Here is a 144,179-nt window from a genome sequence, read left to right as displayed (position 1 = left end):
TGCACATCATTACTAGCATCAAAATTGTCAATATCAATGTCGATATCATAAAGAAAGAAAGACCTTTAAGCTAGCAATATTCCTCAAGAGTCATAACCAAGCATTGTTATATACTTCAACCACATTAATGTCGATATCATAAAGAAAGAAAAACCTTTAAGCTTGGCAATATTCCTCAAGTCATAACCAAGCATTGTTATATACTTCAACCACATTAGTTCCAAATGGAGACCTCTCATGTCTCCAAAGGTAACATAAAGAACTAACTTTTTGGTGTACAACTACTATAGTGGTTGACCACATCCACTATCAACCTACCTATCTGTTTCGAATCATGCTTGAGAATAAATGAGAACGCTATTAATAGTGTCATGCAAGAAGATAAATGTGAACCACTATTAATACTCCTTCAAGGGTGGGGGAAAAGAAAAGAAACTACTATAGCATTGATGATACATATGGAAAGATGACTTGGTATCGATTTGGAACATGAGATAACTAAGGAAAAAATATTTTGAATTAAGATGTTGGGAATCGAAAACAAGAAGGTTCAAATGAGCCATTTATAAATTTAACCAAAAAATGTAGTACTATCACCTTGATAATCTCCAGTAACTACACTGTGTATAACTTACATAGGCAAGTCATAAGAGTAAACTATGAACCAAGAAATTTGCTAAAATTTATAACTCCTCCCTAAAGGGCTGTGAAAATGGAAATTTGCTGAGAACTAAAAACTATGTTTCTTTCAACTGGTACTTTTGGATACCTTTGAATTCTATGAAGTTTTTTTCTATACAAAGGATGCATGATTCTTAACTATGGGGAGATCTTCGACAGAGGCAGCTTGATGGACAGGCGACTTCGATGCTAGCTGCATTGCTGTAGAAGCTGCTGAAAGGCCTTGAAGCATCTTTACAACTTCAGCTGGATCATCAAGATAGTACTTAGCCATACTCGGTTTCTGCCCAACGGTGCAGGCAAAGACTTCTGCATTATCAGGCAGAGAATTGTTGTCTAAAGAACTTGCAATGCTTTCAAACATGTCCTCATCTGATCTGTCATCACCTATGCACAACACGAAATCGGGTGACTTCCCTTTGCTTTGCATCGACGCCAAGAGGCTTTGAAACACCAGACCTTTGCTTACATCCTGCAATAGATTAATTAATATTAGACATACATGATGATTTTGCATCCCATTAGACATACATGATGATTTTGCATCCCATTTGAAGGATCATTGCATTAAGGGTCGGTTTTCCATACCTGTGGTTTCACCTCAACAATGTGCTGGCCTCGTTTAACGACCACAGGCTCGTTAGCAAGCACACTCTCAAGGTGATCAAGAAGCTCTTTAGCCTGCCAAATGCCAAAGTCAGGGTCAGCTTCAAGATGATGCCACACTAGTGCACTTTCCTTCTGCTCTATCGACGAACCATCTGTTGCCTCGGTGTATTTCTTCATAATAGGCAACACCACTTTTTCCCACTCAGTGTCTGCAGGTACTGGACGAGATTCCCAATCGGAATCCTTACTCAACCTTAACGAAATACAATGCACTTGAGAAAATGAGTAACAGCACAAAGATAAAAATATAATCTTGAATTATAAAGATTAAGGTGTTACCTAGTGAAATAACCATGCTCTGCTGATAAGCCAAGTTTCGGACACGGAGAGAACCACTTGCTGAGCGTATCCCTTCCTCTGCCACTCACGATAAACACGATATTCTTTGGATCACTGCATAACCCATTCAGAATTGAGATGACTTCTTCACTTGGGGCTTTGTCCACTTTATCCTCTGGCAACATAGTACCATCATAATCGAGTAGGATGAGCCTGCTGTTTGTCAATTTATAAGAAGAGACGATATGGGCTACCGAAAGCTTCTTGAAATTCGGCCCAAGGGCAACAACCCTGAAGCCAAGACCAAGGCCAATACCCCAACATCTCTTGTGATAATGCTCTTCACAAGCTCTCTTGAGATCTTGATCGAAACTCCTCGCCCAATATGCAACGTCATGAGAAGAAACATATTTATAGTGCTTCTCATGACGCAATTCTTTCTCCCTATCATTCATCATGGCTCCTGAAGTCATACCAGTGGCTACATTCTCAATGTCCCATGGATTGACCCTGATGGCACCACTAAGAGACGGGGAGCAGCCGATGAACTCAGAAACAACAATCATACTCTTTCGTCGTTCTCCATTAAGACCTAGGCCCAAGGCCTTACCCAAATTATTGTTGCTCTGCCTAGAAACTGTATACTCATAAGGCACCAAATTCATTCCATCTCTAACAGCATTAACAACAACACACTCAGAAATTGCATAGTGTGCAATCTTGTCCTGCGTAGAAACTGGACCGTTAATACAAACAATCGGTTCATACCCCGGTTTCCCATATTTCCTATTGATCTCACTAGCAATCTTCTTGACCTCTTCTTCAACCTCTTTGATATCATTCCCTCTACTTCTCGGGGGGTTTGTAATCTGAACCAACACTACCTTTCCCCGCAACGACGGGGATTGATCAAGAAGATGTCCCATAGCTAAAAACTTCATACCAATCCCCTTAAACATATCCATATCATCGATACCTAACAACACAATCTTCCCCTCATACTTCTCTTTCAATTCCTTTGCTTTCTTCGCTGTGTCAGGCAACGACATAACATTTTGGATCTGCCCCATGTGAATACCAACAGGAAGGATCTTAATAGTCACAGTTCTACCAAAATAGTCAATACCAATGTAACCCCTTTTCGACTGATAATCCAAACCTAACATCCTACTACAACATGACAAGAAATGTCTAGCATAATCAAATGTCTGGAAACCAACAAGATCACAATTCAACAAAGCCCTCAAAATCTCATCCCTAACAGGCAATGTTCGATAAATTTCAGACGATGGGAAAGGACTATGAAGGAAAAAACCAACTTTTATCCTACTATATTTTTTCCTCAACATAGTAGGCAAAACCATAAGGTGATAATCTTGAATCCAAACATAATCATCATCAGGATTAATCACCTCATAAACTTTATCAGCAAAAATCTTGTTTGCTGATACATAAGCCAACCAGTTAGACCTATCAAATCTTACACCATGACTAGATGTCAAAGGCAACATGTAATGAAACAAAGGCCATAAATAATGCTTACAAAAGCCATGATAATACTTGTTTATCAAATCTAATGACAAGAAAGTTGGTACACACCTAAATTTCTCCCATAAGAAATTTGCAACTTCTTCTTGATCATTCAATTCAACATCAGCTTTCAAACAACCTACATAAATAATCTCCAAATCTGGTGACAAACCATCTTTCAGCTGCAAAATTAATGTATCTAAAGCATATCTGTCCCATTCAAAACACCATTTTTTCCCCTCTTTTTCATCCTCCTTATAATAAGCTTTCACTGGTAACTGATTTGCTACAATGATCCTTCTACTCCCATTTTTCACACCAGGTGAAACTTCCCCCTTTTCTTCTTCTCCTCCTCCTCCTCCTCCACCAAAATCTGTTATAATCCCTGGAACATTCATCAACTTTGGGATTCGAGCCCGATCAGTAACAGAACAGTCATCAAGATTAAGCAGATTGAAACAAGATCTTGACAACATAATAACAAACAAAAAAACAACACTTGGGTATCAAAAATTAACACTTTTTAATGATAAAGTTTACAACTTTACACCATAAACAGAGCAAACACCAAATATTCTAGAAATTTCAAATGGTGAAATCAAAAGGGTGTTTGAGAAACAAAAAAAAAACACAAAAAAAACACACAGAAAAAAAAACACAAAATCAAGAACTTGGGTATAAAAATCAAAACTTTTTAAAGATAAAGTTGAGAGCTTTATACCATTTTAGACCCCAATAAACACAGCAAACTCCAATGGATTCTTGAAATTCAAATGATGAAATCAAAAGGGTGTTTTTTTCAGAATTTTTTGTTTTTGCTTCTTTTTTATCTATCTATGGGTGTTACAAATGAAAAGTTTATACTAGATGAAAAACCAAGAACAATTATATAAAAGTTTCATGGAGAAACCAAATATGGAAAGTTAATAAAAACTTAATTAACCCTTTTATATATACACATACATTATATATATATTTTCTACATAAGGAAGGTGGTGGTGATTTTAGGATAAGAACGAAGGGGAACAAGACCGACTTTACACCAATATGGGTTACTACGTAAATGGGTTTTTGAAAGGTTTGAGATTTTGTGGGTTGTGGGGGTAGGGTGGAGTACTAATGGATGGCCAAGATTTGATTTTTATTACTTTTTGATGGTCAAGATTTGACAAGATCATATATATCTTCTTCTTAATTTTAAAAAAAAAAATGAGATTTTTTTTTAAAAGAAAATAAAATTTTATTTCCTTCTAATCTATTTGGTGTAGTTGTAACGCTTTTCTCTCACTAAAAAATCTTTATTTTCTCTCACTATATCTAATTTGTATAATTATATGTTTAAGGGTCAATATGTATGTAAAAATTTAATGTGGGGGTAGAGAGGTTGGGGGTGGTTTTATTATAGGATTATATTAGGTCACATGTTAGATAACGTGGTCTTATTTTACACGAAGTTTACTAGTGGTGCTTATTGGTCTAATTTAAATACTAGGATTCTTTTTTCTATCTTGGGAATAATATATAGTTTTTAATTTATTTTTAGTGTATAATATATGGATAAATAAATAAAACCAACATTATTTGAGGAAAAAAAGGAAAGGAAAGGTAAAAATATCGTGATCTTACTACTTATAGTTCTCGTTTTATTGAGTCATATAACGACAAAAATAATAATAAAATTGTATAGGTAAGAAATTCAATTGGCTTTGTGGAATTCGATCTGTTTATTTTGATTGTACTTTTCAATAGTTTAGAAAACTAATTTTAAAATTTAAATTTTGAGTAAAAATAGTGATAGCACGAAATTATAATGTTTGAATAAGTTGTAGAGATTGTTTAGGGAGAATATTTTTAATGGTCATTCTATTCATATATCACGTTTTATAGAGTTATATAATTGACCAATTAAAAAATGGCTAGTAAATTACGTAGGTACCAATAATAATTGGTTACGTTGTTCTGTGCTCAGAGATAGATCCATGCTTTGAAGTTTATAGATTTTTAAAATGAACTCAAGTTAATTCTACAAAAATAATTTGATTCACAATCATATATTTATATATATTTAGCGAATTTATTTGTATAAATATAAAATAACAATAAAATTTATTGAATTCACGTGAATTCGTAAGTGGATCTCTAGATCCGCTCTGGTTTTGTCCAACCCCACCCGATCTTACTCGATTTTCTTGATGTTTTATAATGTTAAAAAAAAGTGAGAAAATTGATTTACTTTGTTAGATCAATTTAGTAACAAAAATAATCAAATTATGAATAATAGTTTCAAAATTCTCCCAACTTATTATTGAAATATATATTATTATTATTTTTGCTTGATATCATGCATAAAAATATAATTGCAAAGGAGTTACGTATTGGCTGTGACATTTATCGTCTTATTATCTTTTTTATATTAGAAAGAAAAGAAATACAAAAAAAAAACTTTGGTTAAATTAGAGACAAATATGATCATTAATTTGACGTTAAATTGTCCATAGCTAATAAATTTTTTTGATAACCCAACATTAATTCATCTCTATCCATATTTATTGTATATATTATGGTCCTGAGGCAATTGAAAAAAAGATATAGATATGAATATTAGTCTATAACAAAGATGAAAGTCAGACAAATAGTCGTGGGATCAATTCTTATTATCTTTTTTTTAAAAAAAAAGGTAGATATAATTAAGCTGAAATTGTAATTATATTTTTTGGGATAATTCCAGTTATTATACATTAGTAAGCAAAACAATTTCATATTTTATAGGCTTATAGCAATTTTCTTTTTGCCAATTAAATGAGGCTTATAACAATTTTCTTTAGTAAATAGGTAAAATGTATCCGTTGAATTATATGAAATATCTTAATTTTACATTTCATTATATTTTGTGATCATTGATTTTCATAGGCTCAAGTATAAAAATACAAGACAATATGGTAATAATTAATAAAAGTGTGAATTGATCCAAATTAAGTAGAACGTAATCTTAAAAAAAAAATAGTAGTGTAAAGATACATAATTCACACTTCTTTTCAATCAATAGGGATATTTAAATACGTTTCACTTATTGATTTGACATGAAAATAAATTATTTACACCTCGTTATTTACACAAACTGAATAAATGCATATTGTGTGACTTCACAAACACTATTAAAACTCACGTATAAATTCAAACTTTTTCACTTTTTCTTTTAAATCAATAAGGATATTTAGAATACGTTTCACTTCTAACAAAATTCACTATATTTAATATGAATAAAATTATTCACACCTCGATATTTACATCAATTGAATAAAGACTTCACAAGCAATGTTATCACTAGAATACGTTAGTTAGTTAATTTCCATTCTAACCTCAATATATCACTCAATAATCCTAATAATAAGTTTATTTTCGTAGAAATACTGATTGGAAATAAAAGTTTATTCATATTAATTTATACACAATAAATAGGTAGAATACTATTTTAAAAGCTTTGTTGAATTTTTCTTGTATAATTAATTGTTCTCAACAACTTCACTTTGTTCTTATAAAGCATTAAACCTGCAACAAGCTGGAGAATTAAATAGAGAAGTCACTAAAAGGGAGACAATTTGAAAATGAATAGGAAAAAAAGTATTTTTTTTCTTTTTTCCTACTCCACCCTGCCTCTTAAGAAGATCAATAGTGTTTCGATTTATCCTTTGTGATAATCTAAATAGTGTGATTGTAGTAAGCACTTTGTTCATCTTTAACTAAAAGTATCGTGTTCAAGTTCTGAGCGATGATAGAATTTAAAAACGTTTTACCTCCTGATAATTGAATTCTCAGTACAAATTTGAATTTAAAGCTAAGTCCTACCCAATGCATATTGTAAAATGAACCTTCAGTCTAATCCAATCTTAAAATTTTTTTAGCTCAAAAGATGAAAATAGCTGCATAAACGATACAAAGAGTCCAAAAAATCCATCCATCTCTGATGTGAGATTCCATTAATCATTCCCCACACGACCATACACTATCCGATACTAGATGCTTGAACAATCTATCTAAGGATCTCCCCTACGCCTAGACACTATTTGGTATAATAATTTATCCGAAGGTCCAACATCAAAAATCTGACTCAAATATCATATTAAAGAAGTGAATTTTATAATAACGTAACTCAATCTCAAAAATTAACTAATCAAGATGAAAGGATCGCCTCAAGTCATATTAAGAATCTAAAAGGAAATTATCTATCTCCAATATGGGATTTCATTCATCGCGATATGGGACTTTAGAATAAAAAAAAACTATTGTTAAAGTAGTTGGTAAAAAAAAAAAAGGGAATATCTTTAAGAAGGAAAAAAACATTAAAAATTAGCAACACGTTTTGCAGAGGACCTTTTGGGTTTTAACAGCTGTGACGAATCGACACTGTGAATTGGATAAATAAATAGAACAGCTGGTGCCTTATGCGTGTTTGCCTCTAAATGTCGACAAAATTATTACTCTTGATTCAAATTTCGAGATTTAATTAAAAAAATTTATATTTTTAAAATTATTATAATTAATAATAATTTATACATAATTTTTAAATATATAAATTTTATATTAGAAAATTTTATGTCCGAGTTTAGGATCAAAAATTAAACTGTCGAAATAGGAAAGCGAATATGAGTGAGGAAAAAATGTAAAGAGAATAAAGTATAAAAGTTTTAATTACTTTTTTTTTATATTATCCATCTTAAATTAATAGTTATATATATAAAGAAAAAGATAGGGATAATATCTGCCTACATTATAATCTTTTAAAATAGTGGTTTTATCTCCGTGAAGTAGGGATAACATCTACGTATATTCTATCATTTTGACAATAATTTTCTACTTCTACGAAATAGAAATAAAATTTGCCTACGTTTTAATTTAAGGTAATAATTATCTATGTTTATTTTTATTTATTTATTTTGAATTTTTTTAAAGTGAAATGATGATTAGTATGCATATTTTATCATAATATTTATATTAATTTATATAATAGTCCTTCATCGTAAATAATAATTTGGGAAAAGAGTAATTACTGATAAAAAAAATGTTGAGGATAAAATAAGAAGAAGTTTTTTTGGTTAGATATGATAAAAATGACAAGTAAAAATAAAAATATACTTTTAGTATATTGAACGAATAAAAGTGAACGGAGAAAATAGCGATTATCGGAAAGTTTTGACTATTAATTAGTGAAATCTTGACTAATTTTGGTTTCGCTTATTAGTTTTTTGCTTTTGTTTTGGTAAGATGTGTATATACCTTAGTTTTATAAAATTAAAAAAAAAAAAAAAAGAGGTGGGGGTGGGGAAGCGCGGGGGTGGGTGGTAGGAAAAAGTTAATATGGATAAAAGTAACTGAAGTTTATCCATTGGATATGTTCTATGTTTTCATTTAGGAGTAGATAAAGTTTAATACTCCTTCCGTTTTAAAAAAATGACCTGATTTAATTTAGTACGAAATTTAAGAAAATAAAAAATATTTTTTTATCTTATTGTTTTAAATTAAATATATCACGTGGAAAGTTGAAATTAAAATTTTATCAAAAAATAAAAGGGGTCATTCTTTTTAAAATAAATTAAAAAGAAAAACAGATCATTCTTTTTGAAACGGAGAAAATAACAGATAAAATTGTGATAAATTATTAATTTTATGACTTTATTGTATAGTGGACAAAGTTTAACAATTTTGCAGTTATAGTAAATATAATTCAGTAATTATATGAGAAATTAACCTGTTAAAACTTTATCTAAAAAAGAAATATAATGCATTTATCATTTTTTGATACTAACATTATGTCCATATAAGTTTATATTCCTCCATATAAGTGAGTTGGCAAAAAGGCATTATTAGACTTTCTCATCAATTTAAGTAATTAGTCACCTAATATAGTTGATGCTAAGTTGGATAAGGTCTATTTGATAACTTTTTGACAATATAATTTGTTCCAACTTTGGCAGTAAATTTTGACTTCATTGTGTGCTGTTATTGTATAACATTAGCTTTGAGATCTCATATATACATATATGTTTTCATGTTAATTTATGCCTTTTGTGATAAACTTCATTAGGATGATCAAGAACCACTCCACTTTAAGATTTTTAAAAAGATAAATATATATCCAAAAGGATATACATGGACAATAATGTCTTTATACATTTCATAATATTACTCATACATCCTATATTATTTGTCATATAATAATGTCTCGAAATCAAATTGACTAATTTTTGGGATAAATTGAATTAAATTAATTTAATAGTTTAATTCAAATATTAAAAAATGGTTGTAAGTTATCATTCATGTCATATTAATATGATAAATATATATATATCTTAAAATATTGATCAAAATTAATTTAGTTTAACTCTCGTAGAATAGAATATGACAAATATTATGAAATAGAGGAGGTATCTAAAAAATTTAATCGGATCTATAAAAGTAAGAATCATTGAAAATATTTTACAAGTCTTACCTTATGAGTAAGTTATGTTATTAAGTCTAAATTAACCATAGCCTATATATTTTCTTAAAATGGTATTAGTGTCAGGCCAAATCATTTTTATTTTCGATTTATACAATATCACACACATATTATATATATATATATATTGATCACTTTCAATATACACAACTTTGGACGTCCTAAATATTAGATTGTCTTACATTGATTAAAAAATAAGTTGTTGTGTCCCTATATAATCTTAAATAATTTTTATTTATTGAGTTAACTTTTATCATATTTATTTTCTTATATAGTGTTCGGCCAATAAGGCCTTCAACTTAAAAAAAGTGTCTAATACACTAAAGTTCCCAAAATTCGTTAATAATTAGAAAAAAATCATAGATTATATCAACTTAATTTGTTTTAAATTTAAAATATTAAGCTCTCCGGATGAAAAACACATTAGACATTTTATATTTTGATGAAAATCGCATTTACTCTCTCCATTTTTAATCAACAAAAATATTCATCTTATATTATTTCTAAATTATTTCGGTAAATAGTAATATCATGGATTAAATGATCAAAATAACACGACCACAAATTAGGTGTTTATATTGTTTAGATAACTTGAGTTTTGATAATCATAAAAGGAATTTTTTAGTTCACTTATAAAATAATGATCGTTATTAATTTAGAAAGGTATGGTAAAGATTTTCTAATACATCTAGAAATATTAAAACCAAGACTAAGACTCCAATATTGACTAGGTCATTTCATTTATTCACAATTTACAATATAATTCAAGAGGAAAACAAAATAGAATTAAAGAAGTTTATCATCCCTACCAAAAATTGTTTTTTCAATTACTCTGCCTTCTCATTTATTTGGGCAAAAAAAGTTAAGTAAACAGCTTTCTAATTGAAAATTTTGTGCATCTCCTGACCAAGAAATTATATTCCCTTGTCCTATAATATATAAGACAATTTTACCTTCTCTAAAGTCAGTTTTATTACTATTTAAATTTACATTAGATTAAATTAATTCAATAGGGTAAAATCTGAATTTGGCAGATGAATGAATTGAAAGTCGACATGTGGCAAAATTGGCATATTAAACATTACCAGTCGATATTATTACAAGAGCCCGTTTAGCTTCAAAGGCGCAATATCAAACATGAGACATAAACAACAAAAACAACAATATATTCAGTGAAATTTCATAAGTGGAGTCTGGAGAGGGTAGGATGTACGCAGACCTTACCACTACCTCATGAAGATAGAGAGATTGTTTTCGAAAGACCCTCGGCTCAAAAGTCACAATTCGAAGTAACAGAGAAAAAAACAAAATATATAGCATAAAGGCACAAAAACGAATAACAAGAATAATAACGATAGCAAAGTAATGTGATAATCAAAGGCAATAACAAGAACAATAACGATAACGATGTAAATTTTACAGAACAAGAACAATAACGATAGCAAAGTAATGTGATAAAGTGATAATCAAAGGCAGTAACAACATGACTATAAAGGCACACCTAGACCTACGACCACCCTAAATCGGCACATAGCCAGACACCATTCTACCCCTACTAGCCTTCTACCCTAATATGCGACCCCCACTCCTTTCTATCTAAGGTCATGTCCTCGGTGGTATGGAGTAGCACCATATCTTATCTAATCATCTCTCTCCAATACTTTTTTGGTCTACCCCTCCGACCCCAAATCCAATCGCTTGTACCTCCTAACTGGGGCGTCGATACCCCTCCTCTGCATATGCCCAAACCATCTCATTCTTGCTTCTCTCATCTTGTCTGCCATAGATGCCACTCGCACCTTCTCCCGAATAACTTCATTCCTGATCTTATCACTCCCAGTGTGTCCACACATTCATCTCAGCATCCTCATCTCCACCGCATGCATCTTCTGAAGATGAGAGTTCTTTACTGGCCAACACTCCACTCTATATAACAAAATTGATCTAACCACCGTTTTGTAGAACTTACCTTTAAGTTTAGATGATACTTTCTTATCACACAAGACTCTAGAGGGAAGCCTCTATTTCATTCACGCTGCCTCAATGCGGTGCGTGACATCATCATCGATGTCCCCACAACTCTGGATGATGGATCCAAGATATTTAAAACTTTCTGTCTTGGGGATAGGTTGAGTGGCAAGCCTTACTTTCATGCCCTCTTCCTCCATCGCAACATTAATTTGCATTCTAGGTATTCTGTTTTGGTCCTGCTCAATCTGAACCCTTTGGACTCCAGTGTCTGTCTCCAAACATCCAGCCTATCATTAATTCTATCTCGAGTCTCATCAATCAAAACTATGTCATCTGCAAATAGCATACACCATGGAACCTCCTCCTGAATAGACCTTGTCAGCTCATCCATCACCAAGGCAAAAAGAAAAGGACTCAACACAGATCGCCGATGTAGTCTCATCTTAACAGGAAAATACTCAGAGTCACCTCCCACCGTCCTAATCTGAATCTTGGCTCCAACATGCATATCCTTTATCTTCCTAATATAGACCATTGAGACACCTTTAGCCTCCAGACACCTCCAGTGAACATCTCTTGGAACTTTTTCATAAGCCTTTTCAAGGTCAATGAACACCATATGGAGATTCCTTTTTCTTTCTCTAAATTTTTCCACTAGTCTCTGCATAAGATGAATTGCTTCAGTACTCGACCTCTCCGGCATGAATTCGAACTGATTCTCTGAGTCCTCACCCTCATCTCCACCACTCTCTCCCAAACCTTCATAGTGTGGCCTAGCAATTTGATACCCCTGTAATTATTACAGTTTTGAATATCACCCTTGTTCTTGTACAATGGAACCATAGTACTCCACCTTCATTCCTGAAACATGAGACATAGATTGAATCAAAGTTATTCGAATTTTCAGTTGTCACATAATATCCTAAGATCATAGTTAATCTACCATGACTTTCTCACTTTTGTTATTCCTTGTTTTCATCTTGTTTTCGATATGCTTGTCCCTATCTGGCCCTTTTATCTTGTTTTCCTCTTTTGAGCCGAGGATCTTTTGAAAACAGTCGCCCTACCTTTCAAGGTGGAGGTTAGGTCTGCGTACACTCTACCATCCCCAGACCCCATATGGTGAGATTATACTCGGTTTGTTGTTGTTGTTGTATAGTCAATGATTACTCAACAATGAAAAGACATATTTTATAATCTTATCCCTCGATATATAAAATTACTTTTTTGTTGAAGGACAAATGAATTTCTTTTATTCACAAGCATTATACTAAAAAGTCTTGAAATTTCTTGATTGAGTCTTTTCAATTCCAATGTTCTAAGTTCCCCTTTTTGGTGAAGTTGCCAACCAATCACAGTATCTTAGCTTAGAGAAATTCAATCTTACATCTTAATATTTATATGACACTGTTAAAATTTTAATGGTCAATCAAAACTTTTTTAATTAGAATTTCTTATATGTCTAAATTATTAATTATTATTAGTTTTTTGTACGTAGTTTTTAAATATATAAATGTTATTTTAAAAAATAATTAAAGCTTTTATCCACAAATTCATGATTAATTTGAGTTTCAAAACTTCAACGGTGCTACATAAATTGAGATGAGCCAAAAAAAATACCTATTTCTTTTTATATGTTAATTCATTATAATTTCATTATTTGACCAATTTATCACATGTATCATTAAATTACATGCACATATTCAATTGCACCCTTTCAAGAGTAAACAAGATTATTATATAAAAATATGATTATTTTCATATTTTGGGACTTATTATTCTTTAAAAACTATTTGTGCTATTTCCATGGAGGTAGGTGAAGCCCACATTTACAAGTGGCCACGTGTCGTTCATAGAAGGGAAACATGGCGGTGTCCAATTTTAGTTGATCCATAATTTTCCCTTCAAGCTTTGATGACACCAAACTAGTGTCATAGGTCGTTATTTATAAGTTGCGGAAAATAATTTTTTAAATTTATTTTAAGTATTTAATTGATTAATTTAAAATTATTTTTTATTTAAAATAAGTTTAAAAAATAATTAAATTTGTTTTACTTAGCTTATTTAAAACAACTTATAGCTGCTTTAAATAAGCTAAGCAAACATGCACTTATTCTTTAATACGTGGACTAAATTATTTTGAAATTGTTTTTTCTAAAATTAATTTATTTAAGAAAATTAATTTTATAAGTCATTTATACATAAGAGATTTGAATAAGTTATTTTATTTTATTCAATTTTGTAAATGATCAATAAACTTTCATCGCCTCAAGTTGTTTTATTTAAAAGGTGAGATAAAAATAATCTCTAATTTGAATATGGAATCATGTAAAATATTCAGAATTAAGTTTGAAACTAAATTTATATTTTTCGATTTCAGTTTATTGGTTTGATTTGGACTTGATTTCAAAGTTTAAGAGTTGACACATGTAAAATATATGATAATGTTATATGAAAAATTAGAATTGAAGAGTCATCAAAAAAATAAAAATAAAAAAATATATTTTTTATAACAAACAAAAGAAATAAAAGATAAATACATCAAACAGATGAAATATTGTGTTTGGTTAACAGTTATATTGTTAACCATAGATAATATAAATCTAATTTCAAATTTAATTATGAATATCTTTACCTTATCCAGGGTAGCAAATATCCCTGGAAGTGGCCGCATTAAATCACGACACATGGCTTTTCTTTATTGGATCTTAGCATGTGTATTGTCAGTAGAAAAAATAATATTAGCCGTACTTTTACATCTAAGTACTAACTTAAAAAAATATTAAAAAAATACATCTAAGTACTAAATTTTATAATTATCAAAATGCTATGATATGTACAAAACACTTTAACATAAAATGAAAAGAAGGGAATTTAGTCATATCGGTTACTAATGAAATTAATTTTAGCAGTTAAAAATTAAGATAAAAAATGCACACTCCCTTTGTTTCCTTTTATGGTTTCTTAATTTAATGAAATACAAAGTTAAAAAAGATAATACGTTCTTTTTAAAAAATATTCACGAACTTAAATCAAAAAATGTATGTCATATATCAAATGTGATTAACTTATAACCTGAAACATGTCAGAATATTATAGTTAAAAAATTACTAACTAGATATATAAAAATGACATTTTTTCCCCAAACAAATTAACAAGAAAATAAGATATAAATAAAAACAAAGATAGTATAAGTAGTAATAAATATGTATAAAAAGAATGCGTGTATTTTTTAAATCCAATTAATTTCGAGGTGTGTTTTATTAAATAACTATTGATAACTCAGATAAAAAATATAAACAATGATAGTTCAATAGAAAAGGTGTAAAAATGTGATAATCAAACTTAACTTGTTTTTATTATTTATTTTTTCTTATTCAACTATTAAATTTATTATTTTCTTTTTCTTTTTACTTGTGTTAATTGGATTAGGTAGTTATCCACTTTACTAATTGGCCAACTTGTAGGACCTGCAAAACTTAGCCAGGTAGCTATTTGGCCAACTAGGTCCCACTTTATCCATTCTGAATTGAGACATTGATGATAACATTTTCCCTATTTTTAATTAAAAATATATATTTTAGTTTATCATTTTTTTTATTATTTGAAATTTGTAATGATTATTACAAAATAATTAGGTACTAGAAAGTAGAAGGTCTAGGAGCAGCATGAATATAAAAAAAAGGTCGGCTAGGTTGGCTCATTCAATAAATTATGTGCTAGTAATTATCATATAAGATTTTGCTTCATTTCATTTTCAAAAGTTGAAGATCCTCCACTTGTATTCACATTATGATTGTTTATATATCCAATTTGAAGCACTTAATATAGATATAAGTGACGGCGATGTTTTTAAAGTAGCGGATATATAGGTGTGATTGAACTCTTGAGAAAAGAAAATAACAAAACAAAAAAACAAATCAATATTTCGATGTTTATATTAAATTATATTAATTTACTATCGTATTATTAGGAGAGACAGAAATAGATTGAAGAAATTTTGATCAGAGGTAGTTAAACAAAATGACTAATCTGCACCTTATCGAGGACTATTTGTTAATTGTTATTGTTACTGTTCGAGGATTAGAATTGAAGGTTAGTTGGTTGTCGATCGTTCATCTAGTTTTCTTTCTAGTATTGTTATTATCACTTTATTACTATCTTCGTTCTTCGATTTTAGTTTTACGTGTTGTTTCCTTTATTTCAATTATCATACTATTTGTTATTTTTACGTACCGTTCTTTTCTTCATTGTATTCAACATGCCTTATTTACTGTTATATTATTTTACACAATTATTTTTCGAGCTTCTTTACTTGAGCCGAAAGTCTATTGGAAACAACCTCTCCGGCCTCTACTTTTACAAGATAAGGGTAATTATTAAGGATGCTCCATACATTGCTTGTAAAACTACACTAAATCTATATTTATGTGAAAGGCATATATATTACACATTTATTGATTTTACGTAAACATCAAAATTAAAAGGACCTCAATTTTTTGAAAAAATAAAAATAGAGGATTTTTTTTCTTCCGAATAATCGATTATTTTAAGTCATTGAGTATTTGAATAAATAAAATAAATTGGGTATATTTGTTTGTGTTGTTGGCCCTCCACGTGTCCCTTTCCTTAGGCGTTAGGGTATATTTGATTGAATATATAACAACAAAGTTATGTTAGTTATAGTCAAAAACTCAAACAAATTAAGGGTATACTTAACCTATTTGCCAAAATAAAAAGATAAATATAACTTTTTGCCGTAATAAAAATTGAGAATACAAAAAACAGAAGGAGGAAATATAAATCTTTATCTATTTTATCTCGCGTTAAATTTATATTTCACATCAACAGTTATGTTTTTCTTTTATAAAAGAATTACTTTAATTTTCATTAATAGGAAAAACATATATAGGCTAGTAGAGTTGGGATGTGTAGATCAAAAAAAGTGGCTAAAGACTATCGCATTAAATTAAATGTCATTGTTGATTCTTTAAATTAAATGTCTAAGATTGCAAAAGATTTGTAGACATAGCATTAAAATGAGACGCCAAATTATCATATAGTTGAAACAATTTATGGGATATAATGAATATCATTACCATGATCATAAAAAATGATTATTGTGTACTTGATCATTGCTATATGTGTAATGACCCGTTAGGTCATTTTGAGAACGAGTCTTCTTTCCTTCATAAAACACTCATTCCGTACATTTAAATTGTAAATTTTAGACTATTCGATAACTTCATTTAATTAATTGATGGGTGATTTTAAATAATTAATTTAATTGATGGGTTAAAGTGTTAATTTATTTAATACTTATACCACTTTCTTATATTTAATAAATTAGGTTAGTAGAATTTGTCATTTTAGTACATAATTAATTTAGAAAAGAAAAAGAAGGAAATAAATAATAATAATAATAATAATAATAAAAAAATTATATATATATATACACACAATCTGATGGCATTAAGCCATCAGATGTGCGGCTGCAAACAAGAAAAAATAAACCCGCAGAAACAAGAAAAAAAAATACGGAGGAAGAAAGAAAAGAAAGGGGAAAAAAAAAATAAAGGAGAAGAGAAAAATAGGAATTTTTATTCCAAAGCGTCAAGGTAATTATTCTCATCCTTTCCATTAAATTTTCATGTGATTATGAATATATTTTTAGGGTATATTGGTGGAGAAACAATGTTGAAATAAGAAAATATGACCCTAGGGTTCTTCATATAAAATCTTGATTTGGGGGTCGAATAACGATCCGTTTTAGCTGAAATTTGACATGTGAGTTTATTTTATCATGAGTGAACATAATCGGAAAGAAAATTTCAGATTTGACTTCAATGACATAGAATGAATTAGTTCCTGAATTTTGATATATTAAAATAGATAATTAAATATTAGGTATATTATATATTATGAATTACATTAAATTTATAATATTGGGGAAATTAGAACCTAACCCTAGGCTTAAAATTTGGAAATATGAGAGTTGACATGTTATTTGACGTCAACATTAAGAACTTGATTATAGATTTGGGTAGGTTTTGGGTCTAGGCTAGACATATAATAATATGGGTGTTGTTAGTTTCAAAATCTTATTGTGGTTATTTATTTGACTAGATTACATTGATTTGGAGACCCAACGAAAAGGGAAGGCTCAACTACCGGTGTAATTGCTTGATTAATTAAGGCAAGTGAATTTCTAAACCTCAGTTTAAGCTTATAGATGCTTGTATTTCTGTGTTATGTGTATTAGGAAGTAATGAGAATTAGACTGGATTATTGATTATATGATTGACCTTAAAAAAATGGAGATGAGGGGTAGAAAATGGTGATCTAATGACATGTATTGGTGGAATTGATATGTTATGATTGCGGATTTATTTTGGACATGTGAAATGACTATGTTGATGTGAGATAGAAAAAATTATGGTTGTTGTCATATTATTATCGTGAATTATATGAACATGAATTGATTGCATTGGTTCTGACATATTGTGTTGAGATTGAAAATGATATGAAATAAAAGGGGTCGGGTCACACACTCCGTGGCAGGTATTATGAAACAAAGGGGTCGGGCCACACGCTCCGTGGCAGATATTATGAAATAAAGGGGTCGGGCCACACGCTCCGTGGCAAGATATATATATTGAGGGGACGGGCCACACGCTCCGTGGCAGGTTACATGGACAGAAATGTCCCCCATGGGTTCCGGACTGTGATTCAGCGGATGTGTACCGATAGGACAGACATGCATCATTTCATTGCATTGCATTGCACCTTTCTGACATTTGTGAATTTGTGTTTACCCCTATATTGTTCTGTGTATGTTGAACTTGACTTGGTATGATTCATTGATGAGAATTTGTGGACTGTATTACTGTTGTTATTGTACAAGTGTAGAGTTGGGCTGATTTTATGCAGGTTGTAGTTAAGGAGGTTCGATTGGGAGGACAGGAGTACTTGTATCTATTAAGCTTTGCTTAGTTTTAGCTATCCACTTGCTGAGTACCGTGTTGTTTGGTACTCACCCCTTGCTTCCACACTTGTGTAGGTTGTGAGCCCGGACCTGCTTGATCTTCTACTGTTTTCCACTACAGTCGAGGTTATCAATTCCGAGTGTTGAGGTAGCTGTTACATCCATCTAACGGACACCTCTTACTCTTTTATTATGTTTTAGTCCTATTCTAGAGACAAAGACATTGTGACTGTATTTCTTTTCGTACTTCGATAATACATTAGTGGCTTGTATATGTGACAACCAGTCTTGGGGGATTTTGAGATTATTTATTTATTTTTGACTAAGTTAAACCTTGCTTTATCTCAATTACTTCCGCATTTACTTTCCATTGAGTTTTAGGCTGACTTATCTCGGTGGGTTGAGATGAGTGCCATCACACCCGAATTCGGGTCTTGACAATATGATAAAACTTATAATACACATACAACTTTTATATATATATATATATATATATATTCTAATTTGCATATTCGTCAAAATTAATTTTTATGTAGAAATAAATCAATCTTTAATTTCAAAATTTAATACTTTTTGAGTGTAAAAAGGATTTTAGAATCGAATGTAGCTAGTTGGTTTCTCATATATTACCTTTTTCCCACTTGCTAATTATATGAAAAGTCATAAATTGGTAACAACTAATATATATAAGGACGATGTGAATTTAAAGAGGTAACATATCTTAAGTGGTTAATTATCTACTTAATGGACGCTTAGAACACATGCATAAGTTTTTTCTGAAATTTGAGTTAGAAGTATCTAATAGAAACACTTTATCATGTATTCAGATGCTCAATTATAATATATTATAGTTCAAATGTTGTCAAACAAAGAGAGTTCGACTCTCTTTTTTCGCTCATTCAAATGAAGAAATTTCGTGAAGACGACGAGCCGTTGTTACTCCGCATCTTCACGGAGAATTCATGACACCGGGGAATTACGCTTTTTCTTCCGCCTCAGTTTCGCGGATGGAAGGAGGGCGACAACGTAGCACTCACGCTCTATGCTTTTTGCCAGCTTTTCCTCTAGTAAAATATTAGTTCGCACCCTCTCTGTGTCTAGGGATCAATATCCTTACTGCCTTTCACGCTTTTCAAGACCTCGATCCAAGCCCAAGACTGCCCATTGATTTATTTAGCCACACCCAAAATTTACCGACAAATATATGAGATTATCGATATTCCACCTAATTAGTTAAGTACATTGAATTAGTATAAATAAATGAGGCAAATAAATCTTTTGGGATATAAAGAAGTCAACTAATTATTCATAATAAATTAAAATCTTTATTTATACTTGCATGGAGAAAATGCATGCATTTGTATTTAATCTAATGGATTAGACAAAGGACCACGTATATAGATACTTTTTAATACTAATGCTTTTAATTATTTACGTACTTGAAGGGGTCTCAAATTTTTTTCCACTTGACTTGGGTTTACTACAGAGTTGGGACAAATATTATTGACTAGATATAAGATAAGAGGTCTTAGATATTTTATCATAAGATGTTATCGGATCGATGGATGTTCGTCAACATTTAGCTCATTGGTAAGGAAATTTTAATGAGAAAATTCTTGAAGCGTTACCAATGAACCTAATTTCGATAAAATTTCCACTAGAAATCAACATTGTCAAAAATTAGCAATTTTTTAATAATGAACTTGATTAATCCTATGTTAGTGCTAGATAAGCTCCTAGGGAGGTACTTAAAACACTCACCATCGATAAGTTCTAGATATCTATTTTCAGGGCGAATCCGAAACCCTTAGATAAGAGAAAAGTGGTTTCATAACCACTCACCACATGCCTTCGGTGGTCTATACATGTTAGTTACTCTTATGATTTTTGTGGTGTTCAATCGATTCTAAATTATAATTTGACTTGACAAATATTAGGAATTTTAAAATGGAATGTAACGTACTCCAAATTTAGCTCGTTGGTGAGGAAATTTTAACGAAAAATTCGTTGCGTTACCAATGAACCAAAATTCCGACAAAATATCCATAGAAATCAACGTTGTCAGAAATTAGCAATTTTTTAACAATGAACTTAATTAATCCTGTGTTAGTGCTAGATAAGCTTCTAGGGAAGTAATTAAAATGCTCACCGTCTATATATTCTAGATATCTACTCGGGGTAAATTCGAAACCTTTAGATAAGGGAGAAGTGGTTTCATAACCACCCACCACATCCCTCGATGGTCCATACATGTTAGTTACTCTTATGATTTTTGTGGTGTTCAACCGATTCTATACTATAATTTGACTTGACAAATATTAAAAATTTTAAAGTGGAATGTAACGTACTCCAAGTTTAATATCCGAAATTTACTAATTTGATTAATTATATTCGTGCCGCGTATACAACAACAACAATTCAGTAGAATCCACGACGTGGAGTCAAATATTCGTGCCGCGTATGTGTATATTTTTTATGCATAAAATCTTGAACTTTCTTGCATCAGTTTTCTATAGTAAAGTAAATATCCATGTGCAAATAATTGTTGGCAAATAAAATGTTGTCAAAAACAGTATAATTAAAGTATTATAAGAATCCCTAGCGTAACGTAATGTCTATTAAAAGCTTATCCTTTATACTTTTTCATACTATAGAATAATTGCACTTTTTAAATTTTTGTTGGGCCATTTATTATGCCATTTTAATTTCCGTGGTGCTCATGCTAGCCGAAATTCCTTTTTAAGACCTAATTGAAAACATTGTGATTATGTTTTTTTGAGTTTTTATTCGGTGTTCGATATTTGGCAAATGCAGTTTACTCTTAGTTAGAAATTTTGGATTAATTTGAGCCATGAAAATAAAAACAAATCCTTATGGGGAGATGCATTTTTCCTTACCGAGTCTTACCTCGCAAATTCAAATTAGACGAAATCACAAAGAGGATATCTGACACGAGATGGAACACCAAACACAATAGTTGGATTTAGTTTCTTCCAACATATATAATATAAATATAGATCACTCCCTCAAAACAACATCTCGAAGGGAAGCCTTTTTGCTGCCATGTGATCACAAGGTTATGCCGTCGAACTGTAAAAATAATCTAGTAGAAATGTAAGATAAAATTATTTATAATAAACTCACGTAATCGAACCCTTTTCCGATCTTAAATTTGGTGTACCATGCTTTTTTTATTTTATTTTAAAAAAAGGAACATCTTGAGCTGGGATTTACTTTGAGTATATAGTTTTTTGAAATATCAACGGCTGAATTTATGTAATCAATGTCACAAATTTCAAAACCTATAAAATGATTCTCAAATGAAAAAGCAAACAAACAAGTTGCTAGATGGTATAAGTATACCTTTGCTAATAGTCAACAAAATCACCCAAAAATTAAAAGTTTCATCTAGTACTTGTTGAGGATTATTGGAACATTTTTCTTTTTCTAATAACCCTAATTTGTTTGTTGGACCAAATTTATAATATACTTTTTAAATAATATGGTTCCCAACATCAACTTTAACCTATTCCTAGATTAATAATAGTCAAACTCCCTTTTGATTTTCAATCCGACTAATCGAGATTCATGTCACATAAAATACATCAAAGGAGGAAAGTATTATGTACTATAGGATATTTTTAATATCAAGAGCTCGAATTCAAAATTTCTGATTATCAAGATTCATATCCATCACACCATAATTTTTTTTAGGGATCTTTACACAATTAGCTGATCAGATTTACTGTTTATTTTTTCTAGTTGATAACTTGATATACATTAATTATACACTGATTATATACGATCATACACATACCTACATAAATTATATATCCGTCGAATATTTTTAGTTTAATAGGTGGGTGAACAACTTTTTAAGTTAATTCTTCATTTTTTATAGTAATAGTCAATTTGACATGAAATATTAAGCAAGTCCAATGAGTAATCTTTCTATAACCAAAACTAGATGTGGATGCTTGAACATTTGATATTTTTGAGTCTAGAAAAAGGAAGTAATAATTTTCTTTGATAATTTTTAATCTGCCGTTTAAGGTTTTGGTATAGTCCTTAAAATTTCATTAATCATAAAGCATATTGTACTTGACCAAATGCCTTCTTGGAATAGTAAGGTTGAAACAGGAAATTTTTTTTAACGGTTTCTTGATTTTTTAAAATGACAAATACTTATGAATCAATTTTTTTAATTAAAGTGACAGATAAAGAAGAATGGAAAAAATATATATTTAGAAGATAGTGTCCAAAGATATCCAACAATTATTGGAATTTCCAAAAAGAGTGAAATCACCATTGACCCAAAAAGAAAAAAGATTAACTGATACCATTCATTCTCTTTATCTAAAAGCCTTTTTTAGTAATGGTTTCATACCAAAGAATATTATCCAATATTTGTCTCTTTCTTGCTTTGAAGATTTGTTTTCTTTGAAACTTTAATTTTATTGGTCCACATCTAATACTAAGGGAGCCTTACAATAATAATAGTTTTTTTTTAACTTATAGGTTGTAGGTTCGAATCGTAAAAGTTCATCAATAATATTTGTATTAGAATAATTTATTTATATCACATCTGTTAAGGAGCATTTTTCCTCGAATCTTAGCTAAATATTTAGTGCACTGATCTAGCTTGAAAGAGGTCTACATCTAATGCTCACAAGACAATTTTTCTGCTTGGATAAATAAAATACAATTAGGACTAAATAGGACTAACTTACACGATATTCCTAGTGCCTAATAATGGACAAGATTAAAAGGTACGTTAGTTTCTTTATTTATTCTCTTTTTTTTTGTATTTTTTTGTTGTTGATGGAATAGTAAAAGTTCTTTTCTTTTTAATTAGTGATGAAATCAAAAATTTCATTAAGAATGTTAAAGATTAAAGTATATATTGTATGTATAAAAATTAATTTTTTACTGGTATAGCAAGAAGGTTAAAAGGGACCAATCCCACTAACGTTTAACAAGGGTAAAGACTGATTATTTATTTCAAAAAGCCCCTAAAGAAAAGTAGGTCTTTAATTATTACTATTTGACCTTATAAATTAGGTCCAGTTTTTTATATTTGATATTTTTGTCGTTAACATCTCATTGAGTTAGCTAAGTTAAGGGTAAAAGAGATTTAAAAATGAATAGCATGTAACAATATAATTTTCTAACAAAGGATATTTAACTAGCCATTATTAACTGGCCATAGCTTTGTTCTACAGATGCTAGAAAGTCTCGATTTTGAATCATAGAATAGATTATTCTTTATTCAATTAGAACAACTATTGTTGGTGTTGGTTCAATTGAGCCCATAATTTTCTACGCAAAACATAAATTTATATAAAAAAAAAATAATCAAAATTATAATAAATAATAGACATAAACTCATGATTTTAATCTTAAAAATCTCAAGAGGTTGAATTCACATAATTTAAATCTTTAATTCGTCTCAGGACAATGTTACAATTTCCTTATTTTACTGCAATGATAAGACATATCAACACTTTCTTATCCTAAACTCGAACAAAGTCAAATTTGTCTAAATACTATGTATATCTAAGAACTCAAAAGTCTACATATATAGCTCAATTTGGCCATTAATTTAGGGGGTAGCCATAGGGGGGGATCTAGTGAATAACTATAGGTTTATCTAAAGTTAATAATTTTTTATGTGGACCTTGTAACATATATTAAAATTTTTGTTAAATAAATATAAATATTTTTTTTTAAAAATATATTACATATATTATGATAGAATTAAATCAGACGTCCTACTACCTTGGTAGGAGTAAGGTCTGCGTACAATTTATCCTCCTCAGACTCTGTGGGATTACACTGGGTTGTTATTGTTATATGATAGAATTAAATCGTGGATATGTATATAGGGATAAACCTGGCCTGATAAATTTCTTGATCCACGTCTAATCATCTAGTGAATAACTATGAATATATTTGAACTTAATAGTTTTTTGCTCTCATCCACTATATATTCTAAGAAATATTACTAAATAAGTACAATTTTTTTTTTGAATTGAATATGTCAAATTATTTGTGATAAAATTCCTAACTAGAACCCTACTATTTAAATTTTGGATTCATATTTGGGATAGGTATGACCTAAAATCGCAGCTCACCATATATATGTGAATCTATTGAATAAACCAAAGTAGTTTTTTGCGTGCACCCTCTCTCTATATAAGAAATCTACTCATAGATATAAATAAAAGATTTTGAATTTAGTACATTTAATTAACTTTTAGCGGTGGTAAAATCTACTTATATGCTATGTTTTTCAAACTTTATTTATAGAATTATACTGAATATGTTATCGTACATCAAAAAATTATGACTGAATTTTAGACTCAAAAATTTATTATATTCAAATCTTAGATCAGCCTCCAAACGATTCAAAATTTAACATGACAATTAAAATGGGATCCGGAGAGTACTATATAACACGTGAACATTTATTGAGCACCCCAATTAAAGTTTTGAAACACCTCATGATCACTCTTTCCCTATAACTTATACAAATAGTTGGATTTCAAAGGCAAATGTCTCTCTTAAAATTTTCAATTCCAACTTTGTCAATAAAACATGCATGTGTCCCAAATTTATTCTTCTTATTAATTATTGTTGGATCAATTTGTAACAATTTGAGAAACATACTACCCAATTTTGTCTCTTGGTTCAAAAACAATCCCTCGTGATATCTTTTAATAAATCACATGAAACTTTAAAAATGGAACCACACAACGAAATAAATAAATAAATAATATTTTTTCGATTTCAATTTGTTTGTATTATTTTTTTAAAATTCATTTAAAAAAGTGTTTTGTTTTTTCATAACTCTTTAATTTTAATTTTTCATGATAAAATAATATTTTGGTACATTCCACGTATATTTTAGTATAAAGCCACAAGATCTAAAAGTCATTTTTACCTTTTTAAACTTCATGTCAAATCCAAACCAGACAAAATGACTTATTTAATAAATAATTGAAAAAAAAACCACCACAAATAAATTAATACTATAATTATAATAAGTCATCATAAGTTTATTTTAAATTATTTATTAAATAAGTCATTTTTTAAATATATACATTTATATGAAGAAATTACTATTAAAAAGAACAAATTTGTCAAATCGTAATTAACTTATATTTATTCTAATTAAATTTAAAAAATAGTTACTAAAATATCAAATTAAGAGAGGTAAGCGTCATATCTAAACCCCCCAAAAAGTGAATGATATAAAAAAACGAAACTCGAAGAAAAGTCTCAGAAATTATCCCTAAAATATATAGAAGAGAATTAGTTGATAGTTTTGGGGTCAACTCCATGCGCCAACTTCTTTTGGTATATATCTTCAAAATATACTATTTATTTGATATATTATATTTTAGTATAATTTGAACCACCAAATCATATTTCAAGTCTTGTAGCTAATGAGACCTTAGTAAAGTGGTGAAATTGATTTGGTGCTAAGATTTTTGAACTTTTTAATGGCTATAAGAGCAACTCTTAATTAATTCTTTTTCTCATTTTTTCATTCATTTTATGATACTCTTTTCTTGGGATTCACGTTAAGTAAGGTCTATTAAAAAAAAAAAACGCTCTCTATCAGATTTTTCTTACATCTATTCTCAAATTTCGAATCCTTTTTCTTTCGATCATCAGGTCAATATTGTTGTCTCTTCTCCCTTTTTAATTAAAGATTGAAGGAAATTGGAGTAGCAATTTACTAGTGACTTTAGTTAATTATTAACATAGTTCTTATGAGTTAGACTAATAAGTTTCTAAAGAAGAACTGTATATGATATTTTGAGCAAATTCTACGTATATTAGAAAAGGTGAGAAGAAAGATATGTACGTTATATAAGACAGAATACAAGTTCATATGATACATATTGTCCATTTTGATCCAACAAACATTAGATTTGTCTTTTTGCTACTTCCTTCGTTTCAAAATAATTGAATTATTAAAGTATTTTTTAGTGTTCAAAATAATTGAATTGTTTATTATTTAAGATAGATGTTGGAATTTTTTTTTAATTTTATCCTTTATTAATTAAATTTCCAAGGTTGAGTTCCAAGAATGAATTAAATGAGTATTGAGAGTTAGCATGGAGTTTTGAAAAGGGAAAAAATGGAAAAACAAAACTAATTTATGTCTTTATGTTTTTTTTTTTAAAAAAATGTGTCATATTTCAATAATTCAATTATTTTGAAATAAAGAGAGTAATAAAATACAGGAAATTTCCAAAAGAATTTTTTTTTTAAAAGAAAATAAAAGAAATGAAGTGGTGTAAGAAAGCATAAAAAATCAATATCTAGTTTTGAAGGGGTGTAAGAAAGCATAAAAAATGCTCCATCCCATCAAAGCAAACTTTACATGGACATTGACATGTTGTCATGTAATTGGTGACTTGAGAAGCCAAAATTTGCTTGTAAATGGTCCCTCAAACTTGATTTAGATATTGGATGCCTTTACAATTGTGACTTATGAAGAACTTCTATTATCTTCCAAAGATAAGGATACATATATAGAGGGGATAGGAAACTAATAAAAAGACAATCCGATGCATAAAGCATTATGGTTACCAGGGTTCAGAGAAAGGCGCACCAAGGATATGATGTAGTCATTCTATCCTAAGACAAGTATAAGTGACTGATTTCAGTACTGTTCGAACTCGTAATCTATAGGCTATACAAAAATAACTTTACTGTTATTCCAACACTCCCCTTCAAAAATAAAAAATTATTGTTGATAATAATATATGTATATTAATTTTCCACGTTTGAGAGAAGTATCTTGAGAGAATAGTGTTGTTTGACAAATGAAGAAGAGGTTGTGGATAATTTTGAGGTCAATTTCATGCCATCAATTAGACTAAGATTTGAATATTTGATATTTTTGTTGTGTGGATTGTGGTTGAGGAATTAATACTCACTCATAGGAAACTTGCTTCCATTTATGCATCACCTCTTGTTAGTTATCCCTTATGAAAATGTCATTTCATAACAACTTCACATATGTAAAATTATCTTGAATATTATTTTATAAGTGATATTTAATTGAACATAAAATTTAATAATTAAAGTAAGATTTAAATATGTATTAGAAGATCATGCTATTAAGAAAGAAATAGAAAGTTTAAATATAAAAAATTCCCCCAAATAAAAAATTATCATTCTATCTAATATAAATAAAAATGAATAAAAGTACAATTTGTAATAAATTTTTTTGGTGTGTTAGGAAAGTTGGAAGAAGTAAAACATTAATTATCTTTGTTTTATTAAGTTGTGCACTCATATAAGTTGTTCTTATCAAATCTAGTACATCATTTAATAAATGAAATTGAGAGTTCTTTAGTATAATCTTTACATCTTAGAAAGGTAAGCTTCATAAAATGACAACTAAGATTATCATGTTGAGTAGGAGGTTGGTGTGTACACGTGTCAACTAATTAACTAATTAGATATTACGAATAATAAGAAGGACGTAAATTTTTTTAAATAAATATTTTTCGTCATCAAATAAATACATGACATATGTTCATACGTAACAACTATCTAAACAAGTTGTAACCACCCCACCACCAACTCAATACAATTGCCCTTTTTACCCTCCAAAGTTGAAATTAAAATTCTAATTAATTGAAAAGACTTTTGACTTGAATGAATTGTTTCCATCACAAACCTAGACACGTCTGCTTCATATTACCTTTTTTTTGGGGTTCATATTACTTATAAATTTTAATATATGAATTTTCTACATATACTATTTATGAGTTAAATACTCTTTATCTATCCTTTCCTTTTTAGAATGAGTTTCACTCGCTTCAAAACTCGAAGTTGTCTAACCAATCGAATCGTTCTCTTATAAAACGAATAAGTCATAATTAAAAGAACATTTCTTACTTTTAGTTATTTTTATTGTAATCAGTCTCAATATGAATTAAGAAAAATAATCCCACAGAGATAATGTTATTTTTATATTTTAAATATTATTTTTATTGATAATCCTATAAGATATCTCTTCACAAAGTATATAATGTTGCACTTCTTCCATTCAATTATGAAAATACATTGGATATATTGTCGTTGTTTTTATTGTTATAAGGAAAAAAATTATATAATTAAAATAATATTTTTAATTTACTACAAAACCATTCTTTGTCCCATAAAAAAAGTACACTTCAAAAGGATGTTGACTGTTGTCTTGTAATTGATCCACATGGCAGTCTTTGGAGTGGCCCTTTCAAATTTAGTTAACTCCATGTGAGGAACCCCATGATTTCTTCAATTATTAGGTAAGAGAAGAAAAAAAATAAATTAAAATATACCTAGTACATAAAATATTTAAAATATACTTTTAAGGACGTTTAATAGGGTTGCATTAGTATAGATCTTTTCGAGATAAAAAGAAAAATCATAGTAAAGAGTGATTTTCTCTTTAATGGACTTTATGTAAAGTAAATCTTCAGATTAGTCAGAACACCAAAATGAATATAAAACGGTAGAAGAGAACTAATAAGAATACTTAATTTTTTTAAAAATACAATTACCTTAAACATATTATAACAAGTCACTTATCATTTATTTACATTACCAATCAATACTATTAAATCGAGTTTTTATCGTTTATCTTTTAAATGATCTGATTATATAATATATTTTACACTAATTTTGCATAAAATTTGAAGTTAAGATAATAATATTTACATTTATCTACACTTTTATGTATAAATCATTGGTGTTATAAGTTGTTGGGCAATTCTATTACTTGTTCAATCCTAGGAAACTTGTTTCCCATTTATGATAAAATGTATCTTTCTCATCAAATGTCTTCTCCTATCTATCTACTACATAAAATAATATATAATAACATGTAAAATTACAAAATGTGGATACATTTGATTATGTTACATAGTTTCAACTTTCAACATTTAACTTTCATAGTCATATTTCAAAGAGAAATTCTAATTATTACAACGTTGCCAAAGAATTAAAAGTCATTATCACATACACATATATTATCGTGAAGATTACTTAACAGTAATATAATAATTTTATAATAATATTTTATTATAACAATAAAAAAATATATCGATAAATAATGTTATTACAAAGAAATTTGACTGTATTAATTACTTTTTTCCTCAAATAGTGTATCAAACTTAAGAATTTATAAATATAAAAAAAATATTATAACTATGATTTTTTTTTAGGATAAAGTCAAAAAAAAAGAGTCTCTTGTCGGAATATATCAAAGGCACGTTAAGAATATTTGCTCATTTAGCCAAACTATTGGAAAAAGATAATGATGCAACGTAACATAGAATTTTAAAAAATGAAAAGAACAAAGGTGGAAGAAGCCATAGAAGAAAGACTCAAATTGAAGTTCTGAATATGATTTTGTTTTTTTTGGTAAGCAGCACTTCTGAGTTCTTCTTATGCCTTACGCCATATAAATTTAAATTAACGAAAACTTCAATACATATAAATACTGAAAATCATTCCTCACTTAGCTAATGAAATAAAAGTTTAATCATTCAATGATTCTTTACTCGTAAAGAATTTAATTTTTATACGTTGATAATAAAATATTATTTTTTGGTATATATACATTATCAAATTACTGCCACACAACTATGAACGTTTTGGTTTAATAAACTACATAATATTTTGCATTCAGACATAACGTACGTTGACTTTGAAGTCTTAGGAAAATATATATTTTTTGTTGGATGTTGTGTTTTACTTTGTCAAAATTGGACTACTAATAACATTCAAATTAAATTAGTCTTTTGCAAGTCTTCTATCTTCCACCATGTTTTTCTCTAATTCAAAGTTTGAAGAACATGTTTATCTAAGGTTGTAATAATCTAAAAACTCCTACTTTGGTCAATAGTCTTTTCCACAAACAATTATTATTTTTATCATATTAATCACGTCATTCAAACATTCATGACATTTTTTATACTTATCTGGAACGAGTATTTATATCAAATCAATAAAATTAACCTTAGCAGTTACAAATTAAAATGAAAATCTTGTATTGTATTTTTATTGATTTGGAATGTTCAGAGAATATCTTTTTAATAAACTCTTATTTGTAATTAAGTTATATACACATTTTTGCTCTTGTTAATAACATGGGGATTTGGATTTGGGCCAAGAAAATAGCCCTGGTGAAGAAGTGGTTGAAATCTTCTCAAGGACTAAGCCCAATAGGCTTTTCCTCAAAAGCATTAAACCCAAGAACTTATATGTGATGTAGAATATTTTTAGTTTGACTATATAGTATCAGGATCTACTGACCCGATTAATCTAGAATCACACCGTATAGCCGCCTAGTGAGTTCTAGAAGCATAATATTAAGTCACTTCAAGAACAAAATCAGCACTAACCTCACATTTTAGGAATCAAATGAGGAATCACACGTAGACAAACTTGAGCATTCTCATGCTCAACAGAGCCCTCTGAAGCTAGAATCGAGGCTGCTTGAAGCTCTTCCCCTTTCAAGTGAATTGAATAACTAACCCGATTAATCCAAAATTACACCGTGTAGACACCTATTGAAAAGGGACGCACTCCCTAGCAACTTGTTTGGATGTTTGTCATTATTGTACTGTATTAGATTGTTACTTTAGATACAATGTTTAGTTTAATTGTTACTTAATTTCATCGATATTGTCACAACCATTAATACATAATGATGAGAAGCACCATTTTATATAACGATTGATTTGACGTGATTCCATTGGTATCTTGCCCTTATTGTTTAGTACATAATACTACATTACCCTTTTATCCTATTTTCTATATAATAACTCTACCCCGTGTCCTATGTTTTATTTTAATACTTTACAAATTTTATTCTTCAAATTCCTAATGTGTGACAATATGAAACGACGAAAAACTATACAGTTCATCCAAACATTATATTCATCAAAACAATACAGTATAATCCAATCCAATACATTATGCAACTAACTTCTGCTAACGGTAATAAGAATTGAGTCTTTTACTAAATGAACTCAAACTCCAAAAATAATACACAACAGTATGATCATACATTGTATTGACATTTAGCCTGAATGGTAAGATATGTACTATGGTAGCCATAACAAATCAAGAATTCAGAGAACTGAAAACCAAAATGCTGCACAAGAATTAACAGTTCGCGCGATCTTACATTTTTTGAGTCAAAGAATGCTTCAATCGTAGTCTCTTTGCTTCCTCATCTTGTCCTGTATTTATCCCGTAAAGATCCCAACGATAGCAGCTATGTAGCTCGCCAGCTGAAAAAGCGATTTTTTCCCGAGAAAGGGGGTTGGGGTGTTAAGTTAAAACTTCATTTATGTGTAACTGTCTATGTTGCTCGGACTCTCTAAAAATGTTGCTGCATTTTGGAGGATCTGATAGGCACCTATCAACATTTTTGAAGAGACCCAGCAACATAGGTAACTCTGAATGAGCACGGATGCACCTTTTCTAGTATTCTTACCTGAGATGGAATGCTGAGTCCTGTGTGTCCTTCGATGATTAATCCGGCTGTGAGACCAATCATAGCCCACGCACCGTTAGTTGCTTCTATTTGTCGCCGTCTCTGTAAAATATTTACAGCAGAGAATGTAAAAGCAACGATGTAACGGTAACAAGTATCAAGAGCATTTGTACAAGTACAAGAATCTTCAAGGGTGGGAAGGACATGATATTTTACCCAGGTCACATCACTCAAGACCTAAGTAAGCAGAAGTTTACATAAAGGAAATGTTTTAAGAGACATTTTGCTAAGCAATGGCAAGGAAATTTAACTAATTTTTCTCTACGAAATGAAGTACACACTTAAAAAGGTTTTGTTGCACAGACACGTTAAAAATATCGACGGGTGTGTATCAGATCCCTCAAAAGTAGTGCATTTTTGGAGGATCTGAAATGAGTACGGCAACATTTTTAGAGAGCTCAAGCAACATAGCATGTAGGGAATGACCGATTTAAGTGTTTGATGTCACTGGAAGATTTATCTCATTTGAAGTGGAATTAAACTAATAACATCACACATTCAACGAGGATTTACTATCATTCCGGAGAAGTGAGCAGGAACACTAATTACCTTGAGCTAATAATATAAATTCAACAGTCTATACTTAACACCAATTACTCACTTGATATCTCTCTTTAGCTTTGATTTCCTCCATTTGCTTCGCAGCTAATCGCTTGGCTTCTATAGGATCCACCATGATCACTTCCTTCTTTGTTCTCTCTCTGCCCGGAGATGCCTGCAGACAAAGAAGTTCAGGCCGGCTTGCACACACATTCAAAGACGAAGATATAATAGCCACATAAACAAGAAAGTAGAAAGTAGAAACAAGTTTTACTAAATCACCGTTCACATAATTTTATTAATGGCCACATAATAAAACACTCTTTGTTTTATAAGAAGATATTTTTTTGAGTATAATCAAACCAATTTTACTAGTATTACATACATGGAAGCCTTCATAATGCATACATTGGGATTTGCCAGGACGCGGATTGCTTGACTCCTGGTTTTCCATGAGGCCAAGTCAGTGTTCTGTGTATGCCCATATTCAAACCTGACACAGAAAAGCTTATTTATTAAAAGGAGAAAAACAGAACACCCATGTGAGTTTAACATTCACCATTCTATCGGAACGATTTTGAGCTATGTTGCTTGGATTTTCAAAAATGTTGCCGCACCCGTGTCAGATCTTTCAAAGACGCACTATCTTTCGTGGATCCAACATGTTTGAAGAGTCCGAGCAACATAGATAGAGCAGAATGCTGAATAATAAGAAGAATTACAGACAACATCACATATTAGTGCACGAGCTAGTGAAAGACTACACTAGAAAGCATGTGTCCCAAGATGTATGATCAAGATAGATCTTAGGAAAACATATGATTCTGTTGAATGGATCTTTCTACAAGTAATATCAGAAGAGCTCAAATTCCTACTAAAGTTATCGCTTGGGTTATGGAATATGTGAAAACTGTAAATTACTCAATAGTGAGTATTTTGGACTATTCGATAACTATGATTATTTAGTTGAAGGGTGAATTTAAATAACTAATTAAATTAATGGGGTAAAGTGGTAATTTATTTAACACCCTATACCACATGTTCCTATTTTTATTAAAATAAATAAAGATAACTCAAAACCAGTTGCAACATCTGACGAGAAGAAAGAAGAAGAAACAGAGGGAATCAAGTAAAGGTACCAAAGCTTTGTCCTTATGATTTTATATATGGATAAGTGATTATGTTGTTATTATTATACTAATAATTGAAATGGGTGAGAAATTGAAAGTGCAAACTCACTGTACGTTATGTTTGTTTAGATTTTGAGGTTCTGGAATCATTGGTCTTCGTTGTTTTCTAGATTTTCTTATTATTATCACATTATAATTCAAGTTTTGATATATTGAGATATGTAATTAAATAAAAAGTGTGTTATATGATATGAATACCATTAGAGTTATGATATTGGACTAATTAAGATTTAACCATAGGCTTGAGTTTTACGGAATTGATTATAGAGTTGGGTTTGTTGGGGCTAGGTTAAACATATAAATAATATTGGTGTCTACAGACTAGTTTACTTATAAATATTATATATTTGATAGATTGGAAACGCTCTGAGACATTGAAGAAAGGAAAGACATTGGTAAATTAACTAGCTTTATTTCGGTTCTTCGATTGAGGTAGGTTATGATTTATTCTATATCATAGATAGACTCTTAATAGCGATTGACAGTCATTGAGTAATGTGTGAAGTTTACTATGCATTTAATTGATGTGGTTTGGATGGTTGGTATGTTGTTGTGATTGGTCTGAAATCCCAAGACCGTGAAATCCATAATCTTGAACTTGCCCTATCAAAAATGATGCCTTGAATAAAGAAGGCTTGATGAAATATTGTTAATAAAGTGGAATGTAATAATAAGAATGATAAATTAATTATATTTGGATCGGGTGTCACGTTCCGACACGGTATATTTGGATCGGGTGTCATGTTCCGGCACGGTAATATTAAAGGAAACAAATTAAAATGACTGAATGCTACCCAATCTCCAATAACTCATTTCCTAAAAGAGCGTGATGTGGAGGCCTGAGTCCTCATGTGTGATCTTGATATTGTTGACTGGTTATGTAATTGTTAATTGGTTGTCACCTGTTAAGTGCTATGGTTGATTTACCGCTATTACTTTATGCATATTGATTTCTATTTTGAGTCGGCCGATGATATCTACTCAATACATGTTGTCTTGTACTGACCCCTACTTGTATCTTTCTTTGTTTTATTTGGTGGAGTGCAGCGAGTGTTACATCGGCTTCGACTCGACCTCAACTCTAGTTAGTCTCCAGTTACATTGTAGGGTGAGCTATCCTTCTAGCTCGTGATGGATTCACTCGGTCATGGCATGGTGTCCTTAGTTTTCGGGCACATTGTGTTATTTATTATTCTGGTAGTTGATATTTCCAGACTTAGTTTTAGAATTTAGATGTCCTTTATGTGATGATTTTCAGATTTTGGGGAACGTTACGTAATAGATTTTAGTGGTTTTTGTTATTTCTTACTTTAATAAGGTTTGAGCTTCCGCATTATTGTCGTGTTTTATAAGTTGAATCGTTAATGTAAGTCGGGGTTTGTATCTTTGGTTCTCCCACCTATGAGGTTAAGTATGGGTGCCACTCATGGCCCATTTTGGGTCGTGACATAAAGTTTGTCTGCCAAAATCATTTGGGGCCCTAGGACTCATTGAACTTGTGTCAATGGAATGAAGAAGCTATTGCCAAGACTCATTGGGATTTAACACATAAACAAATATGGTCCAATTGGATACATACATCATTATATAAAGAGGCAGCAGATTGAAAGTATGAGTATACCACAGTAAGCTAGCTGGCAAGTGAGGAAGATCATTAGGGAAAGAGAAACTATGCAGCACGAGCAAATAACAGATAGAGGACAATAGAGCTTAATCAGGCACATATACCTACAGTTGATTGGAAACAATGCAAGAGCAGAATGGAAGTGTTTAATGTTTGGGAATGAGGCTAAGGCCCAAAGCTAAATTTACTCAATGGTTAAACAACATACCGAGTATAGTCCCAGAAGTGGGGACTGGGGAGGGAGGGATCAGGGGTGTATGCTGATCTTACCCCTACCTTGGTGAGGTAGAAAAATTTACTCTATGGTTACAACTTCAAAATAGGCTTCTCACAGTTGACAGGCTCATTAAATGGGGATATAATGTTGAAACTATATGTACAATCACTAGGATAGTATGGGATAGAATCACGCAGTGGCTATAGAAGAGAAGCTGGCAGAATGCTGGCTGGAAGCAACATCTGAGATGGCATATCCAGCATCCCAAGGGAAAGACTCAATCAGCTCAAAATGGTATATGCACAGGTGATTCACGCAATTTGTATTGAAAGAAATCAAAGGTCTTCGAACAGAGAAGCAAGGAGATGGAGCAGATAGCTAAGGAAGTTGCCTTTATACGCAACGCTAAGAGCTCCAAACAAAACTAAAAGACTTCTTCAATCTTTGACCTTTTAGTCTATCAGTCTCGTGTGATGATCGGAAATACCGGTAATATGATCTCCATCCAGTGTTAGGTTGATAAATGTAATTAGTTTGAGTTAATGTCTACTTTCATTGAGCAGCTTACCATGTATGATATATACATAAATTGGTTACCTAAAAGAACAGAAAAAAATGAAACCAAGGAAAATTCTGAATTCTTGCTGCCCCAAACACTTTTCTTGAGCAATTTAAAGGCAGAAATTGCTCTAATAGGCAAATAGATAACAGTGAAAACACATAGTTAAAGAAATAATAAGCAAAAACATAAACCACCCACAAACATTCAGACTAATACTACTTCTCATACATAAAAAACAAGATTGATTTTGAATAGCTCACCAAGACTAAATCATTTTAGAATTTAATACACTAAAACAATTTGTAAAAATGAAATCTTCAAGATAATTTTGAATTCTTCTGCCAATCTCTCTTTTCCAACCTCCAAACACTCTTCTTGAACAATTTAAAGACTGAAAATTGCTCTAACAGACAGAAAGATAACAGTGAAAACACAAACCACCCACCAATTCCCTACCAAGACTCAATCTTTTTAGAACACTACACACCAAGACAATTTGTAAAAATGAAATCTTTAGAAAAAAAATGATTTCTTCCTACCCCAATTCTTTCATCTCTCTTTTCCAACCTCCAACCACTCTTCTTAACAATTTTAAGACTAAAACTTTCTCTAATAGACCAAAAGATAACAGTGAAAACACATCAAATACACAAACCACCTTTTCTTTTTTGATAGGGGAAATGGGGATGGAATTATAAGGTAGAGAATCGAACTGCACTTAAGTTCCAATTTGGAAAATGAAAAGGCCCCATTTGATTCAATTCATGAATTAGCCCACTATGAGTGAAAGTTCATATAAACAACCAACTAGCTACAAAGATTCTCTCAACACAAATTTCCAACCAAGATTAAATCTTTTTTTAACATTACACACCAAACAGTATGTAAAAATGAAATCTTTAGAATTTGTTTGAATTCATCCTACCCCAATTCTTTTCTCTCTATTTTCAATCCTCCAAATACTTTTCTTGAAAAATCTAAAGATTGAAATTTCTCTAATAATAAGCAAAAACGCAAAACACACACAAAAATTTAGGCAAATAAAACTTATAATACATCAAAAACAAGACTGATTTTTCAAGAATAACTCACTTTCTGACAGCTGAATGATGAAATTCCGATTTTGCCCTTATCTTGATGCCTCCATTGATGAGGGGTACTGTAGCACTAAGCACCATTTTCTTATCACTATGTTTTTTTTTTCCTTTTTCCCTTGTTAGTATTTGGTCACCATTTGAGCAGTATCATCTTCTACAAATGAACAAGATATTTTCACTTGAGTCCCCCAAAGATCCTAGTAATGACATATAGCCTCCTTTATCTTTTAATTGTAGCAAGATATTTATGATTTGCGAGGATGTTTGATCAAACTTATAATGTGATCAAATTGATTTATAAGTGCCTTTTGGTTTATCTACTCCGCCCAACCTCGCTCAAGACTCAAGATGATAATTTACTTGGATGGGGCCAAAGAGTCTCATTTTTAAATGGATTCTAATAATTTTAGTTTAACTTTATTAAATTATGAGTCGAGCTAGACCAGTCCAATATTTAAAGACCATAGTACAACTCTGGATTTCAGCTAAAAAGTCTCATTCTTAAGTGAACTTCAATGATTTTAGATTAAATTTATCAAATCACGAAATGAACTAATATACGTTGAAGAATGAAAAGAGAAGAGAATACAAACATAGTACTCCATATATATTATTTGGCATAGCTAAATAACAATCTTAGAATTTATTAATAATTTTGTGTAGTACATTGATTAATCACAAGCATCAACACTAAATGTCAAAGCATTGTTTTTCATATCAAAAGTCAATCCTGTGCCTTGAAGTTGATGAGAGCCAACAAGTGTTGTTTTATCATTCCATGGCAAAAAAGCCAAGCAATAAAAGCCTTGTAAATTAGCAACAACTCTTTCTTGTATTAGCATCAATTCTTGTCTATGAGAAACATTCCCAAAATAAAACCTTATAATTGGGAAATACATTTCTTCATTCCCTTCAATATCTTTATAGCAAGTATCGAATATACCAATGGGATATTGAAGCATTGGGTATTGCACTTGTTCTCTAAATATGTATCGAAAAACAATGTATAAATCATGAGGAAATCTGGTTATCAATGACCCGGTGTCTATCATAACACCATGATCTTCTTTTTTACCACTCCACCACGAAGGATCCACAGGGACTTCTTTATCATTTATGAAAATCTTGTAAAGATTAACATAGTAAAAATGAGGGTTCAATTTATTTTTCAGGAGTTTTGCCTCTGTACCATATATCCACGGAGCTTTATTAAACGTTAGGAAAGATGGTTGGGTTGATGTTAAGCTGGGCAAACATAACGCGAATAATGAAGAACCTAATTGTGATGGCAAAGAATATCCTCCTGTAGTTTTTGTGCTCACTCTTTTACTAAGACCAACAATTCCAGAAAACGTACCACTAAAATCAGTACCACTTTTTTGATCAATACTACATCCAAAATTAATCCTGGCTTGCGTATTGTCTGATGGAAATGTGATAATTTCCGATGCAACGAACCCTTTCGTTGTTTCTCCATTATCATAAACATGTACATAGAAACATGCCTTGCTTCCTAAAGAACAATGAAAATCTGGATCTGAAGATATGCAAGTTGCACTCTCTTCAACACAATCCAATTCTCTAAATGTGTTTGATGTGGTATGATCGTATATCGAATAAAATTGTGGCTTAAAACACTTATCTTGAATACATGGTGCACATTGCCACCAAGTCAAGTAATTTGCACTATCTATTAGCAACAAATTGTGTATTTTTTCACTTCCAAGCCTAAAAGTTGCAACATAATGACCTTTCATGTACATAGTAGGTGCTACCTTTAGGATTTGGTCAAGGATCTTACTTGAATTTCGTGCATAAAATCTCCCCCGAGAATCGATCCCCTTTTTATTTTTAGTACTACCATGGGATCTGAGCCTCGACGATAGGTAAGTTGCTCTGACATGATCCTGAGCAAGACGATTGTTGAATACTGAATCGTAATCCTTGAATTTTGACTTTTCAAAAAGGTCGAGATGGTAAACACTAAAAGATTTAGGGGGCATTGGAGGATCTTGAAGATTGGATGTATCAAAAGCCATGAAGGCTTTTCTAGCTTGTTTAAGGGCAGTATAATTAACCTTGAAGTATGATTTTTCATTGATCAAAGAAGCTAATGAATTCAAATGAAGCATTGACATAAGAATAAGAGTAAGGAGTAGTTGTTCCATATTGGAATTTAGTTTTAGTATTTGATCATTTGGTTTGAAATTTGTGCAGATTATTCTACTATTTATATATGATGAAATGGTTTGGGAGATCCACGAACTAAATTACATATTAATTTTGCTGATAATGCATAAACATAATTTTTAATAAAAGATTATCTACTTGTGGTAATTTTTAATAAAGGAGTATTTACTTAATTAAGAAAGATCAAAATGGATTATCAAGATATGTCAGTTGTTTCTAGATCACAAAAGAGTCCATATTCAGTTTAGAGTGATCACATTTCAAATTGTATGACTACATTCTGTTACTCTTCCTGTATTAAGGTTAGCAAACTAGAAATAATAAAGATGAAAATAAAAAATAGTATCCGAGTCCACAGAATTCACTGTGTGTCCTTAAGGAATTTAATCTCCTCACTATACCCGAGGTTATGAATTATTTTCTCCCAAGATAAAACGGATAAACTATTAAAGAAGTAGCGGTACCTCAAACTTCAATAATTTCAGCGAACTCAAAAGCCAGCAACAAAATCACACAAAGACTCAACTTTGTTTGAAAGAAAATATATATACAGAAGAAGGAGAAATTTGATGTTTAAAAATGAGAGAAAAATCTCTATTTATAGACAACAAAGGGTAGTGTGAACATGTGCTTATTATGACTTATCGGAACAGACACAATCCTTCTCAAAAGACACAATCTTTCAGAAAAGTCGCAACTCTTTTTAAAAAGTCACAACTTTTTGGAAAAGTCACAATCTTTCATTTCTCATTCACACCTTTAAAATCCAACACATTCAAATTAATATAAATCAATACCACAATCAAATAAAGTGGATTTTAAAAATTCTCATCGATTGCTTAAATAAGAGCTCATATTTGTACAAGCTAAAATAATATCCTAATTAATAAAATAAAATCTATATTATTTGAAAACTTCATTAGGATATCCTAATTAATTAGGATACAAATGAAACATGATAATTTCATTTGAACCATCCTAATAATTACGTATAGGCTCCTTTATCTTTTAATTGTAGCAAGATATTTATGATTTGCGAGGATGTTTGATCAAACTTATAATGTGATCAAATTGATTTATAAGTGCCTTTTGGTTTATCCACTCAGCCCAACCTCGCTCAAGCCTCACATATCACAAATTCACTTAGATGGAGCTTAAATAGTCTCATTCTAAAATGGATTTTAATGATTTTAGTTTAACTTTATTAAATTATGAGTCGGATTAAACTAACCCAACATTTAAAAATCGTTTTGACAATTGTAGATTCCAGCTAAAATGTCTTATTCTTAAATGGATTTCAATGGTTTTAGGTCAAATCTAAAATCATGAGCTGATCAATCCAACATTTTTTTAGAATCTTTTATTCCAATAGATTGAATATATCCTTTATAAAATATAAAGAATTGAAGAATGAAAAGAGAAGAGAATACAAACATAGTACTCCATATATTTTATTTGGCATAGCTAAATAACAATCTTAGAATTTATTAATAATTTAGTACTATCCATTAATTAATCACAAGCATCAACACTGAAAGTCAAAGCATTGTTTTTCATATCAAAAGTCAATCCTGTGCCTTGAAGTTGCTGAGATCCTATAAGTGTTGTTTTATCATTCCATGGCAAAAAAGCTAAGTAATAAAAGCCTTGTAAATCAGCAACAACTCTTTCTTGTATTAGCATCAACTCTTGTCTATGAGAAACATTCCCAAAATAAAACCTTATAACTGGGAAATACATTTCTTCAGTCTCTTCAATATCTTTATAGCAAGTATCAAATATACCAATAGGATATTGAAGCATTGGGTATTTCACTTGTTCTCTGAATATGTATCGAAAAACAATGTATAAATCATGAGGGAATATCGTTATCAATGACCTGTGTCTACCATGACACCATGATCTTCTTTTTTACCATTCCACCACGAAGGAGCCACGGGACTTCCTTTTCATTAATAAAAATCTTGTAAAGGTTAACATAGTAAAAATGAGGGTTCAATCTATTTTTCACAAGTTTTGCCTCTGTACCATATATCCACGGAGCTTTATTAAAAATTAGGAAAGATGGTTGGGTTGATGTTAAGCGGGGGAGACATAAAGCGAATAATGAAGAACCTAATTGTGATGGTAAAGAATATCCTCCCGTAGATTTTGAGCTCACTCTTTTACTAAGACCAACAATCCCCAAAAACGTACCACTAAAATCACTACCACTTTTTCCAAAATTAATCCTGACTTGTGTATTGTCTGATGGAAATGTTATAATTTCCGATGCAACGAACCTTTCGTTGTTTTTCCATTATCATAAATATGTACATAGAAACATGCCTTGCTTCCTAAAGAACAATGAAAATCAGGATCTGAAGATATGGAAGTTTCACTATTTTCAACACAATCCAATTCTCTAAATGTGTTTGAAGTGGTATAATTGTATATAGAATAAAGTTGTGGCTTATAACACTTATCTTGAATACATGGTGCACATTGCCACCAAGTCAAGTAATTTGCACTATCTATTAGCAACAAATTGTGTGTTTTTTCACTTCCAAGCCTAAAAGTTGCAACATAATGACCTTTCATGTACATAGTAGGTGCTACTTTTAGGATTTGGTCAAGGATCTTACTTGAATTTCGTGCGTAAAATCTCCCTCGAGAATCAAATCCCCTTTTTATGTTTAGTACTATCATGGGATCTGAGCTTCAACGATAGGTAAGCTGCTTTGGCATGATCCTGAGTAAGACGATTGTTGAACACTGAATCGTAATCCTTGAATTTTGACTTTTCAAAAAGATCGAGATGGTAAACACTAAAAGATTTAGGGGGCATTGGAGGATCTTGAAGATTGGATGTATCAAAAGCCATGAAGGCTTTTCTAGCTTGTTTAAGGGCAGTATGATTAACCTTGAAGTATGATTTTTCATTGATCAAAGAAGCTAATGAATTCAAATGAAGCATTGATATAAGACTAAGAGTAAGGAGGAGGTGTTTCCTATTGGAATTTAGTTTTAGTATTGATCATTTGGTTTGAAATTTGTGCAGATTATTCCATCATTTATATACATCGGAATGGTTTGGGAGATCCTTGTATTAGGTAATAGATTCAATATTTTACGTATTAATTTTGCTGATAATCCACAAACATAATTTTTAATAAAAGATTATCTACTTGTGGTATTTTTTTTTTTGGCATACAATTTATTTGATGAATAAGATATGTCTAAATCAAAATACAATAATCATGGAAAGAATATTTACTATGATCCTATTAAAAAAATATTTTACAAATTAAACGAAAATGATCAGGATTTGATTTATTCCTTAATTAAGAAAGATCAAAATGGATTATCAAGATATGTCAGTTGTTTCTAGATCACAAAATAATTCATATTCAGTTTATAGTGAGAAAGATTCAAATTCAAGAAGATATGTATGATTCAAATTCAAGAAGATATGTATGATTACATTCAAATTAATATAAATCAATACCACAATCAAATAAAGTGGATCTTGAAAATTCTCTTCGATTGCTTAAATAAGAACTCATATTTGTACAAGCTAAAAGAATATACTAATTAATAAAATAAAATAAAATCTATATTATTTGAAAACTTCATTAGGATATCCTAATTAATTAGGATACAAATAATCATATCATATCTCATTATATATAACATATACGAACTCACCTTTTTGGACCAATTTCCTAAAGGCCAAATAATTTACAACTATCAGTGCGCAATTTATTTATATTTTTGGAATAAACTTTGTTAAAAAAGAACCTGAAACAATGGAAAATTAAAGAATAATTCAAATAAATGTGACTTACAAATATATTTTTGGAATAAACTTTGTAAATATTCTAATTAATCAAAACCTTAGTTGGTAATATCAAATAAATGTTAAGTAACATATTATAACATATTAACTTATATTGATAATGTAAAAAAAATTACATTATATTATCAATATATATAACTTAAATTCGTAAGAAGATTTAATATTTGAAAAAAATAAGTATAAAGCGCGCGAGTAGTTTTTATCGATTTTAAGAAGAGACACTTGAGGCAATCTCTAACATTTATCAAAAAAGGAAAATATGTAACCATCCAACCCCTCATTTTGAATATTTGTCTTCTAATTCATCAATGTGATTTACCGCGATAGCAATGTCTATGACATCCACGATCGCGATAGTCACCTAATATAAATATATATACTCAAAGTTATGTTTGGAATAAAAATGAACTCCCCTCCAAATATTGATAATCGGGTAAATCCTAATTAGCCACATTAATGTAGCACCTAAATAATACAGATTTTTTTAGATCTAGCTACTATTTTTTAATTATGTTTTTCAAATATAAATGGAGTATATTTTATTTGATTTGACCAAACAAGTATCAGCTGATCATAAATAAATGGGAAATAAATGTTTAGCCAAAATCAAGCATATAACAAAATAAATCAATATAATCAAATCTCTTTGGATCAATATTTAATTTTGTAGTATGAATCAGTATATATATGACTATGTGCATACATTTGAACCCAAATAAAGCAAAATTAGCACAATACTATCTGTCCATGCTAATGGAAAAATTCATCTATATTCATCTTTGCATGTCAATTATTTTCTCAATTCTATTTTCAGTTTTGGGAAATGAAAGACCAATCTTAGTACCCCTAAACTACACTTCTATTATGCAAATTAGAAAAAAGTTTATGTCTATTGATTCATCAAATCTTCCGGATCCTCCAATGCCATCCTATAGTTTTAATCTTTACCATCGCGATGTCTTTGAAAAGTCAAACTTCAAGGATTATGATTCAATGCTCAGAAGTCGTCTTGCTAGAGGACATACTAGAGCAAGTCATTTGGCCTCGATTTTTGAAAATGGCAATGGTGTTAACAAAAGGAATATGGTTTATCTAAATCGCGGAGCACCATCCATGGGTTCCACGACCACATACGATGCTGATGGTGAGTATGTTGCCTCTTTTATGGTTGGTAGTGAAAGAAGTAAAATGTACTTGCAAGTAGACACTGGCACAGATTTAGTTTGGTGGCAATGTGAACCTTGTGCACAATGTTACAAACAAATATACCATCCTATATATGAATCTAAAACATCGAAAACATTTCAAAACATCGATTGCCATATAGACAACGGGAGTTGCATTACTGAGGATCCATCTTTTGAATGTAATCCAGAATCGACTTATTGTCGATATAATGTAGCATATGGAAGTGGAATTAGATCGATAGGTCTCATGGCTTCCGAGGTGATTACTTTTACTTTAGACTATATAACACCAAGGATCATGTTTGGATGTGGAAAAAATCAAAAGGATGGTGTAGTTCAATTTAGTGGTTCGTATTCAGGAATTGTTGGCCTTGGACGTAAAGTAAACACGAAATTGCCAGGTGGATATTCTTTACCATCACAACTTAACGCGGCAGTATTTTCTTTATGCCTCCCAAGTTTTGAATTAGGGAAGTCATCTACCTTAAATTTCCATAAAGCCCCATGGCCAAATGCAACAAAGGCAAAATTAGTACCAAATTACATGTACCCTCAATTGCATTTTGTCAACCTTTACAAAATCTTTATTAATGACCGGGAAGTACCGGTGAAACCGTCGTGGTGGCAATTTTTCGGTAAAAAAATGCACGGTGGAGTGGTGGTGGACACCGGGGTCACCGTTACACATTTCCCGAATGATTTCTACATAGTATTTCGTTACATATTTAGATCTGAAGTAGGAAATATTCCCATCGTTGAAAATCCAGTGGGAGATTTTGACACTTGCTATCGAGCTGATGAACAAGGCGGTGTGGAGTACTTTCCTGCTGTGAAGTTGTACTTTGGTAGTAAAAGTCCTGATTCCATGTTATTTTTAGCGCAAGATCGAGTTGTAACGCTCATAGGTAATCAATATTGCCTAGCTTTTAAACCATGGGATCAAGATTTCACAATATTAGGAAGTAATCAACTTCAAGCAGTAGGATTAACTTTTGATACTTCACAAAATACTTTGTCCTTTGACTTAGATGCATGTGATTAATTAATTCAGTATGAAATTAAATTTGTTTAATGCTAAACAAAGTTAATTATATATATAGTACTAGCTAATCTTTTTCCTGTCATAGTCTTCTGTTAGTAAGGATTTTCTTTTGAGAATGAAGTATCTATGGGTGGGTGGAAAAATTAGCCCGCGGAAATATAGCTACAAGCGGATTCACAATTTGAAATTTATGAATTTTCTTCGACAATTTACTGTTAATATATAACAATTATAACTTTAGTTCACAGTCAAATATATGGAACCATCCCTTCGGATATATCAAAACTTCTCGGGCACCCTATTCTCAGGCGTGATCCCAAGTGACATTTCAAATTTCTCTTATCTTAATTCCCTCAAATTAGACCACAATAAACTAGAAGGCCCGATCCCACCAGAAATTGGCTCGTTACGTCCATTCAAGACGTTTAGTGTTGCCAACAACATGTTGACAGGGCCAGTGCCAAGGTTTATCAATGGCACTTTTCCTGCTGAAAGTTATGCAAATAATACAGGACTTTGTGGTGCTCCTCTGAAATTATGTGTTGCAGAACGCGTAGTGAACCATCGTGTACAGTTTGTTTGTGGTTTTGTGACAGGCTGGTCGCTTTTTACTTTACTTGGTATATATCTTTTTTTCTTTGGCTTCCCTGGTGTAAAGAAGATGCTTCTATTGATCAAGAAGAGAACAAAGGTAATGATGATTGATGGAAATGAATGGCCACAAGGAGAAGAAGTAAACAATGGCCCAAAGGTAAACATTTTGCTTGCTTTCAATCGTCTTTTTTCCAAATAAAATGAAAATTATTTAGAATCTATGACCAAACGCCTACTTAAACTACTTCTTTAATGGGAAGTTTCTATAGCCATACAAGTGTTATGTTATGTTTAAGACCACACATTTTAAAAATTCTTTTTTTTTTCTTAAACTTTGTGTCCAGTCGTACTATTGTTGTAGAGGAGTAATAAAATGTGGTAATGGTTGATATGTTCTTTTCCTCAGATTCTAAAGCTGGAGAAGATTGTTACAAGAATGAGTCTTATGGAACTATCAAAAGCGACTTCGAATTTCAGTCAAGACAATGGAATGATGGGGAAAGTGTACAAAGCACTGGTCCCAAATGGATTTACCGTTGCCATAAAGAGGCTCCATGTTTCAGAGGATTTGGAGGAAGAGTTTGTTTCCGAGATCACAACTCTAGGTAGTTTGAGGCATCCGAATTTGGTATCTCTAATTGGCTTTTGTTCTGAGAGGGACGAGCGACTTCTGGTTTACAAATACATGCCTAATGGAAACTTACATGAGTGGCTTCATTCAACTGACGACAAGGCAAGACTCTTGGACGTTCCTCCAAGGCTTAAAATTGTTGTTGGTGTCGCGAAAGCCCTGGATTGGCTTCATGATGTGTAACACCCCGGATGTTTTTTCGCCAAAACTCAAGCCATTCTTCATGTGCGTGTAGGATCGAACTCGGTGACTCCTAGTTGTATATATGAGTTAGTATCAATTTCTAAGTATTTGAAGTGTATTAGATGTGATTTAAGGTCATAAGGTATCCCTAGAACAAAGCCGAGTCCAAAGAATTCGTTTCGCCTAAGTTTCCGAATGAGATCGTATAAGGGTAAACTTCAAACGACCATAACTCCTAGAATACAATGAATTGGGTGGACCATGACCTATCAAATTAAAGGTCTTTGAGTCTTCTTTACAACGCTACCAAGATTGCATTTTTCCGAGTTCAGAGTCAAAAGTTATGAATGGTCGAACAGAGAGGTCCGCGACAGGCGGACCTGCAGCGAACTTTGACAATTTTTCCAGATTTCATTTTTTTGTCGACAAGAAAGGTGCGCGACACGTCCGCGTTGCGGACCTATCGCGGAATTATCCCGATTTCCATATTTTGGAGGGGCATTTTGGGAAAATTACCTAATACCTATATATATAACTTGGACGCATTTTGGATGATAATTTTCAGTCTTTTGCCTCTCCAAAGAACCCTAATTCTCATCCCCTTCTCTCTCAAATCATATCCAATAAGATTTCCCCTCAAGATTCAAGGATTCAAGCTTTCCATTGAAGACTTAACAATAAGGTTTCTTCAAAATCTACTCTAAGGTATGTAAGGCTAACCTAAAATATGGATTGAGTTCTTCCATATGCCCCATGTATGTGTTGGATAGGAGTTGTGAAAGATTTGAACCTCCTAGGATGGTTTTCTTGAAACTTTTCCTAAACCCTAGAATATCTTTATATACTAGAAATTGATGGATGATTTCATGACTTGATTCTTAAATAGTCAACTTTCATATTATTGACTACAAATGTATCTTTGTATATAGATTTATAATTATTGACGATATTCTTGAGTTGAGTTTTGTTGAGAGTATGGATTCATGTTTCATTCACATGAACCCAAGATGAGATTTCTTTGTCATAAATGTCTTGAGGTTGAGATGGATGGTTTTGTGTATATGTGTATTGATTGAAATGAAAAGAATGAATTGGATAGTTAAGAATGTCCTTTTTCTTCTATAAAATGAACATAGGACTAAAGACTGAAAATTGTCCTGGAAAGGTATGAATGGACGTGGCAACAATGTCGGCTTGTTGTACTATCACTCGCTCATATGGTTATGGTTGTCGGTTAGAGAAACTCCTAATTGAATGGATTGTGCTTGATATGATTGGTTTGATTGTGATTGTAGATGATTGAGTTGAATTGTAAAACATTGCATAATTTAATTTGCATATTACTGAGTTGAGTCCTTTGAGTTGATTGTTGAGTTGAATGTTGAGTTGATTATATATGATCGGATTGGATTAGGTGATATGTTGATTTGGTTGAATGGAGGGATATATGATTGGATCGGATCGGATCGGATTGTATATGACCGGATTGAAGCGATTGTATACGATTGGATTGAATCGGATGATATATGATTTGATTGAACTGTATTGTGTATGATTGGATTGGATTGCATGATGTGTTATTGGTCTTTGTCTAAAAATGTATTCTTACTTTAGACTTATGACACCTTATTTGAGTCTCTCTTATCTTTATGATTTGAGATATTTGGACCGATGTTATTCTTCCTTGAGGTATGTTTCACTCTGCCATATTACATACTCGTACATTCCATGTACTGACGTCCATTTGGACCTGCATCATGAAATGATGCAGAGACAGGTTTAAGAGATCGTCAATAGGAGCATCATTGGGGATCTATTCACACTCAGCGTATTGGGGAGTCCTCCCCTACATACGGAGGACACCGCTTATGTTATTCTTGCATCGAGTTATCCCTTTTCATTTTGAATTGAGGTAGCTATGAACATGTCATTGACACCAATTAGATAGTAGTGATAGAGGCTTCATAGACTAGATAGTGATGGGTCGATTGAGTATTTCTTTCCTTGAATTATTCTTGTCAAACTATTTTTAAATGAGAAATATCGGAGTTGAATTGTTGACCCATGACCTTTATTCTTTGAGTTAGATTGATGATTTGAGTTGCCCACCGACTATTCTCCTTATTTTAAGTCTTCCGCTGATTGAATGGATGAACGGATGTCTGATCAGGCTATGTGGTTCGCTTGGGAGCCAGAAATGGTTTCTGAGTGCCGGTTACGTCTAGGGTACCCTCTCGGGGCGTGACATGATGGTCCAATTATCCATGCTGTGCATAGTAACATTAGCACACAATGTATCTTGCTCGATGAAAATTTCGATCCCAAGTTATCCAATTTTTGGGAGGCAACACTTATAGAACCAAATGACATAGGTTCAAACTTGAGTCTATCGCCAATAGTCGAGTCTTTAGACTTTACAACAGACAAAAAAGATGTCTATCGATTCGGGGTTGTGCTTATCGAGCTTTTAATGGGGGAAAGAATCTTACGGATTGAGCTGCTCGAGTCTAAATTTATCCAGCAGCTCTTTTGCCAGTCCTCTTGATGTGGATAAACTATTGTTAGGCCAAGGATTTGATAATATGGTAATGCAAATACTTGAACTTGCAAGTAACTGCATGAAATTCATTCCGGATCAAAGGCCAAAAATGCAACAAGTTTATCAGACTGTTGCTGCGATTGCTCGAGTCCATGAACAAACAGGGGACTCTGAAATACAGTTGCACTTGGACAAGAAGCAGGGGCGGAGCCACCAAAGGTATGAGTAGCTTTGGCTCAAATCATGCATCCAGACTCATGATCTACAAATTCTGGCTCCACCCCTGACTATAATCATCAGATACTTTTCACCTTTCAGATATACATACCCAATTTAATCAATGAACGGATATACAACCAAACGTCTTGTTTGAATAATAGCAACGACACTTGCTTGTTGACGAAATTCATTTTTGTTGTAATCTTCTTAACTTCCTAGGAAAATGTTTGCATAAGAACAGTTGGAACAAGTACAGTTATGGAAAAACTTTATTGGAAAATACTTCCACCCGTGCTTGACCCGACTCAATTGCTGTCTATTTTGCATAAATCACTTGGTAGTAAATTACACTATAATTGACATAACAAACTTTATTGGAAAATACTTCCACCCGTGCTTGACCCGACTCAATTGCTGCCTATTTTGCATAAATCACTTGGTAGTAAATTACACTATAATTGACATAACAAACTTTATTGGAAAATACTTCCAACCGTGCTTGACCTGAGACTGCTGCAACTTTCTTTACTTAGTACTCTCATACGTCCCTATTTGTGTGATGTAGTTTGACTGAACACAAAGTTCAAAAAATACAAAAAGACTTTACAATGTTCCAAAACTACACTTAGACTTCCAGGTATGGGACTTAATAGTTGGGTTCCACGAGGCATTCAAGGTTGCTCTTCCTTAACTTTCTAGATCTTTCAAACAAGGAGTTATATGGACCCATCCCTTTCGATATATCAAAAACTAATTGCATTTGCTATAACTTTTGGCTTCTCAAGCAAACGAATTCTCAGGCGCGATCCCAGGTGGCAATATTGCAAATTGCTTTTTTCTTAATGTACCCTCACTTGTCTACACTTGCTTCTAACACCAACCATTGCTAATATCATCACCAGTGAATATAAATATTTTATTTTTTTATCAAATAACATTTTCTAACATTTAATTTTTATTTTTATTTTTATTGTATATTTATTATATTAATAAATAAATAAATCATGCACATTTAGATGTTAAAAAACAAACAATGTTAATAATTTAATATTCAGATGTAAACACAATAAGTTAATCATTGAGATGCGCATGATGCGCATTCAGATTGAAGCGTAATTGAGACCAATAGCCAAAGCACTCTAATTGAAGATGGCATGGAAGACTTGTTTCTTCAAGTAACAATTTTCAAATATCCTACTGTCTTAAGTTGTGGAGTTGAGTATAAAATGTGTTGGAAAAATGTGCAATTGACCCAAGTCTACTGCTGTCCATTTTTGATAAAATTTACACTACAATTGCCAAAGTAAATAACTCGATAAATTCACGATTCTTTTAAATTACACCACAATGGTGTCTAAAACAAAAAATTTCACTTCCAAAATGAGCAACTGCAACATTCTTTACTTAGAACTACAATTTTTCGTACTACTTTGCAGCTTTTCTCTAAGGTGCAACGCGGTGCAGAGTGACATCGATTGCTTGATGTCGATAAAAGAATGGTTGGAAGATCCCTTGAAGATGTTGAATAGTACTTGGAAGTTCGATAATCAGACAGAAGGTTTCGTATGCAGATTTACAGGAATACAATGCTGGCATCCTGAAGAAGACAAAGTTTTATCCATTAGTCTTTCAGACATGGGACTTAAAGGTAAGTTTCCGCGAGGCATAAAAAACTGCACTTCTTTAACTAATCTAGATCTTTCAAGAAACGAGCTATATGGTACCCTCCCTTCGGATATATCAAAACTAATTGGATTTACTGTAATGGTTGATCTCTCGAGCAACCAATTTTCAGGCGTGATCCCAAGTAACATTGCAAATTGCACTTTTCTTAATTCCCTCAAATTAGACCACAATAAACTAGAAGGCCCGATCCCACCAGAAATTGGCTCGTTAGGTCGACTCAAGACGTTTAATGTTGCCAACAACATGTTGACAGGGCCAGTGCCAAGGTTTATCAATGGCACTTTTCCAACTGAAATTTATGCAAATAATACAGGACTTTGTGGTCCTCCTCTGAAATTATGTGTTGTAGAACGCGTAGTGAACCATCATGTACAGTTTGTTTGCGGTTTTGTGACAGGCTGGTCGCTTTTTACTTTACTTGGTATATATCTTTTTTTCTTTGGTTTACCTGGTGTAAAGAAGATGCTTCTATTGATCAAGAAGAGAACAAAGGTAATGATGATTGATGGAAATGAATGGCCTCAAGGAGAAGAAGTAAACAATGGCCCAAAGGTAAACATTTTGCTCGCTTTCAACCGTCTTTTTTCCAAATAAAGTGAAAAATATTTAGAATCTATGACCAGACGCCTACTTAAACTACTTCTTTAATGGGAAGTTTCTATAGCCATACAAGTGTTATGGTATGTTTAAGACCACACATTTAATTTTTTTTTTCTTAAACTCTGTGTCCAGTCGTACTATTGTTGTAGAGGAGTAATAAAATGTGGTAATGGTTGATATGTTCTTTTCCTCAGATTCTAAAGCTGGAGAAGATTGTTACAAGAATGAGTTTTATGGAACTATCAAAAGCGACTTCGAATTTCAGTCAAGACAATGAAATTGGGAATGGAATGATGGGGAAAGTGTACAAAGCACTGGTCCCAAATGGATTTACAGTTGCCATAAAGAGGCTACATGTTTCAGAGGATTTGGAGGAAGAGTTTGTTTCCGAGATCACAACTCTAGGTAGTTTGAGGCATCCGAATTTGGTATCTTTAATCGGCTTTTGTTCTGAGAGGGACGAGCGACTTCTGGTTTACAAATACATGCCTAATGGAAACTTACATGAGTGGCTTCATTCAACCGACGACAAGGCAAGACTCTTGGACTTTACTCTAAGGCTTAAAATTATCGTTGGTGTCGCGAAAGCCCTGGATTGGCTTCATGATGGTCCAATTATCCATGTTGTGCATAGTAACATTAGCACACAATGTATCTTGCTCGATGAAAATTTCGATCCCAAGTTATCCAATTTTTGGGAGGCAACACTCGCAAAAACAAATGACATAGATTCAAACTTGAGTCTACTGCCAATATTTGAGTCTTTAGACTTTACAACATACAAAAAAGATGTCTATCGATTCGGGGTTGTGCTTCTCGAGCTTTTAACGGGGAAAGAATCTTACGAATTGAGCTGCTCGAGTCTAAATTTATCCAGCAGTTCTTTTGCTAGTCCTCTTGATGTGGATAAACTATTGTTAGGCCAAGGATATGATAATATGGTAATGCAACTACTTGAACTTGCAAGTAACTGCATGAAATTCATTCCGGATCAAAGGCCAACAATGCAACAAGTTTATCAGACTGTTACTGCGATTGCTCGAGTCCATGACCAAACAGGGGACCCTGAAAAACAGTTGCACTTGATCTAGAAGCAGGGGCGGAGCCACCAAAGGTACAAGTAGCTTTGGCTTAAACCACGTGTTTGTGTTGAAGAACCATTTCATATGTATAAATAATCTATCCAGACTCATCAGCTAAAAATTCTGGCTCCGCCTCTGACTAGAATCATTAGCTTGGAACTTATTTTCTATGGTTTCTTCGTTTAGCAAGAAATGTATGTCTTCCTGAATTGTTGTTTTCTAGAATACAATAACTATACCTCAATCCCAAGCTATTCGGAGTCGACTATATATGACTCATCATCATTATCACAAACGCTCCGTTATGAAAAACAATACCCCATGTGTATATGGCCAGTGCCCTTTAATATTGTACACACAGAGTTTGGCTTTATTTTTTGATTTTGGTCTAAAACAAAAGTAATCACACGTCGTTTGCAATTCAACCTTTTGTTATTAATCCCTCCACGTATTTGTAATCATAGAGACACTCATTGTCAAACTCAGTACATTCATATGCCCTGGACGCGACTAAACAACTAGAATTTTCCACAATGCAATTGAGTTGCCGGTATGTTCTGGACTTAGTTGAATCATATATAGGATCATTTTGATTGTAACACTTATTTGCCTCACATGGTCCACATTGCCACCAAACTAAATCACTTCCAGTGTCTATTAGTAAGTAAGCTTTAATTTGTTCAGTGCCAAGAGTAAAAGATGCAACATACTCACCACTTACCAAATTTGTGCTTGTTGTTTTCGGAACCTTTCCATTGTCCCTTTTACTCTCATCTGTGCCGTTTGGCCTTCTCAGAGTTCCATTCGCACCAATCACGTAACCATTTTCAAGAATAGATGCCAAATGATTTGCTCTAACTTGACAACGAGCTAGTTTACTTTCAAGTAACGAGACATAGTCCTTGAACTTTGACTTTTCAAATAAATCGCGATTGTAAAGGGCAAAAGTATAGGATGGCATTGGAGGAGCTATAATCTTAGTTGTATCAATAGACATAAATCTTTTTCTAGCTTCCATGATGTAACTTGAGTTAAGGAGTGAAAAATATTTTTCATTTCCCAAAACTACAATCAAAATTGAGAAAATAATTGAAATCAAAAGGTGAATATGGAGGAACTTCTCCATTGTTATTGAAATTATTTTTCTAATTGCTTGATTTGGTTTGAGATATGTCTAACACTGCTTGCACTCATATATATAATCAAGTTGTGTCAATATAGGAAAATTTTTGATCAAGTTATTCTACAAAATGAATTATATTCTCTTTAGAGACAAATAGTAGATTTTCTTACCATAACAGCAAAAAGAATCAGATTTTGACTCCTATTTATTATTTTTGTCCAATAAATAAAAAAAATTCTTTTTTCAGGAATCATTCCTAAAATGGGGAGCATGAATTTATTGGCAGAATATGGGCTTGAAATGCTGGGATGGCTTAGCCCAACGTGATTTGATAGGATTGAGCTAAAATCATTAGAGCCCATTTAGAAGAAGGGTATTTCCTGCCATATTTTCCGTGGTCTGTTTGTTTATGGTTAAGAAGATGCTTCTATTGCCCAAGGTAAACATTTTGCTGGTACAACTACCTTTTCCTTCTTTAAGAACTCCCCAGAAATAAAGTACTCTGTCTGTTCTAGTTTATATGACGGTAGGGAATCATAGTAGATCAGTTAGTTGGTTTTGCCTGAACTTTCATCTTGTTCCGAAAGGGACGAGTGTCTTCTAGTTTACAAACACATGCCTAATTTGAAACTTACATGAGTGCCTGCATTCAACTGACAACAGGGAAAGACTCTTGGACTTTCCTCTAAGGGTTAAAATTGTGGTTGGCGTAGTGAAAGCCCTGTCTTGGCTTCATCAGGCCATGTTGTTCATAGAAACATAATAAGCACCCAACGTGTCTTGGTCGATAAATATGTTGATCCCAAGATATCCAATTTTTGGGAGGCAACACTTGTAGAATCTAATGACATAGATTCATACTTGAGTCTTTCGCCAATAGTCGAGTCTTTAGACTTTATATCCTACAAGAAAGATACAGGGTTGTGCTTCTCAAGCTTTTAACAGGGAAAGAATTTAACTAATTCAGTTGCCCGAGTCCTGGGCAAGGTTTGCCATCACAGATGTTGCTGCAATTTTAAGTTATCATTTGGTGAGTTCAGATGTTGAAAAGTTGACTTTTCTAACACCTACTAACTATGTTGCCCAGACTCTTCAAAAATGCCAGTAGATACTTGTTGGATTCTTAGAAAATAGTGTATTTTGAAGAATCCGACTTGGGTGCGGCATCAAAAGTGAAGAGTATGCTCAACTTAGCCTATTAACACTAAAAACAACTACAAGTTGGTGGTAGACGGTAGTAGTCATTTCTCTCCAAATAGATTTGATAACCTACAATATGAGGACATCTTTGAGGAAGGTGAAGAGGATGTGTTGGATCATTGTTTTGCAAATGCATCTAGGATTGTAGATATTTCTCCTAGGTAACAACGCAATAACAAAAAGAAGTATGAACGAAAGACTAGTTGGAATGTTGAGATGACTGAGGAATTTGTTCCAATGCATCTATCGAAACGACTGACAAAATAGAATCACATGACAATGTCAACAACTTCAACAAGATCCAACAAACCCAAGAAGAAATGATGAACTATGAAGAGCTATTGGAAAGATTTGAAGAAGAAGACAGGAGAAAAATACTCCAGCTTACTTTGAAAGAACAATCTATCTTTTTTAGTTATCCATTTGTAAAAGGAAGTTTGAGGTTGATATGTAACTCAACTTTCTTTTCAACTTTTATAATTTTGCCTGCATCCTTATATCCTATACCATCATAGAGCATTATTGTCAAAAACAATGAACTAGAAAATATCATCATAACAAAGTGAAAGTTAACATTAAGACATTTAGTACCAATTTTTATACTCAATCACATGCATCTAAGTCAAATGACAAAGTACTTGCTTAAGTATCAAAAGCTAATCCTACACCTTGGAGCTGAACCATGCCAAATATTGACAAATCGCTATCCCATCCAACAAAGGCCAAGTAGTAGAGCCCATGATAGTTCACAATAAGTCGTTCTTGTGTCAGAAGAAACATTGTACTTGAGTTTACACTGCCAAAGTACAACTTCACTACAGGAAAGTATAAATCACGACCACTCGGATCTTCCTTATGAAAGTCTTCAACAAAAGAAGAGGAGTCAAAAAAGGCTGCTGCAAAAGGGAGTCAAAAAAGGCTGCAGGCTGCAAAATGAAAGTTTAGTTTTCAACAATTAAGTCTTCAAATGTTGCTGACTTCTTTGACAGACGCGTAGAAAATTAACGCGTAAATTTTCTATGCGTTTTCATCCTACTATAAATAGAGGGCTTCCTGCCCTCATTTAAATCATCCCAAAAGAGAGAGTAAGAATACAAAGAGAGTTATACACCAAAATAAATATTTTAGTCTTGAGTGTCCTCTTTAGTAGTTGTTCCTTTTACAAGAGAGAAGTGTTAATTGTTGTTTTCTCCTTGTATTTGAGAGCTGTGTACTCCATATTAAATAGTGAGATCCTTCTACTCCGTGGTTTTTCCCTTCTATCATTTAGAGGGGTTTCCACATAAAATTCTCGTGTCCAATTTTTTTTCAATATTTTCATCATATCAAACTTTAGTTGTGGTGCTTCCTCACCCCAACAGTGGTATCAGAACCCTTGGTTATTCTGTCTATTTTATGCGAAGGTACTATCTGTGAATAGTAACTTTTCGTGAACAGTAAAATTTGGTGAATAGTAAATTTCGATGATGGTACAGTTTGTCATGATTGTTCGCAAAAATATTCAGAAACGATCTAGAAGGGTGTGAAGCAAATAACAATGCCGAGTACAACAAAGTTTGATGTTGAAAAATTCAATGGGACTAATTTCTCATTGTGGAAAATGAAAATAAAAGCGATATTGAGAAAAGACAATTGCTTAGCTGCAATTGAAGGCATGCCCGCAGACTTTGATGATGACAGCAAGTGGAATGACATAGACAGCAACGCAGTTGCTGCTCTACACTTGACACTAGCTGATCAAGTGTTGTCTAGTGTGGCGGAAAAGCAGACGGCGAAGGAAATATGGGATACCCTTACAGGATTGTATGAGGCCAAGTCCTTACATAATAAAATCTTCTTAAAAAGAAGATTGTATACTCTTCGAATGGCAGAGTCCATGTCAGTTACTGAACACATCAATACTTTGAATACTCTGTTTTCGCAACTTACAACAATGGGTTGCAAAATAGAGGGTACTGAACGTGCGGAGCTTCTACTTCAAAGTCTGCCTGACTCGTATGATCAACTCATCATCAACCTGACGAACAATACAGACAGTCTAGTTTTCAATGAAATTGCAGCCGCTGTCTTGGAAGAAGAAAATAGGCGCAAAAATAAGGAAGACAGACAAGCAAATTCACAGCAAGCTGAAGCTTTGATGATGGTGAGAGGAAGACCAACGGAACGTGGCCCCAGTGGGAGTCACAATCATAGCAGATCTCAATCAAGAAGTAAGAAGAATATCAAGTGCTACAACTGTGGCAAGAAAGGGCACTTCAAGAAAGATTGTCGGTTCAAGAAGAAGAGTGAAAACCCTGAGCCATCAAATGCTCAAGGGAATGTTGCATGTACCTCGGATGATGGCGATATTTTATGTAGTGAGGCAATATCAATTAATGAAGGCAGAAAACGTTTCGCTGATGTCTGGATCATGGACATAGGAGCAACATGGCACATGACTTCCAGGAGAGAATGGTTTCATCAATATAATCCTATCTCAGGAGGGTCTGTGTTCATGGGAAACGATCATGCTTTGGATGTTATTGGTATTGGGTCCATCAAAATAAAGATGTATGATGGCACGGTTCGCACCATCCAGGAGGTACGACATGTAAAAGACTTGAAGAAGAATCTATTGTCTTTAGGACAACTAGATGATAATGGATGTTCGTATAAGACTCATGGTGGATTCATGAGAATATCCAAAGGAGCACTTGTAGTGATGAAAGCAGAAAAACTTGCTGCAAATCTATATGTGCTTAAAGGTGAAACACACCAAGAAGGAGAAACATCAACCGTGTCAGCAAGTTCATTTGAAGAATCAACGATGATGTGGCATCGTAAACTTGACCATATGTCGGAACGAGGTTTGAAGATTCTTGCTGAGCAAAAACTTCTTCCAGGGCTCAAAAAGGTTTCAATACCCTTTTGTGAGCATTGTGTTACCAGTAAGCAAAATAGACTGAAGTTTAGCAGTTCCTCTGCTAAGAGCAAGGAAATACTAGATCTGGTTCACTCTGATGTCTGGCAAGCACCGGTGGAGTCTCTAGGAGGAGCGAAATATTTCGTGTCATTTATCGATAATTACTCCAGGAAAAGTTGGGTGTATCCAATCAAGAGGAAGATAGATGTTTTTTCAGTTTTCAAAGAATTCAAAGCGCGGGTGGAACTTGAATCTGAGAAAAAGATCAAGTGTTTGAGGACAGATAATGGAGGAGAATTGTCACGCCCCGAGAGGGTACCCTAGGCGTGGCCGGCACTCAGAAACCATCTCTGGCCTCTGAGAGAACCACTTGGTCTCATCACTTATTCATTCATCAGCGGAAGACTTAATAAGAATACTTATATGGGCTCTCCATTAACAACATCTAATGAAAGAAGAATTTTGTTTTTAGAAGAAGTAGTTTCAAAGGAGAACTACTCCAATTACATCATTAAACTCTGTCTATGAAGCCTCTAATACTCTTAGATGGTGCCAATGACATATCCATGGCTACATTAAAAGAAACATAATACTCAACAATACTTAAAGGATAAAGAGTTCATCCGAATATAAGAAGGACTCACCAAATAGTTGAAAAATAATGATCTTCAACGAAGCGCCTGTTGAGGATCTCTAACACCTGTATCTGCATCATAAAACGATGCAGGTCGAATGACGTCAGTACGTGGAATGTACGAGTATGTAAAATGGCAGGAAGGTAAGGAAAAATATCAAGAAACTTCTCTCAAGAAAACTCAGCTCAGAACTCAACATCATCTCAACATCAATATGTAATGCAAGTTTAAAATATAATAATAAAAATAATAGTAACAAGCAATGCTTACTCAATTGGGAGTTTCTCTAACCGACAACCATCACTTATGAGCTAGCGATGATACAACGAAGCGATGTCGTTGCCACATCCATCCAATACCTTGCCAGGGTAAAGGACATCACCATCTTGGATCCACTCATCAAAGTCCTCTTTTAGGGACTTAAGAGGCATAACCTCCATCCTACGCTGGCTACGTAGTTCTGGGGTTTGAGTCAATTAAACTCTTACCCAACTCGGTGCTCAATACTACTCCCAAAATATGTGCTCATATTAAACTCATCATCTAGTCTCATTGGACTTTAATTTAAATCATCAAACTCATCTCATTTCATGTTCATCAATCATTATACTTCCAAAAACATCATTTTACATCTCATCAAAACATCTTGCTCAAAATATCATTTTTCTCAAATTCATTCAAATTCAACTCTTTTGCTCTTTCAAAACTCAATAAAATACATATATAGTATTAATTCATATAACTTCTTTTTATCAATAAAAATAATAAAAAGCCAACATCTTTACTCAAAACATGTGTAAAAATATTCATGAACATCAAATCAATTAGGATTCATGGGAAAGTAGCCATGAACAATAATTCCAATAATATGAGAAATAACAATAATGATAATATTAATGCATAAATATATCAAACTCAATAAAAGAAGAATTAATTTATTTAGAATTCAAGATTTGGATAAAACTCAACTATAACTCAATTATAATAAATTTAAATATTGGGCGCATGGACGAACTCAATCCAATGCTATGAAAGCCTTACATTCCTTAAATCGGAAGCTTTACTTCGAATTGGAACACTCTTGGACCCCTAGCCTTTTCTTCTCGCCGGTTTATTTTGTGTACTACCCGGAGTATAAGAATCACTAAAGTAGTATCTTTATACTACTAAAACTAAAACTATATTTGAGAAGGAGTAAAGAAGTATATAGAGAGAAGAATTGCTTAAGAAAGCTTGGTGAATAAAATGAGGAAATAAGGTGGGTATTTATAGGTGTGGAGGAGGGACCTAATAATAAATAAACATAATCATAAAGGATGATCTTGAAAATTCAATGGAGAATTTTGATGTCATGGATGATGTCAAATGGTTCTAGATCTTTCTATGGTAGGTGAGATGAAATCTCTTTTAACGGAATATCTGTTTTCGAAGCTGCGTTTGAATAAGATAAATTTCTTATTAGGATTTGGTGTCTTCATAAGAATTGTAGATATAGAAGTCTAGTTTCATTTAGTTCAAGAATCATCCAATTTGGAGCATTCTACATCAAGATATGAATTTTATTCTACAAACACTCCATTCCGTCACAGCACTATGTCTTGCAAAGATCAATTTATTTGATCTACTTAAAATCTGAATCTTAAGATATGTCCTTCATGAAAGTTGTAGGTAATGATGTTGTGGTTACTCAGAAATTTGAATCACCTAATTTGGACCATCCTATGAAAAGTTATGACCAAATTACTTTAGGCATGAGAGAACATAATCAAAATGCTTTTAGAACATGATCAAAATACTTTAGAACATGATCAAATTTCTTTAGAACATGATCAAAATACTTTTAGAACATGATCAAAATACTTTAGAATATGATCAAAATCTTTAGGCATGAGAGAACATGATCAAAATACTTTTAGAACATGATCAAAATCTTTTCATGCCTTCATATAAGGACTTTTGATAAATCAATAATTTAATGCATTTAAAAGCCAATATAAGTTAATATAAGATAGATAATTAAATTTCATATATTTAATAATCTATGCATTTGGAATTATGATATGAAAAATCCATAAAGTTTCATGCTTGAATAGAAAACTTTGATAATTTATTTGGACTTCATGAAAGAAAGGATCCATGAATCAATAATATTTATGGGGTGTTACAATATCTCCCCTTGGAATCATTCGTCCTCGAATGAAGATGAAACTAGGAGACATCAAGAATGAGTATCATCAAGACATCAATTTCTCATAAACTCCATTACTAAAATTCAAGAATATACATCGACTCAAAGGTTGGAGTAAGGAATATTACCTTGAACATCATCATCGGAAGGCACAAATAGATGAGGATATTTAGCCTTCATATCTTCTTCAGCTTCCCATGTAGCCTCTTCAACAAATTGATTTCGCCATAGGACTTTGACAGATGCTACTTCCTTAGTTCTTAATTTGCGAACCTGACGATCAAGAATCTGAACTGGAATCTCTTCATAACTCAAACTCTCTTTCACTCCAATGCTCTCAGCTGGGACAACAAGTGAAGGATCTCCCAAACACTTCTTAAGCATAGAGATGTGAAACACGGGATGAATAGCAACTAATTCTGGGGGCAACTCCAATTCATAGGCTACATTACCTACCCTCCTCATAATCTGATAAGGACCAATGTAGCGAGGACTAAGCTTTCCTTTCTTTCCAAATCTCATCACACCCTTCATGGGTGAAACTTTCAAGTATACCCAATCGTACACTTCGAACTCTAAATCTCTCCTCCTAACATCAGTGTAGGATTTTTGGCGACTCTGAGCTATCCTCAACCTTTCTTGGATGGTTTTCACCTTCTCCATAGCTTGGTTAACCAAGTCTGGTCCAATCAACTCAGCTTCACCAACTTCGAACCAACTAATTGGTGATCTACATCTCCTCCCATACAGAGCTTCATAAAGAGCCATTTGAATACTCGAATGGAAACTATTATTATATGCAAACTCAATAAGGGGTAAATGATCATCCCAATTACCTTTGAAGTCAATGACACAGGCTCTTAACATATCCTCCAAAGTCTGTATCGTACGCTCTGCCTGGCCATCTGTTTGCGGATGAAAAGCAGTACTAAGGTTCACTCTTGAACCCAAACCCTTCTGAAATGACTTCCAAAATTGAGCAGTAAATTGAGCTCCCCTATCAGAGATGATAGACAAAGGAACTCCATGCAGTCTAACAATCTCTCTAAGATACAGTTTGGCATAATCCTCTGCAGTGTTGGTAGTCTTCACTGGCAAGAAATGTGCCGATTTGGTCATCCTATCCACAATCACCCAAATAGAGTCATGTTGTTTGCGGGTTCGTGGTAAACCGGTAATGAAGTCCATATTGATCATTTCCCACTTCCATTCTGGGATCTCTATATTCTGAGCCACTCCACAAGGCCTTTGGTGCTCAACTTTAACTTGTTGGCAGTTTGGGCACTTGGACACAAACTCTGCTATATCTCTCTTCATTCCACTCCACCAGTATACTTCTCTCAAGTCATGATACATCTTTGTTGAACCTGGATGGATGGAATACCTAGAATTATGGGCTTCTGCCATGATTCTCTCTCGAATACCATCAACACTTGGAACACATAATCTTCCTTGATATCTCAACACTCCATCTCCCCCTTTGGTAAAAGCCATTACCTTCTGCTTGTGAATCTCATCCTTCAGTTGAAGAAGAATGGGATCCTGATCTTGTTTTTCTTTCACCTCTGCAACTAGAGATGGTTCAGCTCCATTTCGTACTATTATACCACCCTCACTAGAGTCAATAAGTTGAACTCCCAAACGTGCAAGTCTATGCACTTCCTTTGCCAACTCCTTCTTTTCCTTTTCCACATGAGTTGTACTCCCCATAGATAACCTGCTAAGAGCATCAGCAACTACATTTGCTTTACCTGGGTGGTAGAGAATGCTCATGTCATAATCCTTGAGCAACTCTAGCCATCTCCTCTGCCTTAAATTCAGCTCCTTCTGGCTGAATACATATTGTAAGCTCTTATGGTCTGTGAACACATCCACATGTACACCATAAAGATAGTGACGCCAGATCTTAAGAGCAAATACCACAGCTGCCAACTCAAGGTCATGAGTGGGGTAGTTTCTCTCATGAGTCTTAAGCTGCCTGGAGGCATAGGCAATGACCTTACCTTTCTGCATCAATACACATCCTAACCCAACTCTTGAAGCATCACAATAGGTTACAAAACCATTCGTTCCTTCGGGTAGGGATAGTACTGGAGCAGTAGTCAATCTAGCTTTCAACTCTTGAAAACTTTTCTCACAAGCATCAGACCATTGAAACTTAGCCTTCTTCTAAGTCAGCTTAGTCAATGGTGAGGATATGGATGAAAATCCCTCAACAAACCTCCTGTAGTAACCAGCCAAACCTAAGAAACTCCTTATGTCGGTTGGAGAGGTAGGTCGGGGCCAGTTCTTAACTGCCTCAATCTTTTGAGTATCAACTTGGATTCCATCCCCAGATATAATATGGCCTAAGAATGCTACAGACTTAAGCCAAAACTCACACTTTGAAAACTTAGCATACAACCCCTCCTCCTTAAGAGTTTGAAGGACAATCCTAAGGTGATTAGCATGCTCACTCTTACTTCTAGAGTAGACTAAAATATCATCGATGAAGACAATTACAAACGTATCTAGGTATGGCTTGAATACTCGGTTCATGAGGTCCATAAAAGCTGCTGGAGCATTTGTCAATCCAAAGGACATAACAAGAAACTCAAAATGACCATAGCGGGTTCGAAAAGCCGTCTTCGGGATGTCACATTCTCTCACTTTCAACTGGTGATAGCCTGATCTGAGGTCTATCTTAGAGAAACATGTGGCACCCTGAAGTTGGTCAAATAAATCATCTATTCTGGGGAGAGGGTACTTGTTTTTAATGGTGACCTTGTTTAGTTGTCGATAATCAATGCACATTCTAAGGGACCCATCTTTCTTTCGCACGAATAGGACAGGAGCGCCCCAAGGTGAGACACTTGGCCTAATAAACCCCTTATCTAGGAGGTCTTTCAGTTGTTCTTTCAACTCTTTCAACTCAGCAGGAGCCATCCTATAAGGAGGAATGGAGATAGGTTGTGTATCAGGAAGGACATCAATACCAAAGTCTATCTTTCTATCAGGAGGGATTTCGGGTAGATCCTCAGGAAAGACTTCAGGAAACTCATTCACAGTGGGAACTGACTCAAGAGATGGAGTCTGATCATTAATATTTTTGACTCGGACTATATGATATATACATCCCTTAGAGATTAATTTTCTGGCCTTAAGGTAGGAAATAAATTTACCCCTAGGCACTATAGAATTCCCCTTCCACTCTAAGATAGGCTCGTTTGGAAATTGAAAGTTGACAATTCGGGTCCTACAATCAACTGAAGCATAACAAGAATAAAGCCAGTCCATGCCAAGAATTACATCAAAATCAACCATGTCCAACTCAACTAAGTCAGCCATAGTATCCCTATGATAGATTGATACAGTACAATTTCTATAGACCCTCTCAGCTAAGATAGACTCACCAACAGGAGTAGACACGCTGAAAGGCTCAAGAAGACACTCAGGAAGGATCTCAAATTTACTAGCCAAGTAAGGAGTCACAAAAGATAATGTAGCACCAGGATCAAGTAATGCATACACATCAAAAGAAAGGACTCGGAGCATACAAGTAACAACATCGGGTGCATTTTCTTGGTCTTGGCGACTACCCATAGCATACAGACGGTTGGTTCCCCCACCTGCACTTGAAGCTGCACCTCTATGATTACCTCTATTCTGTGGAGCTGCAGAAGAAAACTGAGCTCTACTACTTCCATCTCCCTGCCTCTTTGAAGGACACTCATTTTGGAAGTGACCTGTCTTTCCACATCCATAGCAAGCATTGGTGCCCACACGACACTCTCCCAAATGGAGCCTCCCACATCTAGCATATGCTGGTTTTCCCCTAGAACCTTGAGCCATACTTAATTGGGACTGAGAACCTTGAGATCGAAAGTTTTGGTGACTTAGCGATCTCTGATCATACCTGGTATTAGGTGTAAAAGCATTTGTTGGGGAAGGTGCATAATTGGAAGACCTTTTCTGAAAGAAAGACTTATTACCCTTCCCTTGCTTCTGCTCATTCTCATGCCCAGCAGACTTAGCCTTCTTGCTTAGGTGTTCCTCTCGGTCCTTTTTCTTGTCATCCTCAACCTGCTGAGCATACACCATCAATCTAGAAAAATCCATGTCAGAAATCATTAGCATTGCCTTACATTCTTTCTTTACATGTTTGCCTAGGCCAGAGAAAAACTTCCTCATCTTAGACCTCATATGAGGAATCATTTCTGGGGCATATTTGGACAATTGAATAAACTTCAAACTATACTCTTTCACAGTCATACTCTCTTGCTTGAGGTTCACAAACTCCTCAATTTTTGCTTCACGTAGCTCTTGGGGAAAGAAGTTATCAAGAAATGCTCTTTCAAACTCATCCCAAAGAGCAGGCTCTGCATCCTCACCTCTTCTTTCTTCCCACTGATTATACCAGACATTTGCCACATCCTTGAGTTGATAGAACACCAATTCAACCCCCTCAATCTCTGTAGCATGCATCGCTTTTAGTATTTTCCACATCTCATCAATGAAATTTTGGGGGTCTTCATCAACGTTGGAGCCCGTGAAGACCGGCAGATTCATTCTCAGAAAATCTCTGATCCTCATGGCAGCCGACGGCTCTTGATAACTAGAGCTAGGAGTTGGTGAACTCTGGCTACTATTTCGAGCAGCCACCAACTGGGTGAGCATAACAATCGCTCCTCGAAAATCTTCCTCAGAAGTAGGAGTGGTCTGAACAGTAGGTACTTGGGGTACCTCAGTAAATCTTGCAGGTCGGCCCCTAGTTCTCCGTGGAGGCATCACTGATTGTGGAACCTCAGTGCTGGCAGCGTTCCTCTGACTAGATGAACGTTTAGGAGGCATGTCTGAAACGTGTAAACGCACGAATTAGAAAGGAAGCTTTTATAGAGTTAAACTCTATCGCACGAACTCAGATTATGAAAGAAGTGAAATAATTCCTAATGTTCTATAGCCTCCTGATTATAAGTGTGGTGCACGACACACCTATAAGCAAGACTCTACTAGACACGGCTTCATAGACACCCTAGGACTCTTGAACTCTGTGCTCTGATACCAAGTTTGTCACGCCCCGAGAGGGTACCCTAGGCGTGGCCGGCACTCAGAAACCATCTCTGGCCTCTGAGAGAACCACTTGGTCTCATCACTTATTCATTCATCAGCGGAAGACTTAATAAGAATACTTATATGGGCTCTCCATTAACAACATCTAATGAAAGAAGAATTTTGTTTTTAGAAGAAGTAGTTTCAAAGGAGAACTACTCCAATTACATCATTAAACTCTGTCTATGAAGCCTCTAATACTCTTAGATGGTGCCAATGACATATCCATGGCTACATTAAAAGAAACATAATACTCAACAATACTTAAAGGATAAAGAGTTCATCCGAATATAAGAAGGACTCACCAAATAGTTGAAAAATAATGATCTTCAACGAAGCGCCTGTTGAGGATCTCTAACACCTGTATCTGCATCATAAAACGATGCAGGTCGAATGACGTCAGTACGTGGAATGTACGAGTATGTAAAATGGCAGGAAGGTAAGGAAAAATATCAAGAAACTTCTCTCAAGAAAACTCAGCTCAGAACTCAACATCATCTCAACATCAATATGTAATGCAAGTTTAAAATATAATAATAAAAATAATAGTAACAAGCAATGCTTACTCAATTGGGAGTTTCTCTAACCGACAACCATCACTTATGAGCTAGCGATGATACAACGAAGCGATGTCGTTGCCACATCCATCCAATACCTTGCCAGGGTAAAGGACATCACCATCTTGGATCCACTCATCAAAGTCCTCTTTTAGGGACTTAAGAGGCATAACCTCCATCCTACGCTGGCTACGTAGTTCTGGGGTTTGAGTCAATTAAACTCTTACCCAACTCGGTGCTCAATACTACTCCCAAAATATGTGCTCATATTAAACTCATCATCTAGTCTCATTGGACTTTAATTTAAATCATCAAACTCATCTCATTTCATGTTCATCAATCATTATACTTCCATAAACATCATTTTACATCTCATCAAAACATCTTGCTCAAAATATCATTTTTCTCAAATTCATTCAAATTCAACTCTTTTGCTCTTTCAAAACTCAATAAAATACATATATAGTATTAATTCATATAACTTCTTTTTATCAATAAAAATAATAAAAAGCCAACATCTTTACTCAAAACATGTGTAAAAATATTCATGAACATCAAATCAATTAGGATTCATGGGAAAGTAGCCATGAACAATAATTCCAATAATATGAGAAATAACAATAATGATAATATTAATGCATAAATATATCAAACTCAATAAAAGAAGAATTAATTTATTTAGAATTCAAGATTTGGATAAAACTCAACTATAACTCAATTATAATAAATTTAAATATTGGGCGCATGGACGAACTCAATCCAATGCTATGAAAGCCTTACATTCCTTAAATCGGAAGCTTTACTTCGAATTGGAACACTCTTGGACCCCTAGCCTTTTCTTCTCGCCGGTTTATTTTGTGTACTACCCGGAGTATAAGAATCACTAGAGTAGTATCTTTATACTACTAAAACTAAAACTATATTTGAGAAGGAGTAAAGAAGTATATAGAGAGAAGAATTGCTTAAGAAAGCTTGGTGAATAAAATGAGAAAATAAGGTGGGTATTTATAGGTGTGGAGGAGGGACCTAATAATAAATAAACATAATCATAAAGGATGATCTTGAAAATTCAATGGAGAATTTTGATGTCATGGATGATGTCAAATGGTTCTAGATCTTTCTATGGTAGGTGAGATGAAATCTCTTTTAACGGAATATCTGTTTTCGAAGCTGCGTTTGAATAAGATAAATTTCTTATTAGGATTTGGTGTCTTCATAAGAATTGTAGATATAGAAGTCTAGTTTCATTTAGTTCAAGAATCATCCAATTTGGAGCATTCTACATCGAGATATGAATTTTATTCTACAAACACTCCATTCCGTCACAGCACTATGTCTTGCAAAGATCAATTTATTTGATCTACTTAAAATCTGAATCTTAAGATATGTCCTTCATGAAAGTTGTAGGTAATGATGTTGTGGTTACTCAGAAATTTGAATCACCTAATTTGGACCATCCTATGAAAAGTTATGACCAAATTACTTTAGGCATGAGAGAACATAATCAAAATGCTTTTAGAACATGATCAAAATACTTTAGAACATGATCAAATTTCTTTAGAACATGATCAAAATACTTTTAGAACATGATCAAAATACTTTAGAACATGATCAAAATCTTTAGGCATGAGAGAACATGATCAAAATACTTTTAGAACATGATCAAAATCTTTTCATGCCTTCATATAAGGACTTTTGATAAATCAATAATTTAATGCATTTAAAAGCCAATATAAGTTAATATAAGATAGGTAATTAAATTTCATATATTTAATAATCTATGCATTTGGAATTATGATATGAAAAATCCATAAAGTTTCATGCTTGAATAGAAAACTTTGATAATTTATTTGGACTTCATGAAAGAAAGGATCCATGAATCAATAATATTTATGGGGTGTTACAAGAATACACTGGTGATGAATATAATAACTTCTGTAAACAAGAAGGTATTAAATGACAGTTCATGGTGGCATATACTCTACAACAAAATGGAGTAGCAGAGCGGATGAACAGAACCTTGTTGGAACGGACAAGAGCTATGTTGGCAACTACAGGGTTGGAAAAACCATTTTGGGCAGAAGCAGTCAAAACCGCTTGTTATGTGATCAATCGGTCACCATCAAGTGCAATTGATCTGAAAACGCCAATGGAAATGTGGACAGGAAAACCAACTAATTATTCTCGCTTACATATATTTGGAAGTCCTGCTTATGTTATGTACAACACCCAAAAAAAATCAAAGTTGGATCCAAAATCCAGGGAATGCATTTTCTTAGGGTATGCTGATGGAGTCAAGGGGTATTGCTTGTGGGATCCCACAGCCCGCAAGGTGGTAATCAGCAGGGATGTTGTAGTTGTTGAAAACAAGATACAAGCAAAAGAAGGTAGAACTTCTAAAGAAAAATCAGAGACTACTACAGTTGAAGTTGAAGAAATAGAAGAAGTTCCAGTTTCTTCTGAAGCAGCACCAGAGCACGAAGAACAAGAGCAAGCTGAGATCGAAACTCCAGAAGTTCGACGGTCAACTAGAGAGAGAAGAGAACCAGCTTGGCACTTAGATTATTCTATGAAGAGTAATATTGCATACTGTCTACTAACAGAAGATGGTGAGCCTTCAACTTTTCATGAGGCTATGAAAGGCCAAGAATCATCTCTGTGGGTGGCAGCAATGCAAGAAGAAATTGAAGCTCTCCATAAAAATAAAACATGGGATCTTGTTCAATTACCACAAGGAAGGAAGGCCATTGTTAACAAATGGGTCTACAAGATCAAACACAATGGTAATGATCAAGTGGAGAAATATCGTGCAAGATTAATGGTGAAAGGATTCGCTCAGAAAGAAGGTATTGACTTTAATGAGATATTTTCTCCAGTGGTTCGAATCACAAAAATTCGAGTGGTCCTGGAGATGTATGCTACATTTGACTTGTACTTGGAGCAGTTAGATGTCAAAACTGCATTTCTTCATGGAGAGCTTGAAGAAGAAATTTATATGCTCCAACCAGAAGGTTTTGAAGAACAGGGAAAAGAGAACTTGGTTTGCAGGTTGAACAAATCTCTATACGGTCTCAAACAGGCACCGAGATGTTGGTATAAGAGATTTGATTCCTTCATTATAAGCCTTGGATACAACAGACATAGTTCAGATCCTTGTGTTTATTACAAGAGATTTGGTGATGACGATTTTGTTATTTTGCTGTTGTATGTTGACGACATGTTGGTAGCAGGCCCCAACAAAGATCGTCTCACAAATTTAAAGGCACAGTTGGCTAGGGAGTTTGAAATGAAGGATTTAGGACCAGCAAACAAGATTCTAGGGATGCAAATTCACTGAGACAGAAATAATAGGAAGATTTGACTTTCTCAAAAGAACTACTTGAAGAAAATCTTGAGACGCTTCAAGATGCAAGACTGTAAGTCAATTTCTACCCCACTTCCTATTAATTTCAAGTTATCCTCAAGTATGAGTCCTAGCAATGAAGCAGAGAGAATGGAGATGTCTCGAGTACCGTATGCATCAGCAGTGGGAAGTTTAATGTTCGCTACGGTATGTACAAGACATGACATTGCACAAGCAGTGGGAATGGTTAGTCGATACATGGCTAATCCTGGTAGAGAGCATTGGAATACTGTTAAGAGGATCCTGAGATACATCAAGGGTACCTCAGATGTTGCAATGTGTTATGAAGGATCAGACTTTAATGTTAAAGGTTATGTTGATTCAGATTATGCAGGTGATCTTGATAAGAGCAAGTCCTCCACAGGTTATGTGTTTACTCTTGCTGGAGGAGCTGTAAGCTGGGTTTCAAAACTGCAATCTATCGTGGCTACATCTACGACGGAAGCAGAATATGTTGCAGCTACACAAGCTAGCAAAGAGGCAATATGGATGCAGATATTACTGGAGGAGCTTGGGCACAAACAAGAGAAGGTTGCTCTATTTTGTGACAGTCAGAGCGCTTTGCATCTTGCAAAGAATCCAACATTTCATTCAAGGACAAAGCACATATGAGTTCAATATCACTTTGTTCGTGAGAAGGTGGAAGAAGGCAGTGTGGATATTCAGAAAATTCACACCAATGACAACCTGGCAGATATGTTTACGAAGCCGATCAACAGTAACAAGTTTATATGGTGTCGATCTTCTATTGGCCTAGCAAAAACGTAACATTGCAATAGTTGGGTAGAAAGGATGGTGTGAAGACTTAATTGATTCTCAATTAAATCTTCAAGTGGGAGAATGAAAGTCTTCAACAAAAGAAGAGGAGTCAAAAAAGGCTGCTGCAAAAGGGAGTCAAAAAAGGTTGCAGGCTGCAAAATGAAAGTTTAGTTTTCAACAATTAAGTCTTCAAATGTTGCTGACTTCTTTGACAGACGCGTAGAAAATTAACGCGTAAATTTTCTATGCGTTTTCATCCTACTATAAATAGAGGGCTTCCTGCCCTCATTTAAATCATCCCAAAAGAGAGAGTAAGAATACAAAGAGAGTTATACACCAAAATAAATATTTTAGTCTTGAGTGTCCTCTTTAGTAGTTGTTCCTTTTACAAGAGAGAAGTGTTAATTGTTGTTTTCTCCTTGTATTTGAGAGCTGTGTACTCCATATTAAATAGTGAGATCCTTCTACCCCGTGGTTTTTCCCTTCTATCATTTAGAGGGGTTTCCACGTAAAATTCTCGTGTCCAATTTTTTTTTAATATTTTCATCATATCAAACTTTAATTGTGGTGCTTCCTCACCCCAACACCTTATAGCAAGTGTCGAAAGTATTGCTTGGATTTTCAACCAAAAGAAGATCTCGTACTTCTGCTCTGAATAGGTAACGGAATAAGACATAAAAATCATAAGGTAAAAAGGTAAAACTTGTCCCTGTATCCACCAACACTCCACCGCTCATATCTGATTTAAAATTCCACCACTAAGGGCTCACTGGAACCTCCCGATCGTTAATAAAAACTTTATAAAGGCTCACATAGTAAAATGAAGGGTACCTATAATTAAATTACAGTTTTGCTGATGTTGCTCTTGACCACTTGCTTGTATGGAAACAAAGAACTGATCCTTTTCCTGAATGAAAAGTTGGTAGACACATGGACATTACGTGCCCTCCAAATTGTGATGAAGAATATTGAACAGCGCGACCAAGGCCAAGAATCCCAGCAGAGAAAGCACTGAATTTTTTTTCACCAGTTTGATCTTTGCTACATCCAAATGTGATCCTAACAGGTCGATGGTCTACATTAAAAGTAATCACGTCATCTGCTATGAAACATTTTGTTTGCACACGATCCCCGTATACCATATCATATCTACACTCAAAAATTTCTTGATTACAATAAAAGGCTGGATCCACAGTCCTGCACCTTAAATTATATCGATTGCAACCAATTATTCGAAATGTTTTGGATGTAGTAGAATCATATAGAGGTTGATCTTGTTTGTAACACTTATTGGCCTCACATGGTCCACATTGCCACCAAACTAAATCACTTCCAGTGTCTATTAGCAAGTAGTTTTTGATCATTTGAGTGCCAATCAAAAAAGTCGCGACATACTCACCACTCCTGTAGACAGCATCCGTTGTTTTTGGAACCAGTTCGCGCATCTCACCTCCTTGTGCACCATTTTGAGATTCAACAACCGAAGCTAAATAACTTGCTCTTGCATGACATCGAGCAATCCTGTTTTCAAGCAACGAGTCGTAGTCCTTGAATTTTGATTTTTCAAATACATCTCGATGGTAAACAGTAAAAGTATAGGATGGCATTTGAGGATCAGGAAGGTCAGATCAAGAGACATAAATCTTTTTCTAGCTTGCATTATGTAAGTTGAGTTGAGGGGTGATAGAGAATATGTATTTCCCAACACAATAAATATAATTGAGAAAATAATAGAAGTGAAAAGGTCAAAATGGAGGAGCTTTTCCATCGGTACTTTGCTAATTGCTTCAATTTGTTTATGCAAACAGGAAGAAACACATAGTTAAATATGGAGGATTGATTCTGTTTAAATTTTTGGTCAATTTAGGAAAATATTTAATTTTGCAAGAAAGACATTCCTAAAAAGAGCACTAATTAATCTCAGGGAATCTATGCTATTTAGGAACTTTATTAATTAAGATTCCTATTTACATCTCATCAATTATAATTCTTTTAAAAGACTTCAGCGAAAAAGCCTCGAAAAAGGACGAATGTGCCATTATATTTTTTCTTATCCCGAGAAAAAAAAATTGGGATCTATATCCCCACATAGGGATAGTTTGATTGGTGAACACGTTATATAAAGATTGTAATCTCGATATTAAACAAAGACATGGTAATTTAATGATATACTTTTGGGTGTTTGATTGGTGAACAAGCTATATTGTTAATTATAATTCAAATATTAAATGATAATGAATATACTTTTATTGATAAATGTTTGATTCATTGGACTAAAAATGAGATATAGATGATATAATATAAAGATATGTGTTTGATTTCACACTAGATTAAATCAGAGGCGACCCTGAAATACCGTTGCATGTGGACTAGATGCAGGAGCAGAGCTAGCGTTATAGGTGCGAGTTTGGCTCAATCCAATTGGTTTGCTTCTAAATCATGTTTTTGTGTTAAAAATGTTGAGAAATGATTCAAAAGATACTTGACCAAGTCTTGGAAGTTAGTTGTTAGTTTCCTTTATTCTAGCAAGTTTAGATAGTGGTACATATTAGTAGCTAATCAGTAAATCTAGTGGACCTAAATTTTAAAATTTACTGTTTGATTGTGAGCTTATTTATAGGCAGGTCTCTTTACTTTCATTTCGTATCAGAAAGATAAACATTGCAATAATTCTTTTCTTCTCTTTTGCTCAGTTTTTCTATTCACTTTCTCCTTTAAATTTCCTTTTTCTTTCCAACAACAAAATCATTTTATATGTATAATTCGATCACGGAGCAATAACAAATCTTTTTTGATTTCACACCTAGTGTTCGATACTAACACTGAGCCAGATTAAATTTGATCTCGCCAAAAGTAATACATTTGGGGTAAAACACTCCCCCAAATATATAGTTGACAACTAAATACTCCGGGGATGCACATCTTGACACCACAAGTCTTTTCCTTTTTGGCAGGAAATACAAAACAAAGATTCTCAAGAGATAAACAAAGTTTGGCTTTATTTTATGATTGCAAGAGATATATATTTATAATTAATCACATGCATCTATGTCAAATGACAAAGTATTTGCTAAAGTATCAAAAGTTAATCCTACACCTTGGAGTTGATTCATGCCTAATATTGACCTCTCACTATCCCATCCAACAAAAGCCAAGCAGTAGAGCCCGCGATAGTGCACAACAACTCGTTCTTGTGCCAGAAGCAACATTGTACTCGAGTTTACGCTCCCAAAGTACAACTTCACTACAGGAAAGTATAAATCACGACCATTTGGATCTTCCTTATAGCAAGTATCGAAAGGTTGGACAGGAATTTCAGCTATGGGAATATCTTGCACTTCTGCTCTAAATATGTAACGGAATACAGTATAAAAATCACGAGGAAAATAGGTATAACTTGTCCCTGTATCCACGAATATTCCACCGCTCATCATATGTTGTTTAAAATTCCACCACGAGGGGCTCACAGGAACCTCCCTGTCGTTAATAAAAACTTTATATAGGTTGATAAAATAATATGAAGGGTACCTATAATTAAATAATAATTTTGCTGATGTTGCTCTTGGCCACTTGCTAATATGGAAACTCAAAACTGATCCTTTTCCTGAATTAAAAGATGGTAGACACAGAGACATTATGTTACCCCCAAATTGTGATGGTAACGAATATCCTTGTGGCACATCGCGTCCAAGGCCAACAATCCCAGAAGCGAAAGAACTGAAATTTAGTTCACCAGTTTGATCTTTGCTACATCCAAATCTGATCCTAACCGGCCAATGTTCTACGAGAAAAGTAATCACATCATCTGCTATAAAACCTTTTGTTTGTGAATTATCCCCATATTGCATATCATATCTACACTCAAAATTTTCTAGATTGCAATAATAGGCAGGATTCACAATCCTGCACCTTTTACCATGTCGATCGCAACCGATTATTCGAAATGTTTTCGATTGAGTAGAATCATATAGAGGTTGATCTTGTTTGTAACACTTATTGGCTTCACATGGTCCACATTGCCACCAAACTAAATCACTTCCAGTGTCTAATAACAAGTAATTTTTGATCATTTGAGTGCCAAGCAAAAAAGACGCGACATACTCACCACTCCCATAGAAAACATCCGTTGTTTTCGGGACAAGCTCGCGCATTTCACCTCCTTGTGCACCATTTTTGGATTCAAGAATTGAAGCTAAATAACTTGCTCTAGCATGACATCGAGAAAATCTATTTTCAAGCAATGAGTCGTAATCCTTGAATTTTGATTTTTCAAATACATCGCGATGGTAAACAGTGAAAGTATAGGATGGCATTGGAGGATCGGGAAGCTTAGTCGGATCGAGAGACATAAATCTTTTTCTATCTTGCATAATGTAAGTTGAGTTGAGGGGTGATAGAGAATTTGCATTTTCCAACACAAGAAGTAGATTTGAGAAAATCATTGATATCAAAAGGAGAAAATGGAGAAACTTTTCCATTGATATTTTGCTAAATTGCTTCAATTTGTTTATGAAAATAAGACGAAACACAAAGTTAATTATGGAGATCTGATTCTCTTTATATTTTGGTCAAAATTAAAGAAAATATTTAATTTTATTAGATATTTAATTTCATAAAAGACATTCCTAAAAAGTGCATTGACAAATCTACCCTTTTCATCTATTGGAAGTGAAAATTTCATTTTAAAATTATTTTTATTTTATTTTATTTAACAAAAATCTATGTAGGGGTATATTTGATCCTTCTAGTAAAGTTCAGAGATATATTTGTTCTTTTTCACACATAAATTATTTTTTGACTTATTTGATTATCATTATTTTGAGCTTCTTCTTCTTATTCTTATTTTTTTCTTTCATTCTTTAGTGTAAAAATAAGAAGAAGAAAAGAAAGAAAGAAGTGTTAATGAAAAAAGAGAAAAAAGTAAGGGAAAAATTTAAAACTAATCTTTTGCGGCTATATTGTAATTTTAAACTAATTTTTGTGGCTATATTATAATTTAGTCTTTATATCTGTAAAAAAAATTGGGGTATCTATAATAAATATTACAAGAAAATTAGTGAAAGAAGTAACTTTGACCATTAAGATAATTAATCCAAATTAGCCGTTGAATAAAAAAAAATTTAAAAAAAATGTGTGAGAAAGATCAAATATACCCCTACATGGATTACATTTTTGATAAAAAAAATTAAAAGTAAATTTAAAATTATTTTTTCCATTTCTATTAGATGAAAAGGGTATATATGAATCATTTATGTAAAATAGGGATATATATGAGTAACCATTTCTTGTTTGCCTTCAAGTCACAATGAACCACAAATATAGTCCATTGCAGATGCAACATCGATCATTTTTTTTTCGGTTAAATTTTGGTATTTTATTCCTGAAGTAATGAGTATAAAACACCACCTTACACCACCTCGAGCAAAACCTATTCCCTACATGGCCCAATCGACGAGGAAAGAAATAAACAAACAACCAAAAATAAAACACGTAACACTTTGAACCTCCCTGTCCCCTCTATCCCTATGCTGGAGTTACTCTCAATTAGGGACATTTTAGTTTATCATTGTTAATGATCTTTCTTTCTGCTACTTTCAAATTGCTGAAATCTTGATAGTTACATCCTTCTTTATCAATTGTAATATTTGTCAAATAGTCTGCTAGTTGATTTCCAATATCAAGAAGAAGTTGTAAGACTATAACCGTTTACAAGCATCCCATTGGGCATATATTCCCACACTCTTGAAGTCAAGGTTGGAGCAGTTGGTGATGACTTTAGTCAAATTTCTATGACGAAGGTTGCGGAGTGTCTCACATTCTATGTCAAAACTTTTTAATGTACCCTGTAATTGTACATTGAATACCTTTGCTGCAAATAGGATACCATCCTTAAGTATCCGTTTGTAGACCATGTTGGAATTCCCATTACCAAGCAAGTTGCTTTCATTGAATCCTTCTGTTACTTGTTCAAGTTCATAATAGGATATTCTTTCATGCACTTTTTCTAGAGACACATCTTCTTCATTTGCATTCTTTGTTAAATTGCAGATAACATTTGGTATGATTCCTTCTATATTGTTGCTTATTAGGTAAATTTCTCCAAGGTTCAGCATACCTTATCACTACTAAAAAATCATCATTTTCCCACTGAATAATTTTCGGTTGCTATTCTCACAAATATTTTGATTGAATCGGTAAGAAAAGAAAAACATTAATGTTTTTGTACGGAAAAATTAGAAAGTTTAAGTTTTTCACAATTTCAGTGAGAATTTCACACCATGCATTTTTTCAATGGACTGGTTCGATTTGGAATGTGTGGGAAAATCACGTTCTATAATACAAATTTCTGCAAGATAGTCAAAACGTGTTTTGAACGCGTAGTCAACAAAACGCGTTTTGAACGCGTAGTCAAAAAAAGGAAATACTAGATCTGGTTCACTCTGATGTCTGGCAAGCACCGGCGGAGTCTCTAGGAGGAGCGAAATATTTCGTGTCATTTATCGATAATTACTCCAGGAAAAGTTGGGTGTATCCAATCAAGAGGAAGATAGATGTTTTTTCAGTTTTCAAAGAATTCAAAGCGCGAGTGGAACTTGAATCTGAGAAAAAGATCAAGTGTTTGAGGACAGATAATGGAGGAGAATACACTGGTGATGAATATAATAACTTCTGTAAACAAGAAGGTATTAAATGACAGTTCATGGTGGCATATACTCTACAACAAAATGGAGTAGCAGAGCGGATGAACAGAACCTTGTTGGAACGGACAAGAGCTATGTTGGCAACTACAGGGTTGGAAAAACCATTTTGGGCAGAAGCAGTCAAAACCGCTTGTTATGTGATCAATCGGTCACCATCAACTGCAATTGATCTGAAAACGCCAATGGAAATGTGGACAGGAAAACCAACTAATTATTCTCGCTTACATATATTTGGAAGTCCTGCTTATGTTATGTACAACACCCAAGAAAAATCAAAGTTGGATCCAAAATCCAGGGAATGCATTTTCTTAGGGTATGCTGATGGAGTCAAGGGGTATCGCTTGTGGGATCCCACAGCCCGCAAGGTGGTAATCAGCAGGGATGTTGTAGTTGTTGAAAACAAGATACAAGCAAAAGAAGGTAGAACTTCTAAAGAAAAATCAGAGACTACTACAGTTGAAGTTGAAGAAATAGAAGAAGTTCCAGTTTCTTCTGAAGCAGCACCAGAGCACGAAGAACAAGAGCAAGCTGAGATCGAAACTCCAGAAGTTCGACGGTCAACTAGAGAGAGAAGAGAACCAGCTTGGCACTTAGATTATTCTATGGAGAGTAATATTGCATACTGTCTACTAACAGAAGATGGTGAGCCTTCAACTTTTCATGAGGCTATGAAAGGCCAAGAATCATCTCTGTGGGTGGCAGCAATGCAAGAAGAAATTGAAGCTCTCCATAAAAATAAAACATGGGATCTTGTTCAATTACCACAAGGAAGGAAGGCCATTGTTAACAAATGGGTCTACAAGATCAAACGCAATGGTAATGATCAAGTGGAGAAATATCGTGCAAGATTGGTGGTGAAAGGATTCGCTCAGAAAGAAGGTATCGACTTTAATGAGATATTTTCTCCAGTGGTTCGAATCACAAAAATTCGAGTGGTCCTGGAGATGTATGCTACATTTGACTTGTACTTGGAGCAGTTAGATGTCAAAACTGCATTTCTTCATGGAGAGCTTGAAGAAGAAATTTATATGCTCCAACCAGAAGGTTTTGAAGAACAGGGAAAAGAGAACTTGGTTTGCAGGTTGAACAAATCTCTATACGGTCTCAAACAGGCACCGAGATGTTGGTATAAGAGATTTGATTCCTTCATTATAAGCCTTGGATACAACAGACATAGTTCAGATCCTTGTGTTTATTACAAGAGATTTGGTGATGACGATTTTGTTATTTTGCTGTTGTATGTTGACGACATGTTGGTAGCAGGCCCCAACAAAGATCGTCTCACAAATTTAAAGGCACAGTTGGCTAGGGAGTTTGAAATGAAGGATTTAGGACCAGCAAACAAGATTCTAGGGATGCAAATTCACCGAGACAGAAATAATAGGAAGATTTGGCTTTCTCAAAAGAACTACTTGAAGAAAATCTTGAGACGCTTCAAGATGCAAGACTGTAAGTCAATTTCTACCCCACTTCCTATTAATTTCAAGTTATCCTCAAGTATGAGTCCTAGCAATGAAGCAGAGAGAATGGAGATGTCTCGAGTACCGTATGCATCAGCAGTGGGAAGTTTAATGTTCGCTATGGTATGTACAAGATATGACATTGCACAAGCAGTGAGAATGGTTAGTCGATACATGGCTAATCCTGGTAGAGAGCATTGGAATACTGTTAAGAGGATCCTGAGATACATCAAGGGTACCTCAGATGTTGCAATGTGTTATGAAGGATCAGACTTTAATGTTAAAGGTTATGTTGATTCAGATTATGCAGGTGATCTTGATAAGAGCAAGTCCTCCACAGGTTATGTGTTTACTCTTGCTGGAGGAGCTGTAAGCTGGGTTTCAAAACTGCAATCTATCGTGGCTACATCTACGACGGAAGCAGAATATGTTGCAGCTACACAAGCTAGCAAAGAGGCAATATGGATGCAGATATTACTGGAGGAGCTTGGGCACAAACAAGAGAAGGTTGCTCTATTTTGTGACAGTCAGAGCGCTTTGCATCTTGCAAAGAATCCAACATTTCATTCAAGGACAAAGCACATATGAGTTCAATATCACTTTGTTCGTGAGAAGGTGGAAGAAGGCAGTGTGGATATTCAGAAAATTCACACCAATGACAACCTGGCAGATATGTTTACGAAGCTGATCAACAGTAACAAGTTTATATGGTGTCGATCTTCTATTGGCCTAGCAAAAACGTAACATTGCAATAGTTGGGTAGAAAGGATGGTGTGAAGACTTAATTGATTCTCAATTAAATCTTCAAGTGGGAGAATGAAAGTCTTCAACAAAAGAAGAGGAGTCAAAAAAGGCTGCTGCAAAAGGGAGTCAAAAAAGGTTGCAGGCTGCAAAATGAAAGTTTAGTTTTCAACAATTAAGTCTTCAAATGTTGCTGACTTCTTTGACAGACGCGTAGAAAATTAACGCGTAAATTTTCTATGCGTTTTCATCCTACTATAAATAGAGGGCTTCCTGCCCTCATTTAAATCATCCCAAAAGAGAGAGTAAGAATACAAAGAGAGTTATACACCAAAATAAATATTTTAGTCTTGAGTGTCCTCTTTAGTAGTTGTTCCTTTTACAAGAGAGAAGTGTTAATTGTTGTTTTCTCCTTGTATTTGAGAGCTGTGTACTCCATATTAAATAGTGAGATCCTTCTACCCCGTGGTTTTTCCCTTCTATCATTTAGAGGGGTTTCCACGTAAAATTCTCGTGTCCAATTTTTTTTTAATATTTTCATCATATCAAACTTTAATTGTGGTGCTTCCTCACCCCAACACCTTATAGCAAGTGTCGAAAGTATTGCTTGGATTTTCAACCAAAAGAAGATCTCGTACTTCTGCTCTGAATAGGTAACGGAATAAGACATAAAAATCATAAGGTAAAAAGGTAAAACTTGTCCCTGTATCCACCAACACTCCACCGCTCATATCTGATTTAAAATTCCACCACTAAGGGCTCACTGGAACCTCCCGATCGTTAATAAAAACTTTATAAAGGCTCACATAGTAAAATGAAGGGTACCTATAATTAAATTACAGTTTTGCTGATGTTGCTCTTGACCACTTGCTTGTATGGAAACAAAGAACTGATCCTTTTCCTGAATGAAAAGTTGGTAGACACATGGACATTACGTGCCCTCCAAATTGTGATGAAGAATATTGAACAGCGCGACCAAGGCCAAGAATCCCAGCAGAGAAAGCACTGAATTTTTTTTCACCAGTTTGATCTTTGCTACATCCAAATGTGATCCTAACAGGTCGATGGTCTACATTAAAAGTAATCACGTCATCTGCTATGAAACATTTTGTTTGCACACGATCCCCGTATACCATATCATATCTACACTCAAAAATTTCTTGATTACAATAAAAGGCTGGATCCACAGTCCTGCACCTTAAATTATATCGATTGCAACCAATTATTCGAAATGTTTTGGATGTAGTAGAATCATATAGAGGTTGATCTTGTTTGTAACACTTATTGGCCTCACATGGTCCACATTGCCACCAAACTAAATCACTTCCAGTGTCTATTAGCAAGTAGTTTTTGATCATTTGAGTGCCAATCAAAAAAGTCGCGACATACTCACCACTCCTGTAGACAGCATCCGTTGTTTTTGGAACCAGTTCGCGCATCTCACCTCCTTGTGCACCATTTTGAGATTCAACAACCGAAGCTAAATAACTTGCTCTTGCATGACATCGAGCAATCCTATTTTCAAGCAACGAGTCGTAGTCCTTGAATTTTGATTTTTCAAATACATCTCGATGGTAAACAGTAAAAGTATAGGATGGCATTTGAGGATCAGGAAGGTCAGATCAAGAGACATAAATCTTTTTCTAGCTTGCATTATGTAAGTTGAGTTGAGGGGTGATAGAGAATATGTATTTCCCAACACAATAAATATAATTGAGAAAATAATAGAAGTGAAAAGGTCAAAATGGAGGAGCTTTTCCATCGGTACTTTGCTAATTGCTTCAATTTGTTTATGCAAACAGGAAGAAACACATAGTTAAATATGGAGGATTGATTCTGTTTAAATTTTTGGTCAATTTAGGAAAATATTTAATTTTGCAAGAAAGACATTCCTAAAAAGAGCACTAATTAATCTCAGGGAATCTATGCTATTTAGGAACTTTATTAATTAAGATTCCTATTTACATCTCATCAATTATAATTCTTTTAAAAGACTTCAGCGAAAAAGCCTCGAAAAAGGACGAATGTGCCATTATATTTTTTCTTATCCCGAGAAAAAAAAATTGGGATCTATATCCCCACATAGGGATAGTTTGATTGGTGAACACGTTATATAAAGATTGTAATCTCGATATTAAACAAAGACATGGTAATTTAATGATATACTTTTGGGTGTTTGATTGGTGAACAAGCTATATTGTTAATTATAATTCAAATATTAAATGATAATGAATATACTTTTATTGATAAATGTTTGATTCATTGGACTAAAAATGAGATATAGATGATATAATATAAAGATATGTGTTTGATTTCACACTAGATTAAATCAGAGGCGACCCTGAAATACCGTTGCATGTGGACTAGATGCAGGAGCAGAGCTAGCGTTATAGGTGCGAGTTTGGCTCAATCCAATTGGTTTGCTTCTAAATCATGTTTTTGTGTTAAAAATGTTGAGAAATGATTCAAAAGATACTTGACCAAGTCTTGGAAGTTAGTTGTTAGTTTCCTTTATTCTAGCAAGTTTAGATAGTGGTACATATTAGTAGCTAATCAGTAAATCTAGTGGACCTAAATTTTAAAATTTACTGTTTGATTGTGAGCTTATTTATAGGCAGGTCTCTTTACTTTCATTTCGTATCAGAAAGATAAACATTGCAATAATTCTTTTCTTCTCTTTTGCTCAGTTTTTCTATTCACTTTCTCCTTTAAATTTCCTTTTTCTTTCCAACAACAAAATCATTTTATATGTATAATTCGATCACGGAGCAATAACAAATCTTTTTTGATTTCACACCTAGTGTTCGATACTAACACTGAGCCAGATTAAATTTGATCTCGCCAAAAGTAATACATTTGGGGTAAAACACTCCCCCAAATATATAGTTGACAACTAAATACTCCGGGGATGCACATCTTGACACCACAAGTCTTTTCCTTTTTGGCAGGAAATACAAAACAAAGATTCTCAAGAGATAAACAAAGTTTGGCTTTATTTTATGATTGCAAGAGATATATATTTATAATTAATCACATGCATCTATGTCAAATGACAAAGTATTTGCTAAAGTATCAAAAGTTAATCCTACACCTTGGAGTTGATTCATGCCTAATATTGACCTCTCACTATCCCATCCAACAAAAGCCAAGCAGTAGAGCCCGCGATAGTGCACAACAACTCGTTCTTGTGCCAGAAGCAACATTGTACTCGAGTTTACGCTCCCAAAGTACAACTTCACTACAGGAAAGTATAAATCACGACCATTTGGATCTTCCTTATAGCAAGTATCGAAAGGTTGGACAGGAATTTCAGCTATGGGAATATCTTGCACTTCTGCTCTAAATATGTAACGGAATACAGTATAAAAATCACGAGGAAAATAGGTATAACTTGTCCCTGTATCCACGAATATTCCACCGCTCATCATATGTTGTTTAAAATTCCACCACGAGGGGCTCACAGGAACCTCCCTGTCGTTAATAAAAACTTTATATAGGTTGATAAAATAATATGAAGGGTACCTATAATTAAATAATAATTTTGCTGATGTTGCTCTTGGCCACTTGCTAATATGGAAACTCAAAACTGATCCTTTTCCTGAATTAAAAGATGGTAGACACAGAGACATTATGTTACCCCCAAATTGTGATGGTAACGAATATCCTTGTGGCACATCGCGTCCAAGGCCAACAATCCCAGAAGCGAAAGAACTGAAATTTAGTTCACCAGTTTGATCTTTGCTACATCCAAATCTGATCCTAACCGGCCAATGTTCTACGAGAAAAGTAATCACATCATCTGCTATAAAACCTTTTGTTTGTGAATTATCCCCATATTGCATATCATATCTACACTCAAAATTTTCTAGATTGCAATAATAGGCAGGATTCACAATCCTGCACCTTTTACCATGTCGATCGCAACCGATTATTCGAAATGCTTTCGATTGAGTAGAATCATATAGAGGTTGATCTTGTTTGTAACACTTATTGGCTTCACATGGTCCACATTGCCACCAAACTAAATCACTTCCAGTGTCTAATAACAAGTAATTTTTGATCATTTGAGTGCCAAGCAAAAAAGACGCGACATACTCACCACTCCCATAGAAAACATCCGTTGTTTTCGGGACAAGCTCGCGCATTTCACCTCCTTGTGCACCATTTTTGGATTCAAAAATTGAAGCTAAATAACTTGCTCTAGCATGACATCGAGAAAATCTATTTTCAAGCAATGAGTCGTAATCCTTGAATTTTGATTTTTCAAATACGTCGCGATGGTAAACAGTGAAAGTATAGGATGGCATTGGAGGATCGGGAAGCTTAGTCGGATCGAGAGACATAAATCTTTTTCTAGCTTGCATAATGTAAGTTGAATTGAGGGGTGATAGAGAATTTGCATTTTCCAACACAAGAAGTAGATTTGAGAAAATCATTGATATCAAAAGGAGAAAATGGAGAAACTTTTCCATTGATATTTTGCTAAATTGCTTCAATTTGTTTATGAAAATAAGACGAAACACAAAGTTAATTATGGAGATCTGATTCTCTTTATATTTTGGTCAAAATTAAAGAAAATATTTAATTTTATTAGATATTTAATTTCATAAAAGACATTCCTAAAAAGTGCATTGACAAATCTACCCTTTTCATCTATTGGAAGTGAAAATTTCATTTTAAAATTATTTTTATTTTATTTTATTTAACAAAAATCTATGTAGGGGTATATTTGATCCTTCTAGTAAAGTTCAGAGATATATTTGTTCTTTTTCACACATATATCATTTTTTGACTTATTTGATTATCATTATTTTGAGCTTCTTCTTCTTATTCTTATTTTTTTCTTTCATTCTTTAGTTTAAAAATAAGAAGAAAAAAAGAAAGAAAGAAAGAAGTGTTAATGAAAAAAGAGAAAAAAGTAAGGAAAAAATTTTAAACTAATTTTTTTCCGGCTGTACTGTAATTTTAAACTAATTTTTGTGGCTATATTATAATTTAGTCGTTATATCTGTAATTGGGGCATATATAATAAATTTTACAAGAAAATTAGTGAAAGAAGTAAATTTGACCATTAAGATAATTAATCCAAATTAGTTGTTGAATAAATTTTTTTAAAAAAAAATATGTGTGAGAAGGATCAAATATACCCCTACATGGATTACCTTTTTGATAAAAAAATTAAAAGTAAATTTAAAGTTATTTTTTTCACTTCTATTAGATGAAAAGGGTATATATGAATCATTTATGCATAATATGGATATATATGAGCCACTTTCATAATGAAGGATCGTGTATCAGCTCTAAATGACAAATTTGAGGGGTATATCAAGTCCTTTTTGCTAGAAAGTCAAAAAGGGAGGTGCACATGCACCGTCCAAGAAGAAAACACGCATTTTACGTGTTTCAAAAGTTGTTGCCTCATTTAGCAATTTTTGTCAATAAAACGCGTATTTTACACGAAAACGCGTATTTTATGCATTTCCAGTTTCCTATAAATAGAGGGTCTCTTGCCCTCATTTAGATCATCCCACAAAAATACAATCCAAAAGAGTAAGAACACAAAGAGAGTTATACACCAAGATAAATATTGTAGTCTTGAGTGTCCTCCTTAGTGAGTTATTCCTTTTACAAGAGAGAAGTGTTTATTCTTGTTTTCTCCTTTTATTTGAGAGCAGTGTACTCTCATATTATCATAGTAAAATTCTTCTACCCTATGGTTTTTTTCCTCTATCTGTTTGAGGGGTTTCCACGTAAAATTCTCGTGTCCAATTTATTTTCATTATTTATTATCATATCAAACTTTAGTTGTGGTGCTTCCTTCTCCTAATAGTGGTATTAGAACCCTTGGTTATTCTGTTTGTTTTATGCGAAGGTACTATCTGTGAATAGTAAAATTCTGTAAAAAATACTATTCATGTGAATAGTAAATTTTGGTGACTGTACAGTTTGTCAGATTATTGGCAAAAATATTCAGAAATAATCTAAAAGGGCGTGAAGCAAATAATAATGGCGAGTACAATAAAGTTTGACGTTGAAAAATTCAATGGGACTAGTTTCTCATTGTGAAAATTGAAAATAAGAGCGATATTGAGAAAAGACAATTGCTTAGTTGCAATTGAAGGCAGACCCACAGACTTTACTGATAACAGCAAGTGGAACGATATAGACAGCAACGCAGTAGCTGATCTACACTTGACTCTAGCTGGTCAAGTGTTGTTTAGTATGGCTGAAAAATGGACGATGAAGGAAATATGAGATACTCTTACGAGATTGTAGGAGGCCAAGTCTTTACATAATATAATCTTCTTTAAAAGAAGATTGTATACTCTTCGAATGGCAGAGTCCATGTCGGTTACTGAACACATCAATACTTTGAATACTCTAACACATCAAATCTTCTTTAAAATTGGTGGTAAAAGGATTCGCTTAGAAAGAAGGTATAGACTTCAATGAGATATTTTCTCCGGTGGTTCGACTCACAACAATTTGAGTGGTGCTGGCAATGTATGCTACATTTGACTTGTACTTGGAGTAGTTAGATGTTAAAACTGCATGTCTTCATGGAGAGCTTGAAGAAGAAATTTACATGCTCCACTCAGAAGGTTTTGAAGAACAAGGAAAATAGAACTTGATTTGCAGGTTGAACAAATTTCTATAAGGTCTCAAACAGGCGTTGAGGTGTTGGTATAAGAGATTTGATTCCTTCATTATAAGTCTTGGATACAACAGGCATAGTTCATATCCTTGTATTTATTACAAGAGATTTGGTGATGACGATTTTATTATTTTGCTGTTGTATGTTGATGACATGTTGGTAGTAGTCCCCAACAAAGATCGTCTCATAAATTTAAAGGCATAGTTGGCTAGGGAGTTTGATATGAAGGACATGAGACCAGCAAATAAGATTCTAGGAATGCAAATTCACCGAGACAGAAATAATAGGACGATTTTGCTTTCTCAAGAGAACTATTTAAAGAAAATGTTAAGACTCTTCAAGATGCAAGATTGTAAGTCAATTTCTACCCAACTTTCTATTAATTTCAAGTTATCCTCAAGTATGAGTCCTAGCAATGAAGCAGAAAGGATGAAGATGTCTCAAGTACCGTATGCATCAACAGTGGAAAGTTTAATGTTCGTCATGGTATGTACAAGACTTGACATTGCACAAGCAATGGAAGTGGTTAGTCGATACATGGTTAATCCTGGTAGAGAGAATTGGAATGTTGTTAAGAGGATCCTGAGATATATCAAGGGTGTAACACCCCGGAAATTTTTTCGCAAAGACTCGAACATTTCTCCATGTGTGTGTAGATTCGAACCGAAAGACTTGTAATTATATACATGAGTTAGGATTAATTCCTAAGTATTTGAAGTTTGTTAGATGTGTTTAGGGGTCATAAGGGATCTCTAACACCAAGTCGAGTCCAAAGAATCCCAATCGATTAAGTTTTTGGATGATTTCGTATAAGGGGTCGACTTCTAACGACTATATCTTTTGAAATATGATGATCTGGGTGGCCTATGACCTATTAAATTAAAGGTCTTCGAGTCTTCTTTCCAACACCGCCAAGAATATAATTTTTGGAGTTTGGAGTCAAAAGTTATGACTATCCTAAGACGGACGGGTACTGCAGGAATTTTAGGCCTGGGTTGTAATTGCAGGAAACTGGGTTTGGCGTCGTAGTGGCGCAATGCACCAATATCGCGCCAGGAACAAGCCTCAGTAGTTTTGTCCTTGGCGCGGTGCGCCACCAAGAAATATGTAGGGTTTTTAGGCCTATTTTCCAGAACCCAAAAAAATATAGCTGGGCGCTGTAAGAGCGCGACGCGCCACTATTGCGCCACAAAACAGCCTTAGTAGTTTGGCCCTTGGCGCGACGCGCCACTATTGGGTTGCAGGATTTTTAAGCCTATTCGACTTGGCGCTGTAGTGGCGCGACGCGCCAGGAGTATTTTTAGCCTGTTTTCCAAATTTTTGGAGAAAGGGCAATTTGGGTATTTCTCCAAATTATATATACACCATCCTTGGACGTTTTGGGACCATTTTTCAGTCCCTCTATCTCTCTCTAAAAGCCCTAATATTTTCCCTCTCTTCTTCTTCTTCTCTAAATCCTTCTTCAACAAAGGGTGCCTTCAAGAGTTTCAAGGATTCAAGCCTTCCATTGAAGACCTAACATCAAGGTTTCTTCAAAGTCTTCAAGCAAGGTATGTAAATCTAACCTAAAATATGGATTGAGTTCTTCCATATGCCCATAGATGTGTTGGATAGGAGTTGTGAAAGAGTTGAACCTTCTAGGAAGGTTTTCTTGAAAGTTTTCCTAAACTATAGAATGTCTTTAGATACTATTGGTTGATGGATGATTTTAATGACTTGAGTTACTAAATAGTTATCTTTCATATTATCGACTACAAATGAATCTTTGTATATAGATTTATAGGTATTGACGATATTCTTGAGTTGAGTTTTGTTGAGAGTATGGATTCATGTTTCATTCACATGAACCCAAGATGAGATTTCTTGTCATAAATATCTCGAGGTTGAGATGGATGGTTTCGCATATATGTGTATTGATTGGAATGAAAAGAATGAATTGGATAATTAAGAATGTCATTTTGCTTCTATAAATTAAACATAGGACTAAAATGAAGATTGTGGAGTAGAGATTTGATATTGATGTGACGATGATATTTGACAATGAGGTGATAATAATAATTGATAATGATGTGGATGATGATGTTGATAATGATACGAATGATGATGTTTTGATAACGATGCGAATGATGATGTTTTGATGATGGTGTGAATGATGAGGTGAATGATGACTATTTAATATATGTAGAATGATTGATGAAGAGATTATGTTGACGAGGAGGTTGTGTGATGAAATGGATTGGAGTCTAATGTGACCATGTGATATGTGATTTACCTAATTTGACGTGGTTGGAGTCTTATGAACATTTTGAAAATAAATAATCTTTTGAGAAAGAGTTTTAAATAAATATTTTGTGAACATTTTTGCATAAACTATTTACACATTATTTTGAGTTTTAAAGGATGATTATTTTCACCTACGATTTAAAAAGAGTTTAAGCATGAGTTGAGTTTAAGAAGTCTTTTAATTATTTTTGAACAAGAGTATTTGGAGTATAAATGAGTTGAGCATTATTTTTCTTTAAAATGTAAATTTTGAGATTTGCATAGATTTTTAAAGAGAAGAGTTTGATGATTGGAGATTAGTCGATTTGAAAGAAGGTCCAATGAGGCCAGATTTGAGTTGAGATTTGAAAAGAGTCCAATGAGACTAAATGAGTATATTGAGTATCTCACTCACTTGATAGATATGAGCATATTGAGTCTTGAGAGGAGTATCGAGCACCGAATAGGGTAAGAGTATAGTCCATACTCGAACCAATAAACTACGTCGCCAAATGTAGGAGGGGATGGAACCGTTAAAGTCGGATGCTTCCCATGGGATCGAATCGTTAAAGTCGGATATTTCTCATTTTATTGTCCTGACATTATAGGACTTGGTTGGATTGGATCCATGATTGGTTGATTCGTTCATACCCTGACAAGGTATGAACGGACGTGGCAACAACGTCGGCTTATTGTACTATCACTCGCTCATATAGTGATGGTTGTCGGTTAGAGAAACTCCCAAATTGAATGGATTATGCTTGATATGATTGGTTTGATTGTGATTGTAGATGATTGAGTTGAATTGTAGAACATTGCATAATTTAATTTGCATATTTATTGAGTTGAGTCCTTTGAGTTGATTGTTGAGTTGACTGTTGAGTTGATGGTATATGATCGGATTGGGTTAGACGAATTGTGATTGGATTGTACATGATTTGGTTGGATATGTGAGTGGATTGGATTAGATGATATGTGATGGACTTCGAGTTAACGGTATATGATTGAATGGGATTGAATGATTTAATTGAATTGTATCGTACATGATTAGACTGGATTGGATGGTTTATAATTGGTCTTTATCTAAAATGTATTCTTACTTTAGACTTATGATACTTTGATTGAGTCTCTCTTATCTTTCTGATTCGAGATAATTGAATCGACGTTATTCTTTCTTGAGGTATGTTTCATTCTACCATATTACATACTCATACATTCCATGTACTGACATCCATTTGGACCTGCATCATTTCATGATGCAGATACAGGTTTAAGAGATCGTCAATAGGAGCATCATTGGGGATCTATTCACACTCAGCGTATTGGTGAGTCCTCTCCTACATTCGGAAGACACCGCTCATGTTATTCTTGCTTTGAGTTTAGCCTTTTCATTTTGATTTGAGGTAGACATGAACATGTCATGGGCACCAATTAGATAGTAGTGATAGATGCTTCATAGACTAGATAGTGATGGGTCGATTGAGTATTCAGTTTCCTTGAATTATTCTTGTCAAACTATTTTTTTTGGACAAATATTAGAGTTGATTTGTTGGCCCATGACCTTTATTCTTTGAGTTAGATTGATGTTTTGAGTTGTCCACCGACTATTCTCTTTACTTTAAGTCTTCCGCTGATTTAATGAATGAACGAATGTGTGATCAGGCTATATGGTTCGCTTGGGAGCCAGAAATGGTTCGTGAGTGTCGGTCACGTCTAGGGTACCCTCTCGGAGCGTGACAAAGGGTACCTCAGATGTTGTAATGTGTTATGGAGGATCAAACTTTACTGTTAAAGGTTATGTTGATTCAGATTATGCATGTGATCTTGATAAAAGCAAGTCCACCAAAGGTTATATGTTTACTAGAGGAGCTCAGGCACAAACAAGAGAAGGCTGCTCTGTTTTGTGACTGAGCGCTTTGTATCTTGCAAAGAATCCGGCATTTCATTCAAGGACAAAGCACATATGAGTTCAGTATCACTTTGTTCGTGAGAAGGTGGAAGAAGACAGTGTGGATATTCAAAAAATTCACACTAATAACAACCTAGTAGATATGTTTACAAAGCCGATCAACAGTAACAAGTTTATATGGTGTCGATCTTCTATTGGCCTAGCAGAAACGTAACATTGTAGTAATTGGGTAGAAAGGATGGTGTGAATACTTAATTGATTCTCAATTAAATCTTCAAGTGGGAGAATGCAAGAAATTCAAAAAGGGAGGTGAACATGCATCATCCAAGAAGAAAACGTATATTTTACGCGTTTTAAAAGTTGTTGCCTCCTTTCGCAACTTTTGAAAAGAAAATGCGTATTTTACATGCAAACGCGTATTTTACGCGTTTTCAATTTCCTATAAATGGAGGGCCTCTTGCCCTCATTTAAATCATCCCACAAAAATACAATCCAAAAGAGTAAGAACACAAAAAGAGTTATACACCAAGATAAGTATTGTAGTCTTGAGTGTCCTCTTTAGTGAGTTATTCCTTTTACAAGAGAGAAATATTTATTCTTGTTTTCTACTTACATTTGAGAGCAGTGTGCTCCCATATTATCATAGTAAAATTCTTCTACCCCTTGATTTTTCCCCTTTATCTGTTTGAGAGATTTCCACGTAAAATTTTCGTGTTTAATTTATTTTCATTACTTATCATCATATCAAAATTTAGTTGTTGTGCTTCCTCCCCCTCCCTAACACTTTTCCCTTGTATTAATTAAGATTCCTATTTACATCTCATTAAATATAATCTTTTAAAAGACTTGCAGAGAAAACACTTCGAAAAAGGACGAATGTGTCATTGTATTTTTTCTTCTCTTGAGAAAACAAAAATTGGGATTATTATCTTGTCCCCACATAGGGATAGTTTGATTGGTGAACCGTTATATCGAGATTGCAATGTTGATATCAGAATAATGACGAGATAATTAAATGATATAGTTTTCGTCGTTTGGTTAGTGAACAAGCTATACTGCTATTATAATGTTAGAATTATATATAATACATGGCTTAAATGATAATAAATGTACTTTTATTGATAGATGTTTGATTCATTGAACTAAAAATGAGTTATAGACAATATTATACAGAAATATGCGTTTGATATCACACTACATTAATTGGGAACAAACTTTATTTTCAATTTTAACCTTGATTTCTTAAGGAACTTTTGGACGAGAGGTTTGGAGAAGGCCATTTTTGTCACTTTGGTGATTAACTCAGGCTTAGTAATCTCAAGATTGTTCTCCAATTCTTATAAAGTTTTAATTTGTTAAATAATTGTTTAAGTATCTAATTAAACTTGTTTTGCTTTATTATTGTTATATATATATATAACATATTAAAAAAATACATCTTTATAAAAATATTTTTGGCAAAATTTCTTATGATTCAATTTAGACTTCACATCCACCCAACTTTTAAATGAGTAGAGTTAATAAAAGAGCATCAATGACCCATCCAAACTTGGATTGGTTGGGAGAGTCGTGTTTTCGTAGGCTAACTTTACCTACAATTTCCTTGATATAAAATTTAGCGCACCCCTTAACGGTGTCAGTAGTCTTTATAGACAAGAAATGCGTTGACTTCATAAGTCAATCCATGATCATCACCCAGATCAAATCATGCTTGCAAAATGATAAGGGTAGATTTTCTGTTTTTATCTACTGTCAGTTTGGGCATTTAGTCACAAATTGGGATTGTGCTTAAGAATTCGTTAATTGAGAGATAATAATTTACAATAAGTCCGATTAATTTTGATTTATCCAAAGGGGTGATACCAAATAGCTTGTTGTTTGAAAGATCAACAATCTTGAATGCCTCGTGGAAACTCACCCATTAGTCCCATGCCTGGAAGTCTATGAGAAAACTTTAAAAAGTTCTAATATACCTAGAGCAATCTATTCGATGGTTGCAATTGTCTTTGTTTGAACAATAGCCTCTCCTGCACCTAACAATTTTGCAATGCCAAGATCACGAACATGAGCAACCATTTCTTGATCTAGAAAGACATTGTTTGGCTTCAAGTCACAATGAACCACAAGTATAGTCCATTGCAGATGCAACATCTATCATTTTTTTTCGGTTAAATTTTGAGATTTTATTGCTGAAGTAATGAGTATAAAATACCACCTTACATCACCTCGAGCAAAGCCTATTTCCTACATGGCCCAATCGACTAGGAAAGAAATAAACAAACAATCAAAAATAAAACATGTAACACTTTGAACCTTCCTGTCCCCTCTATCCCTTTGCTGGAGTTACTCTCAAATAGGGACATTTTAGTTTATCATTGTTAATGATCTTTCTTCCTGTTACTTCCAAATTGCTGAAATATTGATAGTTGCACCCTTCTTTATCAATTACAGTATTTGCCAAATAGTCTGCTAGTTGATTTCCAATATCAAGAACAAGTTGTAAGACTATAACCATTTACAAGCGTCCCATTGGGCATGTATTCCAACACTCTTGAAGTCAAGGTTGGAGCAGTTGGTGATGACTTTAGTCAAATTTCTATGACGAAGGTTGCGGAGTGTCTCATATTCTGTGTCAAAACTTTTGAATGTACCCTGTAATTGCACATTGAATACCTTTGCTGCAAATAGGATACCATCCTTAAGTATCCGTTTGTAGACCATGTTGGAATTCCCATTACCAAGCAAGTTGCTTTCATTGAATCCTTCTGTTACTTGTTCAAGTTCATAATAGGATATTCTTTCATGCACTTTTTCTAGAGACACATCTTCTTCATTTGCATTCTTTGTTAAATTGCAGATAACATTTGGTATGATTCCTTCTATATTGTTGCTTATTAGGTTAATTTCTCCAAGGTTCAGCATACCTTACCACTACTAAAAAATCATCATTTTCCCACTGAATAATTTTCGGTTGCTATTCTCACAAATATTTTGATTGAGTCGGTAAGAAAAGAAAAACATTAATGTTTTTGTACGGAAAAATTAGAAAGTTTAAGTTTTTCACAATTTCAGTGAGAATTTCACACCATGCATTTTTTCAATGGACTGGTTCGATTTGAAATGAGTGGGAAAATCACGTTCTATAATACAAATTTCCGACTGATTCACAGTCAACTCATTGTTAAATAGAAGCATCCTTGTCATTCCAGTAAGATTACCAATTTCTCGAGGAAAGACACCCTTCAGTTTACAACCATTTCCTTGAAAATCTTGCAGTGAGTTTGACAAATTACCAATAGATGCAGGGAAAACATCAATCCATATTGAGCTGATCAGTTTCTTGCTAAGATGATGTTGGGATCAGAAGAAATGCGAGATTTTCAGAAACAAAGAAGACAAATAAGTAGTAGACTTCCAGGCATGCGATAATGGGTGAGTTTCCATGAGTCATTCAAGATTGTTGATCCTTCAAACATTCCTTCGGATATGTTAAAATTAATTTATTAATTGTAACTTTTGATCTCTGGATCAACGAATTCCAGGTGACGTTGAAAATTGTTCTTTTCTTAATGTCCTTAAATTAGACAACAATAATCTAGAAGGTCCAATTGACTCGGGACATTTCGTGTTGCCAACAACATGTTGACAGGGCCCGTATCACGTTTTGTCAATGATGCTTTTTCAACTGGAGCTTGTTTTAGAACGCGTATGGAACTGTCGTGTTCTGTTTTTTTGTGGTTTTGTGACGAGTTAGTTGGTTTTCACTTTACTCGGTATACATCTTTTTTTTCTCCTTTTGGCTTACTTGGTGCTAAGAAGACGCTTCAGTGAAAATCCAAAGGAGAATAAAGGCAATGCTGATCGATAGGCCAACAAAATGCAACAAATATATCGCACTGTTGCTGCAATTGCTCGAATCCATCACCAAACAGGGGACCCTGAAATATAGTTGCTTTTGGACTAGAGGCAGAGGTAGAGCCACCATTATAGGTACAAGTTTGACATAGGCTTGATCAAGAATACTGTCATCCTTTCCAGTGGCATAGCTACATTGACCCACCGGTGGTCACTCGAACACCCTTCGTCGAAAAACTATAATATGTATATGAAAAATAATACTGTGTATATAGATCAAAAACAACTTTTTAGAGATATATGCAAAAGTTTTGAACACCCTTAGCAAAATTCCTAAAATCGAGAATTTTTATTCGAATAATAGCAGCATTGGTGTCTATTGTGCATTTGTGCTCGATTGAGGGACCATCTCTCATCACCACACTACTAAAAATGGAATCGTCCAACGGATGCTTCCTACAGAAATGGTTAAATCTATCGGGAACGTTACAGACGAGCCAAATTCGGATGGATTTCCCGATCCCCCTCCGGTTTCCCCATTTTTAGTAGTGTCAATCAACAATAATAATCAAAATAAGATGAAAACAAACTAGTAATAATAGATTTGGATACAACTTTAGATTGCAATATTTATAAAATTTTCATAGATACTCAATCAATCACATGCATCTAAGTCAAAATACAAATTATCTGTTGCAGTATCAAAAGTTAATCCTATACCTTGGAGTTGATAACTTCCTATAATTGCAAGGGAGTGGTTCCATTTCGCAAAAGCCAGACAAAATAGCCCCCTCTCATGCACCACGACTCGTTGTTGTTCTAGTAACAACAAATTTTCCGGGTTTTGGTGACCGAAGTACATCTTCACAACGGGGAAAGTTGGTACCACACCTGGATCCACCATATAGCAAGTGTCCAAATTTCCAAGTGGAGCATCATACAAAGGGATATCTCGTACTTCTTTTCTGAATGTATCACGGAATACAATATAAAAATCTGGAGGGAAACTGGTAACAGCTGCTCCTGTATCCACGATGCAACCACCAGTGATGCCATTTCCACTATTCCGCGACAATGATGGGAACAATGGGATTTCCTTATCGTTAATAAAAACTTTATAAAGGTTGACGAAATAAAACATAGGGAATTTGTAGCTCTGTAATAAGTTTGCTGATGTTTTTTTCTTAAATGGTGTTGTGTGGAAGCTAAGTGTTGATGGTTTTGTGGAGTAAAATGCCGGTAGACATATGGCCATTATATCCGCCCCAAATTGCGATGGTAAAGAATATCCACCTATATTTACTCTTCGTCCGAGGCCAGCAATTCCAGAATATTCACCACTAAAAGCCGTTCCACTCGTTTGATCTCTGCCACATCCAAAAAGAATCCTTACCGGATTATGGTCTAAAACAAAAGTAATCACCTCGTGTGCCATCCAACCTCTTGTTCTTGATCCGTCCGCGTAATTGTAATTATAGATACAAGTATTATCATACGGACTACATTGATAAACCCTTGACTTGAATACACAATCTGTACTATGTGCAAGGCAATCGAGTTTTCGATATGTTTTGGACTTAGTTAAATCATATAAAGGTTCATCTTTTTGTTCATAACACTTATTTGCTCTACATGGTCCACATTGCCACCAAACTAAATCACTGCCAGTGTCTACTAGCAAGTACCTTTTAATTTGATCAGTGCCAAGAATAAAAGATGCAACATACTCACCAATATCTGCGAATTGTACACTTGTTTCTGTCGGAACCTTTCCGTTGTCCCTTTTACTCTCATGTGCTCCGTGTGTGCTTGTCATAGTTCCATTCGCACCAATCACGTTACCATTCTCGAGAATGGAAGCCAAATGCTTTGCTCTAGCTTGAGAACGAGCAAGCCTATTTTCAAGTAACGAGTCGTAGTCCTTGAACTTTGACTTCTCAAATAAACCGCGATTGTAAATGGAAAAAGTATAGGATGGCCTTGGAGGATCGACAAGTTTAGTTATATCAAAAGACATAAATCTTTTTCTAGCTTTCATGATGTAACTTGAGTTAAGGGGCGAAAAAGATTTTTCATTGCCCAAAACTACAAGAAAAATTGAGAAAATAATTGAAATCAAAAGGTGAATATGGAGGAACTTTTCCATTGTTATAGAAATTACTTTTCTAATTGCTTGATTTGGTTTGAGATATGTCTACCACTGCTTGCACTCATATATATGTAAATTATGTAAATTCAATTCTCTTTGACCAGCTACAAAAATGGATTACATTATATTCCCTCCCTATAAAGAAAATAGTAGATTTTCCTAGGAAACAATTTGAACTTTGACCAATATTTAAAATGTATTTATTTTTTCATCATATTGATATAAGAAAATTTGCAACTTCTAGTACTTTTCATATAGTTTTTGAATGTTTTTTAATTTTAAAATATTATATTAATCTAATTTAGCTTTGAAATTAGTCAATTTGGCTCTTCAGAAGCGAAACGTAACAACTTTTTTGGAATGGAGGGAATAGTAGATTTTCATATAGTTTAAAAGTTCTAATATACCTGGAGCAATGTATCCGATGATTGCGATTGTCGTTGTTTGAACAAAAGCCTCCCCTGCACCTAGCAATTTTGCAATGCTATGTCACAATGCACCCTTGCAATGCTATGTCACTGACATGAGCAACCATTTCTTGATCTAGCAAGACATTGTTTGGCTTCAAGTCAAAATGCACCACAGGTGTTGAATAACCGTTGTGGAGATCGTCCACTGCAGATGCAACATCTATCATTATATATAATCTCTAAAATAAACTCAAGAACAATTTGTGAGAGTATAATCATTTATCAAGCGTCCGATTGGGTATGTATTCCAACACTAGGGCCTTGAAGTCAAGGTTGGAGCAGCTAGTGATAACTTTGGTCAGATTTCTGTGGTGGAGGTTGTGGAGTATCTCACATTCCGTGTCAAAACTTTTGAATGCACACTTCAATTGCACATTGAATAACTTTGGTGCGAGTAGGGTACATAGACCATGCTGAAAATCCCATTACCAAGCAAGTTACTTTCACTGAATCCTTCTTTTGCCTGTTCAAGTTCATAATAGGAAATTTTTTCGTGCCTTCTTACCAGAGACACATCTTCTTGATTTGCATTCTTCTTTATCTTTCTCAATATTAACACCACATATCCAACGGCCAACGCGAGGAGTGATCCAATCCCTAACAGAGTATATAACCCTATAAGAACTCTTTTTCTTCTTGACGACTTCTTTGTAGATTTCCTGACAAGTCTAATAATGCATCGAGTCTCTAGAAATTGCAGCTAACATCTGGTATGATTCCTTTTATCTTGTTGCTTGTTAGGTAAAGTTTCTTGAAGGTTCAGCATGCCTTGCTACTACTAAAAAATTACTATTTTCCCACATAAAAATATTTGGTTTCTATTTCCATAGATATTCTGATTGAACCGGTGAAAAAAGAAAAAATATTGATGTTTTGTTATGGAAAAATTAGGAAGTTTTCCATAATTTTAGTGAGAATTTATTTCACATCATGCATTTTTTCAACGAACTGGTTCGATGGAAAATGAGTAGGAAAAACATGTTCTATAGTACAAAATTTCCACTAATTCGCAATAGGAAAAACCTTCGTCTACAAATATCCCACCACTCATATCTCTTTTGAACTTCCACCATTCACCTGAACTTCCCTATCATTAATAAAAACTTTATAAAGGTTCACGAAATAAAATGTTGGGTACCTATAATTTGGTAACAATTTTGATGATATTGCCATTGGCCATTTGGTTGTATGGAAACTCAAAATTGATCCTTTTCCTGATTAAAAATTAAAAAGTTGGTAGACACAGAGAATAAGTTTGCCCAGAATATCCACCCTTTTCTAATGGGAATATCCAAGGCCAAGAATCCCAGAATTGGAACTACCAAAAAGATCACCAACTTGATTTTTGCTACATCCAAACGTAACCCTAATTAGTCTTTCGTCTACAACGAAATAAATCACATCATCCCCAACAAAACCTTTAGTGCTCAATCCATCTACATACCTCTTATTGTAGTAGGAAGTATGTTGATCACAACGAAAATCGCGGTCCTTGGCTATACAATATGAACTACGTCGAATGCAATCAACTTTTCGAAAAGTTTTCGATGTAGTAAAATTATATAGAGGTTGATCTTGTTTGTAACACCTATCACATGGTCCACATTGCCACCAAAGTAAACTACTTCCTGTGTCTATTTGCAAGTAATTTTTGACCAATTGGCTACCTATGAGAAAAGATGCAAGATACTCACTATCCACGCAGGACCACCTTGAGGAACGTACCTCCTCGTGCAACTTCTTGTTGTGTGAGGGTTGAATTTCCACCTTCTTTAACAGCGTTATAGTTGTCTTCAAAAATTGAAGATAAATAACTTGCTCTGGCATGACATCTAGCAACCTTGTTTTCAAGTAACGAATCATAATTCTTGAATTTTGATTTCTTAAATACATCGCAATGGTAAATAGTAAAAGTATAGGGTGATATCGGAGGATCGACAAGCTTAGTTGGATCAAGAGACATAAATCTATTTCTATTTTGCATAATATAAGTTGAGTTGAGGGGTGAAAGAGATTTTGCATTGCTAGACACACCAAATAGAATTGAGAAAATAATATAGGTGAAAAGGTGAAAATGGATCATAATTTCCATTGCTAATTGCTTCAATTGGTTACAATTATTTACATACTGATTTAAATTTATTGTAATTATGTAAAAACAGGAAAAATAATAATAACATAGTTAGTTATGGAGATTTGATTCTCTTTTAGAAGCCAATATTTATTTATTTTCCTTTTTACCATTTCTAAAATCATTAAGAGGATCAGAATTTGACAACTTTTGATTTTTAATGATATTATCAAAAGATAGAAAAACAATTAATTTTACGATAAATAATTCCCCTAAACAGAGTATTGAAATCTCATGAAATATTATGGAAATCTATGCTATTTAGGAACTTTATTTATGTAGGAAACAAATATTTATGTGATTTGAGATTGTTGCTTCTCATTCTTTATAATAGTTTTTTCTTACCTCATTCGAATATGTAATTATTCAAATATATTAGATCCATATATGTCCTCTTATACGAAATAATCAAAACTTAAAAGAGAAAAACCAAACCAAATTTCTTTAAATATCGAAATAGAATAATAAAAAGTCCAACCGGAAAAATCAAATGTTCATCCCTAATTTTAGTAATGTAACCATAAGGACACATAACGAGACGATAACTGATGTAATAAATAATTAATCATCTAATACATTAAGTAATCATGCACATGTCAATTGAACCCTATTCTAGTTATATATATAAGATTCGAACCAAAGAGAGAAATAAATGATTAAATTATAACATTTTGAAATTTATATATCTCAATCACATGCATCTAAGTCAAAAGACAAAGTATTTTGTGATGTATCAAAAGTTAATCCTATACCTTGTAGTTGAGTAGTTCCTATTATTGAATGTGATCTATTCCACCCCATGAAAGCCAAACAATAATATCCATGGATGTGTATCATAACTCGTTCTTGTGCTAATATCAACATGTTGTTAGGGTTTACGGCGCCAAAGTACAACTTCACAATGGGAAAGTACAACTCATGAGGAGCATTTGGATCCGCTTTATAGCAGGTGTCTAGAGACTTGTACGGACTTTCAACTATAGGAATATCTCCTACTTCTCTTCTGAACATGTAACGGAACACGATATACAAGTCCTTAGGAAATCGGGTAATTGTTGTTCCTGTATCCACAAGAACTCCACCACCACCACCTTTTGTTAAAGTCCACCATGATGGGTGTACCGGAAGGAGCTTATCGTTGATAAAAACTTTATAAAGGTTCACATAATAAAATAAAGGGAATTTATTATTTAGTAATAAATTTGCCCATGTTTTTCTTGGCCACGTGGCAGTATGAAAACTAAGAGAAGATCCCTTACCCGAATAAAATCCGGGTAGACATATGGACATTAAATCCGCCTCGAATTGTGATGGTAGTGAATATGAACTCATATTTACTCTTCGCCCGAGGCCAACAATTCCAGAATATTCATCGCTAAAACTTTTTTGACCCATTTGATCTTTGCCACATCCAAATGTAACCCTAACGGGCCGATGGTCTAAAACAAAAGTAATCACATCATCTGCCATAAAACCCTTGGATCTTTGTCCACTTACAAATTTGATATCGTACGTGCACTCATTACTGTGAACATTACATTTATAAGTTGTATCCACATCATCTAAACATCTTGAACCTTGTACGATGCAATCGATTATTTGAAATGTTTTCGAATTTCTAGGGAAATATAAAGGACTAACTTGCTTGTAACATTTATTTGCCTCACATGGTCCACATTGCCACCAGAGTAAATCACTGCCAGTATCTATTTGCAATAAATTCTTGACTTCGCTATTGCCTAGCAAAAAAGACGCGACATACTCACCATGTGCAAAGTATGTACTTGTTGTTTTTGGAACTTTTTCGAGGATCTTATTACCTCCTTGTGTATCTTGTTCCAACGTGAGAGTTACATTTGCACCTTCTTTAACATTGTTGTCGTCCTCAATAATTGAAGCTAAATGATTTGCTCTAGCCTCACATCGAGCAAGCCTATTTTCAAGTAACGAGTCGTAGTCCTTGAACTTTAACTTTTCAAATACGTCGCGATGGTAAATAGTAAAACTATAGGATGGCATCGGAGGATCCGGAAGCTTAGATGGATCAAGAGACATAAATCTTTCTTTAGCTTGTTTAATATATGTGGAGTTAAGGGGTGAAAAAGATTTTTCATTTCCCAAAATTGCAAACAAAATTGACAAAAAAATTGACATGAAAAGGTGAAAATGGAACAAGTTTTCCATTTTGTATAGAAATTAGTGTAGGAAAGGTATGTTGCAATAAGTCTTCCAACTATTTATAATCATTTATATACTGGTTTAATTTTAATGTAACATATTTATTTTTTTGTCAAAAAAGGAAAAAACACCAAAGTTGATTATAGAGATATGATTCTCTTTGATAATCCGTAGTGTGAACAACTAGGAATTAAATAATTTCTTACTAAAGCCAATATTTTTTTTCCATTTTAATTTACCATAATTATTAAGAGGATCAGAGTTTGACTCCTACTTATTCTGGTCAAATGAAATAAAATATTTAATTTTGTATGAAACTTGATGATATAATTTATCTATAATTGGGTATTTGGGAACTTTATTAATATTGCATCAAGCATCTAGGGAGAGAAAATGGAAAATAAAAGACTAGTCCGTATTCAAAGGGGATACAATATTTAAATTCAGATCGCGCATTGCAGAAGTCATTATCTATAATTGGGTATTTGGGAACTTTATTAATATTGCATCAAGCATCTAGGGAGAGAAAATGGGAAAAAAAAGACTAGTCTGTATTCAAAGGGGATACAATATTTAAATTCAGATCGCGCATTGCAGAAGTCATTTCTGAGGCCGTACTTCCTACAAGATTCTTTTTCATTCTTAGGACCTCGAACCCGAAAGCTCACGAAGTTATTGATGACAAGGTAGTTTTTGAAGTGTAACTTTTGCTTATTTTGGTCTATATCTGGTGTAATCTTTGATGTCCTATGTTTGATCCTTTTTTTTAGTGTGGTGCAACTTTTGATACTACATTCTTTTGATTTGACGAGGCTTGATATTCTTTGTTAAACTTTTTTTCTTTCATATTTTTCGTTAAATCTAATTTCCAAAATATGTTAAATATCTTATGGAGATCACAAATGCTCATTTTTAATATTTGGCAAATTTTAAAATTTCCCAAGCATAAGGTTCATCTTTTGTCATTCTCTCCACTTGGGATAGACCCCAACCTGTAGATTTCACATCCAAAAAGTTACATTCAAGAGGTGGCTTGTTGTCCATACCTCAACTTGTAGATAAAATGAGGATGAAAAGCTCATCCTTGTGAAGAATATATCCTATAGTGAGACAGGCAACAAAAGATTTGAAGAACAAAATTCCATAAGATAAGCTAGTCATGAATTAGTTAGTGCAAAAATATATCGACTTTTGATATGTCTAATTCTGAGACATGAGAGTCCTATTCGATCATTTTTCATAAGAGCCTTAACTTCAGAAGATAAAGAAATAAGTTGAGTGAAGAATATAGATCTCCCAATCTTCTCTCCCCAATTAGCAAGGCCCTCTCTCTCTTAGCCAACATCTTTCCTTTAATGCGCCTTATACGATGCAATCCAAATAAATCAAAAACTCAATATGAATATTAAACATTAGATAGGGAACAAGAAAACTATAACAACATTGTTCAATTCTTCATTAATTACATGCATTAATATCAATAGACAAAGTATTTGCATTAGTATCAAAAGTTAACCCTACACCTTGAAGTGATTATTTCCTAATATCGAGATATCGCTTTTCCACCCTATAAAAGCTAGGCGGTAGTGCACAACAACTCGATTTAGTGCTAGAAGCAACATTGTCCTCCGATTTATACTGCCAAATACAACTTCACTACAGGAAAGTACAAATCACGACCATTTGGATCCTCCTTATAGCATGTGTCAAAAGATCCCACTGGATTTTCAACCATAGGAATAATCTAAATATGTAGCCAAATATGATATAAAAATCATGAGGAAAATAAGTAAAAGTTGTGCCGGTATCCAAGACGACTCCACCACTCATATCTCCTTTAAACTTCCACCATGAGGGACTCAACGGAACTTCTCTATCGTTAATAAAGACTTTATAAAGGTCGACAAAATAAAGTGTAGGGTACCTATAATTTGGTAATATTTTTGCTGATGTTGCTCTTGGCCATATGGTTTTATGAAAATTAATTGTAGACCCCTCTCTTGAATAAAAACTTGGTTCCCTCTAAATTGAGATGGTAAAGAATATCCACCCACCTTTCGTGGGCCCACACTACGTCCAAGGCCAACGACTCCAGAATACGTAGCACTGAAATTTCATTGACCCATTTAATCTCGAGCACATCCAAATGTAACCCTAACAGGTAGATGGTCTAATACAAAAGTAATCACATCATCTGCCAAAATACCTTGTGTTCTTGATCCATCAGTATAATTTAAATCATAGATACACTCATGACTATTTTGATCACAATGTAAATTTGGGTTTTTAATCATGCAGCTTGAAGGTTTTCGAAAGCAATCGATTTTTCGAAATGTTTTGGATGTAGTAGAAGAATATAGAGGTTGTTTTTGTTTGTAACACTTTGCCTCACATGGTCCACATTGCCACCAAAGTAAATCACTATCACTATCTATTAGCAAGAAACTTCTGACTTCGCTACTGCCAAGCAAAAAAGATGCAACATACTCACCATTTGCGTAGTATGTGCCTGTTGTTTTTGGGACCTTTTCGCGGATCTTATTACCTCCTTGTGCAACTTGTTGTTGTGTGAAGGTTGAATTTCCACCTTCTTTAGTGTTGTTATCGTCTTCAAAATCTTTGAAGTTTGATTTTCCAAATATATCGCGATGGTAAATGGCAAAAGTATAGGATGACATTGGAGGATCCGAAAGCTTAAATGGATCAAGAGACATAAATCTTTCCTTAGCTTGCTTAATACAAGTAGAGTTAAGGGGTGAAAAATATTTTTCATTGCCAGAAATTCCAAGTAAAATTGAGAAAATAGTTGATGTCAAAAGGTGAATATGGAAGAGATGTTCCATTTGTAAAGAAAATTTGGTTTGAATATGTTCACTGCTTCTTTTATTTATTTATTTATTTATATAATAATGATTAAGATTTCTAGAGAACTTTTAAAACTTTATGCCCAAATTAAAATAGGAAAAACATCAGAATTAATTATAGAGATTTGATCATTAATAGTGAACAACTAAGAAAGGGATTAGTTTTCAATAAAGCCAATATTTATTTATTTTCCTTTTCTGAAATTTTCAAGAGGATCAGCATTTGGCATCTCTTGATTGTCAATAAAATGAATATTTTGAAGGAAAATGATTCCTAAATAAAGCATGAAATATGATCAGATAATAAATTTACCAAGAATTTGGTGAATCTAATACTATTTTAGGAATGTTATTTAGGTAGCTTCACAATTCACATTTTACTAAGCATCGACAAATTAAACTAAAAGGATATTTTGGTCAATTAAGGGTGTGTGATTGGTATGAAGCGAAAAGTTCTAACTGGTCAAACTTTTTGGAAAATATTTTCTCTAGAAAAAAGTGTTTCTTAAAAGTAAAAAAAAAATAATTTTTTTCTAGTGAAAATAGAGAAAACATTCTCCACAAATAACATTTTCACATATTGATTGTGTCTTCCCACCCCTCCAACACACTTCATCTTCACCCCCACTCTCATAGCCCCCAACCCCACCAATCCACAATTCCACACCCTACCTCTTTCACTTTTCATAATACATGTCTAGATGCATGATATACAAATAATGTTCAGATAAAAAAATATAGATCATAAAAGGCTGCGTCTGCCGGGAGTCGAACCCGGGTCTATTGCTTGGAAGGCAATTATCCTAACCGTTGGACTACAGACGCATGTTGACTGGAGATCAAGATTTAATTAATTTTATTTATTATTGAAGAATTCAGTAAGATTAATACGATTTATTCAATATTTTATTCGTCCAAGTTTGATTGTCATTGCATATATTGAATCACAAAAAGAAAGTGTCAATATCGTATATATAATTTGAATAAATTCGATTTATACAGTCATTAAAATTTTTAAATTAATTCATTAAATTTATCGAGTTATTTCAGTCGATCTTAATCATTCAATATGTATTTCAAAAAATAAATATTTTGCTTGACCTGCTTATTTAGTTTTCATTTTGGACTTTACAAAAGGACAAGACTAAAGTACTACATTAATATTGAATGCGTTGTCTTAATTCATTAACTCCAGCTAATTGATTATATGACCAAGTCAAGATTAAGGCCAATATGGGTTGTTCGATTCATACACCATTATTATTGACATATATTCCCTCCGTTTAAATATTTATCATATTTCGCTTTTTGAATGTTAATTTGATTAATTTTAAATTTAAATTAAATTAGATTAATCTAATATCTTAAAATAAAAGGTTTAGGCATTCAAAAACTACGCAAAAGGTATAATAATATCCATTTTTTCCATAACAATATGACAAAAAATACATCTTAAAATATTGGTCAATATTTATATATAGTTTGACTTTCGAAAAAAAATATGACAAATATTTTGAGACAGGTGAGTAAAAATTAGAACAACACTATATTCACACCAACTCAATACATAAAAAGAAGAATAAAAAAGGGAACAAAACACAAATGCATCAAATTACTATAAAGAAAATGATTTACAAATTATATATAACCATCAGACATTCGAAATCTATTGAATTGACTAATACAGATTGTGCAGTGTAAGTTTTGTTTGAAAGGAAAATGCTCAATACCTACTGAAGATCTTTCCATTGCCAAAGCTCGAACCAAAATGTAATGAAAAATTACAAAGACAAAAAACAAAATCCTCTCTTTTATACTTTGCTATACTCAAAATTCCCATCAAATTCAACTTCCTCTTCTCCATGTTCCTTCTTGCAATGAGAGTATAGCACAGTATATGCCACTAATAACAATAAATTAAACAAAGAAGAAATAATAACCAGAAATATAGACTTGAGTGTCTGGTAAATTACTCCTTTATTAGGTTTATTATTACTCTTCAAATAACTTAGGTACAATAATGATGAAATTATAGAAAATAAAATATTTAACATAAATCCATTTAATCTATTCCCCTTAATGAGTCTTCCAGCTTTTGCTATGGATTTAATTCCATAACAATCTTCTTCAATTACTGAAATAACTAAAGCCAACATCCAAACTATTAATAAATATAAATTAAATAGGAAGGAAATTATTCCAACAAAAATTCCTATAAAGAAAAGGAAAATATTGCTAGAGGAAATTAAAATAGGACTTAATAAAAAAAAAACCATAAAAAAATAACCAGTAGTGAACATGGTTGTGTATAATCTAGTTATTATTGCATGTTTAAATGCCTTGAATATTTTTATAACAAGTTCTTTGAGAGAATTATTGATATTAGATGATAATGTAATTGTTGCAATTGTATATAGAAAAGAGATTAAAGATAGAACAACAAGAATTGCAACATATATAAATAGAATAATTCTAAAATCCTCTTTAATATCAGCAAAAAGTTTCATGATTTTAAAGGTATCATCAATTGAAGTAGACATAATTGATGCCTTTAAAACAATATCATGGATCAAGAATTTAAGTTCAAAATTCATGATTGATAAAAGGATAGAGGAAAATAGAATATGAAGAAAACTTATTAATGCAAATAGCTTTCCATTTTTTGGAATTAATTGAAGGGATTCTTTGAGAATTGAGAGAAAACCAAAAATATGATAAAACTCCATTATACCTATTTCTTGAAGGTTCAAAAAATAATAATTTTGGGAGTCTTTAACTTTTTGGTTGGATTCAACAATAGCACGATGAGCATGCTATTTATAATGTGTAAGATATAATTAATTAGAATCATAAAACTCCATTCTAGTTTATTTAATTAGTAAGATATTAAAATGTTTACTCAGCCAACACATAGCCTACATCAAGTATAGAATAAAAGGTTTTTGTAACATTTTTAATTGTGGAATACAAGAAGTTACGCTGTAATTCCTATTTTATAAGTTAGTCAAAATCTTTCACCATCATACTTTTCTATGGTACTTGATTATTGGAATTAAAATTTTCATTAAGGAGAATCAAAATATTGCATGTATATGTAATTTTATCGTGAAATTGTGTTACGAAGAAGTAAAAAGTATTCAACATATAATATATATACATCAAAATGTAATTTTTTTTTTTACCTATTTACATGTGCAATACTTTCTTTGTCTCATTTTGTGTGGCATCGTTTCCTCTATAGTCCGTCCCAAAAAAATGTCGCATTACTATAATTAGAAACAGTTTGACTTTAAAAATAGATATTGTGTTCAATTTATACCCCAAAAGTTAGCTCAAAATAAGGAGGATTGTCCCTACCTTATAAAGAGTATAAGAATCTTGTCTCGATGTGAGATCATTCCATTCATCATCCCCACTCACACCGAGATTATTCAAACATTGTTTATTTGGGATTACATTGTCTGATCTAAAGAAATAACTCACGGTCCGAGGCCCAGGCCCCTTTTTCTTAAATTTAAAGAAATCATTGTCCCTTTAATGGTACCAAAAATGCAACTTCAACTTCATAACTCATTCTAATTATACACATGAAGTGTGAGGAAAATGATGTGTACATAATTTTATTTTGATTTAGTGTAGATAGAAAAGCTATTTTCGATGGCCGCGACCTTTAACGATACCAAAAATTCGTATGGAATAAAAGAAGAAAGTGCCAAAATTAGTTTGTGAATAACAAATTTCCACGAGGAACTTGTCAAACAAGATTGATATATATAATTGCTAGTTGAATGTTTGTTTCCTAGAAACTACTATAATTGACTAATGACCATTCTTTTGACCTTTTCGTAGTTGACTTTGTCTAAATTACAATCAACTTAATTTGTGAGAGAGAAGTATATTATGGAAAGTTTTTTTTTTTTTTAAATACTTCTAATAAGAAGCAATTTTCAAAATAAATAGATTTTGAAAGTTTGATTAAACAAACAATAAAAACAAATACCTTGATCCTAATCAAAATTATATAAAATCACCTCAAAATCATTGATCTTGAATTTTTGATCTTTAACCTTCAAGGTCAAAAGTAAAAAATATTGTACGTAAGGTACTCGGTTGGGGTGGTGGGGGAGGGGAGACTTGTTAAACTTGAAGTTTCGTTATTGAAGCAAGCAGAAACAAAAATTCAAGATCACTTATGTCACGCCCCGAGAGAGTACCCTAGGCGTGTGTCACGCCCCGAGAGGGTACCCTAGACGTAACCGACACTCAGAAACCATTTCTAGCTTCCAAGCAAACCACATAGCCTGATCACACATCCGTTCATTCATTCAATCAGCGAAAGACAAAAGAATAAAGAGAAGATTCGGTGGGCAACTCAAACATCAGTCTAACTCAAAGAATAAAGGCCATGGGCCAACAAATCAACTCTAATATTTGTCATTATAAATAGTTCGACAAGAATAATTTAAGGAAAGAAATACTCAATCGACGCATCACTATCTAGTCTATGAAGCCTCTATCACTACTATCTAATTGGTTTCAATTACATGTTCATGGCTACCTCAAATAAAAATAAAAAGGGCTAACTCGATGTAAGAATACACAAACGGTGTCCTCCGAATGTAGGGGAGGACTAACCAATACGCTGAGTGCGAATAGATCCCCAATGATGCTCCTATTGACGATCTCTTAAACCTGTCTCTGCATCATGAAACGATGTAGGTCCAAATGGACGTCAGTACGTGGAATATACTGGTATGTAAAATGGCAGAATGAAACATACCTCGAGGAAGATTAACATCGGTCCACATATCTCAAATCAGAACGATAAGAGGGACTCAAATAAAGCATCGTAAATCTAAAGTAAGGATACAGTTTAGAAAGAGACCAATCATATACCATACAATCCAATCCAATTATGTATAATATAGTTCAATCAAATCATTTACAATTCGATTATAAACACTCAAATCAATAATCAAATCCAATCTAGTCACATACCATTCTATTCAATCCAATCACAATTCATCTAATCCAATCCGACCATATACAATCAACTCAACATTCAACCTAACAATCAGCTCAAGGGACTCAACTCAGTAAATATGCAAATTAAATTATGCAACGTTTTACAATTCAACTCCAAGGACTCAACTCAATAAATATGTAACAACTCACTCAAGTGTCCTAAGTCTAACAAGAAATAGTTTAGACAGGACTAACTCATAAGCATATAGCAACTCACTCAACTCAACTGACTCAGAGCACTATCAAGACCTAAATGGGAGTTTCTCTTATCCGACAACCATCACTTATGAGCCAGTGATAGTACAACAATCAGACGTTGTTGCCACATCCGTTCATACCTTGCCAGGGCATGAACGCCTCCCTAATCATGGATACCATCGATTAGTCAAGTCCTATCATTTCAGGACAAATCTCTCGGAGAAGCATTCGACTTTAACAGTTCAATCCCCCATACGTTTGGCAACATAGGTATTGGGTTTGAGTATGGACTATACTCTTTCCCAATTCGGTGCTCGATACTCCTCCCATGACTCCATGCTCATAAGACTCCATCCAATCATCTCCAACAAGCCCTCACGGCTAGTTTCATTTAGAACCTTGCCAACTCATCAACTCTCTCCTCAATTCAACTCAATCGAGTCATAATGGCAAGTCTCATTGGACTCCTTTCAAAACTCAACTCAAATCATCAAACTCTTCTCTTTAAAACTTGTACAATCTCAACTCGATGAATGCAGAAAATATTATGTATATTAAAACATAATTTTAACCCCTCAACTCAAACTCAAAATAGCTACTTAAATGTAAAAATACTCAACTCATTTAAAGGCTCCTCATACTCAACTCATACTTAAACTCCTTTCTAAATCAAAGGTGAAAGTAATAATTCCTTAGACTCAAAATAGCGTGTAAATGGTTTATGCAAAAAGGTTCACAAATAATTTATTTAAAGCTCCTCCTCAAAAGATAATTTATTTTTAAAATATTCCTAAGACTCTAATCAACTCAAATTATGTACATCACATACCACAAAATCATATTAGACTCCAATCCACTTCATCACATAACATTTTTATCAATATACCTCTTCATCAATCATTCTACACATATTAAATAAGCACCATTCACGTCATCTCTCACATCATCATCAAAACATCATCATCACATCATCATCATATATTATCATTTACATCATCATCAAACATTATCATCACATCATCATTATCATCATCAAACATTATCATCACATCATTCATCAAACATCTACTCCAAAATTCTTATTTTTGTCCTATGTTCATTTTATAAAAGCAAAGGGACATTCTTAACTAACAAATTCATTCTTTTCATTCCAATCAATACATATATACACACAACTATCCATCTCAACCTCAAGACATTTATAACAAGAAATCTCATCTTGGGTTCATGTGAATGAAACATGAACCCATACTCTCAACAAAACTCAACTCAAGAATATCGTCAACATCTATAAATCTATATACAAAGGTACATTTGAAATCAATAATTTAAAAGATAACTATTTAGTAACTCAAGTCATTAAAAACATCAATCAACTAATAGTACTTAAAAACATTTTATAGTTTAGGAAAACTTTCAAAAAAACCTTTCTAGAAGGTGCAACTCTTTCACAAATCCTAACCAACACATCTATGGGCATATGGAAAAACTCAATCCATATTTTAGGTTAGCCTTACATACCTTGTTTGAAGACTTTGAAGGAACTTGATGTTAGGTCTTCAATGGAAGGCTTGAATTCTTGAAGCTCTTGAAGGCACCCTTTGTTGGAGATGGATTTGGGGAAGAAGAAGAAGAAGAGAGGGAAAGTTTCTAGGGCTTTTTAGAGAGAGAGAGAAGCTGAAAATAATGGTCCAAAATGCTCAAGGATGGTGTATATATAATTTGGAAAAAGTCCAAGTTGCCCCTCTTCCAAAAATCTAGAAATTTGGGCAAAAGTCTTGCTGGCGCTATAGTGGCGCGTCGCGCCACTACAGCGCCAAGCCAAAATAGGCTTAAAACCCTGCACATCTAATAGTGGCGCGTCGTGCCAAGCCTCAAACTACTGAGGTTGTTTTCTGGCGCTATAGTGGTGTGGGGCGCCACTGGAGCGCCAAGCCTGAATTTTGCCCAGGACTGAAATTCCTGCAGTATTAGTCTGTAGTAAAATGGCCATAACTTTTGACTCCGAACTCCAAAAAATGCAATTTTGATGGCATTGGAAAGAAGACACAAATACCTTAAATTTGGTAGGTCGTGGTCCACCCAGTTCTTTATATCTTAAGAGATATGGTCATTTGATCGATTGGAGTTCTTTGGACTCGACTTGGCGTTAGAGATCCCTCATGACCCTAAACACATCTCACACACTTCAAATACTTAGAAATTAATCCTAACTCATGTGTAGAATTACAAGTCCTCCGGTCCGAGTCTACCCACACATGAAGAAATATTCGAGTCTTTGCGAAAAATATTTCTGGGGTGTCACAGCGTGGCCGGCACTTAGAAACCATTTCTGGCTTTCGAGAGAACCACTTGGTCTCATTTCTTATTTATTCATCAGCGGAAGACTTAAGAATACTAATGTGGGCTTGTCATAATCAAAGAAAAAATAGATAATTCTTAGAAGAAGTAGTTTCTAAGGAGAACTACTCCAATTACATCATCAAACTCTGTCTATGAAGCCTCTAATACTCTTAGATGGTGCCAATGACATGTCCATGGCTACCTTAAAAGAAACATAATACTCAACAATAATTAAATGTTAAAGAGTTCCTTCGAATACAAGAAGGACTCATCAAATAGCTGAAAATTAATGATTTTCAACGAAACGCCTGTTGAGGATCTCTAACACCTGTATCTAAAACGATGCAGGTCGAATGACGTCAGTACGTAGAATGTACGAGTATGTAAAATGGCAGGAAGGTAAGGACAGATATCAATAAACTCCTCTCAAGAAAACTCAGCTCAAAACTCAACATCATCTCAACATCAATATGTAATACAAGTTTAAAATATAATAATAAAAATAATAGTAATAAGCAATGCTTACTCAGTTGAGAGTTTCTCTAACCGATAACCATCACTTATGAGCTAGCGATGATACAATGAAGCGATGTCGTTGCCACATCCATCCAATACCTTGCTAGGGTAAAGGACATCACCATCTTGGATCACCTCATCAAAGTCCTCTTTTTGGGACTTAAGAGACATAGCCTCCATCCTACGTTGGCTACGTAGTTCTGAGATTTAAGTCAATTAAACTCTTACCCAACTCGGTGCTCAATACTACTCTCAAAATATGTGCTCATATTAATCTCATCATCTAGTCTCATTGGACTTTAATTTAAATCATCAAACTCATCTCATTACCTCTTCATCAATCATTATACTTTAAAAACATCATTTACATCTCATCAAAATATCTTGCTCAAAACATCATTTACTCAAATTCATTTAAGCTCAACTCTTTTGCTCTTTTAAAACTCAATAAAATACATATATAGTATTAATTCATATCACTCTTTTTATCAATAAAAATATTAAAAAGCCAACATCTTTACTCAAAACATGTGTAAAAATATTCATGAACATCAAATCAATTAGAATTCACGGGAAAGTAGCCATGAACAACAATTCCACTAATATGAGAGATAACAATAATAATAATAATATTAATGCATAAATATATCTAACTCAATAGAAGAATTAATTCATTTAGAATTCAAGATTTGGATAAGACTCAACTATAACTCAATTATAATGAATTTAAATATTGAGCGCATGGAAGAACTCAATCCAATGCTATGAAAGCCTTACATACCTTAAATCCGAAGCTTTACTCCGAATTGGAACACTTTTGGACCCCTAGCCTTTTCTTCTCGCCGGAGCGTTTTGTGTACTACCCGGAGTATAAGAATCACCGGAGTAGTATTTTTATACTACTAAAACTAAAACTATATTTGAGAAGAAGTATATAGAGAGAAGAGTTGCTTAAGAAAGCTAGATCAATAAAATGAGGAAATAAGGTGGGTATTTATAGGTGGAAAAGAGGGACCTAATAATAAATAAAATAATTATAAAGAAAAATCTAAAAATTTAATGGAATATATTGATGTCATGGATGATGTTAAATGGAGGACAATTTATGTCATGAGTGATGTCAAATATATCTAGATCTTTTCATGGTAGGTAAGATGAGTTCTTTTTAATAGAATACTCTTTTTCGGAGCTGCGTTTGAATAAGATAAATTCCTTATTAGAATTTGGTGTCTTCATAAGAATTGTAGATATGGAAGTCTAGTTTCATATAGTTCAAGAATAAATCAATTTGGAGCAACCTATAGTGAGATATGAATTTTCTTCTATAAACACTCAATTCCATCACAGCACTATATCTTGCAAAGATTAATTAATTTGATCTACTTATACTCTGAATCTTAAGACATGTTCTTCATGAAAGTTGTAGGTGATGATGTTGTGGTTACTTAAAAATTTGAATCATCTAATTTGGACTAATATATGAAAAGTTATGTCTAAAATACAGCGGCTATATTATTTTCATCGAGAATTGAAATACCGACATTCAACACTTAGGGGTTGTTACAACTTACCTCCAAGACCATTCTTATATATCACTCAATACTTATATAAATTTGTGAACTTTTTGTTGATTGTCCTTTTTTTGGGAAAGCAATTTAGTAAATAGGACTTCTTTTTTTGTTGTAAATTATGGACATTTTAAACCACAATGTATACATCAATTTTGAATAAACTGAAAATTTTACCAGAAAATGTTAGATTATAATCTAAAATCTTATAAATTATATAATACAATTATTAAATGATAGTTTAATATTTTATTGTAAGGTTAAAAAAATATATGACTAAATATTAAATTCGAATCCAATGTTATCCAGAAGAATAATTTACCAAATGTTATATTTGCACAAACTTTTTTAATCTATAGGAATAAAATTTATATAGTAGCCTATAAAAACACATTTGCATAAATCAGCCTATAGTAGTCTAAAAGGTGACTACTTCAAACAAAGGTTCATAAATAAAATAAGAGCAACATAATTCTACTTCCATTGACTACTTCAAAAAGCTTTACACTTGCAAATCTTCAAATGTTTATAAATGTACTATGCATTTTGAATTAAAAGAACAAAAATCCAAACTCACTATACATCTAGATCTCCTCAAATCATTAATATCCAAGCATTTCAAGAACATCAAGAAAAAAAATGGCATTTTATAAGTTTTTTAGTTTTGTGAGAATTTTAAAAGAATCCATTCAACTTATTCCAAAAAATGGGAAAATCATGGGATTAATAACCATTTTTTACCTTCTTTTCACCTCAATATTCTTTTTATTTTTCAAATTCACCTCTGATTCTTTGTTTAGAGATATGTTTATTAAAGAATCCTTCATTCCTATTTCTAGTATAAATGGTTCTTCACTAAGCAATCTACTTTTTAGTATTAAACAAGATTTTAAACTTGTTTTGGCCATTGATTTATCATTCTTTTTTTCCTATTTATTCATCTCAATTTTTTCCACCAACACAATAATTTTAATTTCTTCTATATCATACTATAATAAAACTTTAAATGTCAAAGATTTAGCTATCAAGATTTTTAGATCATGCAAAAGGCTTATTTTCACCATGTTTTACACCAGAATTATTGTTATTGGATATTTTTTCTTTTGTTTTTCCATGGCAACTCCTTTTTTAGCAACCTCTCACTTATATGATTTTTCAACTATTATTATTTTTGCGATATTTGCGTATATTTTTTATTTATATTTATCGGTTGTTTGGGTGATGGCCTTAGTTGTTTCAATTGTTGAAGAAGGTAATTATGGAGTTAAGGCTCTTGGAAAAGCTGGAAAAATAATTAAGGGAAATGAGATGAAAGGGTTTATTTTAAATATTGTGTTCAATTTATTGGCTTTAATTATTTTTCTAGTTACTCAAATTATTATTAAGAAATGGAGTGTTAACAAGAAAAATTCAATGTTGATTTTGGTTAATGGTTCTTGTTTATTGAAGGTGTTTGAGCTAGTGAATTATATAGTTTTATATTTTCATTGCATGTCACGACCCGAATCCAGGTGTGATGGCACTCATCTCAATCCACCGAGATGAGTCAGCCTAGTAACCAACGGGAAATAAATGCGGAAGTAATTGAGATAAAGCAAAGTTTAACTTAGTCAAAAATAAATAAATAATCTCAAAATATCATTCCACCAATACATGTCATTAGATCACCATTTTATACCCCTTATATTCATTTTTAAGGTCAACCATACAGTCAATAATCCAGTCCAATTCTCAATACTCCCCAATACACATAACACGGAAATACAAGCATCTACAAGCTTAAACTGAGGTTTAGAAATTCACTTGCCTTAATTAATCAAGCAGTCACTCTGGGACTTGAGCCTTCTCTTTTCGTTGGGCCTCCAAATCAACGTAATCTAGTTAAATAAATAACTACAATAAGATTTCAAAACTAACAACACCCATATTATTATATGTCTAGCCTAGACCCAAAACCTATCCAAATCTATAATCAAGTTCCTAATGTTGATGTCAAATAACATGTCAACTCTCATATTTCTAAATTTTAAGCTTAGGGTTAGGTTCTAATTTCCCCAATATCATAAATTTAATGAAATTCATAAAATATAATATACCTAATATTTAATTATCTACCTCAATATATCAAAACTTGGGAACTAACTTATTCTATGTCATTGAAGTCAAATCTGAAATTTTCTTTTCGATTATGTTCACTCATGATAAAGTAAACTCATATGTCAAATTTCAGCTCAAACGGATCGTTATTCGACCCCCAAATCACGATTTTATATGAAGAACCCTAGAGTCATATTTTCTTATTTCAGCATTGTTTCTCCACCAATATATCCTAAAAATATGTTCATAATCACATGAAAATTTAATGGAAAGGATGAGAATGATTACCTTAACGCTTTGGAATGAAGATCCCTATTTTTCTCTTCTCCTTTATTTTTCTTTTCCCTTTTCTTTTCTTTCTTCCTCCGTATTGTTTTTTTCTTCTCCTTTTTTTTTCCTGCCGCTACGTTTGTTACTTACATCTGATGGCTTAATGCCATCAGATTTTATATATATATATATATTTTTTTTTTCTTTTCTTTTATTGTTATTTTTTTCTTTTTTTTTCTAAATTAATCATATACTAAAAGTGACAAATCCTACTAACTTATTTTATTAAATATAAGAAAAGTGGTATAAGTATTAAATAAATTAACACTTTAGCCCAGCAATTAAATTAATTCTCTAAAATTATCCCTCAACTAATTAATCGAAGTTACCAAAAAGTCCAAAATTTTCAACTTAAATTTATGAAAAGGGTCTTTTATTAAAGGAGGATGACTCATTCTCAAAATTACCTAACGGGTCATTACATCATCCACCACTAAAAACCATGTTCGTCCTCGAACGTAAAGAAGGAAAAGGAAGAATAGCCGACTTTACCTAAAGCTTGAGTTGTTATAGAGTCGGTGTTCATCCCTCCAAGTGAGATCCTCCTTAAGACCATCCCATCAAGATCAACTACTAAGAACTGAATTTTTGAGTCAAACTTTGGCAGATTTACAAATCAGGAGTGATTACCAAGCCACCAATTAACCCATGAATTCAATCTGAATCGAAACCTACTGAATCATAACACAACCACCATATACTCATAATGTGCAAACCATCACATGTTTTGTCAAGATTTCAGTATCACAATCTCCCCATAAGCTTAGGTTATAAAATTTTAATCTTTAGACATCGGGTATTCATCACGGAAAAATCAAACTTATCTAATCCAAAGAAGGAAATGATCGAGTAACTTCCTAGAGAGCAACACCCCCAAGCATACAAAACCTTTAACGACACTATTGAAGATGGTAGATCAGTAGTTGTAATTGTAAACAACCCTTAAGAGCGGTAACACTAGACCGAATGGCCCCCACTTTCAATTATACATAGACGAAGCGTGACCTTGATGAAGAGATGAATCTTAAGACTCTCGGACAACTGTAAGTATTCGTGGTGGCTCATCTATAAATTCTCATAAGCAAAGCTATGCATGTAGAACTACTGACATACTTCAACTATCCCAACATCAGTTGGATCCAACATCAACTATGATAATATGTGTCTTATTGATAGTGCCACAACACACACTATTTTAAGAGATAAAAAATATTTCTCTTATTTGATTATGAAAGATGTTAATGTTAATACAATATTTAGTAGTACAAGATTAATTGAAGGATCTGGAAAAGCTAAAGTTGTACTTATCGGAGGAACAAATTTAATAATTAATGAAGCATTATATTGTAGTAAGTCTCAAAGAAACTTATTAAGTTTCAAAGACATTCGTCAAAATGATTATCATATTGAGACTACAAATGATGAAAAGAATGAATGTCTTTACATTACTACAATAATGTCGAGCAAAAAGTTTATACTTGAAAAGTTACCCGTTCTTTCATCCGGCTTATACTTCACAAGTATTAGGATGGTTGAAACACATGCCATAGTAAACCAAAGGTCTACTAACTCAAATAATTTTATTATTTGGCATGACCGGTTGGGTCATCCCGATTCTAATATGATGCGCAAAATAATTGAGAGTTCACATGGACACTCTTTGAAGAACCAAAAGATTCTTCAATTTAAAGAATTCTCTTTTGCTGCATGTTCTCAAGGCAAATTGATTACTAGACCATCAGTAATCATAGTAGGCATTGAATCCTCAATATTTCTGAAACGTATACAAGGTAATATATGTGGGCCCATTCACCCATCATGTGGACCATTTAAATATTATATGGTTTTAATAGATGCATCTACAAGATGGTCACATGTATGCTTATTATCAACTCGTAATATGACATTTGTGAGATTACTTGCTCAAATAATTAAGTTAAGAGCATAATTTCTAAATTATGCAATAAAGACAATTCGTTTTGATAATGTTGGTGAGTTCACATCTCAAGCATTTAATGATTATTGTTTGTCCACTGAGATAACAGTTGAGCATCTGATTGCTCATGTTCATACTCAAAATGGTCTAGCAGAATTATTGATTAAACGTCTTCAATTAATTGCTAGACAAATTCTTATAAGAACAAAACTTCTCATTTCATTATGAGGTCATGCTATGTTGCATGCAACATGTCTTGTGCGGATCAGACCCACAAGTTATCATAAAGTATCCCCATTATAATTGGCTTTTGGCTAGGAGCCGAAAATTTTCCATCTTAGAATATTTGGGTGTGTAGTATATGTTCCGATTGCTCTACCACAACCCACAAAGATAGGACCCTAAAGAAGATTGGGGATATATGTTGGATATGAATCTCCTTCTATTATAAAATATTTAGAATCTATGACTGGAGATTTATTCACCGCAAGATTTGGTGATTGTTATTTTGATGATTCAGTATATCCAGCATTAGGGGGAGAAAATAAGCAACTGAAAAGAAAAATAGATTGGAATGCATTATCACTATCTCATTTAGATCCTCGCACAAATAAATGTGAACTAGAAGTTCAAAAGATAATTCATTTACAAAATATTGCAAATCAACTGCCAGATGCATTCACTGACTTATCAAGAGTTACTAAATCTCATATCCAGCTGTTATTGCTTCAATTCGAGTTGATGTCCCAGTAGGACAATTAATTAATGTAAATGAGTATAAACCATATTTAAAATATGGTAGACTGATCGATTCCAATAATAAAAATTCTCAAAAAAGAAAAGGAGCAAACAATCAAGATGGTTATGATATGACGGAACTTGGTCAAGAAGAGCGAGGAGACATAACAATTGATAAAACTTGAAAGCGGTTAAGGCGCCTGAAAATGATAAAAAAATTCCAATAAATTATGTCTCATCAGAAAAAATATGGGACCAAAATAATATAATTGTCGATAATAGTTTTGCTTATAATGTTGCTATGGAAACAATCCAACAATATGAGGATATAACAACAACAACAACAAACCAGTATAGTCCACCATGTGGGGTCTAGGGAGGGTAAAGTGTACGCAGACCTAACCTCTACCTTGAAAGGTAGGGCGGCTATTTCTAAAAGACCCTCGGCCCCACACCTATAAACAGCAATACAATGCAGAAATTAAATGGCAATAAACAAAGAGCAGAACTACAACTACTATAGTGTAAGGATAAGTCACCTAGCCTTTTATCCTAAACTCCTCCACAAAAAAAATTATAGTGCGCTAATGTAACACCTTGAAAATTTTTATGTCAAGACCCGAATCATTCTTCATAGACGTATAGGCTTGAACCCGGTGACTTCTAATTTCATATATAAGTTAGGATCAATTCCTAAGTATTTGAAGTGTGTTTGGTGTGTTTAGGGGTCATAAGGAATCTCTAACACCAAGCCAAGTTCAAAGAATTCCTATCGACTAAGTTTTTGAATGAGTTCGTATAAGGGTCAACTTCAAATGACTATATTTCCTAGAATATGATGAATTGGGGGTCCTATAATCTACCAAGTTAAAGGTCTTTGAGTCTTCTTTTCAACGCCAAGATGGTAATTTTTGGAGTTCAGAGTCAAAAGTTATGACCATTTTACTACATACTAGTACTATAGGGATTTCAGACTTGGGCGACCACTGCAGGATTTTCAGGCCTGGCGCTCCAGTGGCGCGATGCGCCACTATAGCACAAGAAAACAGCCTCAGTAGTTTGGCCCCTGGTGCGATGCGCCACTATCAGATGTGCAGGGTTTCCAAGCCTATTTTTCTTGAAATCTAGAAAACTTAGGCTTGGCGCTGTAAGGGCGCGATGCGCCACTATAGCACCATGAAATAGCCTCAGTAGTTTGGTCCTTGGCGCGATGCACCACTATCATATGTGCAGGTTTTAAGCCTATTCTGGCTTGGCGCCGCAGTGGCGCGATGCGACACTATAACGCCAGCAGAGTTTTAGCCCATTTTCCTAATTTTAAGGGTATTTTAGTCTTCTCTTGTGTTGCAACCAAAAGTGAGGTCATTCTGTTGGTGTATTCCACCTATTAAGGAGGCCTCTAAGTCTCCTTCACTCTTTTCACTCTCACTCCCACTTTAAGAACAAAACGCCCTAACCTCCCAAGTGCTCTCAAAGTCTCTTTCTTCCTCCATCTCCAAGAAGATCAAGTCTCTATTTCCTTTCAAGTTTTTCATTCAAGAGTTGACTCCTCAAGGTATGTGAGTTTTCATCCATGGGTTTTTCCACCCATGGATCCCAATTATTTTCTTAACTTGATATTTCAATTCTAATGATGAACCTTCATGGGCTTTTACACAATGACTCTAAATGCATATATTATGATATATCTTAAATTTCTTTACATATATTAACGTATATTGACTCTTAATTTCATCAAGTGGATGATTTGCTAAAATGCCCATATGAAAGTTTGAAAAGGTGTTAAAGGCATATAAGGTGGGTTGTTCTAAGATGTGTATTTTGATGCATTTCCATCATCCTTATGTATACAAGTATTCTCTAAATGTATTGAAAGGTCTCTTTTTGAAATAAATCCACCTAGTTTCCTATAATAAGGTAAGTGTTCACGAAGGGAAGTCTTTATGAAATGATTGATTGGTAAAGAGGCTTCTTAGCCAAAGAATGGATTCAAAGTGAAAGGATAATTCTCACATAGTTGAATCAAATGAAATACTTAATGAGTTATTCCACCGAAAATAGTTTGATGTCTAAAGTTATACAATGCATATGTTATTATGATATTTAAATGTTATTCCGTGGGATTGACCTAGCACAGAATATAACATGTAGATGGGGACTCGACCTAAGGGTTCCTTAAGTAAAGTCTTATGATGCATTAACTATGCGCCAACATAGAAGCTCTTATAGGCTATTTAGCCTAGTGGATCCTGAATTAGCCAATAAAGTTAAAGTTATAGAACGTTAAAGTTGACAGAGTCCTACCCGACAAGTAGACTCCCTGTGCCAACATAGGGGGTTATGTTGGATTTTAGGTAATAGCTCTCATGGTCTTCAATGTCGGTTAGGGTCACTTCCCCATAAAAATGAATATTTTAAAGTTTCCTATGATCATGTCTAATGCATGCATTCACTTATGCATATTGCTTACTCATGTCTTTCTTATGTTCTTCATTTCATAGCATACTCACATACTTAGTACATTCAAAGTACTAATGCATACTTTTGCCTATATGATATCACCATGTAGGAACTGACGTCGCTCCTCGATCTTCTTCACGTGGCTAACTCGTGTTAGTTTGAAGATTTGCTAGTGGTGAGTTCCCATATTTTGGGAACAACATCCTTTTTATTCTAAGATTTTGTTATGTAGAATAGTAAGACTTTTATTAAAGCATTTCATAACACTTATATTGAGGGTGAGCTAGGGATATGTCTTAGCCCCCGTCAAGTCTATTAGTAGAGGTATGTTTGGACATAAATGAATAAATGTTTTTATTTCCACTTATTATTGTTTACCATTACCAATAAAATGTTTAATGAATGCTAAGAGGCTTGGGTGAGGTACCTTTGGGTGCCTCATTCGCCGTGTCGCATCTAGGCCCTAGGCTTGGGTCATGACAAACTTGGTATCATAGCCTGAGGTTTTGAAATAGTCCTCGTAGTTCAACATACTGCATCAAATAAGGTCTTGTTCATGGTTGTGAAGCGCGCCACAATGATGAATAAGAGGCTATGAGGCATTTAGGAAAGTTTTTCACTTCTTTCAAATTCATGTCGTGCCTTAGAGTGTCCTAAGCCATCCTATAACTAATGACCTATTTTATGTTTCTTTAGATGATGCGTCGTGGAAGACCACCTCGAAGGGCAAGGGTTGACGATGAGGACCAACCTCCTTCGGTTCTGGATATCCCACATTATGAGGAAGGGGTATCCTATGCCGAGTTCCAAAATGTTATCACATTATTGGCTCAAGTTGTGGCCAACCAAGGGCGTTAACGTGTTCCCCCTCCCCAAGTGCAAAATCCAGCCACTAGGATTCGGGAGTTTCAAAGGATGAATCCACCAGATTTTGATGGCTCTAAAATAGATGAAGACCCTATAGAGTTCATCGAGGAGGTGTATTGGATTGTGGCAATCTTGGGTGTCCCATCAAATAAAAAGGCCAAACTAGCAGCCTATCAACTCAAGGGTGTGGCTGGAGTGTGGCACGAGCAATGTGTTGTAGAGAGGGGTGAAAAAGTTGGGCCGATTGAATAGGAAGAGTTCAAAGGTACTTTCTTAGACCGTTTCTTTCTATTGGAGTTGAGGGAGGCCAAGGTCCAAGAGTTCATCAACCTCCGACAAGGAAGCATGAGTGTGAGGGAATATGCCCTCAAATTTATAAGGTTGTCCAAGTATGCTCCCTTCATGGTCTCCGACTCCCGGACAAGGATGAGTAAGTTTGTTTCCGGTGTTTCAAGCTTGGTGTCCAAAGAGTGCAAAACGTCCATGTTGGTCAAGGATATAGACATCTCCCGGTTAATGACTTATGCCGAACAAATTAAAGAAGAGAAGTTGAGGGAAAGGTCTAGAGGGTTCAAAAAGGTTAGATTGGATAGTGGAGGGTTTAACCCTCAAAAGTCCGGTCATGGTGGCATTAGCAAGGGCCAAGGTGGTCAACGATTCTTGGGGCAAGGTTCTACGAATGCCCCCAATCCCAAATTCAACAAAGACAAGGGTCCTAACTTAATGATCCCAAGAGATAGCATTGGTACCCAAGCTTTTCCCTTATGTGGGAAGTGTGGGAAGGCCCACAAAGGGGAGTGCTTGGCAAGCTCAAATGTGTGCGTCAAATGCAGCAAGCCGGGTCATCATGCTCGGGACTGTAGAAATGGTGGTGGTGGTAGGCCTCAAGGCCAAGTTGCTCATGGCCAACAAGTTCAAAGAGGTGGCCAATGCACCAACCGTTTCTATGTATTATAAGAGAGGCAAGAAGTTGAAGTAGCCCCAAATGTTGTTATCGGTATGTTAAAGGTCTTTAATTTTGATGTATATGCATTGTTGGATCCCAGTGCGAACTTGTCATTTGTTACCCCATTCTTAGCGAATAGGTTTGATGTGTCACCCGAAATGTTATTAGAGCCATATTTGGTGTCTACCCCCATGGGTGAGTCGTTTATTGCTAGAAAAGTCTATAGAGGTTGTCCCGTGTTTATCTTGTATAAAGTTGTTCCTTGTGACCTCATTGAGCTTGACATGGTAGATTTCGATGTCATCCTTGGGATGGATTTGTTACATGCATCTTATGCTTCCATAGATTGTAGAACTCGTCGAGTCAAGTTCTAATTTCTCGATGAGTCCGTTATTGAATAGGAGGGTCGTAACTCGGTGGTGAAGGGTAAGTTCATTTCTTATATTAAGGCCCAAAAATTGATTTCTAGGGCTTGTATGTACCACATTGTGAGGGTTAGGGATGTCGACTCCAAAAGTCCTCCTCTTGAGTCGGTTCCCATAGTTAATGAGTTCCCCGATGTCTTTCCCGATGACCTTCCCGATGTTCTTCCTGAAAGGAAAGTTGATTTTGGTATCGATCTCCTCCTTGATACCCAACCTATCTCTATTTCTCCATATCGGATGGCCCCGGCAAAATTGAAAGAGTTAAAAGAATAATTAGAGGACTTGTTAGAAAAGGGGTTTATAAGACCAAGTACTTCCCCATGGGGTGCTCTTGTGTTATTTGTGAGAAAGAAAGATAGGTCTCTTCGTATGTGCATAGACTACCAGCAATTAAATAAGATAACCATTAAGAACAAATACTCACTCCCTAGAATAGATGACTTGTTTGATCAATTGCAAGGGGCAAGTCACTTCTCCAAGATCGACCTTCGGTCCGGCTATCACCAACTACGGGTGAGGGAGTATGATGTCCCCAAAATGGCTTTCTGAACAAGGTATGGTCATTTTGAGTTTGTGTTGATGAGTTTTGGGTTGACGAATACGCTGACGACATTTATAGACCTAATGAATAGAGTGTTCAAGCCCTACCTTGATACTTTTGTTATAGTCTTCATTGATGATATTTTAGTTTACTCTCGTGGTGAGGAAGAACATAAAAATCACTTAAGAATTGTGCTTCAAACATTGAGGGATAAATAATTATTTGCAAAATTTAGTAAGTGTGAATTTTGGTTGAAGGAGGTGACATTTCTTGGTCACGTAGTGTCCGATGATGGGATCAAGGTTGATCCTAAGAAAATGAAGGCAGTCAAAAATTGGCCTAGACCGTTGTCTCCTTCAGACATTAGAAGCTTTTTAAGTCTAGCCGGGTACTATAGAAGGTTCGTCGAAGGGTTTTCTTCCATCTCATCTCCTATGACGAAGCTAACCCAAAAAAAAGCGAAATTCATATGGACGAATGAGTGTGAAAAGAGTTTCCAAACCTTGAAGGATCGACTTACCTCCGCTCCTATTTTGACTCTACCAAAAGGATTAGAAGGCTTTGTGGTTTATTGTGATGCTTCAAAAATTAGTTTGGGTTGTGTCTTAATGCAAAATGGCAAGGTCATAGCCTATGTTTCTAGGCAATTGAAGGTGCATGAGCCTAACTACTCTACCCATGATCTTGAATTGGCGGCCATTATTTTTGCTTTGAAGATTTGACGGTATTACCTCTATGGGTTGCATATGGATGTGTATACCAATCATAAGAGTCTTTAATATGTGTTCACCCAAAAGGACCTTAATCTAAGACAAAGAAGGTGGATAGAACTTCTCAAGGACTATGACATGAGTGTGCATAATCATCCGGGTAAAGCCAACGTGATTGCCGATGCACTTAGTAGAGTGTCTATAGGGAGTGTGGCCCATGTTGTTGAAGGGAAGAGGGAGTTGGTGAAAGATGTTCACCAGTTGGCTAGATTAGGGGTGAAGTTGTGTGGTACCGATAATGGTGGCATGGTGGTTCAAAATGGGTCCGAATCCTCTTTGGTGGTGGATGTTAAGTCAACTCAAGATCTTGACCCGACATTTGTTGAATTAAAGAAGTTGGTGAAGGAAAAGAAGGTAGGGGTCTTTTCCTAAGGGGGGGATGGGGTTCTATACTACCAAGGTTGATTATGTGTTCCGAATGTGGATGGCATAAGGAGCTTGATTTTGCAGGAGGCCGACAATTCTTCATACTCTATTCATCCCAGTCAACGGAAATGTACCGAGACTTAAAAGAGTTCTATTGGTGGGGTAGAATGAAGAAGGACATAGCGAGGTTCGTGTCTGAATGTCCGAATTGCCAACAAGTGAAGGCCGAACATCAAAGGCCAGGTGTCCTAGCTCAAGACATCAAAATTCCTACTTGGAAGTGGGAGGATGTGAATATGGATTTTGTAATGGGTTTGCCTCATACCCGGAGGCGTCATGATTTGATTTGGGTAATTTTTGATAGAATGACTAAGTCGGCTCACTTTCTACCGGTTAAGATTTTCTATAGTGCTGAAGACTATGCCAAGTTGTATATTCGGGAGTTGGTGAGGTTGCATGGCATGCCGTTGTCCATCATTTTGGATCGTGGTACCTAATTCACTTCTCACTTTTGGAGATCATTTCAAAAGGATCTCGGTACTAAGGTAAAGTTGAGCACCGCATTTCATCCTCAAACTGATGGACAAGCCGAAAGAACAATTCAAATACTAGAGGATATGTTAAGTGCTTGTGTATTGGAATTTAAAGGAAATTAGGATAATCATCTACCGCTCATCGATTTTGCCTATAATAATAGTTACCACTCAAGTATTGAGATGGCGCCATTTAAGGCTTTGTATGGGAGACGATGTAGATCCCTGGTTGGTTGGTTCGAAGTAGGTGAGATGACCTTGTTGGGCCACAATTTGGTACTTGATGCTTTAGAGAAGGTGAATCTCATTAGAGAAAGGTTGAAGACGGCTCAAAGTCGTCAAAATTCATATTCTGAAATAGAAGAAAGGATCTTGAGTTTAATGTGGATGATTGGGTGTATTTGAAGGTTTCACCCATGAAGGGTGTGGTTTGATTTGGTAAGAAAGGAAAATTGAGCCCTAGGTATATAGGGTCGTATAAAATCTTAAGACGTGTTGGCAAAGTTGCTTATGAGTTAGAGTTACCATTGGAAATAGCCATGGTTCATCCAGTGTTCCATGTGTCTATGTTGAGAAAATGTGTGGGTGATTCTAATTCTATTGTTCCTTTGAAAGTAGCGAATGTTGAAGAAAACTTGACCTATGAAGAGGTCCCGGTTGAAATTTTGGACTGGCAAATTAAGAGATTGCATCGGATAAAGTCCTTTGGAGGAATCAACAAGTTGAAAGCGCTACATGGGAAAAGGAAATGGATATGATGAAACGTTATCCTCACTTTTCCATTCTACTCAAGTCTAAGGTACTAAGTCACTCACACTCAATGTTTAAGACTCCTATATTACGGTTCTTTTAAGTCCTCATATTCATGCGTGTTCATGAAGTTTAATTTTAAAGTTATGTTTTATGCTTAAATTTAATGATTGCATGTTTGATGTATTTCAAGTGTCATTGTATATATGTTGGGATGCTAGTCCTCGTGCCACGTCCCCCTCTACGCTAATGTATCTCATTCGAGGACGAATGTTGGAGATATTATAATGCCTTGAAAATTTTCTTGTCAAGACCCGAACCATTCTTCATAAGTGTATAGGCTTGAACCCGATGACTTCTAATTTCATATATAAGTTAGGATCAATTCTTAAGTATTTGAAGTGTGTTTGGTGTGTTTAGGGGTCATAAGGGATCTCTAACACCAAGCCAAGTCCAAAGAATTCCTATCGACTAAGTTTTTGAATGAGTTCGTATAAGGGTCAACTTCAAATGACTATATTTTCTAGAATATGATGAATTGGGTGTCCTATAATCTACCAAGTTAAAGGTCTTTGAGTCTTCTTTTCAATGCCACCAAGATGGTAATTTTTGGAGTTCAGAGTCAAAAGTTATGACCATTTTACTACATACTAGTACTACAGGGATTTCAGACTTGGGCGACCACTGCAGGATTTTCAGGCCTGGCGCTCCAGTGGCGCGATGCGCCACTATAGCGCAAGAAAACAGCCTCAGTAGTTTGGCCCCTGGTGCGATGCGCCACTATCAGATGTGCAGGGTTTCCAAGCCTATTTTTCTTGAAATCCAGAAAACTTAGGCTTGGCGCTGTAAGGGCGCGACGCGCCACTATAGCACCATGAAATAGCCTCAGTAGTTTGGTCCTTGGCGCGATGCACCACTATCAGATGTGCAGGTTTTAAGCCTATTCTGTCTTGGCGCCGCAGTGGCGCGATGCGACACTATAACGCCAGCAGAGTTTTAGCCCATTTTCCTAATTTTAAGGGTATTTTAGTCTTCTCTTGTGTTGCAACCAAAAGTGAGGTCATTCTGTTGGTGTATTTCACCTATTAAGGAGGCCTCTAAGTCTCCTTCACTCTTTTCACTCTCACTCCCACTTTAAGAACAAAAAGCCCTAACCTCCCAAGTGCTCTCAAAGTCTCTTTCTTCCTCCATCTCCAAGAAGATCAAGTCTCTATTTCCTTTCAAGTTTTTCATTCAAGAGTTGGCTCCTCAAGGTATGTGAGTTTTCATCCATGGGTTTTTCCACCCATGGATCCCAATTATTTTCTTAACTTGATATTTCAATTCTAATGATGAACCTTCATGGGCTTTTACACAATGACTCTAAATGCATATATTATGATATATCTTAAATTTCTTTACATATATTGACTCTTAATTTCATCAAGTGGATGATTTGCTAAAATGCCCATATGAAAGTTTGAAAAGGTGTTAAAGGCATATAAGGTGGGTTGTTCTAAGATGTGTATTTTGATGCATTTCCATCATCCTTATGTATACAAGTATTCTCTAAATGTATCGGAAGGTCTCTTTTTGAAATGAGCCCACCTAGTTTTCTATAATAAGGTAAGTGTTCACGAAGGGAAGTCTTTATGAAATGATTGATTGGTAAAGGGGCTTCTTAGTCAAAGAATGGATTCAAAGTGAAAGGATAATTCTCACATAGTTGAATCAAATGAAATACTTAATGAGCTATTCCACCGAAAATGGTTTGATGTCTAAAGTTATACAATGCTTATGTTATTATGATATTTAAATATTATTCTGTGGGATTGACCTAGCACAGAATGTAACATGTAGATGGGGACTCGACCTAAGGGGTCCTTAAGTAAAGTCTCATGATGCATTAACTATGCGCCAACATAGGAGCCCTTGTAGGCTATTTAGGCTAGTGGATCCAGAAGTAGCCAATAAAGTTAAAGTTATAGAACGTTAAAGTTGACGGAGTCCTACCCGGAAAGTAGACTCCCTGTGCCAACGTATGGGGTTATATTGGATTTCAGGTAATAGCTCTCATGGTCTTACATGTCGGTTAGGGTCACTTCCCCACAAAAATGAATATTTTAAAGTTTTCTATGATCATGTCTAATGCATGCATTCACTTATGCATATTGCTTACTCATGTCTTTCTTATGTTCTTCATTTCATAGCATACTCACATACTTAGTACATTCAAAGTACTAACGCATACTTTTGCCTACATGATATCACCATGTAGGAACCAACGTCGCTCCTCGATCTCCTCCACGTGGCTAACTCGTGTTAGTTTGAAGATTTGCTAGTGGTGAGTTCCCATGTTTTGGGAACAACATCCTTTTTATTCTAAGATTTTGTTATGTAGAATAGTAAGACTTTTATTAAAGCATTTTGTGACACTTATATTGAGGGTGAGCTAGGGACATGTCTTAGCCCCGCCAAGTCTATTAGTAGAGGTATGTTTGGACATAAATGGATAAATATTTTTATTTCTGCTTATTATTGTTTACCATTACCAATGAAATGCTTAATGAATGCTAAGAGGCTTAGGTGAGGTACCTTCGGGTGTCTCATTCACTGTGTTGCGTCTAGGCCCTAGGCTTGGGTCGTGACAGCTAATGCGCCTACTAAATCTTGAACCAAAATCTGTCGATGAATGTAGACAGAGGAATGATTGGCTTATATGGAAAGATGCAATTCAAGTTGAATTAGTTTTCTTGAAAAATGCAAAGTTTTCGGACCGATAGTCTGAACACCTGAAGGTATAAAATCAGTGGGGTACAAATGGGTTTTTGTGCGAAAAAAATGAGAAAAATAAAATCATAAGATATAAAGCACGACTTGTGCCACAAGGATTTTCGCAAAGACCTGGCATTGATTATATGAAAATATATTCTCCTATGGTGGATGAAATCATTTTCAGATATCTTATAAATTTGACAGTTCATGAAAAACTTGGCATGTATCTAATGGATGTCGTTATAGCCTATTTATATGGTTCTCTGGATAACGATTTTTTTTCATGAAAATTCTAAAGGATTTAAAATGCCTGAAATATATAAAGATTCCTGAGAAACTTATTTAATAAAACTTCAAAAATCTTTATACGGGCTAAAACAATCAGGGTGAATATGGTACAATCGTCTTAGCGAATATTTGCTAAAAGAAGGATATAAAAATGATTTAATTTGCCCTTGTGTCTTTATGAAAAGATCTGGATCTGAATTTGTCATAATAGTCATATATGTTGATGATTTAAATATCATCAGAACTCCTAAAGAATTTTCAAAGACAGTAAAATATCTAAAAAAGAAATTCAAAATGAAAGACCTCGGAAAGATAAAATTTTGTCTTGATCTACAAATTAAAAATTTTGCAAATGAGATATTTGTCCATCAATCAATATATACAAAAATATTTTAAGGAGATTTTACATGGATAAAGCACACCCACTAAGTACTCCAATGGTTGTAAGATCTCTTGATACTAAGAAAGATCCATTTCAACCTCATAAAAATGATGAAGAGCTTGTTGGTGCTGAAATACCATACCTTAGTGCAATTGGTGCTTTAATGCATCTTGTTAACAATTCTAGATCAGATATAACTTTCTCAATAAACTTGTTAGCACGATTTATTTCTTTCCCAACATGAAGGCATTGAAATGGAATTAAGCATATATTTAGATACCTCTGAGGGACCACATATATGGGATTGTTTTACTCAAATGAATCCACGTCAGAATTGATTGGTTACGCAGATGCAAGATATTTATCTGATCCCCATAAAGATCAATCGCAGACAGGCTACTTATTTACATGTGGTGGTACAGCTATATCATGGCGTTCAACAAAGCAAACTATGGTTGCTACTTTTTCAAATCATACAGAAATAATAATCATTCATGAAGCAAGTCGGGAATGCGTTTGGTTAAGATCAATAACTAATAAAGATCCATTTCGACCTTATGAAAATGATGAAGAGCTTGTTGGTGCTGAAATACCATATCTTAGTGCAATTGGTACATTAATGTATCTTGCCAACAATTCTAGACCATATATAGCTTTCTTAATAAACTTGGTAGCATGATTTAGTTCTTCCCCAATGTGAAGGCATTGGAATGGAATTAAACATATATTTAGATACCTCTGAGGGACCACATATATGGGATTGTTTTACTCAAATGAATCCACATCAGAATTAATTGATTACGCAGATGCAAGATATTTATCTGATCCCCATAAAGGTCGATCGCAGACAGGCTACTTATTTATATGTGGTGGTACAGCTATATCATGGTGTCCAACAAAGCAAACTATGGTTGCTACTTTTTCAAATCATGCAGAAATAATAGTCATTAATGAATCAAGTCGGGAATGCGTTTGGTTAAGATCAATAACTCAACACATTCAAGAAATATGTGGCCTTTCTTTGACAAAAAATGCTCCAACAATATTGTATGAAGACAATGATGTATGTATAGCTCAATTAAAGGGAGGATACATCAAAGGAGACAGAACTAAACATATTTCACCAAAATTCTTCTTTACCCATGATCTTCAAAAGAAAGGTAAAATAGATGTTTAACAAGTTCATTTAAGTGATAATTTAGCAGATATGTTTACCAAGGCATTGGCAACTTTAACCTTTGAGAAATTGAGATGCAAGATTGGAATGCGTCATCTTCGAGATGTTAAATGATGTCTTCATTAGGAGGAGTATGATACGCGCTGCACTCTTTTCTCTTAGTCTAGGTTTTGTCCCACTGGATTTTCCTAGCAAGGTTTTTAATGAGGCAGTACTCAAGACGTATTACCAGATGTGTGAACTCTTTTTCCTTCACTAGGCTTTTTTTCACTGGATTTTTTCTAGTAAGATTTTAACGAGGCACAACATATATGGGTGTTCAAAATAACTATGTATATTGTTTCTTGTAAAGTTTTTTTACACGTGAATATCCAAGGGGGAGTGTTAGAAAATTGATGTCATTTTCCATGTGGGACCCACCCACTTGGAAAATATTTAGACAAATTGCAATTGTCTTTCCACTTGGGCAAATTGCCCACTTTTCTTGGCAATTTTCATACCTTCTTGCTACTTATATAATGTCAACTTTGACAACGAAAACGAGAGAAAAAATATGCAGAAATATACATAGCAATTCTCTCTCTTATTGTCTTCTTGCTATGTCTCTTTTTAAATAATCTACAAAGTTAGTTTATTTTACAACATTAGGAATGGAAAATATCTCTTTAGTTGTATTTTCGTGTACTTTGGTTCATATATTTAAATAAAAGAAAAAGACATAAATTTCTCTTTCAAGTTGTATCAAAAAGTCAGTTACATATTTAAACTATTATAACGATCTATTACACATATAAACTATCTAAAAGTGAAATTATTACACCCCCTACAACTGACGTGGAAAAAAAAAAGGAATAGCGCGTCAGAAATTTTGTAAAGTAAAAAAAAAATTAAAAAAACAAAAAATCACCCCACCCCCACATCCTTTCTTCTCCACACCCACCTACCCTCTTCTTCTTCATACCCACCTACCCTCCTCTTCTTCACACCCACCTCCATGTACTCCCATTTTGAATCTTGATTTATTTTCTTTCAAAACACATTAAAATAAAAAAATTAAAAAAACAGCATCATCCCACCCCACATCCTTTCTTCTTCACACCCACCTACCATCTTCTTCTTTACACCCACCTCTATTTACTCTCCATTTTGAATCTTGATTTTTTTTCTTTCAAAACCTATTAAGAAGAAGAGGAATTCTTCTCCCCATTTTGGTGGAGAAGATGATTGAGCTTTGGGGAAGGAAGGGGGGGGCGATGGGTGGTTAATAATTAATTATGAGTTAATTAGTATAAAATATAGTTAATAAAATAAAAGTTAATTAATAAAAAAAAAAAAAGAGAAAAAATATAAAAAATCGGATGGATAGTTAATAATTAATTAGGAGTTAATTAGTATAAAATATAGTTAATAAAAAAAGTTAATTAATAGAGAAAAGAAAAAAAAAGAAATATAAAAAAATTGAATGGGTGGTTAATAATTAATTAGAAGTTAATTAGTATATAATATAGTTAATAAAAGAAAAATTAATTAATAAAGAAAAGAAAAGAGACAAAATATAAGAAATTGGATGAATAGTTAATAATTAATTAGGAGTTAATTAGTATAAAATATAGTTAATAAAAGAAAAGTTAATTAATAAAGAAAAGAAAAGAAAACATATAAAAAAAATATAAAAAATTATAATTTCTGATGTGGCGATGATGTGGCACTGACGTGGCGCTACGTGGCAGCGAGTGTAATACATCACATATTATGAGAGTGGTGTTATGTGTTCAGGGGGATAATAAATGCACTTTTAGGTAGTTTATGTGTGTAATAGGTTGTTATGAGAGTTTATGTATGTAACTGACTTTTCGGTACAATTTCAGAAAAAATTTATGCCTTTTCCCTTTAAATAAATCAGACATGCTAGTTGAAATACTTTAATAGCCCATATACCATCAATTATTTTCAAAATTCTTGAATCTTTCATACAAAAAGAAATTGTTCATTAGTGCTTATGAGTCTTAGTATCCAGTTAGATTGAAGTTGTGGAATTATTTTGGGATAAATTATTTTCCATCACTAAACAGAATTACACTGAATATGTTGTATAAAGTAATAATGCTCTTGCTAAATATGTCAAAAGTGACTTGGCAGGGTAACATCTACTTACGTATCATCACCGTACTTGTGAAATTATATTGAATATTTTGTATAAAGTAGCAATGCTCTTATATCATCTTCTCTTTAGATGGCAAAAACATGAAAGATCAACTACAGATAAATTTTAGTCGTGTCACTAAATGAGAGAAGTTTATTCGTAAAAACGTTGTAAATTGATCGACTTGATATAAATATTTAATACAAACAAACTCTTATAAATATCGTGTACGATAATAAAATTTGAAGAGATAATCTCTTATGACCACTTAGACTTTAAATAGAAGAAAATGATCCTCTAAAAATGTCGTGTGTTTTATTTATCTCCATGATGGTAGAATTAGAATAAGAAAAAATTACACAAAATAGACCAAATTATAAAACTATTTACTCAAATTGAACCCAATCCAAACTATTTAATAGAATCATGACCCAAACTATTTATCATCTTACCCCACTTTCTCTCTTTTAATTTCATGCATGACGTCATGCTGATGTCAGCATCACTGCTATGAAATAATCATTTGTGACACTCCATCGATATATTGATACCATATCGGTACCATATAGGATTGAACTTAATTCTCTCTGATACTTCGTCAATATATTGATACCATATCAATATCATATAGGATTGAGCTTAATCCTTTTGTGATACTCCATCAGTATATTGTTACCCTATCAATATCATGTAGGGTGGCACTGACGTCAACGTGCGAATTTTAAAATAAATTTATGTTATTTTAAAATAAAAAAAGATATAAAAATAATAGGACATTTAAAGATAAATATTTTTCCGTTTTGGGATATAAATGTTATTTTCCCTTGGAATAATGTCTTGTATTATTCGAATTAATTTTGATGGGCCCAGGCCTCGACCAATCGGCTAGGGCCCGGGTCCCTCGGCGTATGTGCATTCAGTCCTTTAGGACTTCTCTTAGGAAAAATACATAATTAGACATATATACTTTTTTGTATCTATTTTCTTTGAATTAGATTTGTAGTTCCACTCCAACACAAGTCCTTTTTTGACTATTTTTTATTGTTTTCAATTGAAATTTATTTTGTTTTTTATATCATATCTACTAATTTCATCTATAGGTTCAAATAGTTATATATTATTTCAATATTTAATAATTATATATTAAATTTGGAGTCATATACATTAAGATAGATCACTTCTTAAAATTAGCCTAAAATGAAGTCTTTCTACTTAATTATCTCCTTCTTTCACTCCTAGTTAGCCCAGTCTATCTCTCCTAAAAGTCCTAATTTTCCTCTTCCACATTTATCACCCAATTCTCTCTCCTCCTTCTCCCTCACACATCTTTTTCAATCAAAGTTTATTGATTTTAATTTTTCTTAATCTACTTTGTTGGATAAAGATTCTTCAACCAAGAATATTATTAATAGGGGTATAACACACCATCACTATTATGCAGAATAAAAATCCTCTTTCTTTCCTTTTTTTTTTGAAAAAACTTCATCAAGTGGCTTATCTCTCAAAGCTAACGCCATGAATTCAATAACTTTTTTCTAGTCTATTTTTGATATATTCACGGTGGCGTAATGTATCTCTATTAACTAATCATTTTTACAGAAGACGACGATTTCATGGTGGTGAGGAGACGAGCAACGAGGTGGCGCTCCTTTCTGGCAGGAGAGGAGAGAGTGACGATGGGAGAGGAGGAGAGACAATGGTCAAAATATGTATCTAATTAGGTGTACATATATCTGTCAAAATATACTCATATATCTAATTAAGAGTTCATGTATTTGATAAAGTATACATGTATCTCAATTAAGATTATATGTATCTATAGAATTTTTTTCCTGATATTTGGATAAAAAATGAGAAGAAATTTGAAAATTTTAAACTAATTGGAGAAGAAATTCATGGAAGAATGTGTGATTTGCTCCTAAATTGATGTGTTTCAGTTATATGTATCAGGGGACCAAAATATGATAGGAATAGTAAAATTAAAAACTCATGAAAAGACAGATAATTAACCCCTGCACTAGAGGAATTTATGTTGTTTGCCCTTTCTCTTAATGCCCCTTGATTTCTCTTTTCATTCCTTTTTAGCTTTTCAGCTTTTTCTAATTGGGAATAAAACAATATTAAACGATGTTAATTAGTATTATGATGATAACAACAATAGTTAATAGTAGCAACATAATGAAGATGTTAATGGTAATAGATTACATTAACGATAAACATGTAATATAATTGAAACAAATAGTTATTGACCGCAACTCTATAGTAAGCTTAGCATATGATTGTCTATATCCAAAAGCCTACTACTTAAAAATAACTAAAATGGAGTTTCATGTATAGATAATGAAAGTTCAAAACTATAAAGACTTCATTGCAAATTAAATATACTTCTTAACAAAAATCATTAGTGTTATCCTTCTTTTTGACTTTTCATTAGCCCATTAAGGTTCACAAAAGTATATTAGTCTAAACTTAGTGGCTAAAATAATGGTAAATCTTTCATGACTACATTATTCAATGATGGTCCAGTTGATTAAGCAGATAATTTTTCAAATAAAGAATTATAAATTTGATATTATCTAGCATATTTTTTCGATTATATTCATTGCATACAATTTATCAATTCATTTTCTTTTAAGTTGGATGCCTCCATCATCTCCTTCACCTCTTCTTTTTCCGTCTCCTCCTCCCGCCATCTCTCCTTCCTTTATAGCTTTATATTTGGATTTGACACCATCCTATCCACTCCTCCTCCTCTTTTTTTTTAATTTGACGGTCACCATCACCTCCTCCTCTTTCTCCTTATTATTTGGCCACCTCCTTCATCTTCTTCTGCTTGATCAACCATCACCACAACTATCACCTCCTCTTACTCAAATCTTTTTAATCAGATCCTATCATTACCTTCTTTTTTTACACATGTTAATTCGTCCATGGCCATTATTTCCTCATGCTTCTTCAAATTCGAGTACGGCTACCATCTCTTCCGCACCTCTCTCTCACAAACATGATAAGAAGTTAGATAAAACATAAAGGACAGCTCAGTGTACTAAAGCTCTCGCTATGTACGGTGTTCGAAGAAGAACCTGACCACAAAGATTTATTGTACGCAATTTTATCTTGCATTTCTAAGTTAGATAAAACATAAAGTTAACATATATATTCTATATAAAAAGTAGCGTCAATCTAAGGAGTCGTAACACAATTGAAGATCTTTTCCCCATGTCTTCATCATTGAAACCACAAAATAAACCTTGCACATAATTCTATACAAATACATACACAACACACTTTGAGAAGTTCATAATTAAAAAAATAAATTAAAAATCCATTTTTTCCCCATGATATTCTTGAATTTCGAGCTATGAAAAGTGAAGAAAAACCCTTTACTGACTCATATATTATTCCCATGCATATTTTAAGTAGACATGGCTAACTTTTATCAAGAGAGAATATGATTCTCTTAAAAGATTTGGAACAAAATCCAATAAAAATGGAAAAAAAGTATTTTTTATTTTTTTCCAAAGTCGTTTTGAAATTATTTTACTTATCTTCTGAAACAACGTAGGACACTTTCTAAAGGCACAACATGAAAAAGATCCAACGCAAGAATAACACGTCTAAAGGAACAAATCACAATACAAAAGGGACCTAAGTAGGAAAAGAATTTAAAAATTAAGAAATACAATTTTTTTTTTATATATTCTCATAGTTTGAATTTCTCTGTCGAGGGTATTTCGGAAATAACCGCCCTATCTTTTAAGATGAGGGTTAGGTCTGTGTACACTCTACCCTCTTCAGACCCCACATGATAGGATTATACTGAATTTGTTGTTGTATTCTCATAGTTTGAATATGACAGTCAAGAATGAAGAAAATTCCATCATTATATCACTGGACAAATAGTTATGTATTTATTTGAAATATTCAATAAACAAGTATCCTTCTCCAAACCCTGCGCATAGCGAAAGCTTTAGTGCACCGGACTGCCCTTTTATTCAATAAACAAGTATACATTCATTCCGACCTTGTACAAATATTGAAATATTCAATAAACAAGTATACATTCATTCCTCTTTCGAGTGAAAAAGAAAATTTGGCTTTTATCTTCATCATTGAAATTCGTTGTTCAATCGAAGTGTGGTGCTCCTAAGAAGCTCAATCCTCTGAGGTTGAAATGAGCAGATCAAGAGTTCAACGTGGAATCGTTTGTTCTGATCCTTGTCTATAAAATAGTTGCATCTTATATCTCGAACTTGATAAATTAAATGAACTGTGATAGACTTTTGAATTCTCGAATTCATAAAATTTGAATTCACTATCCGACTTATTTATGTTGTAAATATAAATCCTACATATTTTACGAACTACAATAATACTACATACGACAATTACACAAACGAAATATATATGTATTTTTAAACTAAACTAATCTCACTATCTCTATCACTTTTTATGGAATCTCTTTTTTTGAGATCAAAGTAAAAAACAGTTGTAGCAACACAGCTCCATTGAACCACCAAAGCATACAATAAAATCCAAACCACATTATCCCACAACAAATTAATCACAACCGTTGATTCAACCCTCTCGAAATCCGAACCATCCATCGCCATCGCCATGGCCATCTCCATAGTGTCACGAATAAAACCCGAAAACAAAACAAACAACCCGGACAAAACCCAACCACATACCCATTTTCCCTCCATCAAACCCGACCCGAACCGGATCGCGTCGAACCCGTACATCCCTTCGTTAATCGACACCACGAGGGCCAAGCTCATAACCCCCATCAAATGGAGCTCCAAACCCGACCCGAGAATCTCAATAACCACCCGAACAAACGGGCGGGTCTCGAGAAATGCCACGAGCATCCCGGGCATGACCGTACACGCTAGCATGGTCGCGTAAATGCACGTCGTAGTAACCAAGACACGTATCCAAACAGCTTTTACCGTGGTAAAAACCTTCATAACGGTCGGTTTTCCATTCGAACATATGGAAAACGCGATATTTACCGTAGCGACCACGGTAAAAAAGGAGAGTAAGAAAGTAGGAAAGAAAAATAAAAGTTTCAAGAATAGCAAAGACTTAGCTTCTTTATTTGCTTCTTCCAATAAATGTTTGGACTCAACTTGTATAGAGGAAAATAGTGAGATCTCTTCAAGATGTTGAATTCTATTTTTTAAAGGGAAAGTGAGGAAGGACAATAAGAAGAGGAAAAAAGAGAGTGGAAAGGAAAGGAAAAAGAAAATATAAAATGAAATTTTTTTGGTGGAAAAGAAAATTTTGAAGGAATTGAAGATAATTTTAGCAAGAAGAAATAGGTTATTTGGTTCTTGGGAAATATGGTCGGAATTTTCTCCGGTAGGCATTTTTTATTTTATTATTTTGGATTTTTTGGTAGGTTTTTGGAGGTTATAAGATTTAAAAAGAAAGGTGGAAGTGGATTGTGGACCTATTGGCTTTATGGAGTTGTGGAAGAATAGTATGAGTATCTTCTTCTCTCTCTCTCTTTTTTTGAGTTTACAAAATATAATTACCTAAATTGACATGAAGTTTAGAGTGTTGACCATTGAGGTCTCTGGTTTATATATTCATTTCTTTTAATCATAATACTCCCATAATTTCAATTTATGTGATGTTGTTTCATTGATATTAAGTTGAAAAAATAGAGGCTTTTGAAACTTGTAGTGTAAAACAAGTTATACTTGTGTGATTATAAATCATCTTATTAAGGATAAAATAAATATTTTAAAGTTAAATTATTACTAAATATAGAAATATATCATTTTTTTGGAGTGATTAAAAAATGTGTGTCACATAAATGTTTGCTATACGTAAAATGCTGACTCAATTAGTTTAATTTTGGGATACAACAACAACAACAACAACAACTCAGTGAAATCCCACAACGTGGGGTCTCTCGGAAACAGTCGTCCTACCTTGGGATATGTTTTAATAAATAATTGGTGTGATAGTTTAAGTAAGAAACGTAAACACTTGATAATTAAGGTAGAAAATTCAAAAATAAAATGATACTTAATTATTAGAGAGAAAAAATTGAATTTTTTCCTCAATCTTTATTATATTTTAAAAGAGATAAATGATAATATATCAAATATTCTTCTGATTAAAATTACTAAATGATATTACGATGTATGCAAAAAATTTAAAATACAATATGTTATGGACTAGAGGGAAGATGTGAAAATTCATCCATTTAGATATTTCCAAATTAAAGGGAGGACCATCCAAACTTTTGAAATAAAGAACATGTTAACATCATTGGACCACGTTTGTCTCTTTTGCTTTAATAATAGTGTCGTGGGTAGCTATTTTTTTTTATTTAGTGACTAACTTTCGAGCATGGTCATTAATATTAATTGAAAACTTGGGTCGCCAGGGAGCATGCCGATGTTATACGTATTGATTTCTCGGGTACTTATAGAGGATCCTATAAAGGTTTCAGAAAAAATTATCTGTAAGCCAGTTTATGAAAATATACATTGGTTAATACACATGAAAAATAAAAAAATTATCTAATTCTGCATATGTGGCCCCTAAATGCTATAAATGCGCTATAGATCATGCCGAGACTACACATACTGATCTCCTAAGCATTTACGGAGGGACCCATAAGGGTTTCGAAAAAAAGTTGACCAAAAGTCACTACACAAAAATACCAAAAGTCACTACACAAAAATATTCATGGGCTAACACACACAAAAAATGAGAAAATCATCTAATTCCGCTTGTGTGTCTCATAAATGTTATAAATGCGTCATATCGTACTGAGGCTACACGTACTAATCCCTCAGATACTTACAGAGGTTCCCATAAGGATTTTGAAAAATAAATTGACCGGAAGCCAGTTTACCAAAATATTCATGGGCTAACACACAACAAATAAAAAAATTATCTAATTTCGCTTATTAGGCTACTAAATGCTATAAATGCATCGTGGATCGTGTTGAGGCTACATATATTGATTCCTCGGGTACTTACGAAGGGTCCCATAAGAATTTTGAAAATAAAATTGATCGGAAGCCAGTTCATCAAAATATTCATGGGCTAATGAATATAAAAAATGAGAATATCGCCTAATTCTGCTTGTGCGACTCTCAAATATTGTGATTGCATCGTAGATCGTGCCGAATCTACACATTTTGATCCCCCGGATACTTACGAAGGATTCCATAGTGTTTAAAAAAAATGATCGAAAGCTAGTTCACCAAAATATTCATGGGCTAACACACGATAAAAATAAGAAAATAGTCTAATTCCGCATGTACAATCCCTAAATGCTATAAATGCACATGGATTATGCTGAAGTTACACGTACTGATCACTCAGGTACTTATAGAAGCTGATTCAAACATTGAAATTCTTAGATAGTCATGAGAAATCCGGCTTAACTTATTTCCTTCTTTTTTGGTGCTTTCCTTTCCGGGGCTCCAAAAAATTTTCAAACAAAGAATTTTAATTTACTTTCCTGGGAGCTGGATAATACTTGGGATCGCCATTTATGATACTATGCAATTTATATAAGGGTTTCAAAAAAAATCAACCAGAAGCCAGTTCACCAAAATATCCATGGGCTAACACACATGAAAATGAGAGAATCGCCTAATTCCGCTTGCGCGGCTTAAATGTTATCAATGAGTCATAAATCGTATAGAGACTACATGTACTTATCCCCCGGATACTTACAGAGGGTCTCATAAGGTGTTTAGATAAAAATTTACCAGAAGTCAGTCACCAAAATACTAATGGACTAACAAACAAACAATATGATAAAATCTCCTAATTTCACTTGTACGACCCCTACATGCTATAAATGCACCGTGGATTGTACCGATACTACACGTACTGATCCTCCAGTTATTTACGGATGGTCCCATAAGAGTTTCGAAAAATAATTGACCAAAAGCTAATTCACCAAAATAGTTGTAGATACATGATTTTTTATCGAATTTAAGGTGTTACATCATTTTTAGTTTTTAAATATTTCTTTTAAATCTAAATTAAACATTTTGATTTTTATCTTATTTTAGTTAGTTTTTAAAAAAAAATATTTGAAAACTACAAAAATAGAGTCATATTTTAAAGTAAGTTTTTTTTAATTGTTTCAAAAAAGAAGTGAAAATTTACAAAAAAAAAAAAAAGTTTATTATCTTTTAATTTAAGTTTAGTAAATAAGTTAGTGTTTCTTACTCATAGTTTTAGATTAGCTATTTAACTTTTCTGTTATTTTTATTATTTCAAAATAGTCTCCTAATATTTTTATCATTATATTTTATTTTTATTATTTCTTTCAAAACAAAAATTAGATAAAAAATAATAATTTAATCTTAACTCCTCCCACTTACCTATACTATCCCTATTAACCCCATTAATTTATCCACTCTTCCCACATTTCCACCAACCATTATCCCACAACACTCAACTTATCTCACATCTTACACCCCTACACTATACTACATAAAGACACATACCAAAAGAAGAGAAAAAAGAGGATCCTCACAAAAAATCTGCAGAAAGAAAAACTTTTCATTTGCAGAAAGAAAGGAAGGAAGACTCTTGTCACGCCCGAGAGAGTACCCTAGGCGTGACCGACACTTAAAAATCATTTTTGGCTTCCAAGAGAACCACTTGATCTCATTTCTTATTTATTCATCAGCGGAAGACTTAAGAATACTAATGTGGGCTTGTCAAAATCAAAGGAAAAATAGATAATTCTTAGAAGAAGTAGTTTCTAAGGAGAATTACTCCGATTACATTATCAAACTCTGTCTATGAAGCCTCTAATACTCTTAAATTGTGCCAATGACATGTCCATGGCTACCTTAAAAGAAACATAATACTCAACAATAATTAAAAGATAAAGAGTTCCTCCGAATACAAGAAGTACTCACCAAATAGCTGAAAAATAATGATCTTCAACGAAACGCCTATTGAGGATCTCTAACACCTGTATCTGCATCATAAAATGATGCAGGTCGAATGACGTCAGTACATGAAATGTACGAGTATGTAAAATGGCAGGAAGGTAAGGACAGATATCAATAAATTCCTCTCAAGAAAACTCAACTTAGAACTCAACATCATCTCAACATCAATATGTAATGCAAGTTTAAAATATAATAATAAAAATAATAGTAATAAGCAATGCTTACTCAGTTGGGAGTTTCTCTAACCGACAACCATCACTTATGAGCTAGCGATGATACAACGAAGCGATGTCGTTGCCACATCCATCCAATACCTTGCCAGGGTAAATGACATCACCATCTTGGATCCATTCATCAAAGTCCTCTTTTTTGGACTTAAGAGGCATAGCCTCCATCCTACGCTGGCTACGTAGTTCTGGGGTTTGAGTTAATTAAACTCTTACCCAGCTCGGTGTTCAATACTACTCCCAAAATATGTGCTCATATTAAACTCATCATCTAGTCTCATTAGACTTTAATTTAAATCATCAAACTCATCTCATTTCATGTTCATCAATCATTATACTTCCAAAAACATCATTTACATCTCATCAAAACATCTTGCTCAAAATATTATTTGCTCAAATTCATTCAAACTCAACTCTTTTGCTCTTTCAAAACTCAATAAAATACATATATAGTATTAATTCATATAACTTTCTTTTTATCAATGAAAATAATAAAAAGTCAACATCTTTACTCAAAACATGCATAAAAATATTCATGAACATCAAATCAATTAGGATTCATGGAAAAGTAGCCATGAACAATAATTTCAATAATATGAGAGATAACAATAATAATAATATTAATGTATAAATATATCAAACTCAATAGAAGAAGAATTATTTCATTTAGAATTCAAGATTTGGATAAAATTCAACTATAACTCAATTATAATGAATTTAAATATTGGGCGCATGGATGAACTCAATTCAATGCTATGAAAGCCTTACATACCTTAAATCTGAAGCTTTACTCCGAATTAGAACACTTTTGGACCCCTAGCCTTTTCTTCTCGCCGGAGCCTTTTGTGTACTATCCGGAGTATAAGAATCACCAGAGTAGTATTTTTATACTACTAAAACTAAAACTATATTTGAGAAGAAGTATATAGAGAGAAGAAATGCTTAAGAAAGCTTGATGAATAAAATGAGGAAATAAGGTGGGTATTTATAGGTGGGAAAGAGGGACCTAACAATAAATAAAATAATTATAAAGAAAAATCTGAAAATTTAATGGAATATATTGATGTCATGGATGATGTTAAATGGAGGACAATTTATGTCATGAATGATGTCAAATGTATCTAGATCTTTCCATGGTAGGTAAGATGAGTTCTTTTTAACAGAATACTCTTTTTCGGAGCTGCGTTTGAATAAGATAAATTCCTTATTAGAATTTGGTGTCTTCATAAGAATTGTAGATATGAAAGTATAGTTTCATATCGTTCAAATATCAAACAATTTGGAGCAACCTACAGTGATATATGAATTTTCTTCTATAAACACTCAATTCCGTCACAGCACTATATCTTGCAAAGATTAATTTATTTGATCTACTTATACTTCCAATCTTAAGATATGTTCTTCATGAAA

At 33.6% G+C, this 144,179-nt stretch overlaps 12 protein-coding genes, 1 non-coding gene and 1 pseudogene across 14 annotated transcripts; 3 read left to right on the top strand and 11 right to left on the bottom strand.

The window, feature by feature from the left end:
- Positions 1 to 537: 537 nt before the first annotated feature.
- LOC129891617 (probable alpha,alpha-trehalose-phosphate synthase [UDP-forming] 11) lies at positions 538 to 4,253 on the bottom strand. The gene is made up of 3 exons (XM_055967029.1): positions 1,630 to 4,253; positions 1,270 to 1,543; positions 538 to 1,153 (listed from the first exon to the last, which is right to left on the bottom strand). The coding sequence occupies exons 1-3, from the start codon at positions 3,633 to 3,635 to the stop codon at positions 794 to 796; spliced, it is 2,640 nt and encodes an 879-aa protein (XP_055823004.1). The 5' UTR covers positions 3,636 to 4,253; the 3' UTR covers positions 538 to 793.
- A 27,289-nt stretch (positions 4,254 to 31,542) lies between these two features.
- On the bottom strand, positions 31,543 to 37,609 carry LOC129891616 (uncharacterized). The gene is made up of 5 exons (XM_055967028.1): positions 37,413 to 37,609; positions 33,136 to 33,220; positions 32,789 to 32,902; positions 32,128 to 32,229; positions 31,543 to 31,921 (listed from the first exon to the last, which is right to left on the bottom strand). Exons 1-5 carry the CDS (start codon positions 37,496 to 37,498, stop codon positions 31,877 to 31,879), a joined length of 432 nt encoding a protein of 143 aa, XP_055823003.1. The 5' UTR covers positions 37,499 to 37,609; the 3' UTR covers positions 31,543 to 31,876.
- Positions 37,610 to 38,088: 479 nt separating this feature from the next.
- LOC129893010 (aspartyl protease AED1-like) lies at positions 38,089 to 39,585 on the bottom strand. The gene has a single exon (XM_055968503.1). It carries the CDS (start codon positions 39,583 to 39,585, stop codon positions 38,089 to 38,091), a length of 1,497 nt encoding a protein of 498 aa, XP_055824478.1.
- A 4,745-nt stretch (positions 39,586 to 44,330) lies between these two features.
- LOC129893009 (probably inactive leucine-rich repeat receptor-like protein kinase At5g48380) lies at positions 44,331 to 49,850 on the top strand (annotated as a pseudogene).
- Positions 49,851 to 51,166: 1,316 nt separating this feature from the next.
- On the top strand, positions 51,167 to 53,458 carry LOC129893146 (probably inactive leucine-rich repeat receptor-like protein kinase At5g48380). Of its 2 annotated transcripts, XM_055968642.1 has the most exons (3): positions 51,167 to 51,488; positions 51,636 to 52,078; positions 52,321 to 53,458. In XM_055968642.1, exons 1-3 carry the CDS (start codon positions 51,188 to 51,190, stop codon positions 53,215 to 53,217), a joined length of 1,641 nt encoding a protein of 546 aa, XP_055824617.1. In that variant the 5' UTR covers positions 51,167 to 51,187; the 3' UTR covers positions 53,218 to 53,458. The 2 variants fall into 2 exon arrangements, with proteins under 2 accessions (XP_055824617.1, XP_055824616.1); XM_055968641.1 differs by having other exon boundaries at positions 51,167 to 52,078.
- Positions 53,459 to 71,905: 18,447 nt separating this feature from the next.
- On the bottom strand, positions 71,906 to 72,670 carry LOC129893008 (protein ASPARTIC PROTEASE IN GUARD CELL 1-like). Its single transcript, XM_055968501.1, has one exon. The coding sequence runs from the start codon at positions 72,668 to 72,670 to the stop codon at positions 71,906 to 71,908; it is 765 nt and encodes a 254-aa protein (XP_055824476.1).
- Positions 72,671 to 74,095: 1,425 nt separating this feature from the next.
- Positions 74,096 to 75,412, bottom strand: LOC129893007 (aspartic proteinase nepenthesin-1-like). Its single transcript, XM_055968500.1, has one exon. It carries the CDS (start codon positions 75,410 to 75,412, stop codon positions 74,096 to 74,098), a length of 1,317 nt encoding a protein of 438 aa, XP_055824475.1.
- Positions 75,413 to 80,801: 5,389 nt separating this feature from the next.
- Positions 80,802 to 81,566, bottom strand: LOC129893006 (protein ASPARTIC PROTEASE IN GUARD CELL 1-like). The gene has a single exon (XM_055968499.1). It carries the CDS (start codon positions 81,564 to 81,566, stop codon positions 80,802 to 80,804), a length of 765 nt encoding a protein of 254 aa, XP_055824474.1.
- A 1,425-nt stretch (positions 81,567 to 82,991) lies between these two features.
- On the bottom strand, positions 82,992 to 84,401 carry LOC129893004 (aspartic proteinase nepenthesin-1-like). Its single transcript, XM_055968498.1, has one exon. The coding sequence runs from the start codon at positions 84,399 to 84,401 to the stop codon at positions 82,992 to 82,994; it is 1,410 nt and encodes a 469-aa protein (XP_055824473.1).
- Positions 84,402 to 103,700: 19,299 nt separating this feature from the next.
- LOC129893003 (protein ASPARTIC PROTEASE IN GUARD CELL 1-like) lies at positions 103,701 to 104,288 on the bottom strand. Its single transcript, XM_055968497.1, has one exon. It carries the CDS (start codon positions 104,286 to 104,288, stop codon positions 103,701 to 103,703), a length of 588 nt encoding a protein of 195 aa, XP_055824472.1.
- Positions 104,289 to 105,191: 903 nt separating this feature from the next.
- On the bottom strand, positions 105,192 to 105,263 carry TRNAG-UCC (transfer RNA glycine (anticodon UCC)). The gene has a single exon. It is a non-coding gene; the product is annotated as a tRNA-Gly (tRNA).
- A 743-nt stretch (positions 105,264 to 106,006) lies between these two features.
- LOC129893143 (uncharacterized) lies at positions 106,007 to 107,215 on the bottom strand. The gene has a single exon (XM_055968637.1). It carries the CDS (start codon positions 107,162 to 107,164, stop codon positions 106,250 to 106,252), a length of 915 nt encoding a protein of 304 aa, XP_055824612.1. The 5' UTR covers positions 107,165 to 107,215; the 3' UTR covers positions 106,007 to 106,249.
- Positions 107,216 to 114,727: 7,512 nt separating this feature from the next.
- On the top strand, positions 114,728 to 123,495 carry LOC129893002 (uncharacterized). Its single transcript, XM_055968496.1, has 2 exons — positions 114,728 to 115,577; positions 123,350 to 123,495. Exons 1-2 carry the CDS (start codon positions 114,728 to 114,730, stop codon positions 123,493 to 123,495), a joined length of 996 nt encoding a protein of 331 aa, XP_055824471.1.
- A 14,025-nt stretch (positions 123,496 to 137,520) lies between these two features.
- LOC129893141 (uncharacterized) lies at positions 137,521 to 139,127 on the bottom strand. The gene has a single exon (XM_055968635.1). It carries the CDS (start codon positions 138,961 to 138,963, stop codon positions 138,007 to 138,009), a length of 957 nt encoding a protein of 318 aa, XP_055824610.1. The 5' UTR covers positions 138,964 to 139,127; the 3' UTR covers positions 137,521 to 138,006.
- Between the last annotated feature and the right edge of the window lie 5,052 nt (positions 139,128 to 144,179).

Source organism: Solanum dulcamara, chromosome 6 (assembly GCF_947179165.1).
Source record: "Solanum dulcamara chromosome 6, daSolDulc1.2, whole genome shotgun sequence".
Taxonomy (NCBI): domain Eukaryota; kingdom Viridiplantae; phylum Streptophyta; class Magnoliopsida; order Solanales; family Solanaceae; genus Solanum; species Solanum dulcamara.
This window is presented reverse-complemented; position numbering and strand designations above follow the sequence as displayed.

Bases quoted from the DNA above. Each gene is read 5' to 3' on its own strand.
- LOC129891617 (XM_055967029.1), bottom strand. From the start codon at position 3,635: ATGTTGTCAAGATCTTGTTTCAATCTGCTTAATCTTGATGACTGTTCT. The intron at 1,544-1,629 runs GTAACACCTTAA...TATTTCGTTAAG, and splicing joins GAGCATGGTTATTTCACTAG to GTTGAGTAAGGATTCCGATT. The intron at 1,154-1,269 runs GTATGGAAAACC...AATCTATTGCAG, and splicing joins TTGTTGAGGTGAAACCACAG to GATGTAAGCAAAGGTCTGGT.
- LOC129891616 (XM_055967028.1), bottom strand. From the start codon at position 37,498: ATGGTGCTTAGTGCTACAGTACCCCTCATCAATGGAGGCATCAAGATA. The intron at 33,221-37,412 runs GTGAGTTATTCT...TTTCTGTGTCAG, and splicing joins CATCATTCAGCTGTCAGAAA to GTTTGAATATGGGCATACAC. The intron at 32,903-33,135 runs GTATGCATTATG...CTTTGTCTGCAG, and splicing joins GCGTCCTGGCAAATCCCAAT to GCATCTCCGGGCAGAGAGAG.
- LOC129893010 (XM_055968503.1), bottom strand. From the start codon at position 39,585: ATGGAACAACTACTCCTTACTCTTATTCTTATGTCAATGCTTCATTTG.
- LOC129893146 (XM_055968641.1), top strand. From the start codon at position 51,188: ATGGTGTCTAAAACAAAAAATTTCACTTCCAAAATGAGCAACTGCAAC. The intron at 52,079-52,320 runs GTAAACATTTTG...TCTTTTCCTCAG, and splicing joins AAGTAAACAATGGCCCAAAG to ATTCTAAAGCTGGAGAAGAT.
- LOC129893008 (XM_055968501.1), bottom strand. From the start codon at position 72,670: ATGCCATCCTATACTTTTACTGTTTACCATCGAGATGTATTTGAAAAA.
- LOC129893007 (XM_055968500.1), bottom strand. From the start codon at position 75,412: ATGTCTCTCGATCCGACTAAGCTTCCCGATCCTCCAATGCCATCCTAT.
- LOC129893006 (XM_055968499.1), bottom strand. From the start codon at position 81,566: ATGCCATCCTATACTTTTACTGTTTACCATCGAGATGTATTTGAAAAA.
- LOC129893004 (XM_055968498.1), bottom strand. From the start codon at position 84,401: ATGATTTTCTCAAATCTACTTCTTGTGTTGGAAAATGCAAATTCTCTA.
- LOC129893003 (XM_055968497.1), bottom strand. From the start codon at position 104,288: ATGTCTCTTGATCCATTTAAGCTTTCGGATCCTCCAATGTCATCCTAT.
- LOC129893143 (XM_055968637.1), bottom strand. From the start codon at position 107,164: ATGGAGTTTTATCATATTTTTGGTTTTCTCTCAATTCTCAAAGAATCC.
- LOC129893002 (XM_055968496.1), top strand. From the start codon at position 114,728: ATGGCATTTTATAAGTTTTTTAGTTTTGTGAGAATTTTAAAAGAATCC. The intron at 115,578-123,349 runs GCATGTCACGAC...CGTCAAATGCAG, and splicing joins TATAGTTTTATATTTTCATT to CAAGCCGGGTCATCATGCTC.
- LOC129893141 (XM_055968635.1), bottom strand. From the start codon at position 138,963: ATGCCTACCGGAGAAAATTCCGACCATATTTCCCAAGAACCAAATAAC.